General features: G+C 52.6%; 4 protein-coding genes and 2 pseudogenes across 8 annotated transcripts; 3 read left to right on the forward strand and 3 right to left on the reverse strand.

Annotated features, from left to right (window-relative positions):
• Positions 1–7,251: 7,251 nt before the first annotated feature.
• LOC115121913 (corticotropin-releasing factor-binding protein-like) lies at positions 7,252–26,696 on the forward strand. 4 transcript variants are annotated; one of them, XM_065017411.1, is made up of 8 exons: positions 7,252–7,622; positions 12,579–12,642; positions 21,845–21,938; positions 22,566–22,723; positions 23,467–23,677; positions 24,798–24,946; positions 25,381–25,498; positions 25,966–26,696. In XM_065017411.1, the coding sequence occupies exons 4-8, from the start codon at positions 22,577–22,579 to the stop codon at positions 26,118–26,120; spliced, it is 780 nt and encodes a 259-aa protein (XP_064873483.1). In that variant the 5' UTR covers positions 7,252–7,622; positions 12,579–12,642; positions 21,845–21,938; positions 22,566–22,576; the 3' UTR covers positions 26,121–26,696. The 4 variants fall into 4 exon arrangements, with proteins under 4 accessions (XP_064873483.1, XP_029506921.1, XP_029506920.1 ...); XM_029651061.2 differs by lacking the exon at positions 12,579–12,642; XM_029651060.2 differs by lacking the exons at positions 7,252–7,622; positions 12,579–12,642 and adding an exon at positions 20,864–21,498 and having other exon boundaries at positions 25,384–25,498.
• Positions 26,697–29,329: 2,633 nt separating this feature from the next.
• LOC135571503 (mucin-12-like) lies at positions 29,330–86,167 on the forward strand. The gene is made up of 44 exons (XM_065018092.1): positions 29,330–29,686; positions 29,800–29,941; positions 30,363–30,514; positions 30,695–31,034; positions 31,627–31,798; positions 32,843–33,397; positions 33,683–33,847; positions 34,691–35,210; positions 35,321–35,782; positions 36,514–36,647; positions 37,119–37,554; positions 38,341–38,616; positions 38,734–39,242; positions 40,766–41,153; positions 41,522–41,767; positions 42,415–42,690; positions 43,689–43,824; positions 44,138–44,486; positions 44,595–45,108; positions 45,436–45,638; positions 45,784–46,286; positions 46,414–46,997; positions 47,987–48,493; positions 48,744–48,917; positions 49,320–49,467; positions 49,769–50,152; positions 50,237–50,625; positions 50,714–51,110; positions 51,213–51,672; positions 52,910–53,093; positions 53,209–53,554; positions 53,682–54,141; positions 55,789–55,951; positions 56,565–56,849; positions 56,953–57,474; positions 59,205–59,581; positions 59,666–60,272; positions 61,191–61,950; positions 62,024–62,558; positions 62,673–62,905; positions 73,516–73,763; positions 77,418–77,634; positions 82,646–83,178; positions 85,940–86,167. The coding sequence occupies exons 1-44, from the start codon at positions 29,330–29,332 to the stop codon at positions 86,165–86,167; spliced, it is 15,576 nt and encodes a 5,191-aa protein (XP_064874164.1).
• A 10,673-nt stretch (positions 86,168–96,840) lies between these two features.
• On the reverse strand, positions 96,841–102,300 carry s100z (S100 calcium binding protein Z). Of its 2 annotated transcripts, none has more exons than XM_029659000.2 (3): positions 102,272–102,300; positions 101,880–102,055; positions 96,841–98,809 (listed from the first exon to the last, which is right to left on the reverse strand). In XM_029659000.2, exons 2-3 carry the CDS (start codon positions 102,018–102,020, stop codon positions 98,651–98,653), a joined length of 300 nt encoding a protein of 99 aa, XP_029514860.1. In that variant the 5' UTR covers positions 102,021–102,055; positions 102,272–102,300; the 3' UTR covers positions 96,841–98,650. The 2 variants fall into 2 exon arrangements, with proteins under 2 accessions (XP_029514860.1, XP_029514861.1); XM_029659001.2 differs by having other exon boundaries at positions 101,880–102,052; positions 102,272–102,287.
• An 8,114-nt stretch (positions 102,301–110,414) lies between these two features.
• Positions 110,415–111,504, forward strand: LOC115117321 (cholesterol 25-hydroxylase-like protein 2). The gene is given in 4 exon segments (XM_065018093.1): positions 110,415–110,492; positions 110,792–110,991; positions 111,112–111,188; positions 111,191–111,504. Coding segments are annotated over 4 exon segments (669 nt in total).
• A 7,817-nt stretch (positions 111,505–119,321) lies between these two features.
• On the reverse strand, positions 119,322–126,244 carry LOC135571385 (proteinase-activated receptor 2-like; annotated as a pseudogene).
• Positions 126,245–126,285: 41 nt separating this feature from the next.
• On the reverse strand, positions 126,286–136,717 carry LOC115121103 (proteinase-activated receptor 2-like; annotated as a pseudogene).
• Between the last annotated feature and the right edge of the window lie 7,462 nt (positions 136,718–144,179).

Raw genomic sequence — 144,179 nt, forward strand, 5'->3', positions numbered from 1 at the left:
AGCTTCATGAGGTCACCTGGAATGCATTTAACTTAACAGGTGTGCCTTGTTAAAATTTAATATCTGGAATTTCTTTCCTTTTAATGTGTTTGAGCCAATCAGTTGTGTTGTGACAAGGTAGGGGTGATATACAGAATACAGCCCTATTTGGTAAAATACCAAGTCCATATTATGGCAAGAACAGCTCAAATAAGCAAAGCGAAACAACAGTCCATCATTACTTTAAGACATGAAAGTGAATCAATTCTGAAAATTTAAAGAACTTTGAACATTTCTTCAAGGGCAGTCGCAAAAACCATCAATGAAACTGGCTCTCATGAGGAACGACACAGGAAAGGGAGACTCAGAGTTACCTCTGCTGCAGAGGAAATTCTACAAATGAATTTAGCAAAATCTGGACCCCTACAAATCAGCTGAGCTAGACAATTTGGACCCTCTCTTTCTAAAATGATCTGCTGAAATTGTTGCAACCCCTATTACTAGCCTGTTCAACCTCTCTTTCGTATCGTCTGAGATTCCCAAAGATTGGAAAGCAGCCGCGGTCATCCCCCTCTTCAAAGGGGGAGACACTCTAGACCCAAACTTTTATAAACCTATATCCATCCTGCCCTGCCTTTCTAAACCCTTCGAAGCCAAGTTAACAAACAGATCACCGACCATTTCGAAATCCCACCGTACCTTCACCACTATGCAATCTGGTTCCGAGCGGGTCACGGGTGCACCTCAGCCACACTCAAGGTGCTAAATGATATCATAACCGCCAGCGATAAAAGACAGTACTGTGTAGCCGTCTTCATCGACTGGGCCAAGGCTTTTGACTCTGTCAATCACCACATTCTTATCGGCAGACTCAATAGCCTTGGCTTCTCAAATGACTGCCTCGCCTGGTTCACCAACTACTTCTCAGACAGAGTTCAGTGTATCAAATCGGAGGGCCTGTTGTCCGGACATCTGGCAGTCTCTATGGGGATGCCACAGGGTTCAATTCCGAGTGCTGAGTCTTTTCTCTATATACAGTGTGGTAAACAAGTATTTAGTCAGCCACCAATTGTGCAACTTCTCCCACTTAAAAAGATGAGAGAGGCCTGTAATTTTCATCATATGTACACTTCAATTATGACAGACAAAATGAGAAAAAAAAATCCAGAAAATCACATTGTAGGATTTTTTATGAATTTATTTGCAAATTATGGTGGAAAATAAGTATTTGGTCACCTACAAACAAGCAAGATTTCTGGCTCTCACAGACCTGTAACTTCTTCTTTAAGAGGCTCCTCTATCCTCCACTCGTTACCTGTATTAATGGCACCTGTTTGAACTTGTTATCAGTATAAAAGACACCTGTCCACAACCTCAAACAGTCACATTCCAAACTCCACTATGGCCAAGACCAAAGAGCTGTCAAAGGACACCAGAAATAAAATTGTAGACCTGCAGCAGGCTGGGAAGACTGAATCTGCAATAGATAAGCAGCTTGGTTTGAAGAAATCAACTGTGGGAGCAATTATTAGGAAATGGAAGACATACAAGACCACTGATAATCTCCCTCGATCTGGGGCTCAACGCAAGATCTCACCCCGTGGGGTCAAAATGATCATAAGAACAGTCAGCAAAAATCCCAGAACCACACAGGGGGACCTAATGAATGACCTGCAGAGAGCTGGGACCAAAGTAACAAAGCCTACCATCAGTAACACACTACGCCGCCAGGGACTCAAATCCTGCAGTGCCAGACGTGTCCCCCTGCTTAAGCCAGTGTCCAGGCCCGTCTGAAGTTTGCTAGAGAGCATTTGGATGATCCAGAAGAAGATTGGGAGAATGTCATATGGTCAGATGAAACCAAAATATAACTTTTTGGTAAAAACTCAACTCGTCGTGTTTGGAGGACAAAGAATGCTGAGTTGCATCCAAAGAACACCATACCTACTGTGAAACATGGAAACATCATGCGGGTGGAAACATCATGCTTTGGGGCTGTTTTTCTGCAAAGGGACCAGGACGACTGATCCGTGTAAAGGACAGAATGAATGGAGCCATGTATCGTGAGATTTTGAGTGAAAACCTCCTTCCATCAGCAAGGGCATTGAAGATGAAACGTGGCTGGGTCTTTCAGCATGACAATGATCCCAAACACACCGCCTGGGCAACGAAGAAGTGGCTTCGTAAGAAGCATTACAAGGTCCTGGTGTGGCCTAGCCAGTCTTCAGATCTCAACCCCATAAAAAATCTTTGGAGGGAGTTGAAAGTCCGTGTTGCCCAGCAACAGCCCCAAAACATCACTGCTCTAGAGGAGATCTGCATAGAGGAATGGGCCAAAATACCAGCAACAGTGTGTGAAAACCTTGTGAAGACTTACAGAAAACGTTTGACCTCTGTCATTGCCACCAAAGGGTAAATAACAAAGTATTAAGATAAACTTTCCACCATCATTTGCAAATAAATTCATAAATTCATTAAAAATTCTACAATCTAATTTTCTGGATTTTTTTTCTAATTTTGTCTGTCATAGTTGAAGTGTACCTATGATGAAAATTACAGGCCTCTCTCCTATTTTTTAAAGTGGGAGAACTTGCACAATTGGTGGCTGACTAAATACTTTTTTGCCCCACTGTATATATCTGCTGATCCACCTCTACACAGACCACACCATTTTGTATACATCTGTCCCTTCTCTGGACACTGCTAACAAACCTCCAAACGAGCTCCACCGCCATGCAACACTCCTTCCGTGTCCTCCAACTGCTTTTAGATGCTTTTAAATGCTCTTCAACCGATTGCTGCCCGCACCCTCCCGCCCGACTAGCATCACTACTCTGGACGGTTCTGACCTAGAATATGTGGACAACTACAAATACCTAGGTGTCTGGTTAGACTGTAAACTCTCCGTCTAGACTCACATTAAGCATCTCCAATGCTAAATTAAATCTAGAATTCCTATTTCACAACAAAGCCCCCTCCTTCACTCATGCTGCCAAACATACCCCCGTAAAACTGACTATCCTACCGATCCTTGACTTCGGCGATGCCATTGACAAAATAGCCCCCAACACTCTACTCAGCAAACTGTATGTAGCCTATCACTGTGCCATCTGTTTTGTCACCAAAACCCCATACACTACCCACCACTGTGACCTGTATGCTCTCCCAGATACAGCTTGTAGGATCATACCCAAGAAGACTCGTGGCTGTAATCTCTACCAAAGGTGCTTCAACAAAGTACTGATCAAATGGTCTGAATACTAATGTAAATATATTTCAGTTTTTTATTTTTAATACATTTGCACAAATTTCTAAAACCCTGTTTTTGCTTTGTCATTATGGGGTATTTTGTGTAGATTGATAAGAGAGAAAAAACTATTGAATCCATTGTAGAATAAGGCTGTAACATAACAAAATGTGGAACAAGTCAAGTGGTCTGAATACTTTCCGAATGCACTATACACACACACACACACACACACACACACACACACACACACACACACACACACACACACACACACACACTGGTGACAGCAGCTCCCTGATGGGAAGCCATGTTACCAACCGCCCTGGGTGGGGCATCCAGTGGGCTTGGGCTGTATTCTGATGAAGGGCACTGAGCCGGAGTCAAATCAATCTGCTCTGTCTGTCAGGAGACTTTGACACACGGCTGTCGTCTTTATTGACACTGGGCTGTGGGAGGTGTGTGTTTAGTGTGTGTGTGACCCAATTGGGAGATGTGAGACTTGTGTTCCTGTCTAGCACTATGCTCTCCAGAGTCCAAACGCCTGAGGCAGTTCATCTTGGTAAGGTGTCAGCTTCTCTGAATAAGCTGTAAGCTGTCAGCTGTATAATGAATATCAACATAATGAATGGGATTGGTTTTTAATACCAGGCGTCATGCATAGTCACTTTAACTCTACCTACATGTACATATTACCTCAATTACCCCAACTAACCTGTGCCCCTGCACATTGACTGTACCGGTACACCCTCTATATAGCCTCGCTACTCTTATTTTGATTGTTGGGTTAACAGCTTGTAAGTAAGCATTTCACTGTAAGATCTACACCTGTTGTATTTGGCGCATGTGACAAACAACATTTGATTTGAATCTTCAAACTCAGTACAATTTACTATCCACAGATAAGGCTGAGCAGCAGTTTATTCCGCGCACAAGGTTTTATTTACGAACATGAAGAAAAGACTGGTCTACTTCTAGCTCATCAACTCAAGTGTAAATCTGCCTCACAGCTGATCCCTCAAATTCACAACACCTCTGGTGTCTTAACAGTGTCTTAACAGTGTCTTAACAGTGTCTTAACAGTTAGTCCTACTGAAATCAATAATACCTTAAAAAAATCTGACCTTTACACGTCAGAATCACCTGAAGACAATTAATTACTGAATGATTTTCTTGAAACTCCTACCATTAGTACAGAGAAGAGAGGGGAAATTGATCAACCTTTACAGTTAGAGTAGCTTTATTAATTCAATTACAGCAATGCAAAGTGGGAAATCCTCTGGCCCAGATGGCTACACAATCGAATTCTACAATGAGTTTTCTGCCAAACTGGTGCCCCACCTGCTTGAAATGTTTGAAAATGCCCTGGACCAACCCTGACAGAGGCGTCGATCACAGTTGTGTTAAAACCCGGCAAATATGTATCTAAGTGTGGCTCATACAGACCGATCTCACTTTCAAAAGCAGATGTAAAAATATTAGCGAAATTGCTTGCCTCTCAAATAGAATCCACTATGACAGACATATCAAGGTCTCAGACAGCATTTATTAAGGGTCGCCACTCCTTTTCTAACATTCGACGTCTGCTTAATGTCATACACTCTCCTGCACCTTTGGACGTTCCGAAGTAGTTATCTCTTTAGATGCGGAGAAATGATTTTGACAGGGTAGAATGGGAATATTTATTCTCTGTACTGGGAAAATTTGGCTTTGGTGCAAACTTAATTTCCTGGGTCCGACTGTTGTACTCATCACCCAAGGAATCAGTACTTACAAACAAACTTCGTTCACAGTATTTCCCATTATCAAGGGCCACATGCCAGAGATGTCCAATGTCCCCTCTGTTATTTGTCCTGGCAATAGAACCCCTTTCTATTATGCTAAAGGTCACACCCTCAATACATGATATCTACAGATGGGGACTGGAACACAAAGTTTCCTTGTATGCAGATGACTTGCTTTTATATATCTTAGACCCTGAAGTGTGTGTCCCTGAGGTAGTGGACCTACCTAGCCTTACTTTGAATTAGCATTACAAATCCCACAGGATACTATTTCATTTCGTATGTCCAAAGTCTAGCTTTAAATTCTTAGGGATCAATATCACCCATACCTTGTCTTCCCTCCATGATGACAAAAATGGACTTTCAGAGATGGAGTATTCTCCATTTTACTTTAGCTGGTAAAGTGAATTGTATTAAGATGAATGTATTGCCCAGATTTCTGTTCTTGTTACCATGTCTCCCTCTTTTTTTACCAAAGTATTTTTTCACTTCAGTGGATAAGAGTAGCTTTTTTTATTGGGTGGTGGGAATCCAAACATACGTAAAGCATTCCTCCCGAGAGATAGAACCCACGGAGGACTAGCCCTTCCTAACTTTATCTATTATTACTGGGCAGCGAATATACACAATAATATTTACTGGCTTCGCACCCCAGAAACTGACTAGTGTCAAACATAAGTTTCTCCTCCTCTTTGTCAGCCTTAGACACCTCCAACCTCCCTCTTTCAGCTTCACATTACACATCCAATCCAATTGTTGTCAATACTCTTAAAATTTGGACTCAATTCCATCAACATTTTAAATCCTGTGATTTCTCTATTCAAGGTCCTATAAGTAATAATCAACTCTTCCTTCCAGACAAACTGGATTCAGCTTTCAGGCTGTAGCAGAGGAATGGCCTTACTAAGTTTAATTACCTATATATTGATGGCACCTTTGACAATTTAGAAGACCTCGCTATCAAATTTAATCTACTCCATTCAAGTTAATTTAGCTATTTCCAAATCTGCCAGTTTATTCACACTCAAAGCCCATCCTTTCCAATTCTATCACCCGGATTGGGTCTGGTTGCCCTTTTGAAAACACCTTTTTAGCTAAAGGGACTCATCTCGTATTTTTGAGATAATCATGCCACTTGATAACCTGTCACTCAATAAAATCCGATCTGAGTGGGAAGGGGAACTTGGTGGAGGGATCATTGATGAAGTCTGGAATGGTGCCTACTTAGGGTAAATGGAAGCTCCTCTTGTGTCAGGCTCAGCATTATACAGTTTAAGATACTTCACCATATCCATTTCAGTAAGGCCAGATTGTCAGAAATTCTACCCAAATATTGATGGTACATGTGACAGGGATAAAGGCCTCTTGGCGGACTTGACCCAGATGTTCTGGTCCACTATAGATTATTGGTCCACTATATTTAAACCAAACCAAACAACAATCGTTCTCTGACCAATACACAGCTGGATGCCATTGCCTTTGCCTCCCTGTTGTCCTGCAGAAGGATCTTATTTGATTGGAATTCTATCAATCCTCTCTTAGCCTCTCTTTGGCTCAAAGATCTGATGCTGTTCCTAAAATTAGAACAAATGTATTATACCGTTCGAGGGTCAACCAACTACTTCTACTCCACCTGGGACCCGATGATATCCTATTTTGAACAGCTCCAAACACTTCCTCCACTCTTTGCCCCATTTCCTTCCTTGAGATTACTGCTATAGCCCTATTGGATCACCTAATCTCTTGAAATTGTTAGGCTATTACATTTTTGCTTGTATTGAAGTAACATTGTTGAATACTTTTGATTTGTTTTCTGATATGTAACTCAATTACTTTGCCTTTCTTTTTAAATTAGTTTGGAGACATTCTAGGGGGGGGACAAAAAGGGGAAAATGTACAATGTCTTTATATTTCATCTTTAATTCATTGTGAAAATAAATATTATATGAAAAAATATATAAAAAGAATAATAATAATAATAGCTGTATAAGTAAAGATCAGTGGAGGCCCCTCAGTGAAGGTTTTTAGATTGAACTATACTAAATATATTCATGTCACCAAATCATTGTTTAAAACATACTGTTTCGCAATGAAGTTCTACAGTAGCCTCAACAGCACGGAGGACAGCTAGTTTCCGTCCTTCTCTGGGTACATTGACTTCAATACAAAACCTAGGAGGCTTGTGGTTCTCATCTCCTTCCGTAGTCTTACACAGTAATTATGACAACTTTTGGAGGACCAACCTATCAGACCTCTTACAGCAGGAACCAACATGTCCACCCAATCAAAGGATCAGAGTATGAATCTAGTACTGAAAGCATAAGCTACAGCTAGCTAGCATTGTAGTGCATAAAATGTGGTGAGTAGTTGACTCAAAGAGAGAGAAAGACAATAGTTGAACAGTTTTGAACACATTAATTTCTTCAAAAATTAAGGAGAAGCATGAAAGAGAAAGCTAGCTATATTTTGTTATATTTTATTTTTCACTTTCACTCACTAGTGAATGCAGCTAGCTAGTTTAGCCTACGCAAACACCCGACTCAAACGGAGAGGGATGCTAATGTTTGCTAGCTGGCTAAGGCTATCCAACACTGGAACTCATCCAAGTCAAGGTAAGCTTTTGGTTTCATTAATTTATTGCCACCCAGGCCCATCGATGTAACTACTAAACTGCTTGCTGCTGACTGTACTGCATGATTGTAGCAGGTTTACTAACACGTTAGTTCTAGTAGCTATGTTGACTATGACATTAATATGGTTACAAAAATGTAGGTTGTGTGTAGAGGTTAGCGTTTATGATATGAAAGTTTTGCTTGGAAAGTTTTTTTTCCGCCTGGTCACAGACAGCTGATATGCTGTGCACTGAAGTCCATAAGCAAAGGGTTAAGGTGAAAGGAGGAGAGCTCGTAGATGCGACAAGGAATTATACAACGATCAAAGGGATCATGCTGTTTGTATGTTGCTATGAAAGAGAACTGTGTTTGTATGTGATCAGAAGAGTACTCATTCCGTCGATTCTGTTGAAAAACATTTCTTAAACGGATGCACACGGAACAAAACGGGGATAAACATACCATAATTTGTCCAATAGAAACTCTCGTTTGCAACTCAAATCCAATTTTATTGGTCGCATACACATGGTTAGCAGATGTTAATGCGAGTGTGGCGAAATGCTTGTGCTTCTAGTTCCGACCGTGCAGTTATATCTAACAAGTAATCTAACAATTTCACAACAAATACCTTATACACACAAGTGTAAAGGAATGAATAAGAATATGTACATATAAATATATGGATGAGTGATGGCCGAACGCCATAGGCAAGATGCAGTACATGGTATAGAGTACAGTATATACATATAAGATGAGTAATGTAGGGTATGTAAACATTATATAAAGTTGCATTGTTTAAAGTGACTAGTGATACATTTATTACATCAATTTTTTTTTATTAAAGTGGCTAGAGATTTGAGTCAGTATGTTGGCAGCAGCCACTCAATGTTAGTGATGGCTGTTTAACAGTCTGATGGCTTGAGATAGAAGCTGTTTTTCAGTCTCTCGGTCCCTGCTTTGATGCACCTGTACTGACCTCGCCTTCTGGATGATAGCGGGATGAACAGGCAGTGGCTCAGGTGGTTGTTGTCCTTGATGATCTTTTTGGCCTTCCTGTGACATCGGGTGGTGTAGGTGTCTTGGAGGGCAGGTAGTTTGCCCCCGGTGATGCGTTGTGCAGACCTCACTACCCTCTGGAGAGCCTTACGGTTGTGGGCGGAGCAGTTGCCGTACCGGGCGGTGATACAGCCCGACAGGATGCTCTCGATTGTGCATCTGTAAAAGTTTGTGAGTGTTTTCAGTGACAAGCCAAATTTCTTCAGCCTCCTGAGGTTGAAGAGGCACTGTTGCGCCTTCTTCACCACGCTGTTTGTGTGGGTGGACCATTTCAGTTTGTCCGTGACGTGTACTCAGAGGAACTTAAAACTTTCCACCTTTTCCACTACTGTCCCGTCGATGTGGATAGGGGGGTGCTCCCTCTGCTGTTTCCTGAAGTCCACGATCATCTCCTTTGTTTTATTCATGTTGAGTGTGAGGTTGTTTTCCTGATAGTGGACTAATGATTACACCCTAGATCAGCTAGATGCAGGCAAGAGAGTGCAAGGTGGTATTGAATGTGTCAATATCTGTCACCTTGATTACTCAAATTTCTCTTGATCTGTGCACCATGTTGTAAACTTTCATTCATTGGCTAGGTTGTAGGAACCTCATGATTGGTATAATTTTTGTATAATTTAGTAGCCTAAACCTATCGATGTTACATTGAGCTCGATGAATGGAATATGAATGACAGTCATCCGATATGCTGTAATTGAAATAATGCACTGTAAAAGATATACAGTGCCTTCGGAAATTATTCAGACCCCTTGACTTTTTCCACATTTTGTTACGTTACAGTTTTATTCTAAAATGGATTAAATAAATAAAATCCTCAATCTACACACATTACCCCATAATGACAAAGCAAAAACAGGTTTTGACATTTTTACAAATCTATTAAAAACAGAAATATCTTTCATTTTTTTATTATATTATATATTTTTTAAATTACCCATTTCTCTCCCCAATTGGTAGTTACAGTCTTGTCCCATCACTGCAACTCCCGTACGGATTTGGGAGAGGTGAAGGTCGAGAGCCCTGCGTCCTCTGAAACACGACCAAGCCAAGCCGCACTGCTTCTTCTTCTTGATACAATCCCGCTTAACCCAGAAGCCAGCCACATCAATGTGTCGGAGGAAACACCGTACACCTGGCGACTGTGTCAGCGTGCATGTGCTTGGCCCGCCACAGGAGTAGCTAGAGCGCGATGGGACAAGGACATCCTGGCAGACCAAGCCCTCCCCTAACCCGGACGACGCTGGGCCAGTTGTACACTGCCTGGTCACAGCCAGCTGCAACAGAGCCTGGACTCAAACCAGTATATCTAGTGGCACAGCTAGCACTGCAATGCAGTGCCTTAGACCACTGCGCCACTCGGGAGGCCCAGAAATACCTTTTTTACATAAGTGTTCAAGACCCTTTGCTATAAGACTCAAAACTGAGCTCAGTCCACCTGTGGTAAATTCAATTGATTGGACATGATTTGGAAAGGCCCCCACGTGTCTATATAAGGTCTCACAGTTGACAATGCATGTCAGTACAAAAACCAAGCCATGAGGTCGAAGGAATTGTCTGTAGAGCCCAGAGACAGGATTGTGTCAAGGCACAGATCTGGGGAAGGGTACCAAAACATTTCTGCAGCACTGTAGGTCGTTGAGAACACAGTGGCGTCGATGATTCTTAAATGGAAGAAGTTTGGATCCACCAAGACTCTTCCTAGAGCTGGCCACCCGGCTAAACTGAGCAATTGGGGGAGAAGGGCCTTGGTCTGGGAGGTGACCAAGAACCCAATGGTCACTCTAACAGAGCTCTAGAGTTCCTTTGTGGAGATGGGAGAAACTTCCGAAAGGACAACCATCTCTGCAGCACTCCACCAATCAGGCCAGGCGGAAGCCACTCCTCATGAGAAACAAGTTTCTCTGGTCTGATGGAACCAAGATTGAACTCTTTGGCCTGAATGCCAAGTGTCACATATGGAAGAAACCTGGCACCATCCCTACGGTGAAGCATGTTGGTGGCAGAATTATGCTGTAGGGATGTTTTTCAGCGGCAGGGACTGGGAGACTAGTCAGGATCGAGGCAAAGATGAACGGACCAAAGTAACTGAGTTTAAATGTATTTGGTTAAGGTGCATGTAAACTTCCGACTTCAACTATGAATGTATGTACATGTATGTAAATGTAATATTTCAGTTTTTAAAATTTTTGATTAAATTAACAAACATTTCGACAACTGTTTTTGCTTTGTCATTATGGGTATTGTGTGTAGCACAAGAAAAAAAAAGATTTAATAAATTTTAGAATAAGGCTGTAACCTAACAACATGTGGAGTCTGAATACTTTCCGACGGCACTGTACGCTGTTGGATTCTGACTTTTAAACTTGAAAATATGAAATATCCTTATTCATGTCACCAAAGGAGAGAGGGGGATGTAGAATGTTTACATTTGACCAGGATATGTTATTTATTTATTTAACCTTTATTTAACTAGGCAAGTCAGTTAAGAACAAATTCTTATTTTCAATGACAGCCTAGGAACAGTGGGTTAACTGGTCTGTTCAGGGGTAGAATGACAGATTTGTACCTTGTCAGCTCAGGGGTTTGAACTTGCAACCTTTTGGTTATCAATCCATTGTCTAACCACTAGGCTACCCTGCCGCCCCATTGTAAGACATCAGAGATCAATTGGACGAGAAGTTGGGGAGGAGTGAGCAATTTGGAGCATAGGTCAGGTTAGATGAAGTGAGGAAGAACTAATCTTCTGGTTAGCACCAGAGGTGTATTGCCTGTTCAGATGTGTAAGGTGGAGCTCAGCATAGGAGAAAGGGTTAAATACCAGTATGCAGCTGTATGACCCAATGGGTGAATAAACCTGGTCCGTGACTTTTACTAGGTTTAATTTAGAACCTAACAATGTACTGTAGATGTATTGGATTTCCATCACTTTTATCCTCAGTTACCCACCTTGTTCTGAACCTCGTGTTCTTTTGTTCTCTGTGTCATGCTCTCAAACATAGGAGTTCACAAAACATCACTTATTGTTGGTGCTAATGTTCTGACGAAGGTGGAAAGGCAGAAACATCAGCACAGTAAATAAGTGATACTGTGTGTGGACAGTGTGTGGGAGGGAGTTTATTGTCGTTTGAACTATTTTCTTCAACACACCTGCAGAGCGACTACCATACGTGTATTTCACAATGTTGTAATAATGTGAGCCTCTCCTACAGTGTCCTACAGTAACCTAGAAGGAGTCATCCAGAGCCACAGGGACACGAGGGTGTTTGCAACAGATTGCTTATGATCAATTACTAGACCTGTCCATCAGAGCTGGAAGGCCTATACACACATGGATACATGCACACGGACACACGTTCAGCCCATCCCCCTGTGTAAGGAACATCTTTTAAGTAACGTCTTCCTGTTTTTGCACCCCATTTAGTTAATTAATAGATATCAAGCCCCGATTGTCACTCACTAACACAACTTAAATCTTAAATAACATATAGTTTTTGTTTGTGTTGTGTGTGTGAGCGGCCATGTCCAAAACTCATTTAACACATTTGTGTTGATGTTCATCAATCACATCTTAATAGAGAGCGCTATGATCATAGTTTAACTGCGCATGGTGTGAGTAGAGTGTGTGTGTGTCTGTTGTCCCCTGCAGTGTTCCAGAACTCTATGACGTCAGAGTATCATCTGGGTTAGGGGAGATTAGGGGCGAGGTGTGAAGTTTTATTGGGCCATCGTGTGCGTGTGTGTGTGTGTCAGTAGGGGTAAGTGAAAAGTTTAACTGTTCTTGTTTAAATGTGATGTGTCAGATTACAGTGTATCAGTAAGCAGCCATAGGAGTTGATAAAGGGAGAGGTGTGGATGTGTAACGTACCTGACAGTGGACCACATCTTTTATCTGCCCTGCAGGATAAGGCACGAACACTGGCTGGGCATCTTTCATCCACAACGTCCAACATCGACATGGGCGGATGTAAGCTTGAGTTATCTTGTTTTTATGGCCAATATTTTCTTGACATTTTCAGCTTTTTATATAGAAACAACAGAATACAACAAATACAAAGTAATAGGACCCAACAAATACCAATTAACTCACTACCTGTAAAAGAAAAGGAAAAAAAAAACACTCAAATAAAATCACTGGCTAATCAAATTACACTGGCAGAGGGAATAGGAGAAATACATCAACCAATATTCTAGAACACAGGAAGAGGGTTAGGTTTAACGTTATGGCTTAAATGTAACACTCCATTTTCACTGAGGTCTCATGAACCACTAGATATTTACCCCATTTCAAATACTATTTCTCCACATCATTGATAAATGAGGAAGAAAGTTTCTCATATGCTGGTACAGTACCTAGCAGGGAGAACCACACATTTTCCACACCCAGTTTGCATCAGAAGCAGGGAGATCATACTATACTGGCCATTTCGTAGACACTTTTATCCAAAGCAACTTAGTTATTTGTACATACAGATGTATGGGTAGCCCCAGCAGGTCTCGAACCCACAACCCTTTGTGTTGCAAGCACCATATTCTACTGACTGAGCCACACAGGAGCATCGTACAAAGGTCAGGACTCACCCAGATTATACTGTCTGGGAGAAAGTTGAATATCGTCACCAATAATAAATGTTATGTTTTCATGACCGGTTGCCCGGAAGTCTTGCACTTTTAAGCACAACCATGAAAGGTGAACCAGAGTGCCATCACTCTCCCTGCATCTCCAAGACTCTGGAATATCCCTGCGCTTAACTCTAAACAACCTTGAATGAGTCCAGTAGAACCTATTAATGAACTGCATCAATCTTGTTTTCAGTTCTCTGGACATTTCCTTTGAGTTCCTCAATATATTCCAAATATACCAAGTAGAGTGAGAGTGTCCAAGCCAGAGGGTTTGGAGGAGTTCTCTTTTCTAATGAATTGAACTCTGGGGGTTGTCTTTTCCAGAACCAATACAAGGTAGCTTGGTGATGTGTGTTTGAAATATGCAGAAATGTACATGTAGGGGAAAACAGCAGACTTTGTTTGTGTTGATAATTAAAATTGAGGTGATGAGTAATTATATATCTAACATGATAATGTTAATCACAACTTGTCACTGTAGAGAGATGACTAAAGGTTATATAATATTGAACTATAGTCATATGTCCTGATTGCTCCTAAACACACTTCCAGCATGAAATCTATGCTGTTTGTCTAGTAATACTGTGACAAAGGGAACACATTGGTTATACTTATCCTGCCCTGAGCTTCGTTCAATGTCACAATACTACAAATTGTCAAAATACCCATCTCTGCTAATTTATCAAGATCTATATGCCCTGATAAGATCTGCTATTGTTACGACGCAAACACGCACTCTGTGTGTGGGTCTCTCTCCATTGAAGACTGAGCAGCTCGCCTCCCCCTGCTCCCGCCTCCCACTGCTCTCGCCTCCCCCTGCTCCCGCCTCCCACTGCTCTCGCCTCCCCCTGCTCTCGCCTCCCCTTGCTCTCGCCTCCCCTTGCTCTCGCCTCCCCCTGCTCTCGCCTCCCCCCCTGCTCTCACCTCCCCCTGCTCTCGCCTCCCCCTGCTCTCACCTCCCCCTGCTCTCACCTCTTGTTGAAACCCTATCGTTTCGGTGAGGTGGACAAGGGAAAGAGACATATGAAATAAATGAACTGTGTTTTTGACCTCCATGCTTTCCTCCTACTCCTTCATCGTATGAGACAGGATACAATATCATGAGATAGATAGTATATTATAGGAGAGAGTAGAGAGTGAGGGGGGATAGTCTTCTGGATCATGGTGTGTGGACTCATAGTGGATGTGTTGTATTGTCTTGGTAGATTTTGCAGGACGTGATTGTTGCATTTCTCTTCCAATCGCCTTGGTTTGAAGATAACTATATAGTGTTGTTTAGAGCAGGGATGGGCAACTTTGATGGGGGTGGGGGCCACAAATAATCCTAACTCATCATGAGGGGCCACAGTTGCTCGAGGGTCTGTGTACCCACATCCATACATACAGTGCATTCGGGAGGTATTCAGACCCCTTGACTTTTTCCACATTTTGTTACATTATTTGAAAATGTATTAAATTGTTTTTTTCCCCCATCAATCTACACACAATACTCCATAATGACAAAGCAAAAACATTTTAAAATGTTTGCTAATTTATATATATATTTAAAAAATGATATCACATTTACATAACTATAAAGACCCTACAAAGTACTCAGTACTTTGTTGAAGCACCTTCAGTAGCGGTTACAGCCTCAAGTCTTGGGTATGACGCTACAAGCTTGGCACACCTGTATTTGGGGAGTTTCTCCCATTCTTCTCTGCAGATCCTCTCAAGCTATGTCAGATTGGATGGGGAGCATTGCTGCACAGCTATTTTTAGGTCTCTCCAGAGATTTTTGATTGGGTTCAGGTCCGGGCTCTGACTGGACATCAAGGACATCCAGAGACTTGTACTGAAGCCATTCCTGCTGCAGAGATGGTTGTCTTTTGGGAAAGTTCTCCTATCTCAACAGAGCTCTGTCAGAGTGACCATCGAGATCTTGGTCACCTCCCTGACCAAGGCCCTTCTCCCCCGATTGCTTAGTTTAGCCAGGCGGCCAGCTCTAGGAAGAGTCTTGGTGGTTCTAAACTTCTTCCATTTAAGAATGATGGAGGCCACTGTGTTCTTGGCGACCTTCAATGCTGCAGAAATTTTTTGGTACTCTTCCCATATCTGTGCCTCGACAGAATCCTGTCTCGGAGCTCTACGGACAATTCCTTCGACTTCATGGCTTGGTTTGTGTCAGGTCCAATCAATTGAATTGAATTTACCACAGGTGGACTCCAATCAAGTTGTAGGAACAGCTCAAGGATGATCAATGGAAACAGGATGCACCCCAGCTCAATTTGTAGTCTCATAGCAAAGGGTCTGAATACTTATGTAAATAAGGTATTTTCAGTTTAAAAAAAATTGTGGCACCCCTCATGACAGCAGAAATAGAAACAAATAATTTTAGAGTTAATTTCATGCAATTCAAAACATTTTGCCACTGGGTGTAGAAAAAATGTTTCCATTTTCCCATGGGAGGAGAGAAGATTAAGCTAATTTATAACTAATTGCATGCAATTCTACTCCTTTTGCCATGGGGCGAAGAGGAAAATTAGAGCTGTTTTACAGCTAATCTCCTGCAGTTCTACACAATCATTAGGTGGAGAGAAATGTTTGCGGTTTTAATATGATATCTGAGTGAGACTGACTAACAAAATCAAAGTTTAGATAGCTGGCCGCTAAACTAACTTATCAATAAATAAAACAATTACACAAACATATATATAAACACAACATGCAATAATTTCAAAGATTGAGTTCCAGTTCATATGAGGAAATCAGTCAATTGAAATAAGTTAATTAGGCCTTAATCTATGGATTTCACATAACTGGGAATACAGATATGCATCTGTTGGTCACAGATGCAGTTCCTTAAAAAAAAGGTAGGAGCGTGGATCAGAAAAATTGTCTGTATCTGGTGCCCACCATTTGTCATGCAGCGCGCACATTTCCTTTGCATAGAGTGGATCAGGCTGTTGATTGTGGCTTGTGGAATGTTGTCTCACTCCTCTGCAATAGATGTGCGAAGTTGCTGAATATTGGCGGGACCTGGAACACACTGTCGTACACGTTGATCCAGAGCATGCTCAATGGGTGACATGTCTGGTGAGTTTGCAGGCCATGGAAGGACATTTTCAGCTTCCAGGATTTGTGTACAGATTTGTGTACACATGATGCGATGGCGGTGGATGAATGGCACGACAATGGGCCTCAGGATCTCGTCACGGTATCTCTGTGCACCATGGGGCACTCTGTTCATAACATTGACAGCAGCAAACTGCACACACAACTCCATACACACTGTCTGCCATCTGCCCAGTACTGTTGAAACCGGGATTCATCCGTGAAGATCACAATTCTCCAGAGTGCCAGTGGCCATCGAAGGTGAGCATTTGCCCGATGAAGTCAGTTACGACGCCAAACTGCAGTCAGGTGAAGACCCTGGTGAGGACTACGAGCATGCAGCTTCCCTGGGACGGTTCCTGACAGTTTGTGCAGAAATTCTTTGGTTGTGCAAACCCACAGTTTCTTCAGCTGTCCGGGTGGCTGGTCTCAGTCGATCCTGAAGGTGAAGAAGCTGGATGTGGAGGTCCTGGGCTGGTGTGGTCTGCAGTTGTGAGGCTGGTTGGATGTACAGCCAAATACTCTAAAACGACATTGGATGAGGCTTATGGTATAGAAACAAACATAAACATTTCTGGCAACAGCTCTGGTGGACATTCCTGCAGTCAAGCATGCCCATTGCACATTCCCTCAAAACTTCAGACATCTGTGGCATTGTGTTGTGTAAAAAAACGGTACATTTTAGTGACCTTTTTTTGTTCCCAGCTCAAGGTGCACTTGTGTAAGAATCATGCTGTTTAATCAGCTTCTTGATATGCCACACCTGTCAAGTGGATGGACTATCTTTGCAAAGGAGAAATGCTCACTACAGGGATGTAAACAAATTTGTGCCCACATTTTGAGAGAAATAAGCTTTTTGTGCAAATGGGAAATTTCTGGGATCTTTTATTTCAGTTCATGAAACATGGGACCAACACTTTACATGTTGTGTTTATATTTTCGTTCAGTGTAGCTAACATGGGGTAATTGACTGACTATTGGTGAATGACATGACAAGAGAAGAACTGCTGATGCTCAAACAAATTTCTAAATTGCACCTTGTGTATTCTACTATTCTATACACATGAGTAAGTGGAGATCCTGACTGAGTTCCTAACTAAATATATACAATACCAGTCAAAAGTTTGGACACACACACTCATTCAAGGGTTTTTCTTTATTTTTACTATTTTTACATAGTAGAATTATAGTGAAGACATCAAAACTATGAAATAGCACACTTGGATTCATGTAGTAACCAAAAAAGTGTTAAACACAAAGTAGCCACCAAGAAGCCACCCTTTGCATTGATGACAGCTTTGCACACTCTTGGCATTCTCTCAACCAGCTTCACGAGGAATGCATTTCAATTAACAGGTGTGCCTTCTTAAAAGTTAATTTGTGGAATTTCTTTCCTTCTTAATGTGTTTGAGAAAATCAGTTGTGTTGTGACAAGGTAGGGGTGGTTAACAGAAGAAAGCCCTGATCCGAGGGCCTTCTGGGCCTCCATTTGCCCATCCCTGTTTTAGAGCCATAAAGTAAGGTCCTTGTCAATACCAGGGGTGATTTAGGATTAAACCAATAGTCTCAGGTTGTTCTAATGGAAACTATGTCTAGGAAAATGAGGAATATTCTGTATTTGTGGAGAGCTACTCAACCCGAGTTTGCCCACTGGACCAAAGTGCAGAGCTGCTATTGTCATTTCATTTCCTGGTGGTGACTGTATTACAGCTGCTCATCCAGATTACATTTGGTCTCTTACTTACTTAATATCAGAGGTCCATTCAGGACATCATCGGAAGTTATGTCTGACCTAAGTGGACAATGAAACGCCTACCCACTTCCATGTCTTTAGCCTGGCTCCTCTCAAGAAATGGGACAAATTACCAGCATAGATGAGTGATTTACTCCAAATGCTCCAAAAAGAGGAGGATAGCTGGATCTGAATGTAGCTCATTTGAGAAGGTCAAGAGTGTTCAAATCAGTTCAGTCAGCTTTCAAACACAATAGGCCTAGTACTCAATGGAAGAGGGTCAATTTTCCTTTTGACCCTTAATGCTTCATATTTTAATACAGTAAATATTCGAATGTCTACTGCATAGAATACAGGTTATACAAAATCCGATGTATTTTAAGGAGCTGTGTATGTACCCCATCGAACACATGACCTTGCAAGCAATTACAGTACCTAACCTCTCAGTAAACATGCTAGGTAGACAGAGAGGAAGCATCATCAGCAATTATGGCTAATAGATGCTAACAACATAATTGACCTTGAAATGGCCATTCAGAGTCTATGAAAAACAACTGTTTACTCTACTATCAGCTCCCCTCAGGGCCCTCTTGGCATTTGTCAATGAAAGTCCACCAAGGACCCTTATTTTTATGTTGTGTAGGACACAGCCAGAGTACCATGTTTTTATAAAGACAGAGAGAGGCGGTGGACTCAGTGTTTTTACATGGGGCCAGATTTAATCAACTCAATTTTTATTTCATTTCAACATTGGGATACAAACCCCTCTTGGGATTAATCATTTTGCTTCCAAGTAAGTCCACTTACGCTCAGCAAATACCAATTCAAAGCCAACCAAACTAAACTGAGCCTGACAAACCCAACAAGACATAACAATCTTTCCACTGTCAAAGCTCCATAAGGAATGCATTTACATTTGGACCGGGGCTCACCTGGGTTTACAGAGCATCCCAATCCAGTACTCTGCCTGGCACTCCCTCCATACGGCAGAGGGAGAGGAGATCACAGGGAATGGAGTGATTTATGGTAAGACAACAACGAGGACCCGCCAAGTGCGTCAGCACTCCAGAAAATCAGCTTTAATAACAATGGAGAGAAGGATTAAACAAGCCAAACACCAGTTAGAATGATTTACCACGGCAACGGTGTGTTGGATCCCAGTGAGGCTCCCCAAGCCTCTCTAAATCACTTGTTCAATTTGGGTCACATTCTGCTAGAGCTGGGGAGGAACTCAGGCAGGCACACAACATGTCTTCTGGACTGGGTGTCTATAGGCTGTTAGGGTGTTGAGGCCCCTGGTCCTCTGTAATGTGAGATGTGGTGTAACGCTCAGTGTGATAATCATGACCCTTCCATAAACTCATGGCACAATACATAGCCTCTGACCGTGTTATACAATACATCCCATGTGTAGCATATCCAGCTATAGCATGTAACCATGCCAACCCTACCAGGACTGCACACTTTCTCAGTATTGCTAAACAGCTCAGCTTCAACGGTTCAATGGAAACAGTCACCATGAGTCTCAGAAAAGTACAGTGATGTCACGGTGCAAGGATAAGCTAGCTGACGTTGGCTAGGACTCCAGCCATTGTTTAACCCCCTGGCAGTGTTTTGATTTAGAGAGAGAAAGGACAGAAGGACAGGAGGGACAGGTACAGGAAATACTAAATGTCACGCTGGGATGGAGCTGACCTTTCTAAATGCCTGGGGCGCCAAGTGGCTTGGAGGGATGGGCATGGGAGGGAGTGAGGAGACCGGCAGGGCAAAATGGAAATCTGTTGAGAAGATAACCAGTCAGTGACATGCATGGTGTGATCGGTGGAGGTCAAACTCGGACGGCCTGGCTAAACTGACACAGCTCACATTACTTGTAGAATGGCTAGACTGGCTAAACTGTGTTAGTTTAACTACAACTAATAATAATATACAATCACAAGCTGATCTGAGATGTTTCTACAACTTGATTGTAGTCCACCTGTGGTAAATTCAATTGATTGGACATCATTTGGTAAGGCACACGCACATCTATAAAAGGTCTCACAGTTGACAGTGCAAGTCAGAGCAAAAACCAAGCCACGAGGCCGAAGGAATTGTCCGTACTTTGCTCTGGCTGGGCCACTCAAGGACATTCAAGGACTTGTCCCGTAACCACTTCTGCGTTGTCTTTGCTGTGTGCTTAGGGTTGTTGTCCTGTTGGGAGGTGAACCTTCACCACAATCTGAGGTCCTGAGCACTCTGGAGCAGGTTTTCATCAAGGATATCTCTGTACTTTGCTCTGTATACCATCTTTCCCTCAATCCTGACTGGTCTCCCACTCCCTGCCGTTGAAAAACATCACCACAGCATGATGCTGCCACCACCATGCTTCACAGTAGGGATGGTGCCAGGTTGCCTCCAGACGTGACACTTGGCATTCAGGCCAAAGAGTTCAATCTTGGTTTCATCAGATCAGAGAATCTTGTTTCTCATAGTCTGAGAGTCTTTAGGTGCCTTTTGCCTTTTGGCAACTCCAAGTAGGCTGTCATGTTTTTCAACACAGGAGTGGCTTTGGGACAAGTGTCTGAATGTCCTTGAGTTGCCCAGCCAGAGCCCAAACTTTTACCCGATTTAACATTTCTGGAGAAACCTGAAAAAAGCTGTGCTGCGATGCTCCCCATCCAACCTGACGGAGCTTGATAGGATCTGCAGAGAACGGGAGAAACTCCGCAAATACAGGTGTGCCAAGCTTGTAGTGTCATACCAAAAAATACTTGAGGCTGTAATTGCTGCCAAAGGTGCTTCAACAAAGTACTGTATAAAGGTTCTGAATACGATGTGATATTTCAGTTTATTTTTTATTTTTTGCTTTGTCATTATGGGGTATTGTGTGTAGATTGATGAGGGGGAAAAACAATTCTATCAATTTTAGAATAAGGCTGCAATGTAATAAAATGTGGAAAAAGTCAAGGGGTCTGAATGCTTTCCGAATGCACTGTATGTGCTTATCACAGTCCTAAGCGCTCAGGCATCTGTCAAAGTTATCTCTCTCTCTCTCTCTCTCTCTCTCTGCTCATCTGACAGTCACAGAGTCACAGGCGCACTGTGATGCCTATTGATTCCTCCTTTGCTCTCGTCACAAACACGCTATCTGGGGCACTGTGTATCAATTGATCTTTACGGAGTGCGTTTTTATTGAGAAGCGTGCTGTGCGTCGACCTATAAAAAGGAGTGTGGCTTGGAGCACTGGACCAGACTTTCCCCAGTTCTGTTCTTGAGGTGCGAGGGACACTCCAGAGAGAGATACTGAGCAATATGGGGGGGATTTTCCGAGAGCAGCTGTTCTTTGTTATGTTATGTCTGTCAGTTCTCAAGGGAGACGCCAGGTACATGGAGGTAAGCCTCTGGAAGCACTTGGCACTTTTTACTGACCTGTTTCGTTCCCACGTGTTTAATCTACTAGACTTTGTAATAAAAGCTAAATTAATGCCATGTGTTCTGTGTAAGAAAAGCAACCTTTTGTACTCACTAAAGTAGGCCTAATGTTCACATTGCGCACTTCTATGCTACTCAAGACGTCTTTGAACATATTGGCTTGATTTATGCATTCTGTAGCTACTAACATTTACTTAATCCCTTGTGTTATCTTGCTTGATGGTATATTTCTGTCATTTGGCCATATTAGATCTTAACTTTATTTTCTAAATATTATCTAAATGTTTTTCTTTCTTTTTTTTTGCAGGAAAATGAGATCACTCCAGAAGGATTATTTTCACTTCTTAATTCAGAACTCAAAAGAGAAATACCAGAGGAATTAATTTACAGCCGACCTCTCCGTAAGTAACTGACTGAAGTAAATTCCTAAAAAAAGTTATTCACCATAGTCATATTTTACATTTACATTTGCCATTTCATTTACATGGTTGATTTGTGAAACAATATTTTTCTGTTGACATTATCACACCTTCTAAAATGGTGTTTTTATTAAGGTGTTTTTCATATTTTCATTCTCTGAATTTGTAATGATCAATTGTGTATGGAATTCTGAGAATAACTAATAATCTAAAATAATACGTGGGATTTTAATTTACGTAATTATAATCTGTCTATGGCTTTCATGACCAAATGTGCAGATTGATGAATACGACTTCATTATTTAGAAATGCATATTAATTGAATGAATTTTTGTCAGAAATACTTCATAATGTAAAATGTAAACCGCCACTGTGCACAGAATGTAATGTTAACCCTGTCTCCATTTCTCTCTCCCTTTCAATGTCATCTCTCTTTCTGTCTCTGTATATCCCACTCTCTTTTCCTCCTCTCTCTGTTACCCCCACACCCATTTCTCTCCTTCTCGCCCTCTTCTCTATCTCTTCCCTCTATCGCTCCTCTTTCCCTCTATCCTTCTCTAACCCCTTCCTTCCCTTCTTCCTACGTTCCTCCTTCTCTCCCTCCGTCAGGGTGTCTGGACATGGTGGCAGCAGAGGGTCAGTTCACCTTCACAGCAGACCGGCCTCATCTCAGCTGTGCTGCTTTCTTCATCGCTGAGCCCAACCAGGTCATCAATGTGGAGTATGACAGCGTTGACATCGACTGCAGAGGTGGAGACTTCATCAAGGTAACCACACACACACACACACACACACACACACACACACACACACACACACACACACCAGCTCTTTCACACCCACATACTGTACGTCCCAAATACTCCACTCCCGCTATCACCTTATCTGACATCAGCACCACCAGGTCCAGGGATAGAGGGGCATTTCTGGAACATTGACAGAATGAAACTTCTGGCAGATTCTGTTGTTGTAATTTGTGCCCAGGTCTGAGTAGTCCTCTTCCCCAGCCGAGAGCACCCAAAGCCACGCATTAATCCCTCGCCTCACACCCCCAGCCTGGGGACACTCTTTCTTAGTAGCAGATGATTACAGACTTGTAAATAGCCTAGCACTAAAATATATAGCCACTTAGCAGATTCCGTCACCAGGGGGAAAATAGAGTGTTTTCCTGTGTTGTTTTCTTACTTTACTCTGTAAATCCGTGCTAAGGTTACAGTTAAATCCCACCCTGGATTTAAACACAGACTGACATAACAGAGAGTCTCTTCCTGATTAAGACACTGGCTTAAACGGAAATCGCCTTTAAAAGTCAATCACAGTGCACAGGTCGTTCATCTGCATTTATTGAAATCCTGGCCGTTTTGCTTACAGAGATAACTGGGTTTGATTGAATGGTTTTGATTAAGTCCACATCTCTCTCCTCTCTCCTCTCTCCTCTCTCCTCTCTCCTCTCTCCCTCTCCTCTCTCCTCTCTCCCCTCTCCTCTCTCCCTCTCCCTCTCCTCTTCCAGGTGTTTGATGGCTGGGTGATGAAGGGAGAGAAGTTCCCTAGTTCCCAGGATCACGCCCTGCCGCTGATGGAACGCTACGTAGACTACTGCGACTCCGGGACTGTCAGGAGAACCGTACGGTCATCTCAGAACGTTGCAATGGTTTTCTTCCGCGTTCACACCGTCGGCAGCTCCTTCACGCTGACTGTCAGGAAACCCATCAACCTTTTCCGTGAGTAGAAACCTGCAGCAGCCTGATGGCCATTCTTACTGTTCATGGCCTTGAGGATTTTACTTATATACTTAGTGTCCGAATATAGTGTCCGACAATAGTGACTCGATGTATAGATAAACATGCTGAGTTAAATGTGTGTGCTGGAGTACTTTAACAGCTATCATTGATGATAGAACCTAATGCCTGTCTGGCAGAGTGCCTCGTCCATTAAGTGTGCTAACATTGGGCAGGATGCCAATGTACTGTTTTAATGCTTTATCACAAGCTATAATGCCAGGGTAGTGTGTTAATGCTTTATCACAAGCTATAATGCCAGGGTAGTGTGTTAATGCTTTATCACAAGCTATAATGCCTTTATGCTTTATCACAAGCTATAATGCCAGGGTAGTGTGTTAATGCTTTATCACAAGCTATAATGCCAGGGTAGTGTGTTAATGCTTTATCACAAGCTATAATGCCAGGGTAGTGTGTTAATGCTTTATCACAAGCTATAATGCCAGGGTAGTGTGTTAATGCTTTAGTAACACTTTAGGTTGTACAAAAGTCTTATAATGCGAGGGTAGTGATGCATGCCAATAATGTCTGTAATAATATTATCGTCGCTGGATCATGTTAGTGAGAGATTTCAGAGTAAGTTGTGGCTAAGCATGTGTATCTCAACTAAGTATTAAGATCAAGGGTGCACAGCAGGGATGTATTACTACATTTGAGTCATTTAGCAGATGCTCTCATCCAGAGCGACTTACAGGAGTAATAAAGGTTAAGTGCCTTGCTCAAGGACACATCGGCAGATATTTCACCTAGTCGGCCCAGGGATTCAAACCAGCGACCTTTTGGTTACTGGCTAAACACGCTGAATAGATAGGGTACCTGTTATGGTACAGAGAGTGAAGGAATTTCAAGCACCTAGCAGTGTGTGTTCTCTAGCTGGCATACGTACCAAGCACAAAGCTGCCTACTTCTAAGTCGTGTGGGTTTGTGTGTGTGTGTGTTTTGCATTTGTTTACTAAGCAATTTTACACAAGTACTGTAAATTGATAAATGCTGTGCTATATGAAGATCAACATGTATGAAAAGTCTACAGACACTCATACCCCCCCGCCCACGTCCCCCACAGCCTGTAACATCATCTCCCAGACACCAGAGGGCAGCTTCACCATGGTGATACCCCAGCAGCACAGGAACTGCAGCTTCTCCATCATCTACCCCGTGGAGATCAAGATCGCTGAGCTCAGCCTGGGACACCTCAACGACTTCCCCATCAAGGTGAGCCCTGAGCAGGGACATCACCACATAGAACAGAGCTACTCACATCTGAGTCAGGAGGTCTGCAGCACTGTTATTTGGTTGATTAATGCCACTCACTGATTGGCCAGAGATTCCACTCACCATGCATCACAGGTCTCAATCAAACAGTTCCTGATTAGAGGGTAAGAATAAAGGAATGAGCAGTGCTTCTGGCTTCAAGGTCCAGATTTGAGTAAAGGGGGCTTAGATGTTTAGGCAGTTGTAGGGGATGTGGTTTAGTGAACTACCCTGCCAAAGAACGAAAGATTTGTGTTAGCTCCCAGTGATGATGAGGGGATGCTTTGAGCCATCAGAGAAGAGTGTGTTGGGATATTGTAAAGACAGAAAAAAGAAGGATATGAAGGGAAGTAAAAATGCTTGTTAAACCATTAAGCTGGTATCTTTCTCTCTAGAAGTCCATGCCAGGCTGTGCTGGAGCAGGGGACTTTGTGGAGCTGCTGGGAGGGAACGGGATGGACCCGTCTAAGATGTTCCCAGTAGCTGACCTCTGCTACAACTTCAACGGCCCCGGTGAGCAGCACCCACATCCACACCATCACTAACACCATTATCCACACCATCAGCATCACCACCACCACCACCACCATCACCATGCTGCCTAGAGTAGATCTTTACTACCCACACCATCACCATGCTGACTAGAGTAGAGCTTTACTACCCACACAATCAACATCCTAATACTGTATATCTAAGCCTACATAGGCAGCCCAATTCTGATATTTTCCCCCCACTAATTGGTCTTTTGACCAATCACATCAGATCTTTTCACATCAGATCTTTTTCAGAGCTGATCTAATTGGTCAAAAGACCAATTACTGAAAAACTATCAGAATAGGGTTGCCTGTCTAAACGCAGCCTAAGAGTAAATCTTTATGATCCATTGTTGAATGGAAAGTCTTATTTTTGCTGACACACTCTCCAACCTGTTATTCATTTCTGCCTGTTTCTTTTCTCTTTCTCCTTTCCTCATCCTTCAGCCCAGATGAAGATAGGTTGTGACAACACTGTGGTGAGAATGGTGTCCAGCGGTAGGTTTGTCAACCGGGTGGCGTTCCAATACCGGCTGCTGGACCGGCAGGAGCTGCAGAGGATCAAGGTGAACAGTGTGGAGGATTTCTGCTTCACTGGCTGAGCTCTCCCTATCTATCTCTCCACCTCCTATATATACCACCTAGCTAATTGGGACCACCCATCACTGGCTGCCAAATCTACCATGAGACTGATTACAGAAAACAATCCTGAGGATCGCCATAACGTTCTGTTCTGTTCTCCTTTTTGAATTTAAAGAGATTGATTTATTTTTTACCTCATTCGTTTTTTTTTCTTCACTATATGTTAAATGAATTGTGGCTGGCGCTCAAGCTTAATAAAGTGTTATTTTGTGTTTGTGGGCAGTTCTGCTATTGGTTTGATTCCGTATTTCTGTTGTCTAAGTGGTGTGATTATATGAATGCCAGTGAAAACAGACCCGTGAGGGTGTTATAGCAGGGTGTTTTGGTTCACGTTCTTTACAAGGAAGGGTGTTGAAAAACGGAATGTTTCTTTCTATTTATTTTGTGAGACGATGTGTGTCGTTTTGGGACTGTGGCCGGAGGCGAGTGTTCAATAGAGTATGTTAAATACATGTTCATTGCTGTTATCTATATTTATTTGTATCAAACTATTTTTTTGTAATAAAACTGAGCTGCATGATTAAGCACTCACTGGAGCTGATAATTCATTTCATTTTCTAATCAGTCCAATTATACAGAACTAAACAGGGTTTGTTGTCAGGGAGAATGCTAGGAGGATGGTGTGTGGTGGTGGTGGTGGTGGGGGGGGGGGGGGGGAGATATCGGCATCAGTCACGTCTCAACCTAACGAGAAAAGCCACTCCAGTTCACCATTACACTGAAATATCCATACATTGATATTGACTTTAATAAGATTTGAGATCTTGAGACTTGAGTTCCCACAAATAGCACTGTAATATCAAAGAAAAATCCCTCCAGTTCATGCTTACATTTAGATTAGAATGTATTAATACTTTACATTATTCGTACATTGATTTGGAGTATTAAACCACATCGCACATCAAACAAACCAATAACACATTAACTTGATGAGCCATTTTTAGAAGCAGGCTACTTTGGATTTCAAGGGTCCAAGGTTAAAAGCTTTATGGTTAATTTAGGGTCGTGTGTGTGTGCATACACATTTATCAGTTAAACGGGGATGTCTGCATACACATTTATCAGTTAAACGGGGATGTCTGCATACACATTTATCAGTTAAACGGGGATGTCTGCATACACATTTATCAGTTAAACTGGGATGTCTGCATACACATTTATCAGTTAAACTGGGATGTCTGCAAACACATTTATCAGTTAAACTGGGATGTCTGCATACACATGTATCAGTTAAACTGGGATGTCTGCATACACATGTATCAGTTAAACTGGGATGTCTGCATACACATTTATCAGTTAAACGGGGATGTCTGCATACACATTTATCAGTTAAACTGGGATGTCTGCATACACATTTATCAGTTAAACTGGGATGTCTGCATACACATGTATCAGTTAAACTGGGATGTCTGCATACACATTTATCAGTTAAACTGGGATGTCTGCATACACATTTATCAGTTAAACTGGGATGTCTGCATACACATGTATCAGTTAAACTGGGATGTCTGCATACACATGTATCAGTTAAACTGGGATGTCTGCATACACATTTATCAGTTAAACGGGGATGTCTGCATACACATGTATCAGTTAAACTGGGATGTCTGCATACACATGTATCAGTTAAACTGGGATGTCTGCATACACATTTATCAGTTAAACTGGGATGTCTGCATACACATTTATCAGTTAAACTGGGATGTCTGCATACACATGTATCAGTTAAACTGGGATGTCTGCATACACATGTATCAGTTAAACTGGGATGTCTGCATACACATTTATCAGTTAAACGGGGATGTCTGCATACACATGTATCAGTTAAACTGGGATGTCTGCATACACATTTATCAGTTAAACTGGGATGTCTGCATACACATGTATCAGTTAAACTGGGATGTCTGCATACACATTTATCAGTTAAACTGGGATGTCTGCATACACATTTATCAGTTAAACTGGGATGTCTGCATACACATGTATCAGTTAAACTGGGATGTCTGCATACACATGTATCAGTTAAACTGGGATGTCTGCATACACATTTATCAGTTAAACGGGGATGTCTGCATACACATGTATCAGTTAAACTGGGATGTCTGCATACACATTTATCAGTTAAACTGGGATGTCTGCATACACATTTATCAGTTAAACTGGCATGTCTGCATACACATTTATCAGTTAAACTGGGATGTCTGCATACACATGTATCAGTTAAACTGGGATGTCTGCATACACATGTATCAGTTAAACTGGGATGTCTGCATACACATGTATCAGTTAAACTGGGATGTCTGCATACACATTTATCAGTTAAACTGGGATGTCTGCATACACATGTATCAGTTAAACTGGGATGTCTGCATACACATTTATCAGTTAAACTGGGATGTCTGCATACACATGTATCAGTTAAACTGGGATGTCTGCATACACATTTATCAGTTAAACTGGGATGTCTGCATACACATGTATCAGTTAAACTGGGATGTCTGCATACACATTTATCAGTTAAACTGGGGTGTCTGCATACACATCAGTTAAACTGGGATGTCTGCATACACATTTATCAGTTAAACTGGGATGTCTGCATACACATTTATCAGTTAAACTGGGGTGTCTGCATACACATCAGTTAAACTGGGATGTCTGCATACACATTTATCAGTTAAACTGGGGTGTCTGCATACACATCAGTTAAACTGGGATGTCTGCATACACATTTATCAGTTAAACTGGGATGCTTTGACTGCTGTTGGACAGAGTTGAGATGAGCTACAAAACAACTCTATGTTATGGTCTACATATCCCTGTCATAACGGTGACTTAACAAACATAATAAACAGTTCTAACCTCTCATACCATTATTACGGAAGAGAAGAAGGACAAGGGAGGTGAAGAGAAGAAGGCAAAGAGAGCAGAACAGAGGAAAGATGGAGAGCAGGAAGAGAAGAGAGAAGAGGGAAGGAAGTAAAGCAGAGCAGAGAAGGAGGGGAAGTGAGGAGAAGAGGATAAGAGAGAAAGAGAAAAGGAGGAAGGAAGAGGGGATATAGTCACTTTTAGCTGTTCTGGCGGATAAGCTGCAATTACCAGCTTAGTCATGCATCACAATTTAACCTTGTGTGTGTGTGTGTGTGTGTGCATAAAGGGAGGACAGCGGAACATGGTGTTGCTGACTAGCGCTGGCTTGATTAAAAGTCAGAGTGTGTATTATCACGGTGAGACACCTGCTGCACCACACTGCCCCACACCCCACCGCCCCCACTACACCGCTCCCACCCCACCGCCCCCACTACACCGCCCCACACCCCACCGCCTCCACTACACCGCTCCCACCCCACCGCCCCCACTACACTGCTCCCACCCCACCGCCCCCACTACACCGCCCCACACCCCACCGCCCCACTACCGCCCCCACTACACTGCTCCCACCCCACCGCCCCCACTACACCGCTCCCACCACACCGCCCCACACCCCACCGCCCCACACCGCACTGCTCCCACCACACCGCCCCACACCGCACTGCTCCCACCACACACGCACTGCACTGCTCCCACCACACCGCCCCACACAGCACCTCTCCCACCACACCGCCCCACACCGCACTGCTGCCACCACACCGCCCCACACAGCACTGCCCCCACTACACCGCTCCCACCACACCGCCCCCACTACACCGCTCCCACCACACCGCCCCACACCCCACCGCCCACACCGCACTGCTCCCACCACACCGCCCCACACCGCACTGCTCCCACCACACCGCCCCACACAGCACTGCCCCCACTACACCGCTCCCACCACACCGCCCACACAGCACCACCCCCACTACACCGCTCCCACCACACCCCCCACACAGCACTGCCCCCACTACACGGCTCCCACCACACCGCCCCACACCGCACTGCTCCCACCACACCGCCCCACACAGCACTGCCCCCACTACACCGCTCCCACCACACCGCCCCACACCGCACTGCTCCCACCACACAGCACTGCCCCCACTACACCGCTCCCACCACACCGCCCAACACCGCACTGCTCCCACCACACCGCCCCCACACCGCACTGCTCCCACCACACCGCCCCACACCGCACTGCTCCCACCACACCGCCCCACACCGCACTGCTCCCACTACACCGTCCCACCACACCGCCCAACACCGCACTGCTCCCACCACACCGCCCCACACAGCACTGCCCCCACTACACCGCTCCCACCACACCGCCCAACACCGCACTGCTCCCACCACACCGCACCTCTCCCACCACACCGCACCTCTCCCACCACACAGCACCGCTCCCACCACACCGCACTGCACTGCTCCCACCACACCGCCCCACACAGCACTGCTCCCACCACACCGCCCCACACAGCACTGCCCCCACCGCACCGCCCCACACAGCACTGCCCCCACTACACCGCTCCCACCACACCGCCCCACACAGCACTGCCCCCACTACACCGCACTGCTCCCACCACACCGCCCCACACAGCACTGCTCCCACCACACCGCCCCCACACAGCACTGCTCCCACCACACCGCCCCCACACAGCACTGCTCCCACCACACCGCCCCCACACAGCACTGCTCCCACTACACCGCCCCACTACACTGCTCCCACCACACCGCCCCCACTACACTGCTCCCACCACACCGCCCCCACTACACTGCTCCCACCACACCGCCCCCCACTACACTGCTCCCACCACACCGCCCCCACTACACTGCTCCCACCCCACAGCCCCCACTACACCGCCCCACACCCCACCGCCCCCACTACCGCCCCCACTACACTGCTCCCACCCCACCTCCCCCACTACACCGCTCCCACCACACCGCCCCACACCCCACCGCCCCACACCGCACTGCTCCCACCACACCGCCCCACACCGCACTGCTCCCACCACACCGCCCCAGACAGCACTGCCCCCACTACACCGCTCCCACCACACCGCCCCCACACAGCACCACCCCCACTACACCGCTCCCACCACACCGCCCCACACAGCACTGCCCCCACTACACGGCTCCCACCACACCGCCCCACACCGCACTGCTCCCACCACACCGCCCCACACAGCACTGCCCCCACTACACCGCTCCCACCACACCGCCCCACACCGCACTGCTCCCACCACACAGCACTGCCCCCACTACACCGCTCCCACCACACCGCACCTCTCCCACCACACCGCCCCACACAGCACTGCTCCCACCACACCGCCCCACACCGCACTGCTCCCACCACACAGCACTGCCCCCACTACACCGCTCCCACCACACCGCCCAACACCGCACTGCTCCCACCACACCGCCCCACACCGCACTGCTCCCACTACACCGCTCCCACCACACCGCCCAACACCGCACTGCTCCCACCACACCGCCCCACACCGCACTGCTCCCACCACACCGCCCCACACCGCACTGCTCCCACCACACCGCCCCACACAGCACTGCCCCCACTACACCGCTCCCACCACACCGCCCAACACCGCACTGCTCCCACCACACCGCACCTCTCCCACCACACCGCACCTCTCCCACCACACAGCACCGCTCCCACCACACCGCACTGCACTGCTCCCACCACACCGCCCCCACACAGCACTGCTCCCACCACACCGCCCCACACAGCACTGCCCCCACCGCACCGCCCCACACAGCACTGCCCCCACTACACCGCTCCCACCACACCGCCCCACACAGCACTGCCCCCACTACACCGCTCCCACCACACCGCACCTCTCCCACCACACCGCCCACACAGCACTGCTCCCACCACACCGCCCCACACCGCACCTCTCCCACCACACCGCCCCACACAGCACTGCTCCCACCACACCGCCCCACACAGCACTGCTCCCACCACACCGCCCCCACAGCACTGCTCCCACCACACCGCCCCACACAGCACTGCTCCCACCACACCGCCCCACACAGCACTGCTCCCACCACACCGCCCCCACTACACTGCTCCCACTACACCGCCCCCACTACACTGCTCCCACCACACCGCCCCCACTACACTGCTCCCACCACACCGCCCCCACTACACTGCTCCCACCACACCGCCCCCACTACACTGCTCCCACCACACCGCCCCCACTACACTGCTCCCAACACACCGCCCACACCCCACCGCCCCCACTACACCGCTCCCACCACACCGCCCCACACAGCACCCCCCCCACCCACCGCACCTGCTCCCACCACACCGCCCCACACCGCACTGCTCCCACCACACCGCCCCACACAGCACTGCCCCCACAACACCGCTCCCACCACACCGCCCCACACCGCACTGCTCCCACCACACCGCCCCCACACAGCACTGCCCCCACAACACCAATCCCACCACACCGCCCCACACAGCACCACCCCCACCACACCGCACCTCTCCCACCACACCGCACCTCTCCCACCACACCGCCCCACACCGCACTGTTCCCACCACACCGCCCACACAGCACCGCCCCACACAGCACTGCCCCCACTACACCGCCCCCACACAGCACCGCCCACACCCCACCGCCCCCACTACACCGCTCCCAACACACCGCCCCACACCCCACCGCCCCCACTACACTGCTCCCACCACACCGCCCCCCACTACACTGCTCCCACCACACCGCCCCACTACACTGCTCCCACCACACCGCCCACACAGCACTGCCCCACTACACTGCCCCCACACCCCACCGCCCCCACTACACTGCTCCCAACACACCGCCCACACCCCACCGCCCCCCACTACACCGCTCCCACCACACCGCCCACACAGCACCACCCCCACCACACCGCACCTCTCCCACCACACCGCACCTCTCCCACCACACCGCACCTCTCCCACCACACCGCCCCACACAGCACTGACCCCACAACACCAATCCCACCACACTGCCCCACACCGCACTGCTCCCACCACACCGCCCCCACACAGCACCGCCCCACACAGCACCGCCCCACACCCCACCGCCCCCACTACACCGCTCCCAACACACCGCCACACACCCCACCGCCCCCACTACACCGCTCCCAACACACCGCCCCACACCCCACCGCCCCCACTACACTGCTCCCACCACACCGCCCACACAGCACTGCCCCCACTACACCGCTCCCACCACACCGCCCCACACAGCACCACCCCCCACAACACCGCTCCCACCACACCGCACCTCTCCCACCACACCGCCCCACACCGCACTGCTCCCACCACACCGCCCCCACACAGCACCACCCCCACTACACCGCTCCCACCACACCGCCCCACACAGCACTGCTCCCACCACACCGCCCCACACAGCTTCGCTCCCACCACACTGCCCCACACAGCACTGCTCCCACCACACCGCCCCACACAGCACCGCTCCCACCACACCGCCCCACACAGCATCGCTCCCACCACCGCCCCACACAGCACCGCTCCCACCACACTGCCCCACACAGCACTGCTCCCACCACACCGCCCCACACAGCACCGCTCCCACCACACCGCCCCACACAGCATCGCTCCCACCACACCGCCCACACAGCATCGCTCCCACCACACCGCCCACACAGCACAGCCCCCACAACACCGCTCCACCACACCGCACCTCTCCCACCACACCGCCCCACACCGCACTGCTCCCACCACACCGCCCCCACACAGCACCACCCCCACTACACCGCTCCCACCACACCGCCCCACAGCACTGCTCCCACCACACTGCCCCACACAGCACTGCTCCCACCACACCGCCCCACAGCATCGCTCCCACCACACCGCCCCCACACAGCACTGCTCCCACCACACTGCCCCACACAGCACCGCTCCCACCACACTGCCCCACACAGCATCGCTCCCACCACACGGCCCCACACAGCACTGCTCCCACCACACCGCCCCACACAGCATCGCTCCCACCACACTGCCCCACACAGCACTGCTCCCACCACACCGCCCCACACAGCACCGCTCCCACCACACCGCCCCACACAGCATCGCTCCCACCACACCGCCCCACACAGCACCGCTCCCACCACACTGCCCCACACAGCACTGCTCCCACCACACCGCCCCACACAGCACCGCTCCCACCACACCGCCCCCACAGCATCGCTCCCACCACACCGCCCACACAGCACGCTCCCACCACACCCCCCCACACAGCACCGCCCCCACAACACCGCTCCCACCACACCGCACCTCCCACCACACCGCCCCACACCGCACTGCTCCCACCACACCGCCCCACACAGCACCACCCCCACTACACCGCTCCCACCACACCGCCCCCACACAGCACTGCTCCCACCACACTGCCCCACACAGCACTGCTCCCACCACACCGCCCACAGCACGCTCCCACCACACCGCCCCACACAGCACTGCTCCCACCACACTGCCCCACACAGCACCGCTCCCACCACACCGCCCCACACAGCATCGCTCCCACCACACCGCCCACACAGCACTGCTCCCACCACACCGCCCCACACAGCACCGCTCCCACCACACTGCCCCACACAGCATCGCTCCCACCACACCGCCCCCACACAGCATCGCTCCCACCACACCGCCCACACCGCACTGCTCCCACTCGCTCCTAACCACCACACCCCACCGCCCCACTACACTGCTCCCACCACACCGCCCCCACTACACCGCTCCCACCACACCGCACTGCTCCCACCACACCGCCCCACACAGCACCACCCACCACAACCGCTCCCACCACACACCCAACACACCGCCCACACCCACCGCCCCCACTACACTGCTCCCACCACACCGCCCCCACTACACCGCTTCTCCCACCACACCGCACTGCTCCCACCACACCGCCCCACACAGCACCACCCACAACACCGCTCCCACCACACCGCACCTCTCCAACACACCGCCCCACACCCCACCGCCCACTACACTGCTCCCACCACACTGCCCCACACAGCACCGCCCCCACACCGCACTGCCCCCACTACACCGCTCCCGCCACACCGCACCTCTCCCACCACACCGCACCACACCGCACTGCTCCCACCACACCGCCCCACACAGCACCACCCCCACTACACCGCTCCCAACACACCGCCCACACAGCACGCTCCCACCACACTGCCCCACACAGCACGCTCCCACCACACCGCCCCCACACAGCATCGCTCCCACCACACCGCCCACACGCACTGCTCCCACCACACCGCCCCACACAGCACCACCCCCACAACACCGCTCCCACCCCACCGCACCTCTCCCAACACACCGCCCCCACACCCCACCGCCCCACTACACCGCTCCCAACACACCGCCCCCACACCCCACCGCCCCCACTACACTGCTCCCACCACACCGCCCACACAGCACTGCCCCCACAACACCAATCCCACCACACCGCACTGCTCCCACCACACCGCCCACACCGCACTGCTCCCACCCCACCGCCCCCACTACACTGCTCCCAACACACCGCCCCACAAAGCACCACCCCACAACACCACTCCCACCCCACCGCACCTCTCCCAACACACCGCCCACACCCCACCCCCCCCACTACACTGCTCCCACCACACCGCCCCACACAGCACCACTCCCACCACACCGCACCTCTCCCACCACACCGCACCTCTCCCACCACACCGCCCACACCGCACTGCTCCCACCACACCGCCCCACACCGCACTGCTCCCACCACACCGCCCCAAACAGCACCACCCACTACACCGCTCCCACCACACCGCCCCCACACAGCACTGCCCCCACTACACTGCCCCACACCGCACCTCTCCCACCACACCGCCCCACAACGCCCCACACAGCACTGCTCCCACCACACCGCCCCACACAGCACCGCCCACACAGCACTGCCCCCACTACACCGCTCCCACCACACCGCCCACACCGCACCTCTCCCACCACACCGCCCCCACACAGCACCGCCCCACACAGCACTGCCACCACTACACCGCCCCACACAGCACTGCTCCCACCACACCGCCCCACACAGCACCGCCCCACACAGCACTGCTCCCACCACACCGCCCCCACACCGCACTGCTCCCACCACACCGCCCCACACAGCACCACCCCCACTACACCGCTCCCACCACACCGCCCCACACAGCACTGCTCCCACCACACCGCCCCACACAGCATCGCTCCCACCACACTGCCCACACAGCACTGCTCCCACCACACCGCCCCACACAGCACCGCTCCCACCACACCGCCCACACAGCATCGCTCCCACCACACCGCCCCACACAGCACCGCTCCCACACACTGCCCCACACAGCACTGCTCCCACCACACCGCCCCACACAGCACCGCTCCCACCACACCGCCCCACACAGCATCGCTCCCACCACACCGCCCACACAGCACGCTCCCACCACACCGCCCACACAGCACCGCCCCCACAACACCGGGCTCCCACCACACCGCACCCTCCCACCACCGCCCCACACCGCACTGCTCCCACCACACCGCCCCACACAGCACCACCCCCACTACACCGCTCCCACCACACCGCCCCACACAGCACTGCTCCCACCACACTGCCCCACACAGCACTGCTCCCACCACACCGCCCCACACAGCATCGCTCCCACCACACCGCCCCACACAGCACTGCTCCCACCACACTGCCCCACACAGCACCGCCTCCCACCACACTGCCCACACAGCACACCCCACTACACCGCTCCCACCACACCGCCCCACACAGCACTGCTCCCACCACACTGCCCCACACAGCACGCTCCCACCACACCGCCCCCCACAGCACGCTCCCACCACACCGCCCCCACACAGCACTGCTCCCACCACACTGCCCCACACAGCACCGCTCCCACCACACTGCCCCACACAGCATCGCTCCCACCACACCGCCCCACACAGCACTGCTCCCACCACACCGCCCCACACAGCATCGCTCCCACCACACTGCCCCACACAGCACTGCTCCCACCACACCGCCCCACACAGCACCGCCCCACACAGCACCGCCCCACACCGCACCTCTCCCACCACACCGCACCTCTCCCACCACACCGCCCCACACAGCACTGACCCCACAACACCAATCCCACCACACTGCCCCACACCGCACTGCTCCCACCACACCGCCCCACACAGCACCGCCCCACACACACGCCGCCCACACCCCACCGCCCCCACTACACCGCTCCCAACACACCGCCACACACCCCACCGCCCCACTACACCGCTCCCAACACACCGCCCCACACCCCACCGCCCACTACACTGCTCCCACCACACCGCCCCCACACAGCACTGCCCCACTACACCGCTCCCACCACACCGCCCCCACACAGCACCACCCCCCACAACACCGCTCCCACCACACCGCTCCCACCACACCGCCCCACACCGCACTGCTCCCACCACACCACCCCACACAGCACCACCCCACTACACCGCTCCCACCACACCGCCCCACACAGCACTGCTCCCACCACACCGCCCCACACAGCATCGCTCCCACCACACTGCCCCACACAGCACTGCTCCCACCACACCGCCCCCACACAGCACCGCTCCCACCACACCGCCCCACACAGCACGCTCCCACCACACCGCCCACACAGCACCGCTCCCACCACACTGCCCCACACAGCACTGCTCCCACCACACCGCCCCCACACAGCACCGCTCCCACCACACCGCCCCACACAGCACGCTCCCACCACACCGCCCCACACAGCACGCTCCCACCACACCGCCCACACAGCACAGCCCCACAACACCGCTCCCACCACACCGCACCTCTCCCACCACACCGCCCCACACCGCACTGCTCCCACCACACCGCCCCACACAGCACCACCCCACTACACCGCTCCCACCACACCGCCCCACACAGCACTGCTCCCACCACACTGCCCCACACAGCACTGCTCCCACCACACCGCCCCACACAGCATCGCTCCCACCACACCGCCCCACACAGCACTGCTCCCACCACACTGCCCCACACAGCACCGCTCCCACCACACTGCCCCACACAGCATCGCTCCCACCACAATGGCCCCACACAGCACTGCTCCCCACCACACCGCCCCCACACAGCATCGCGCTCCCACCACACCGCCCCACACAGCATCGCTCCCACCACACCGCCCCACACAGCACCGCTCCCACCACACTGCCCCACACAGCACTGCTCCCACCACACCGCCCCCACACAGCACCGCTCCCACCACACCGCCCCCACCACACCGCACCTCCCACCACACCGCCCCACACCGCACTGCTCCCACCACACCGCCCCACACAGCACCACCCCCACTACACCGCTCCCACCACACCGCCCCACACAGCACTGCTCCCACCACACTGCCCCCACACAGCACTGCTCCCACCCACCGCCCCACAGCATCGCTCCCACCACACCGCCCCCCACACAGCACTGCTCCCACCACACTGCCCCCACAGCACCGCTCCCACCACACTGCCCCACACAGCATCGCTCCCACCACACCGCCCCACACAGCACTGCTCCCACCACACCGCCCCCACACAGCACGCTCCCACCACACTGCCCCACACAGCACTGCTCCCACCACACCGCCCCCACACAGCACCGCCCACACAGCACCGCCCCACACCGCACCTCTCCCACCACACCGCACCCTCCCACCACACCGCCCCACACAGCACTGACCCCACAACACCAATCCCACCACACTGCCCCACACCGCACTGCTCCCACCACACCGCCCCACACAGCACCGCCCCCACCAGCACGCTCCACACCCCACCGCCTCCCACTACACCGCTCCCAACACACCGCCACACACCCCACCGCCCCACTACACCGCTCCCAACACACCGCCCCCACACCCCACCGCCCTCTACACTGCTCCCACCACACTCCCAACACACTGCCCCACACCGCTCCCACCACACCGCCCCCACACAGCACCCCCACAACACCGCTTCCCACCACACCGCACTCTCCCACCACCGCCCACACCGCACTGCTCCCACCAGCACACAGCACCACCCCACTACACCGCTCCCACCACACCGCCCCACACAGCACTGCTCCCACCACACCGCCCCACAGCTTCGCTCCCACCACACTGCCCCACACAGCACTGCTCCCACCACACCGCCCACACAGCACCGCTCCCACCACACCGCCCCACAGCATCGCTCCCACCACACCGCCCCACACAGCACCGCTCCCACCACACTGCCCCACACAGCACTGCTCCCACCACACCGCCCCACACAGCACCGCTCCCACCACACCGCCCCACACAGCATCGCTCCCACCACACCGCCCCACACAGCATCGCTCCCACCACACCGCCCCACACAGCACAGCCCCCACAACACCGCTCCCACCACACCGCACCTCTCCCACCACACCGCCCCACACCGCACTGCTCCCACCACACCGCCCACACAGCACCACCCCACTACACCGCTCCCACCACACCGCCCACACAGCACTGCTCCCACCACACTGCCCCACACAGCACTGCTCCCACCACACCCCCCACACAGCATCGCTCCCACCACACCGCCCACACAGCACTGCTCCCACCACACTGCCCCACACAGCACCGCTCCCACCACACTGCCCCACACAGCATCGCTCCCACCACACGGCCCCACACAGCACTGCTCCCACCACACCGCCCCCACAGCATCGCTCCCACCACACTGCCCCACAGCACTGCTCCCACCACACCGCCCCCACACAGCACCGCTCCCACCACACCGCCCCCACACAGCATCGCTCCCACCACACCGCCCACACAGCACCGCTCCCACCACACTGCCCCACACAGCACTGCTCCCACCACACCGCCCACACAGCACCGCTCCCACCACCGCCCCACAGCACGCTCCCACCACACCGCCCCCACACAGCATCGCTCCCACCACACCGCCCACACAGCACCGCCCCCACAACACCGCTCCCACCACACCGCACCTCTCCCACACACCGCGCCCACACCGCACTGCTCCCACCACACCGCCCCACACAGCACCACCCCCACTACACCGCTCCCACCACACCGCCCCACACAGCACTGCTCCCACCACACTGCCCCACACAGCACTGCTCCCACCACACCGCCCCCACACAGCACCACTCCCACCACACTGCCCCACACAGCACTGCTCCCACCACACCGCCCCACACAGCACCGCTCCCACCACACTGCCCCACACAGCATCGCTCCCACCACACCGCCCCACACAGCATCGCTCCCACCACACCGCCCCACACAGCACCGCCCCCACAACACCGCCCTCCCACCACACCGCACCACCTCCCACCACACCGCCCCACACCACACACCACACCGCCCCACACAGCACCACCCCCACTACACCGCTCCCACCACACCGCCCCACACAGCACTGCTCCCACCACACTGCCCCACACAGCACTGCTCCCACCACACCGCCCCACACAGCATCGCTCCCACCACACCGCCCCACACAGCACTGCTCCCACCACACTGCCCCACACAGCACCGCTCCCACCACACTGCCCCACACAGCATCGCTCCCACCACACCGCCCCACACAGCACTGCTCCCACCACACCGCCCCACACAGCATCGCTCCCACCACACTGCCCCACACAGCACTGCTCCCACCACACCGCCCCCACACAGCACCGCCCCCACACAGCACCGCCCCACACCGCACCTTCCCACCACACCGCACTGCTCCCACCACACCGCCCCACACAGCACTGACCCCACAACACCAATCCCACCACACTGCCCCACACCGCACGCTCCCACCACACCGCCCCACACAGCATCACCCAGCACCGCCCCACCCCACTGCTCCCCCACCGCTCCCAACACACCGCCACACACCCCACCGCCCCCACTACACAGCTCCTAACACACCGCCCACACCCCACCGCCCCCACTACACTGCTCCCACCACACCGCCCACACAGCACTGCCTCCCACCACACCGCTCCCACCACACCGCCCCCACACAGCACCACCCCACAACACCGCTCCCACCACACCGCACCTCTCCCACCACACCGCCCCACACCGCACTGCTCCCACCACCCACACAGCACCACCCCCACAGCACCGCTCCCACCACACCGCCCCACACAGCACTGCTCCCACCACACCGCCCCACACAGCACGCTCCCACCACACTGCCCACACAGCACTGCTCCCACACACCGCCCACACAGCACCGCTCCCACCACACCGCCCCCACACAGCACGCTCCCACCACACCGCCCCACACAGCACCGCTCCCACCACACCGCCCCCACACAGCACTGCTCCCACCACACCGCCCCACACAGCACCGCTCCCACCACACCGCCCCACACAGCATCGCTCCCACCACACCGCCCCACACAGCACGCTTCCCACCACACCGCCCCCCACAGCACAGCTCCCACAACACCGCACCACACCGCACCTCTCCCACCACACCGCCCCCACACCGCACTGCTCCCACCACACCGCCCACACAGCACCACCCCCCACTACACCGCCCCAACACCACCGCCCCACACAGCACTGCTCCCACCACACTGCCCCACACAGCACTGCTCCCACCACACCGCCCCACACAGCACGCTCCCACCACACCGCCAACACAGCACTGCTCCCACCACACTGCCCCACACAGCACCGCTCCCACCACACTGCCCCACACAGCATGCTCCCACCACACGGCCCCACACAGCACTGCTCCCACCACACCGCCCCCACACAGCACCTCCCACCACACCGCCCCCACACAGCATCGCTCCCACCACACACCGCCCCACACAGCACCGCTCCCACCACACTGCCCCACACAGCACTGCTCCCACCACACCGCCCCCACAGCACCGCTCCCACCACACCGCCCCCACACCGCACCTCTCCCACCACACCGCCCCACACCGCACTGCTCCCACCACACCGCCCCCCACACAGCACCACTCCCACTACACCGCTCCCACCACACCGCCCCACACAGCACTGCTCCCACCACACTGCCCCACACAGCACTGCTCCCACCACACCGCCCACACAGCATCGCTCCCACCACACCGCCCACACAGCACTGCTCCCACCACACTGCCCCACACACAGCACCGCTCCCACCACACACAGCATCGCTCCCACCACAGCCCCACACAGCACTGCTCCCACCACACCGCTCCCCCACACAGCATCGCTCCCACCACACCGCCCCACACAGCACTGCTCCCACCACACCGCCCCACACAGCACCGCCCACACAGCACCACACCGCACCTCTCCCACCACACCGCACCGCTCCCACCACACCGCCCCACAGCACTGACCCCACAACACCAATCCCACCACACCACCGCACTGCCCCACCACACTCCCGCCCCCACACAGCACCGCCCCACAGCACCGCCCACACCCCACCGCCCCCTCACCGCTCCCAACACACCGCCACACACCCCACCGCCCCACTACACCGCCAACACACCGCACCGCCCCCACTACACTGCTCCCACCACACCGCCCCACACAGCACTGCCCCACTACACCGCTCCCACCACACCGCCCCACACAGCACCACCCCACAACACCGCTCCCACCACACCGCACCTCTCCACCACACCGCCCCCACACCGCACTGCTCCCACCACACCGCCCCACACAGCACCACCCCCACTACACCGCTCCCACCACACCGCCCCACACAGCACTGCTCCCACCACACCGCCCCACACAGCTTCGCTCCCACCACACTGCCCCACACAGCACTGCTCCCACCACACCGCCCCACACAGCACCGCTCCCACCACACCGCCCCACACAGCACGCTCCCACCACACCGCCCCACAGCACCGCTCCCACCACACTGCCCCACACAGCACTGCTCCCACCACACCGCCCCCACACAGCACCGCCTCCCACCACACCGCCCCACACAGCATCGCTCCCACCACACCGCCCACACAGCACGCTCCCACCACACCGCTCCCCACACAGCACAGCCCCCACAACACCGCTCCCACCACACCGCACCGCTCCCACCACACCGCCCCACACCGCACTGCTCCCACCACACCGCCCCACACAGCACCACCCCCACTACACCGCTCCCACCACACCGCCCACACAGCACTGCTCCCACCACACTGCCCCACACAGCACTGCTCCCACCACACCGCCCCACACAGCACGCTCCCACCACACCGCCCCCACACAGCACTGCTCCCACCACACTGCCCCACACAGCACCGCTCCCACACTGCCCCACACAGCACGCTCCCACCACACGGCCCCACACAGCACTGCTCCCACCACACCGCCCCACACAGCACGCTCCCACCACACTGCCCCACACAGCACTGCTCCCACCACACCGCCCCCACAGCACCGCTCCCACCACACCGCCCCACACAGCATCGCTCCCACCACACCGCCCCCACACAGCACCGCTCCCACCACACTGCCCCACACAGCACTGCTCCCACCACACCGCCCACACAGCACCGTCCCACCACACCGCCCCCACACAGCATCGCTCCCACCACACCGCCCCACACAGCACGCTCCCACCACACCGCCCCACACAGCACCGCACCCCACAACACCGCTCCCACCACACCGCACCTCCCACCACACCGCCCCACACCGCACTGCTCCCACCACACCGCCCCACACAGCACCACCCCACTACACCGCTCCCACCACACCGCCCCACACAGCACTGCTCCCACCACACTGCCCCACACAGCACTGCTCCCACCACACCGCCCCCACACAGCATCGCTCCCACCACACCGCCCCACACAGCACTGCTCCCACCACACTGCCCCACACAGCACCGCTCCCACCACACCGCCCACACAGCACGCTTCCCACCACACCGCCCACACAGCACTGCTCCCACCACACCGCCCCCACACAGCACCGCTCCCACCACACTGCCCCACACAGCACGCTCCCACCACACCGCCCCACACAGCATCGCTCCCACCACACCGCCCCACACCGCACTGCTCCCACTACACCGCTCCCAACACACCGCCCCACACCCCACCGCCCCACTACACTGCTCCCACCACACACTACACCGCTCCCACCACACCGCACTGCTCCCACCACACCGCCCCACACAGCACCACCCCACAACACCGCTCCCACCACACCGCACCTCCCAACACACCGCCCCCACACCCCACCGCCCCCACTACACTGCTCCCACCACACTGCCCCACACAGCACCGCCCCACACCGCACTGCCCCCACACACCGCTCCCGCCACACCGCACCTCCCACCACACCGCACCACACCGCACTGCTCCCACCACACCGCCCCACACAGCACCACCCCACTACACCGCTCCCAACACACCGCCCCACACAGCATCGTCCCACCACACTGCCCCACACAGCACGCTCCCACCACACCGCCCACACAGCATCGTTCCCACCACACCGCCCACACCGCACTGCTCCCACCACACCGCCCCCACACAGCACCACCCCACAACACCGCTCCCACCCCACCGCACCTCTCCCAACACACCGCCCCACACCCCACCGCCCCACTACACCGTCCCAACACAGCCTGACACCCCACCGCCCCACTACACTGCTCCCACCACACCGCCCCACACAGCACTGCCCCACAACACCAATCCCGCCACACCGCACTGCTCCCACCACACCGCCCCACACCGCACTGCTCCCACCCCACCGCCCCCACTACACTGTTCCCAACACACCGCCCCACAAAGCACCACCCCCACAACACCACTCCCACCCCACCGCACCTCTCCCAACACACCGCCCCACACCCCACCGCCCACTACACTGCTCCCACCACACCGCCCCACACAGCACCACCCCCACCACACCGCACCTCCCCACCACACCGCACCTCTCCACCACACCGCCCCACACCGCACTGCTCCCACCACACCGCCCCACACCGCACTGCTCCCACCACACCGCCCCAAACAGCACCACCCCCACTACACCGCTCCCACCACACCGCCCCACACAGCACTGCCCCCACTACACTGCCCCACACCGCACCTCTCCCACCACACCGCCCACAACGCCCCCACAGCACTGCTCCCACCACACCGCCCCACACAGCACCGCCCCCACACAGCACTGCCCCCACTACACGCTCCCACCACACCGCCCCCACACCGCACCTCTCCCACCACACCCCCACACAGCACCGCCCCACACAGCACTGCCACCACTACACCGCCCCACACAGCACTGCTCCCACCACACCGCCCCACACAGCACCGCCCCACACAGCACTGCTCCCACCGCCCCACACCGCACTGCTCCCACCACACCGCCCCCAACAGCACCGCCCTACACCGCTTCCCACCACACACACACAGCACTGCTCCCACACACCGCACCAGCATCGCTCCCACCCACCAGCACTGCTCCCACCACACCGCCCACACAGCACCGCTCCCACCACACCGCCCCACACAGCACCGCTCCCACCACACTGCCCCACACAGCAATGCTCCCACCACACCGCCTACACAGCACCGCTCCCACCACACCGCCCCACACAGCACTGCTCCCACCACACCGCCCACACAGCACCGCTTCCCACCACACTGCCCCACACAGCATCGCTCCCACCACACCGCCCCACACAGCACCGCCCACCACCACCGCCCCCACACCGCACTGTTTCCCCACTACACCCTCCCAACACACCGCCCACACCCCACCGCTACTACACTGCTCCCACAGCACCGCCCCACTACACCGTCCCACCACACCGCACTGCTCCCACCACACCGCCCACACACAACACCGCTCCCACCACACCGCACCTCTCCCAACACACCGCCCCACACCCCACCGCCCCCACTACACTGTTCCCACCACACCGCCCCACCACCGTCCCACCACACCGCACTGCTCCCACCACACCGCCCCCACACAGCAGCACCACCCCCACAACACCGCTCCCACCACACCGCACCTCCCAACACACCGCCCCACACCCCACCGCCCCCACTACACTGCTCCCACCACACTGCCCCACACAGCACCGCCCACACCGCACTGCCCCCACTACACCGCTCCCGCCACACCGCACCTCTCCCACCACACCGCACCACACCGCACTGCTCCCACCACACCGCCCCACACAGCACCACCCCACTACACCGCTCCCAACACACTGCCCACACAGCATCGCTCCCACCACACTGCCCCACAGCATCGCTCCCACCACACCGCCCCACACAGCATCGCTCCCACCACACCGCCCCACACCGCACTGCTCCCACCACACCGCCCCACACAGCACCACCCCCCACAACACCGTCCCACCCCACCGCACCTCTCCCAACACACCGCCCCACACACCGCCTCCACTACACCGCTCCCAACACACCGCCCACACCCCACCGCCCCCACTACACTGCTCCCACCACACCGCCCCACACAGCACTGCCCCCACAACACCAATCCCGCCACACCGCACTGCTCCCACCACACCGCCCCCACACCGCACTGCTCCCACCCCACCGCCCACTACACTGCTCCCAACACACCGCCCCACAAAGCACCACCCCCACAACACCACCCCACCCCACCGCACCTCCCAACACACCGCCCCACACCCCACCGCCCCTACTACACTGCTCCCACCACACCGCCCACACAGCACCACCCCCACCACACCGCACCCCCACCACACCGCACTGCTCCCACCACACCGCCCCACACCGCACTGCTCCCACCACACCGCCCCACACCGCACTGCTCCCACCACACCGCCCAAACAGCACCACCCCCACTACACCGCTCCCACCACACCGCCCCACACAGCACTGCCCCCACTACACTGCCCCACACCGCACCTCTCCCACCACACCGCCCACAACGCCCCACACAGCACTGCCCCACCACACCGCCCCCACACAGCACCGCCCACACAGCACTGCCCACACTACACCGCTCCCACCACACCGCCCCACACCGCACCTCCCACCACACCGCCCACACAGCACCGCCCACACAGCACTGCCACCACTACACCGCCCCACAGCACTGCTCCCACCACACCGCCCCACACAGCACTGCCCCACACAGCACTGCTCCCACCACACCGCCCCACACCGCACTGCTCCCACCACACCGCCCCACACAGCACCACCCCCACTACACCGCTCCCACCACACCGCCCACACAGCACTGCTCCCACCACACCGCCCCTACACAGCATCGCTCCCACCACACTGCCCCACACAGCACTGCTCCCACCACACCGCCCCCACAGCACCGCTCCCACCACACCGCCCCCACACAGCATCGCTCCCACCACACCGCCCACACAGCACCGCTCCCACCACACTGCCCCACACAGCACTGCTCCCACCACACCGCCCACACAGCACCGCCCACCACACCGCCCCACACAGCATCGCTCCCACCACACCGCCCCACACAGCATCGCTCCCACCACACCGCCCCACACAGCACTGCCCCACAACACCGCTCCCACCACACCGCACCTCTCCCACCACACCGCCCCACACCGCACTGCTCCCACCACACCGCCCCACACAGCACCACCCCCACCACACCGCTTCCCACCACACAGCCACACAGCACTGCTCCCACCACACTGCCCCACACAGCACTGCTCCCACCACACCGCCCCACACAGCACGCTCCCACCACACCGCCCCCACACAGCACTGCTCCCACCACACTGCCCCACACAGCACTGCGCTCCCACCACACTGCCCCACACAGCATCGCTCCCACCACACGGCCCCACACAGCACTGCTCCCACCACACCGCCCCACACAGCATCGCTCCCACCACACTGCCCCACACAGCACTGCTCCCACCACACCGCCCCCACACAGCACCGCCCACACAGCACCGCCCCCACACCGCACCTCTCCCACCACACCGCACCTTCCCACCACACCGCCCCACACAGCACTGACTACACACCAATCCCACCACACTGCCCCACACCGCACTGCTCCCACCACACCGCCCCACACAGCACCGCCCCACACAGCACCGCCCCACACCCCACGCCCCCACTACACCGCTTCCCAACACACCGCCACACACCCCACCGCTCCCCACACACCGCCTCCCAACACACCGCCCCCACCCCACCGCCCCCACCACTGCTCCCACCACACCGCCCCACACAGCACTGCCCCCACTACACCGCTCCCACCCACCCCCACACAGCATCGCCCCCACAACACCGCCCCACCACAGCACCTCCTCCCACCACACCGCCCCACACAGCACTGCTCCCACCACACCGCCCCACAGCACCACCCCCACTACACCGCTCCCACCACACCGCCCCACACAGCACTGCTCCCACCACACCGCCCCACACACCACCACACTGCCCCACACAGCACTGCTCCCACCACACCGCCCCCACACAGCACCGCTCCCACCACACCGCCCCACACAGCACGCTCCCACCACACCGCCCCCACACAGCACCGCTCCCACACACTGCCCCACACAGCACTGCTCCCACCACACTGCCCCCACACAGCACCGCTCCCACCACACCGCCCCCACACAGCACTGCTCCCACCACCGCCCCACACAGCACGCTCCCACCACACCGCCCCACAGCACAGCCCCCACTGCTCCCACCACACCGCACCTCTCCCACCACACCGCCCCACACCGCACTGCTCCCACCACACCGCCCCACACAGCACTGCACCCCCACTACACCGCTCCCAACCACACCGTCCCACACAGCACTGCTCCCACCCACCACACAGCACTGCTCCCACCACACCGCCCACACAGCACGCTCCCACCACACCGCTCCCACACACACTGCTCCCACCACACACAGCACCGCTCCCACCACACTGCCCCACACAGCACGCTCCCACCACACGGCCCCCACACAGCACTGCTCCCACCACACCGCCCCACACAGCATCGCTCCCACCACACTGCCCCACACAGCACTGCTCCCACCACACCGCCCCCACACAGCACCGCTCCCACCACACCGCCCCCACACAGCACGCTCCCACCACACCGCCCCACACAGCACCGCTCCCACCACACTGCCCCACACAGCACTGCTCCCACCACACCGCCCACACAGCACCGCTCCCACCACACCGCCCCCACACAGCATCGCTCCCACCACACCGCCCCACACAGCATCGCTCCCACCACACCGCCCACACAGCACCGCCCCCACAACACCGCCTCCCACCACACCGCATCCTCTCCCACCACACCGCCCCACACCGCACTGCTCCCACCACACCGCCCACACAGCACCACCCCACTACACCGCTCCCACCACACCGCCCCCCACACAGCACTGCTCCCACCACACTGCCCCACACAGCACTGCTCCCACCACACCGCCTCCCAACACACCCCACCACACCGCCCACACAGCACAGCTCCCACCACACTGCCCCACACAGCACCGCCCCACACACCGCCCCACACAGCATCGCCTCCCACCAATCACCGCCCCACACAGCACTGCTCCCACCACACCGCCCCACACAGCACCGCTCCCACCACACTGCCCCACACAGCATCGCTCCCACCACACCGCCCACACAGCACGCTTCCCACCACACCGCCCCACACCGCACTGCTCCCACTACACCGCTCCCAACACACCGCCCCCACACCCCACCGCCCCCACTACACTGTCCCACCACACCATTTCACTACACCACCTCCCACCACACCGCACTGCTCCCACCACACCGCCCCACACAGCACCACCCCACAACACCGCCCCCACCACACCGCACCTCCCCAACACACCGCCCACACCCCACCGCCCCCACTACACTGCTCCCACCACACTGCCCCCACAGCACCGCCTCCACACCGCACTGCCCCACTACACCGCTCCCGCCACACCGCACCTCCCACCCACACCCACCACACCGCACTGCTCCCACCACACCGCCCCCACAGCACCACCCCCACTACACCGCTCCCAACACACCGCCCCACACAGCACGCTCCCACCACACTGCCCCACACAGCATCGCTCCCACCACACCGCCCCCCACACAGCACGCTCCCACCACACCGCCCCACACCGCACTGCTCCCACCACACCGCCCCACAGCACCACCCCCCACAACACCGCTTCCCACCCCACCGCTCCCAACACACCGCCCCCCCACACCCCCACCGCCTTCACTACACCGCTCCCAACACACCGCCCCACACCCCACCGCCCCCACTACACTGCTCCCACCACACCGCCCACACAGCACGCTCCCACCACACCGCCCCCACACCGCACTGCTCCCACCACACCGCCCCCACACAGCACCACCCCCACAACACCGCTCCCACCCCACCGCACCTCTCCCAACACACCGCCCCACACCCCACCGCCCCACTACACCGCTCCCAACACACCGCCCACACAGCACCGCTCCCACCACACCCCCACAGCACGCTCCCACCACACCGCCCCCACACACAGCACTGCTCCCACCACCGCCCCACACAGCACCGCTCCCACCACACTGCCCCACACAGCATCGCTCCCACCACACCGCCCACACAGCACGCTCCCACCACACCGCCCCCACACCGCACTGCTCCCACTACACCGTCCCAACACACCGCCCCCACACCCCACCGCCCCACACCACACTGCTCCCACCACACCGCCCCACTACACCGCTTCCCACCACACCGCACTGCTCCCACCACACCGCCCCCACACAGCACCACCCCCACAACACCGCTCCCACCACACCGCACTCTCCCAACACACCGCCCCACACCCCACCGCCCCACTACACTGCTCCCACCACACTGCCCCACACAGCACCGCCCACACCGCACTGCCCCCACTACACCGCTCCCGCCACACCACACTCTCCCACCACACCGCACCACACCGCACTGCTCCCACCACACCGCCCACACAGCACCACCCCCACTACACCGCTCCCAACACACCGCCCCACACAGCATCGCTCCCACCACACTGCCCCCACACAGCACGCTCCCACCACACCGCCCCACACAGCACGTCCCACCACACCGCCCCACACCGCACTGCTCCCACCACACCGCCCCACACAGCACTGCCCCCACAACACCGCCCCACCCCACCGCACCTCCCAACACACCGCCCCACACACCCCACCGCCTCCCACTACACCGCTCCCAACACACCGCCCCCACACCCCACCGCCCCCACTACACTGCTCCCACCACACCGCCCCCACAGCACTGCCCCCACAACACCAATCCCGCCACACCGCACTGCCCCACCACACCGCCCCACACCGCACTGCTCCCACCCCACCGCCCCACACACACTGCTCCCAACACACCGCCCACAAAGCACCACCCCACAACACCACTCCCACCCCACCGCACCTCTCCCAACACACCGCCCCACACCCCACCGCCCCCACACACTGCTCCCACCACACCGCCCCACACAGCACCACCCCACCACACCGCACCTCTCCCACCACACCGCACCTCTCCCACCACACCGCCCCACACCGCACTGCTCCCACCACACCGCCCCACACCGCACTGCTCCCACCACACCGCCCCAAACAGCACTGCCCCCACTACACCGCTCCCACCACACCGCCCCACACAGCACTGCCCCACTACACTGCCCCACACCGCACCTCTCCCACCACACCGCCCACAACGCCCACACAGCACTGCTCCCACCACACCGCCCCACACAGCACCGCCCACACAGCACTGCCCCCACTACACCGCTCCCACCACACCGCCCCACACCGCACCTCTCCCACCACACCGCCCCACACAGCACCGCCCCACACAGCACTGCCACCACTACACCGCCCCACACAGCACTGCTCCCACCACACCGCCCACACAGCACCGCCCCACACAGCACTGCTCCCACCACACCGCCCACACCGCACTGCTCCCACCACACCGCCCACACAGCACCACCCCCACTACACCGCTCCCACCACACCGCCCACACAGCACTGCTCCCACCACACCGCCCCCACACAGCATCGCTCCCACCACACTGCCCCACACAGCACTGCTCCCACCACACCGCCCCCACACAGCACCGCTCCCACCACACCGCCCCACACAGCATCGTCCCACCACACCGCCCCACACAGCACCGTCCCACCACACTGCCCCATCACAGCACTGCTCCCACCACACCGCCCCCACACAGCACCGCTCCCACCACACCGCCCCGCCACAGCATCGCTCCCACCACACCGCCCCCACACAGCATCGCTTCCCACCACACCGCCCCACACAGCACCGCCCACAACACCGCTCCCACCACACCGCACCTCTCCCACCACACCGCCCCACACCGCACTGCTCCCACCACACCGCCCCACACAGCACCACCCCACTACACCGCTCCCACCACACCGCCCCACACAGCACTGCTCCCACCACACTGCCCCACACAGCACTGCTCCCACCACACCGCCCCACACAGCACGCTCCCACCACACCGCCCCCACAGCACTGCTCCCACCACACTGCCCCACACAGCACCGCTCCCACCACACTGCCCCACACAGCACGCTCCCACCACACCGCCCCCACACAGCACTGCTCCCACCACACCGCCCCACACAGCACGCTCCCACCACACTGCCCCACAGCACTGCTCCCACCACACCGCCCCCACACAGCACCGCTCCCACCACACCGCCCACACAGCATCGCTCCCACCACACCGCCCCCACACAGCATCGCTCCCACCACACCGCCCCCACACAGCACTGCTCCCACCACACCGCCCCACACAGCACCACCCCACAACACCGCTCCCACCCCACCGCACCCTCCCAACACACCGCCCCACACCCCACCGCCCCCACTACACCGCTCCCAACACAGCACACAGCACCGCTCCCACCACACCGCCCACACAGCACGCTCCCACCACACCGCCCCACACAGCACTGCTCCCACCACACCGCCCCACACAGCACCGCTCCCACCACACTGCCCCACACAGCACGCTCCCACCACACCGCCCCACACAGCATCGCTCCCACCACACCGCCCCCACACCGCACTGCTCCCACTACACCGCTCCCAACACACCGCCCACACCCCACCGCCCCCACTACACTGCTCCCACCACACCGCCCCCACTACACCGCTCCCACCACACCGCACTGCTCCCACCACACCGCCCACACAGCACCACCCCCACAACACCGCTCCCACCACACCGCACCTCTCCCAACACACCGCCCCCACACCCCACCGCCCCCACTACACTGCTCCCACCACACTGCCCACACAGCACCGCCCCACACCGCACTGCCCCCACTACACCGCTCCCGCCACACCGCACCCTCCCACCACACCGCACCACACCGCACTGCTCCCACCACACCGCCCCCACACAGCACCACCCCCACTACACCGCTCCCAACACACCGCCCCACACAGCATCGCCTCCCACCACACTGCCCCACACAGCATCGCTCCCACCACACCGCCCACACAGCACGCTCCCACCACACCGCCCACACCGCACTGCTCCCACCACACCGCCCCCACACAGCACCACCCCCACAACACCGCTCCCACCCCACCGCACCTTCTCCCAACACACCGCCCCACACCCCACCGCCCCACTACACCGCTCCCAACACACCGCCCACACCCCACCGCCCCACTACACTGCTCCCACCACACCGCCCCCACACAGCACTGCCCCACAACACTAATCCCGCCACACCGCACTGCTCCCACCACACCGCCCACACCGCACTGCTCCCACCCCACCGCCCCACTACACTGCTCCCAACACACCGCCCCACAAAGCACCACCCCCACAACACCACTCCCACCCCACCGCACCTCTCCCAACACACCGCCCCACACCCCACCGCCCCACTACACTGCTCCCACCACACCGCCCACACAGCACCACCCCCACCACACCGCACCTCTCCCACCACACCGCACCTCTCCCACCACACCGCCCCACACCGCACTGTTCCCACCACACCGCCCCACACCGCACTGCTCCCACCACACCGCCCCAAACAGCACCACCCCACTACACCGCTCCCACCACACCGCCCCCACACAGCACTGCCCCCACTACACTGCCCCACACCGCACCTCCCACCACACCGCCCCACAACGCCCCCACACAGCACTGCTCCCACCACACCGCCCACACAGCACCGCCCCACACAGCACTGCCCCCACTACACCGCTCCCTCCCACCACACCGCCCCCACACCGCACCTCTCCCACCACACCGCCCCCACACAGCACCGCCCACACAGCACTGCCACCACTACACCGCCCCACACAGCACTGCTCCCACCACACCGCCCCCACACAGCACCGCCCCACACAGCACTGCTCCCACCACACCGCCCCCCACACCGCACTGCTCCCACCACACCGCCCCCACACAGCACCACCCCCACTACACCGCTCCCACCACACCGCCCCACACAGCACTGCTCCCACCACACCGCCCCACACAGCACGCTCCCACCACACTGCCCCACACAGCACTGCTCCCACCACACCGCCCACACAGCACCGCTCCCACCACACCGCCCCCACACAGCACGCTCCCACCACACCGCCCCCACACAGCACCGCTCCCACCACACTGCCCCACACAGCACTGCTCCCACCACACCGCCCCCACACAGCACTGCTCCCACCACACCGCCCCACACAGCACGCTTCCCACCACACCGCCCCCACACAGCACGCTCCCACCACACCGCCCCACACAGCACCGCCCCCACAACACCGCTCCCACCACACCGCACCTCTCCCACCACACCGCCCCACACCGCACTGTTCCCACCACACCGCCCACACAGCACCACCCCCACTACACCGCTCCCACCACACCGCCCCACACAGCACTGCTCCCACCACACTGCCCCACACAGCACTGCTCCCACCACACCGCCCCCACACAGCACGCTCCCACCACACCGCCCCCACACAGCACTGCTCCCACCACACTGCCCCACACAGCACCGCTCCCACCACACTGCCCCACACAGCACTGCTCCCACCACACCGCCCCCACACAGCACTGCTCCCACCACACCGCCCCCACACAGCACGCTCCCACCACACTGCCCCACACAGCACTGCTCCCACCACACCGCCCCACACAGCACCGCTCCCACCACACCGCCCCCACACAGCACGTCCCACCACACCGCCCCCACACAGCATCGCTCCCACCACACCGCCCCACACAGCACTGCTCCCACCACACTGCCCCACACAGCACCGCTCCCACCACACTGCCCCACACAGCATCGCTCCCACCACACCGCCCCACACAGCACCGCTCCCACCACACCGCCCCCACACAGCACCGCTCCCACCACACTGCCCCACACAGCATCGCTCCCACCACACCGCCCCACACAGCATCGCTCCCACCACACCGCCCCACACCGCACTGCTCCCACTACACCGCTCCCAACACACCGCCCCACACCCCACCGCCCCCACTACACTGCTCCCACCACACCGCCCCACACAGCACCTCCCACCACACCGCCCCCACTACACCGCTCCCACCACACCGCACTGCTCCCACCACACCGCCCACACAGCACGTCCCACCACACTGCCCCCACACAGCACTGCTCCCACCACACCGCCCCACACAGCACCGCCCCACCACACCGCCGCACACAGCATCGCTTCCCACCACACCGCCCCACACAGCACCGCTCCCACCCACACTGCCCCACACAGCACTGCTCCCACCACACCGCCCACACAGCACTGCTCCCACCACACCGCCCCACACAGCATCGCTCCCACCACACCGCCCCACACAGCACTGCTCCCACCACACTGCCCCACACAGCACCGCTCCCACCACACTGCCCCCACACAGCACCACTCCCACCGCACCGCCCCACACAGCACTGCTCCCACCACACCGCCCCACACAGCACGCTCCCACCACACTGCCCCACACAGCACTGCTCCCACCACACCGCCCCACACAGCACCGCTCCCACCACACCGCCCCCACACAGCACGCTCCCACCACACCGCCCACACAGCATCGCTCCCACCACACCGCCCCACACAGCACTGCTCCCACCACACTGCCCACACAGCACCGCTCCCACCACACTGCCCCACACAGCACGCTCCCACCACACCGCCCCCACACAGCACTGCTCCCACCACACCGCCCACACAGCACCGCTCCCACCACACTGCCCCACACAGCATCGCTCCCACCACACCGCCCCACACAGCATCGCTCCCACCACACCGCCCACACCGCACTGCTCCCACTACACCGCTCCCAACACACCGCCCCACACCCCACCGCCCCCACTACACTGCTCCCACCACACCGCCCACACAGCACCGCTCCCACCACACCGCCCCCACTACACCTCTCCCACCACACCGCACTGCTCCCACCACACCGCCCACACAGCACCACCCCCACAACACCGTCCCACCACACCGCACCTCTCCCAACAAACCGCCCCACACCCCACCGCCCCCACTACACTGCTCCCACCACACCGCCCCACACAGCACCGCCCCACACCGCACTGCCCCCACTACACCGCTTCCCCGCGACACCGCACCTCTCCCACCACACCGCACCACACCGCACTGCTCCCACCACACCGCCCCCACAGCACCACCCCCACTACACCGCTCCCACCACACCGCCCCCACACAGCACGCTTCCCACCACACTGCCCCACACAGCACGCTCCCACCACACCGCCCCCACACAGCACGCTCCCACCACACCGCCCCACACCGCACTGCTCCCACCACACCGCCCACACAGCACCACCCCCACAACACCGCTCCCACCCCAGCGCACCTCTCCCAACACACCGCCCCACACCCCACCGCCCCCACTACACCGCTCCCAACACACCGCCCCCACACCCCACCGCCCCCACTACACTGCTCCCACCACACCGCCCCCCACACAGCACTGCCCCCACAACACCAACCGCGCCCACACCGCACTGCTCCCACCACACCGCCCCACACCGCACTGCTCCCACCCCACCGCCCCACTACACTGCCCCAACACACCGCCCACAAAGCACCACCCCCACAACACCACTCCCACCCCACCGCACTGCTCCCAACACACCGCCCACACCCCACTGCTCACTACACTGCTCCCACCACACTGCCCCACAGCACCACCCCCACCACACCGCACCTTCCCACCACACCGCACCTCCCACCACACTGCCCCACACCAGCACTGCTCCCACCACACCGCCCCACACCGCACTGCTCCCACCACACCGCCCCAAACAGCACCACCCCCACTACACCGCTCCCACCACACCGCCCACACAGCACTGCCCCCCACTACACTGCCCCACACCGCACCTCCCACCACACCGCCCCACAACGCCCCCCACACAGCACTGCTCCCACCACACCGCCCCACACAGCACCGCCCACACAGCACTGCCCCCACTACACCCCTCCCACCACACCGCCCCACACCGCACTGCTCCCACCACACCCCCCCCACACAGCACCGCCCCACACAGCACTGCCACCACTACACCGCCCCACACAGCACCGCTCCCACCACACTGCCCCACACAGCACGCTCCCACCGCACCGCCCCACACAGCACTGCTCCCACCACACCGCCCCACACAGCACGCTCCCACCACACTGCCCCACACAGCACTGCTCCCACCACACGCCCACACAGCACTGCTCCCACCACACCGCCCCACACCGCACTGCTCCCACCACACCGCCCAAACAGCACCACCCCCACTACACCGCTCTCCCACCACACTGCCCCACACAGCACTGCCCCCACTACACTGCCCCACACCGCACTCTCCCACCACACCGCCCCACACACGCCCACACAGCACTGCCCCACCACACCGCCCCCACACAGCACCGCCCACACAGCACTGCCCCCACTACACCGCTCCCACCACACCGCCCCACACCGCACTCCCACCACACCGCCCACACAGCACCGCCCCCACACAGCACTGCCACCACTACACCGCCCCACACAGCACTGCTCCCACCACACCGCCCCACACAGCACCGCCCCACACAGCACTGCCCCCACTACACCGCTCCCACCACACCGCCCCACACAGCACTGCCACCACTACACCGCCCCACACAGCACTGCTCCCACCACACTGCCCCACACAGCACCGCCCCACACAGCACTGCCACCACCAGCACCGCCCCACACCGCACCTCCCACCACACCGCCCCACACAGCACCGCACCACAGCACTGCCCCCACTACACCGCCTCCCACCACACCGCCCACACAGCACTGCTCCCACCACACCGCCCCCACACCGCACCTCTCCCACCACACCGCCCCACACAGCACCGCCCCACACAGCACTGCCACCACACACCGCCCCCACACAGCACTGCCCCACCACACCGCCCCACACAGCACCGCCCACACAGCACTGCCCCCACTACACCGCTCCCACCACACCGCCCCACACAGCACTGCTCCCACCACACCGCCCCACACCGCACCGCTCCCACCACACCGCCCCACACAGCACCGCCCACACAGCACTGCCACCACTACACCGCCCCACACAGCACTGCTCCCACCACACTGCCCCACACAGCACTGCTCCCACCACACTGCCCCACACAGCATCGCTCCCACCGCACCGCCCCACACAGCACTGCTCCCACCACACCGCCCCCCCACACAGCACGCTCCCACCACACTGCCCCACACAGCACTGCTCCCACCACACCGCCCCACACAGCACCGCTCCCACCACACCGCCCCACACAGCATCGCTCCCACCACACCGCCCCACACAGCACGCTCCCACCACACCGCCCCACACAGCACTGCTCCCACCACACTGCCCCACACAGCACCGCTCCCACACACTGCCCCACACAGCACGCTCCCACCACACCGCCCCACACAGCACTGCTCCCACCACACCGCCCCACACAGCACCGCCTCCCACCACACTGCCCCACACAGCATCGCTCCCACCACACCGCCCCACACAGCATCGCTCCCACCACACCGCCCACACCGCACTGCCCCACTACACCGCTCCCAACACACCGCCCACACCCCACCGCCCCCACACACACTGCTCCCACCACACCGCCCCACACAGCACGCTCCCACCACACCACCCCCACAACACCGCTCCCACCACACCGCACCTCCCAACAAACCGCCCCACCCCACCGCCCCCACTACACTGCTCCCACCACACCGCCCCCACACAGCACTGCCCCACACCGCACTGCCCCCACACAGCTCCCGCCACACCGCACCTGCTCCCACCACACCGCACCACACCGCACTGCTCCCACCACACCGCCCCACACAGCACCACCCACTACACCGTCCCACCACACCGCCCCACACAGCATCGCTCCCACCACACTGCCCCCACTACAGCACGCTTCCCACCACACCGCCCCACACAGCACTGCCCCACCACACCGCCCCACACCGCACTGCCCCACCACACCGCCCCACACAGCACCACCCCCACAACACCGCTCCCACCCCAGCTTCTCCCAACACACCGCCCACACCACCGCCCACTACACCGCTCCCAACACACCGCCCACACCCACCGCCCCCACTACACTGCTCCCACCACAGCCCCCACACAGCACTGCCCCCACAACACCAATCCCGCCACACCGCACTGCTCCCACCACACCGCCCCACACCGCACTGCTCCCACCCCACCGCCCCCACTACACTGCTCCCAACACACCGCCCACACAGCACCACCCCCACAACACCACTCCCACCCCACCGCACCCTCCCAACACACCGCCCCACACCCCACCGCCCCCACTACACTGCTCCCACCACACCGCCCCACACAGCACCACCCCACCACACCGCACTCTCCCACCACACCGCACTGCTCCCACCACACCGCCCCACACCGCACTGCTCCCACACACACGCCCCACACCGCACTGCTCCCACCACACCGCCCAAACAGCACCACCCCCACTACACCGCTCCCACCACACCGCCCCACACAGCACTGCCCCCACTACACTGCCCCACACCGCACTGCTCCCACCACACCGCCCCCACAGCACGCCCCACACAGCACTGCTCCCACCACACCGCCCCCCACACAGCACCGCCCCCACAGCACTGCCCCCACTACACCGCCTCCCACCACACCGCCCACACCGCACCTGCCTCCCACCACACTGCGCCCACACAGCACTGCCACCACTACACCGCCCACACAGCACCGCTCCCACACACTGCCCCACACAGCACGCTCCCACACGCACTGCCCCCACACAGCACTGCTCCCACCACACCGCCCCACACAGCACGCTCCCACCACACTGCCCCACACAGCACTGCTCCCACCACACCGCCCCCACACAGCACTGCTCCCACCACACCGCCCCACACCGCACTGCTCCCACCACACCGCCCCAAACAGCACCACCCCACCACACCGCCCCCACCACACCGCCCCCACACAGCACTGCCCCCACCACACTGCCCCACACCGCACTCTCCCACCACATTGCCCACAACGCCCCACACAGCACTGCTCCCACCACACCGCCCACACAGCACCTCCCACACAGCACTGCCCCCACACACACGCTCCCACCACACCGCCCACACCGCACCTCTCCCACCACACCGCCCACACAGCACCGCCCCACACAGCACTGCCACCACTACACCGCCCACACAGCACTGCACCGCCCACACAGCACCGCCCCACAGCACTGCCCCACTACACCGCTTCCCACACACCGCCCCACACAGCACTGCCACCACTACACCGCCCACACAGCACTGCTCCCACCACACCGCCCACACAGCACCGCCCACACAGCACTGCCACCACCACACCGCCCCACACCGCACCGCTCCCACCACACCGCCCCACACAGCACCGCACCACACAGCACTGCCCCCACTACACCGCTCCCACCACACCGCCCCACACAGCACTGCTCCCACCACACCGCCCCACACCGCACTCTCCCACCACACCGCTCCACAGCACCGCCCCCACAGCACTGCCACCACTACACCGCCCCACACAGCACTGCCCCCACCACACCGCCCCACACAGCACCGCCCCACACAGCACTGCCCCCACTACACCGCTCCCACCACACCGCCCCACACCGCACCTCTCCCACCACACCGCCCCCACAGCACCGCACCACACAGCACTGCCACCACTACACTGCTCCCACCACACTGCCCCACACAGCACTGCCACCACTACACCGTCCCACCACACCGCCCACACAGCACTGCCACCACTACACCGCTCCCACCACACCGCCCAACACAGCACTGCTCCCACCACACCGCGCCCCACACAGCACTGCCCCCCACCACACTGCCCCCACAGCACTGCCACCACTACACCGCTCCCACCACACCGCCTCCCCCACACAGCACTGCTCCCACCACACTGCCCCACACAGCACTGCCCCCACCACACCTCCCACTACATCCTCCCACTACACCGCCCCACACAGCACTGCTCCCACCACACTGCCCCACACAGCACTGCCCCCACTACACTGCCCCCACACAGCACTGCCCCCCACTACACTGCCCCACACTACACCGCTCCCACTACACCGCTCCCACTACACCGCCCACACTACACCTCCCACTACACCGCCCCACACAGCACCGCCCCACACAGCACTGCCCCCACTACACCGCTCCCACCACACCGCCCCACACAGCACTGCCCCCACTACACCGCTCCCACCACACCGCCCCACACAGCACTGCTCCCACCACACCGCCCCACACAGCACCGACCCCACACAGCACTGCCACCACTACACCGCTCCCACCACACAGCACTGCCCCCACTACACCGCCCCACACCACACCGCCCCCCCACTACACCACTCCCAACACACCGCCCATACCCCACCGCCCCCACTACACGCTCCCAACACACCGCCCACACCCCAGCTCCACTACACTGCTCCCACCACAACGCACCTCCCACCACACCGCCCCACACAGCACCGCCCCACACAGACTGCCCACTAATCCGCCCCCACCACACTGCTCCCACACAGCACTGCCCCTCCCACACCGCCCCACACAGCACCGCCCCCACCACACCGCCCCCACTACACCGCTCCCACCACACCGCCCCACACCGCACTGCTCCCACCACACCGCCCCACACAGCACCACTCCCACTACACCGCCCCCACAAAGCACTGCTCCCAACACACCGCCCACACACCACCGCCCCACTACACCGCCTTCCCAACACACCGCTCCCACCACACCGCCCCACACAGCACTGCTCCCACCACACTGCCCCACACAGCACTGCCCCCACCACACTGCCCCACACAGCACGCTCCCACCACACCGCCCACACAGCACTGCTCCCACACACCGCCCCCACTACACCGCTCCCACCACACCGCCCCCACACAGCACTGCCCCCACTACACGCTCCCAACACACCGCCCCATACTACACCGCCCCCACTACACCGCCCCAACACACCGCCCCACACCCCACCGCCCCCACCACACTGCTCCCACCACAACGCACCGCCCCCACCACACCGCCCACACAGCACCGCCCACACAGGACTGCTCCCACCACACCGCCCACCAGCACCGCCCCACACAGCACTGCTCCCACCACACTGCCCACACAGCACTGCCCACACCCCACCGCCCCACACAGCACTGCTCCCACCACACTGCCCCACCGCACTGCTCCCACCACACCGCCCCACACAGCACCACCCCCCACTAGCACCGCCCACCACACCGCACCTGCTCCCAACACACCGCACACACCCCACCGCACTACACCTCCCAACACACTGCTCCCACCACACCGCCCCACACAGCACTGCTCCCCACCACACTGCCCCCACAGCACTGCCCCCACCACACTGCCCCACACAGCACCGCTCCCACCACACCGCCCCCACAGCACTGCTCCCACCACACCGCCCCCACACACTGCTTCCCACCACACCGCCCCCACACAGCACTGCCCCACACAGCCGCTCCCCACCACACCGCCCCACACAGCACTCCCACCACACCGCCCCCACTACACCGCTCCCACCCACTACACCGCCTACACCCACACACACTGCTCCCACCACACCGCCCACTACACCGCCCACACCACACCGCCCCACCACACTGCCCCCACACAGCACTGCCCCACTACACCGCTCCCACCACACCGCCCCCACTACACCGCTCCCACCACACCGCCCCACACTACACTGCTCCCACCACACCGCCCACTACACCGCCCACACAGCACTGCCCCACACCACACACCGCCCCCTCCCACACAGCACGCTCCCACTACACTGCTCCCACCACAGCACTGCTCCCACCACACAGCACAGCACTGCTCCCCCACACACAGCACTGCTCCCACCACACTGCCCCACACAGCACTGCTCCCACCACACTGCCCCACACAGCACTGCTCCCACCACACTGCCCCCACAGCACTGCTCCCACACAGCACTGCCCCACACAGCACTGCCCCCACTACACTGCACAGCACTGCCCCCACTACACTGCCCCACACAGCACTGCTCCCACCACACTGCCCCACACTGCACTGCCCCCACCACACGCCCCCACAGCACTGCTCCCACCCCACTGCCCCACACAGCACTGCCCCCACCACACTGCCCCACACAGTACTGCTCCCACCACACTGCCCCACACAGCACTGCCCCCACCACACTGCCCCACACACAGCACCGCTCCCACCACACTGCCCCACACAGCACTGCTCCCACCACACTGCCCCACACAGCACTGCCCCCACTACACTGCCCCACACAGCACTGCCCCCACTACACTGCCCCCACTACACTGCCCCACACAGCACTGCCCCACACAGCACTGCCCCCACTACACTGCCCCACACAGCACTGCCCCACCACACTGCCCCACACTACACCGATCCCACCACACTGCCCCACACAGCACTGCCCCCACTACACTGCCCCACAGCACTGCCCCCACTACACTGCCCCCACCACACTGCCCCACAGCACTGCCCCCACCACACTGCCCCACACAGCACTGCTCCCACTACACTGCCCCACACAGCACTGCTCCCACCACACTGCCCCACAGCACTGCCCCCACTACACTGCCCCACACAGCACTGCCCCCACTACACTGCCCCACACAGCACCGCTCCCACCAGCACTGCCCCACACAGCACTGCCCCCACCACACTGCCCCCACAGCACTGCCCCACACAGCACTGCCCCACACAGCACTGCCCCCACTACACTGCCCCTACTACACTGCCCCACACAGCACTGCCCCACACAGCACTGCTCCCACCACACTGCCCCACACAGCACTGCTCCCACACAGCACTGCCCCACACAGCACTGCTCCCACCACACTGCCCCACACAGCACTGCTCCCACCACACTGCCCCACACAGCACTGCTCCCACCACACTGCCCCACACAGCACTGCTCCCACCACACCGCCCCACACAGCACTGCCCCCACTACACTGCCCCCACTACACTGCCCCACACAGCACTGCCCCACACAGCATTGCCCCCACTACACTGCCCCCACTACACTGCCCCCACACAGTACTGCCCCACACAGCACTGCCCCCACTACACTGCCCCCACTACACTGCCCCACACAGCACTGCCCCCACTACACTGCCCACTACACTGCCCACAGCACCCCACACAGCACTGCCCCCACTACACTGCCCCCACCACACTGCCCCACACAGCACTGCCCCCACCACACTGTCCCACACAGCACTGCTCCCACCACACTGCCCCCACACAGCATCGCTCCCACCACACCACCCCCACTACACCGCTCCCACCACACCGCCCCACACAGCACTGCTCCCACCACACTGCCCCACACAGCACGCTCCCACCACACTGCCCCACACAGCACTGCCCCACCACACTGCCCCACACAGCATCGCTCCCACCACACCGCCCCCACTACACCGCTCCCACCACACCGCCCCACACAGCACTGCTCCCACTACACTGCCCCACACAGCACTGCCCCCACTACACTGCCCCACATAGCACTGCCCCACTACACTGCCCACACAGCACTGCCCCCACCACACTGCCCCCACCACACTGCCCCACACAGCACTGCCCCCACTACACTGCCCCACACAGCACTGCCCCCACTACACCGCTCCCACCACACCGCCCCACACAGCACTGCTCCCACCACAGCCCCACACAGCACCGCTCCCACCACACAGCCCCACACAGCACCGCTCCCACCACACCGCCCCACACAGCACTGCTCCCACCACACCGCCCCACACAGCACTGCTCCCACCACACTGCCCCACACAGCACTGCCCCACCACACTGCCCCACACAGCACGCTCCCACCACACCGCCCCCACTACACCGCTCCCACCACACCGCCCCCACACAGCACTGCTCCCACCACACTGCCCCACACAGCACTGCCCCCACCACACTGCCCCACACAGCACGCTCCCACCACACCGCCCCACTACACCGCTCCCACCACACCGCCCCACACAGCACTGCTCCCACTACACTGCCCCACACAGCACTGCCCCCCACTACACCGCCCCACCACACCGCCCCCACTACACCGCTCCCACCACACCGCCCACTACACCGCTCCCACCACACCGCCCACACAGCACTGCCCCCACTACACCGCTCCCACCACACCGCCCCCACTACACCGCTCCCACCACACCGCCCCACACAGCACTGCCCCCACTACACCGCTCCCACCACACCGCCCCACTACACCGCTCCCACCACACCGCCCCCACACAGCACTGCTCCCACCACACTGCCCCACACAGCACTGCCCCCACCACACTGCCCCACACAGCAGCACTCCCACCACACCGCCCCCCACTACAGCGCTCCCACCACACCGCCCCACACAGCACTGCTCCCACTACACTGCCCCACACAGCACTGCCCCCACACACCGCCCCACACAGCACTGCTCCCACCACACTGCCCCACACAGCACTGCCCCCACTACACTGCCCCACACAGCACTGCCCCACACAGCACTGCCCCCACTACACTGCCCCCACACAGCACTGCCCCACACAGCACTGCCCCCACTACACTGCCCCACACTACACTGCCCCACCAGCACTGCCCCACACAGCACTGCCCCCACCACACTGCCCCACACAGCACTGCCCCCACAGCACTGCCCCACACAGCACTGCCCCCACTACACTGCCCCACTACACTTCCCCCACTACACTGCCCCACACAGCACTGCCCCACACAGCACTGCCCCCACCACACTGCCCCACACAGCACTGCTCCCACCACACAGCCCCACACAGCACTGCTCCCACCACACCGCTCCCACCACAGCACTGCTCCCACCACACCGCCCCCACACAGCACAGCTCCCACAACACTGCCCCCACTACACTGCCCCACACAGCACTGCCCCACACAGCACTGCCCCCACTACACTGCCCCCACACAGCACTGCCCCACACAGCACTGCCCCCACTACACTGCCCCCACTACACTGCCCCACACAGCACTGCCCCACACAGCACTGCCCCCACTACACTGCTCCCACCACACTGCCCACACAGCACTGCTCCCACACAGCACTGCCCCACACAGCACTGCTCCCACCACACTGCCCCACACAGCACTGCTCCCACCACACTGCCCCACACAGCACTGCTCCCACCACACTGCCCCACACAGCACTGCTCCCACCACACCGCCCCACACAGCACTGCCCCCACTACACTGCCCCCACTACACTGCCCCACACAGCACTGCCCCACACAGCATTGCCCCCACTACACTGCCCCCACTACACTGCCCCACACAGCACTGCCCCACACAGCACTGCCCCCACTACACTGCCCCCACTACACTGCCCCACACAGCACTGCCCCACACTACACTGCCCCCACTACACTGCCCCCACACAGCACTGCCCCACACAGCACTGCCCCCACTACACTGCCCCCACTACACTGCCCCACACAGCACTGCCCCCACCACACTGTCTCACACAGCACTGCTCCCACCACACTGCCCCACACAGCACGCTCCCACCACACCGCCCCCACTACACCGCTCCCACCACACCGCCCCCACACAGCACTGCTCCCACCACACTGCCCCACACAGCATCGCTCCCACCACACTGCCCCACACAGCACTGCCCCCACCACACTGCCCCACACAGCACGCTCCCACCACACCGCCCCCACTACACCGCTCCCACCACACCGCCCCACACAGCACTGCTCCCACTACACTGCCCCACACAGCACTGCCCCCACTACACTGCCCCACATAGCACTGCCCCCACTACACTGCCCCACACAGCACTGCCCCCACCACACTGCCCCCACCACACTGCCCCACACAGCACTGCCCCCACTACACTGCCCCACACAGCACTGCCCCCACTACACCGCTCCCACCACACCGCCCCCACACAGCACTGCTCCCAGCACACAGCCCCACACAGCACCGCTCCCACCACACCCCCACACAGCACCGCTCCCACCACACAGCCCCACACAGCACTGCTCCCACCACACCGCCCCACACAGCACTGCTCCCACCACACTGCCCCACACAGCACTGCCCCCACCACACTGCCCCACACAGCATCGCTCCCACCACACCGCCCCCACTACACCGCTCCCACCACACCGCCCCACACAGCACTGCTCCCACCACACTGCCCCACACAGCACTGCCCCACCACACTGCCCCACACAGCACGTCCCACCACACCGCACCCACTACACCGCTCCCACCACACCGCCCACACAGCACTGCTCCCACTACACTGCCCCACACAGCACTGCCCCCACTACACCGTCCCCCACACCGCCCCCACTACACCGCTCCCACCACACCGCCCCCACTACACCGCTCCCACCACACCGCCCCCACACAGCACTGCCCCCACACACCGCTCCCACCACACTGCCCCACTACACCGCTCCCACCACACCGCCCCACTACACCGCTCCCACCACACCGCCCACACAGCACTGCCCCCACTACACCGCTCCCACCACACCGCCCCCACTACACCGCTCCCACCACACCGCCCCACACAGCACTGCTCCCACCACACTGCCCCACACAGCACTGCCCCCACCACACTGCCCCACACAGCATCGCCCCACCACACCGCCCCCACTACAGCGCTCCCACCACACCGCCCCCACACAGCACTGCTCCCACTACACTGCCCCACACAGCACTGCCCCCACCACACCGCCCCCACACAGCACTGCTCCCACCACACTGCCCCACACAGCACTGCCCCCACTACACTGCCCCACACAGCACTGCCCCACACAGCACTGCCCCCACTACACTGCCCCCACAGCACTGCTCCCACACAGCACTGCCCCACACAGCACTGCCCCCACTACACTGCCCCCACTACACTGCCCCACACAGCACTGCCCCCACTACACTGCCCCACTACACTTCCCCCACTGCCCCCACACAGCACTGCCCCACACAGCACTGCCCCACCACACTGCCCCACACAGCACTGCTCCCACCACACCGCCCCCACTACACCGCTCCCACCACACCGCCCCACACAGCACTGCCCCCACCACACTGCCCCACACAGCATCGCTCCCACCACACCGCCCCCACTACACCGCTCCCACCACACCGCCCCACACAGCACTGCTCCCACCACACTGCCCCACACAGCACTGCCCCCACCACACTGCCCCACCACAGCCGCTCCCACCACACCGCACCCACTACACCGCTCCCACCACACCGCCCCCACAGCACTGCCCCCACTACACCGCTCCCACCACACCGCCCCACACAGCACTGCCCCCACTACACCGCTCCCACCACACCGCCCCACTACACCGCTCCCACCACACCGCCCCACACAGCACTGCCCCCACTACACCGCTCCCACCACACCGCCCCACACAGCACTGCCCCCACTACACTGCCCCACACAGCACTGCCCCACTACACTGCTCCCCCACACAGCACTGCGTCCCACCACACCGCCCCACTACACCGCTCCCACCACACCGCCCCCCCACTACACCGCTCCCACCACAACGCCCCCACAGCACCGCTCCCACCACACCGCCCCACACAGCACTGCCCCACTACACCGCTCCCCACACCGCCCCCACTACACCGCTCCCACCACACCCCCACACACACCCCCCCCACCACACTGCCCCACACAGCATCGCTCCCACCACACAGCCCCACTGCTCCCACCACACCGCCCCCACACAGCACTGCTCCCACCACACTGCCCCACACAGCACTGCCCCCACCACACTGCCCCACACAGCATCGCTCCCACCACACCGCCCCCACTACACCGCTCCCACCACACCGCCCCACACAGCACTGCTCCCACCACACTGCCCCACACAGCACTGCCCCCACCACACTGCCCCACACAGCACGCCCCACCACACCGCACCCACTACACCGCTCCCACCACACCGCCCCACACAGCACTGCTCCCACTACACTGCCCCACACAGCACTGCCCCCACTACACCGCTCCCACCACACCGCCCCCACTACACCGCTCCCACCACACCGCCCCCACTACACCGCCTCCCACCACACCGCCCCACACAGCACTGCCCCACTACACCGCTCCCACCACACCGCCCCCACTACACCGCTCCCACCACACCGCCCCACACAGCACTGCCCCCACTACACCGCTCCCACCACACCGCCCCCACTACACCGCTCCCACCACACCGCCCCACACAGCACTGCTCCCACCACACTGCCCCACACAGCACTGCCCCCACCACACTGCCCCACACAGCATCGCTCCCACCACACCGCCCCCACTACACTAGCTCCCACCACACCGCCCCACACAGCACTGCTCCCACTACACTGCCCCACACAGCACTGCCCCCACCACACCGCCCCACACAGCACTGCTCCCACCACACTGCCCCACACAGCACTGCCCCACTACACTGCCCCACACAGCACTGCCCCACACAGCACTGCCCCCACTACACTGCCCCCACACAGCACTGCCCCACACAGCACTGCCCCCACAGCACTGCCCCCCACTACACTGCCCCACACAGCACTGCCCCACACAGCACTGCCCCCACTACACTGCCCCCACTACACTGCCCCACACAGCACTGCCCCACACAGCACTGCCCCACTACACTGCCCCCACTACACTTCCCCCACTACACTGCCCCACACAGCACTGCCCCACACAGCACTGCCCCCACCACACTGCCCCCACAGCACTGCTCCCACCACACAGCCCCACACAGCACTGCTCCCACCACACCGCCCCACCACACCGCCCCCACTACACCGCTCCCACCACACCGCCCCCACTACACAGCTCCCACAACACCGCCCCCACTACACTGCCCCACACAGCACTGCCCCACACAGCACTGCCCCCACTACACTGCCCCCCACCAGCACTGCCCCACACAGCACTGCCCCCACTACACTGCCCCCACTACACTGCCCCACACAGCACTGCCCCACACAGCACTGCCCCCACTACACTGCTCCCACCACACTGCCCCACACAGCACTGCTCCCACACAGCACTGCCCCACACAGCACTGCTCCCACCACACTGCCCCACACAGCACTGCTCCCACCACACTGCCCCACACAGCACTGCTCCCACCACACTGCCCCACACAGCACTGCTCCCACCACACCGCCCCACACAGCACTGCCCCCACTACACTGCCCCCACTACACTGCCCCACACAGCACTGCCCCACACAGCATTGCCCCCACTACACTGCCCCCACTACACTGCCCCACACAGCACTGCCCCCACACAGCACTGCCCCCACTACACTGCCCCCACTACACTGCCCCACACAGCACTGCCCCCACTACACTGCCCCACTACACTGCCCACACAGCACTGCCCCACACAGCACTGCCCCCACTACACTGCCCCCACTACACTGCCCCACACAGCACTGCCCCCACCACACTGTCTCACACAGCACTGCTCCCACCACACTGCCCCACACAGCATCGCTCCCACCACACCCCCCACTACACCGCTCCCACACACCGCCCCACACAGCACTGCTCCCACCACACTGCCCCACACAGCATCGTCCCACCACACTGCCCCACACAGCACTGCCCCCACCACACTGCCCCACACAGCATCGCTCCCACCACACCGCCCCCACTACACCGCCCCACCACACCGCCCCACACAGCACTGCTCCCACTACACTGCCCCACACACACTGCCCCCACCACACTGCCCCACATACACTGCCCCCACTACACTGCCCCCACAGCACTGCCCCCACCACACTGCCCCCGCCACACTGCCCCCCACAGCACTGCCCCCACCACACTGCCCCACACCAGCACTGCCCCCACACTGCTCCCACCACACCGCCCCACACAGCACTGCTCCCACCACACTGCCCCACACAGCACCGCTCCCACCACACAGCCCCACACAGCACCGCTCCCACCACACAGCCCCACACAGCACTGCTCCCACCACACCGCCCCACACAGCACTGCTCCCACCACACTGCCCCACACAGCACTGCCCCCACCCACTGCCCCACACAGCATCGCCCCACCACACCGCCCCACTACACCGCTCCCCACCACACCGCCCACACAGCACTGCTCCCACCACACTGCCCCACACAGCACTGCCCCCACCACACTGCCCCACACAGCATCGCTCCCACCACACCGCACCCACTACACCGCTCCCACCACACCGCCCCACACAGCACTGCTCCCACACACTGCCCCACACAGCACTGCCCCCACTACACCGCTCCCACCACACCGCCCCACACACTGCCCCACCACACCGCCCCACACTACACCGCTCCCACCACACCGCCCCACACAGCACTGCCCCACTACACCGCTTCCCACCACACCGCCCCACTACACCGCTCCCACCACACCGCCCCACCACACCGCTCCCACCACACCGCCCACACAGCACTGCCCCACTACACCGCTCCCACCACACCGCCCCACTACACCGCTCCCACCACACCGCCCCACACAGCACTGCTCCCACCACACTGCCCCACACAGCACTGCTCCCACCACACTGCCCCACACAGCACTGCTCCCACCACACCGCCCCCACACAGCGCTCCCACCACACCGCCCCACACAGCACTGCTCCCACCACACTGCCCCACACAGCACTGCCCCCACCACACCGCCCCACACAGCACTGCTCCCACCACACTGCCCCACACAGCACTGCCCCCACCACACTGCCCCACACAGCACTGCCCCACACAGCACTGCCCCCACTACACTGCCCCCACTACACTGCCCCACACAGCACTGCCCCACCAGCACTGCCCCCACACACTGCCCCCACTACACTGCCCCACACAGCACTGCCCCACTACACTGCCCCACTACACCGCCCCACACACACTGCTCCCACAGCACTGCACTGCCCCACCACACTGCCCCACACAGCACGCCCCACACACCGCCCCACTGCTCCCACCACACCGCCCCACACAGCACTGCTCCCACCACACTGCCCCACACAGCACTGCCCCCACCACACACCCCCACCACACTCCCCCCACACAGCATCGCTCCCACCACACCGCACCCACTACACCGCTCCCACCACACCGCCCCACACAGCACTGCTCCCACTACACTGCCCCACACAGCACTGCCCCCACCACACCGCCCCACTACACCGCTCCCACCACACCGCCCACACAGCACTGCCCCCACTACACTGCTCCCACCACACTGCCCCCACTACACCGTCCCACCACACCGCCCCCACACAGCACTGCTCCCACCACACCGCTCCCACCACACCGCCCACACACACTGCCCCCACTACACCGCTCCCACCACACCGCCCCCACTACACCGCTCCCACCACACCGCCCCCACTACACCGCTCCCACCACACCGCCCGCACTACACCGCCTCCCACCACACTGCCCCCACTACACCGCTCCCACCACAACGCCCACTACACCGCCCCCACCACACCGCCCCACACAGCACTGCCCTCACTACACCGCTCCCACCACACCGCCTCCCTACACACTGCTCCCACCACACCGCCCCCACACAGCACTGCCCCCACCACACTGCCCCACACAGCATCGTCCCACCACACCGCCCCCACTACACCGCTCCCACCACACCGCCCCACACAGCACTGCTCCCACCACACTGCCCCACACAGCACTGCCCCCACCACACTGCCCCACACAGCATCGCTCCCACCACACCGCACCCACTACACCGCCTCCCACCACACCGCCCCACAGCACTGCTCCCACTACACTGCCCCACACAGCACTGCCCCCACTACACCGCTCCCACCACACCGCCCCCACCACACCGCCCCACACACCGCCCCACCAGCACTGCCCCACTACACACTGCTCCCACCACACCCCACTACACCGCCCCCACCACACCGCCCACACAGCACTGCCCCCACTACACCGCTCCCACCACACCGCCCACTACACCGCTCCCACCACACCGCCCCACACAGCACTGCTCCCACCACACTGCCCCACACAGCACTGCCCCCACCACACTGCCCCACACAGCATCGCTCCCACCACACCGCCCCCACTACAGCCGCTCCCACCACACCGCCCCCACACAGCACTGTTCCCACACACTGCCCCACACAGCACTGCCCCCACCACACGCCCCCCACACAGCACTGCTCCCACACACTGCCCCACACAGCACTGCCCCCACTACACTGCCCCACACCACACACAGCACTGCCCCACTACACTGCTCCCACACAGCACTGCCCCACAGCACTGCCCCCACTACACTGCCCCCACTACACTGCCCCACACAGCACTGCCCCACACAGCACTGCCCCCACTACACTGCCCCACACAGCACTGCCCCACACAGCACTGCCCCCACACACTGCCCCACACAGCACTGCCCCACACAGCACTGCCCCCACCACACTGCCCCACACAGCACTGCCCCACCACACTGCCCCACACAGCACGCTCCCACCACACCGCCTCCCCCACTACAGCGCTCCCACCACACCGCCCCCACACAGCACTGTTCCCACTACACTGCCCCACACAGCACTGCCCCCACCACACCGCCCCACACAGCACTGCTCCCACCACACTGCCCCACACAGCACTGCCCCCACTACACTGCCCCACACAGCACTGCCCCACACAGCACTGCCCCCACTACACTGCCCCCACACAGCACTGCCCCACACAGCACTGCCCCCACTACACTGCCCCCACTACACTGCCCCACACAGCACTGCCCCACACAGCACTGCCCCACTACACTGCCCCACACAGCACTGCCCCACCAGCACTGCCCCCACTACACTGCCCCACACAGCACTGCCCCACACAGCACTGCCCCACCACACTGCCCCACACAGCACTGCTCCCACCACACAGCCCCACACAGCACTGCCCCCACCACACCGCTCCCACCACACCGCCCCACTACACCGCTCCCACCACACCGCCCACTACACCGCCTCCCACAACACCGCCCCCACTACACCGCCACCCCACCACACCGCCCCACACAGCACTGCTCCCACCACACTGCCCCACACAGCACTGCCCCCACCACACTGCCCCCACAGCATCGCTCCCACCACACCGCCCCACTACAGCGCTCCCACCACACCGCCCCACACAGCACTGTTCCCACTACACTGCCCCACACAGCACTGCCCCCACCACACCGCCCCAAACAGCACTGCTCCCACCACACTGCCCCACACAGCACTGCCCCCACTACACTGCCCCCACACAGCACTGCCCCACACAGCACTGCCCCCACCACTGCCCCCACTACACTGCCCCCACAGCACTGCCCCACACAGCACTGCCCCCACTACACTGCCCCCACACAGCACTGCCCCACACAGCACTGCCCCCACTACACTGCCCCCACACACCCCACCACACTGCCCCACACAGCACTGCCCCACACAGCACTGCCCCCACCACACTGCCCCACACAGCACTGCTCCCACCACACAGCCCCACACAGCACTGCCCCCACCACACCGTCCCACCACACCGCCCCCACACACTGCCCCACCACACTGCCCCCACTACACCGCTCCCACAACACCGCCCCCACTACACTGCCCCACCACACCGCCCCCACTACACGGCCCCCACTACACTGCCCCACACAGCACTGCCCCACACAGCACTGCCCCCACTACACTGCCCCCACACACTGCCCCACACAGCACTGCCCCCACTACACTGCCCCCACTACACTGCCCCCACTACACTGCCCCACACAGCACTGCCCCACACAGCACTGCCCCCACTACACTGCCCCACACAGCACACCCCCACTACACTGTCCCACACAGCACCGCCCCCACTACACTACTCCCACCACACTGCCCCACACAGCACTGCTCCCACCACACTGCCCCACACAGCACTGCTCCCACCACACGCCCCCACTACACTGCCCCCACTACACTGCCCCCACTACACTGCCCCACACAGCACTGCTCCCACCACACTGCCCCCACACAGCACTGCCCCACAGCACTGCCCCCACTACACTGCCCCCACCACACTGCCCCACACAGCACTGCTCCCACCACACTGCCCCACACAGCACTGTTCCCACCACACTGCCCCACACAGCACGCCCCCACCACACTGCCCCACACAGCACTGCTCCCACCACACTGCCCCACACAGCACTGCTCCCACCACACTGCCCAACACAGCACTGCTCCCACACAGCCCCCACTGCTCCCACCACACCGCCCCCACTACACCGCCTCCCACCACACTGCCACACACAGCACTGCCCCACACAGCACTGCTCCCACCACACTGCCCCACACAGCACTGCCCCCACTACACTGCCCCACACAGCACTGCCCCAACACACTGCCCCACACAGCACTGCCCCACCACACTGCCCCCACTACACTGCCCCCACCACACTGCCCCCCACACAGCACTGCTCCCACCACACCGCCCCACACAGCACTGCTCCCACTTCACACTGCCACACAGCACTGCCCCCACACACTGCCCCACACAGCACTGCCCCCACTACACCGCTCCCACCACACCGCCCCACACAGCACTGCTCCCACTACACTGCCCCACACAGCACTGCCCCCACCACACTGCCCCACACAGCACTGCCCCCACCACACTGCCCCCACCACACTGCCTCACACAGCACCCCACACACACTGCACCCCACAGCACTGCCCCACTACACTGCCCCACACACTGCCCCCACCACACTGCCCCACACAGCACTGCCCCCACTACACCTGCCCCACCGCCCACACAGCACTGCCCCCACTACACTGCCCCACACAGCACTGCCCCCACTACACTGCCCCACACAGCACTGCCCCACACAGCACTGCCCCCACCACACTGCCCCACACAGCACTGCCCCCACTACACTGCTCCCACCACACCGCCCCACACAGCACTGCTCCCACCACACTGCCCCACACAGCACTGCCCCCACTACACTGCTCCCACCACACCGCCCCACACAGCACTGCCCCCACTACACTGCCCCACACAGCACTGCCCCCACTACACCGCTCCCACCACACCGCCCCCACTACACCGCTCCCACCACACCGCCCCACACAGCACTGCCCCCACACACCGCTCCCACCACACCGCCCCAACTACACTGCCCCCACCACACTGCCCCCCACAGCACTGCCCCCACTACACCGCTCCCACCACACCGCCCCACACAGCACTGCCCCCACTACACTGCCCCACCACACCGCCCCCACTGCCCCACACACCGCCCCCACTACACCGCTCCCACCACACTGCCCCACACAGCACTGCCCCCACCACACTGCCCCACACAGCACTCGCTCCCACCACACCGCACCCACTACACCGCTCCCACCACACCGCCCCACACAGCACTGCTCCCACTACACTGCCCCACACAGCACTGCCCCCACTACACCGCCCCCACCACACCGCCCCCACTACACCGCCCCCACCACACTGCCCCACACAGCACTGCCCCACTACACTCCCACCACACCTCCCCACACACCGGTCCCACCACACCGCCCCCACACAGCACTGCCCCCACTACACCGCTCCCACCACACCGCCCCCACAGCACTGCCCCCACCACACCGCTCCCACCACACCGCCCCCACTACACCGCTCCCACCACACCGCCCCACCGCCTCTCCCTGCACCGCCCCCACACACCGCTCCCACCACACTGCCCCCACTACACCGCTCCTCCCACCACAACGCCCACCACACCGCTCCCACCACACCGCCCCACAGCACTGCCCCCACTACACCGCTCCCACCACACCGCCCCCACTACACCGCTCCCACCACACCGCCCCCACACAGCACTGCCCCCACTACACCGCTCCCACCACACTGCCCCCACTACACCGCCCACCACACCGCCCCACACAGCACTGCTCCCACCACACTGCCCCACACAGCACTGCCCCCACCACACTGCCCCCACACAGCACGCTCCCACCACACCGCCCCACTACACCGCCGCTCCCACCACACCGCCCCACACAGCACTGCCCTCTACACTGCCCCACACAGCACTGCCCCCACCACACCGCCCCACACAGCACTGCCCCACTACACTGCCCCACACAGCACTGCCCCCCACTGCCCCACACAGCACTGCCCCACACAGCACTGCCCCCACTACACTGTCCCCACTACACTGCCCCACACAGCACTGCCCCACACAGCACACTGCCCCCACTACACTGCCCCACCAGCACTGCCCCACACAGCACTGCCCCCACTACACTGCCCCCACTACACTGCCCCACACAGCACTGCCCCCACTACACTGCCCCCACTACACTGCCCCCACTACACACACAGCGCTGCCCCACACAGCACTGCCCCCACTACACTGCCCCACACAGCACTGCCCCCACTACACTGTCCCACACAGCACCGCCCCCACTACACTGCTCCCACCACACTGCCCCACACAGCACTGCTCCCACCACACTGCCCCACACAGCACTGCTCCCACCACACTGCCCCACACAGCACTGCCCCCACTACACTGCCCCCACTACACTGCCCCACGACACTGCCCCACTACACTGCCCCACACAGCACTGCTCCCACAACACTGTCTCACACAGCACTGCCCCCACTACACTGCCCCCACTACACTGCCCCCACCACACTGTCTCCACAGCACTGCTCCCACCACACTGCCCCACACAGCATCGCTCCCACCACACTGCCCCACACAGCATCGCCGCACCACACTGCCCCACACAGCATCGCTCCCACCACACTGCCCCACACAGCACTCGCTCCCACCACACTGCCCACACAGCACTCGCTCCCACCACACCGCCCCACTACACCGATTCCCACCACACCGCCCCCACTACACCGCTCCCACCACACCGCCCCACACAGCACCGCCCCACACAGCACTGCTCCCACCACACTGCCCCACACAGCACTGCCCCCACCACACTGCCCCACACAGCACTGCCCCACCACACTGCCCCACACAGCACTGCCCCACCACACTGCCCCCACTACACTGCCCCCACCACACTGCCCCACACAGCACTGCCCCGAACTACACCGCTCCCACCACACCGCCCCACACAGCACTGCTCCCACTACACTGCCCCACACAGCACTGCCCCCACTACACTGCCCCACACAGCACTGCCCTGACTACACTCCCACCACACCGCCCCACACAGCACTGCTCCCACTACACTGCCCCACACAGCACTGCCCCCACTACACTGGCCCCACAGCACTGCCCCCACACAGCACTGCCCCCCACCACACTGCCTCACACAGCACTGCCCCCACCACACCGCCCCACACCGCAACACCTGCCCCCACCACACCGCCCCCCACTACACCGCTCCCACCACACCGCCCCCACACAGCACTGCTCCCACCACACTGCCCCACACAGCACTGCCCCCACCACACTGCCCCACACAGCATCGCTCCCACCACACCGCACCCACTACACCGCTCCCACCACACCGCCCCACACAGCACTGCTCCCACTACACTGCCCCACACAGCACTGCCCCCACTACACCGCTCCCACCACACCGCCCCACACAGCACTGCTCCCACACACTGCCCCACACAGCACTGCCCCCACTACACTGCCCCACCACACCGCCCCCACTACACCGCTCCCACTACACCGTCCCACACAGCACTGCCCCCACTACACTGCTCCCACCACACTGCCCCACACAGCACTGCCCCCACACACCGCCCCCACCACACTGCCCCCACAGCACTGCCCCACCACACTGCCCCACACAGCACTGCTCCCACTACACGCTCCCACCACAGCACTGCCCCCACCCTCCCACCACACCGCCCCACTACACTGCCCCCACTACACCGCCTCCCACCACACCGCCCCCACACACCGCCTCCCACTACACTGCCCCACACAGCACTGCCCCCACTACACTGCCCCACACAGCACTGCTCCCACCACACTGTCTCACACAGCACTGCCCCCACTACACTGCCCCCACAGCACTGCCCCACACACACACTGTCCCACACAGCACTGCTCCCACCACACTGCCCCACACAGCATCGCTCCCACCACACTGCCCCACACAGCACTGCTCCCACCACACTGCCCCACACAGCATCGCTCCCACCACACTGCCCACACAGCACCGCTCCCACCACACCGCCCCCACTACACCGCTCCCACCACACCGCCCCACAACACCGCTCCCACCACACCGCCCCACACAGCACCGCCCCACACAGCACTGCTCCCACCACACTGCCCCACACAGCACTGCCCCACCACACTGCCCCACACAGCACTGCCCCAACTACACTGCCCCACACAGCACTGCCCCCACCACACTGCCCCCACTACACTGCCCCCACCACACTGCCCCACACAGCACTGCCCCCACTACACCGCTCCCACCACACCGCCCCACACAGCACTGCTCCCACTACACTGCCCCACACAGCACTGCCCCCACTACACTGCCCCCACAGCACTGCCCCCACTACACCGCTCCCACCACACCGCCCCACACAGCACTGCTCCCACTACACTGCCCCACACAGCACTGCCCCCACTACACTGGCCCACACAGCACTGCCCCCACACAGCACTGCCCCCACCACACTGCCTCACACAGCACTGCCCCCACCACACTGCCCACACAGCACTGCCCCCACCACACCGCAACACCTCACACAGCATCGCCTCCACCACACCGCCCCCACTACACCGCTCCCACCACACCGCCCCACACAGCACTGCTCCCACCACACTGCCCCACACAGCACTGCCCCCACCACACTGCCCCACACAGCTCGCTCCCACCACACCGCACCCACTACACCGCTCCCACCACACACACACTGCTCCCACTACACTGCCCCACACAGCACTGCCCCACTACACCGCTCCCACCACACACAGCACTGCTCCCACTACACCACACAGCACTGCCCCCACACACCGCCCCCACCACACGCCCCCACTACACCGCCTCCCACCACACCGCCCCACACAGCACTGCCCCCACTACACTGCTCCCACCACACCGCCCCACACTGCCACCACACCGCTCCCACCACACCGCCCCACTACACCGCTCCCACCACACCGCCCACACAGCACTGCTCCCACTACACCGCTCCCCCACACAGCACTGCCCCCACTACACAGCACCGCTCCCACCACACCGCCCCACTGCTCCCACTACACTGCCCCACACAGCATGCTCCCACTGCCCACAGCACTGCCCCCACTACACCGCTCCCACCACACCGCCCCACACAGCACCGCTCCCACTACACCGCCCACACAGCACTGCACCGCCCCACCACACCGCCCCACACAGCACTGCCCCCACTACACCGCTCCCACCACACCGCCCCCACTACACCGCTCCCCACCACACTGCCCCCACTACACCGCTCCCACCACACCGCCCCACAGCACTGCCCCCACACCGCCCCCACTACACCGCCCCACCACACCGCCCCCACTACACCGCTCCCACCACACCGCCCCACTACACCGCTCCCACACACTGCCCCACACAGCACTGCTCCCACTACACTGCCCCACACAGCACTGCCCCCACTACACCGCTCCCACCACACCGCCCCACTACACCGCTCCCACCACACCGCTCCCACCACACTGCCCCCACTACACCGCTCCCACCACACCGCCCCACACAGCCTCCCACTACACTGCCCCCACTACACTGCCCCACACGCACTGCCCCCACTACACTGCCCCACACAGCACTGCTCCCACCACACTGTCTCACACAGCACTGCCCCCACTACACTGCCCCCACTAGCACTGCCCCCCACCACACTGTCTCACAGCACTGCTCCCACCACACTGCCCCACACAGCATCGCTCCCACCACACTGCCCCACACAGCACGCTCCCACCACACTGCCCCACACAGCATCGCTCCCACCACACTGCCCCACACAGCATCGCTCCCACCACACTGCCCCACACAGCATCGCTCCCACCACACCGCCCCCCACTACACCGCTCCCACCACACCGCCCCCCACTACACCGCTCCCACCACACCGCCCCACACAGCACCCCACACAGCACTGCTCCCACCACACTGCCCCACACAGCACTGCCCCCACCACACTGCCCCACACAGCACTGCCCCAACTACACTGCCCCACACAGCACTGCCCCCACCACACTGCCCCCACTACACTGCCCCCACCACACTGCCCCACACAGCACTGCCCCCACTACACCGCTCCCACCACACCGCCCCCCACACAGCACTGCTCCCACTACACTGCCCCACACAGCACTGCCCCACTACACTGCCCCACACAGCACTGCCCCCACTACACCGCTCCCACCACACCGCCCACACAGCACTGCTCCCACTACACTGCCCACACAGCACTGCCCCCACCACACTGGCCCACACAGCACTGCCCCCACACAGCACTGCCCCCACCACACTGCCTCACAGCACTGACCCCACCACACCGCCCACACCGCAACACCTCACAGCATCGCTCCACCACACCGCCCCACTACACCGCTCCCACCACACCGCCCCCACACAGCACTGCTCCCACCACACTGCCCCACACAGCACTGCCCCCACCACACTGCCCCACACAGCATCGCTCCCACCACACCGCACCCACTACACCGCTCCCACCACACCGCCCCACACAGCACTGCTCCCACTACACTGCCCCACACAGCACTGCCCCCACTACACCGCTCCCACCACACCGCCCCACACAGCACTGCTCCCACTACACTGCCCCACACAGCACTGCCCCCACTACACCGCTCCCACCACACCGCCCCCACTACACTCCCACCACCGCCCCACACAGCTCCCACTACACCGCTCCCACCACACAGCACTGCCCCCACTACACCGCTCCCACCACACCGCCCCCCACACCAGCACCGCCCCCACTACACCGCTCCCACCACACCGCCCCCACTACACCCCACTACACTCCCACACAGCACTACACTGCCCCACACAGCACTGCCCCCACTACACCGCTCCCACCACACCGCCCCACTACACCGCTCCCACCACACCGCCCCCACACACACTGCCCCCACTACACCGCTCCCACCCACCGCCCACACACCGCCCCCACTACACCGCTCCCACCACACCGCTCCCACCACACTGCCCCCACTACACCGCTCCCACCACCACACTGCTCCCCACAGCACTGCCCCCCACTACACCGCTCCCCCCACCGCTCACACCACACCGCCCCCACTACACCGCTCCCCACTACACCGCCCACACAGCACTGCTCCCACTACACCGCCCCCACACAGCACTGCCCCCACTCCCACCACACCGCCCCCACTACACTCCCACCACACCGCCCCACACAGCACTGCCCCCACTACACCGCTCCACACCGCCCCACAGCACTGCCCCACTACACCGCTCTCCCACCACACTGCCCCCACTACACCGCTCCCACCACACTGCCCCACTACACCGCTCCCACCACACCGCCCCCACTACACCGCTTCCCACCACACCGCCCCCACTACACCGCCCCCACCACACCGCCCCACTACACCGCTCCCACCACACCGCCCCCACTACACCGCTCCCACTACACTGCCCCACACAGCACTGCTCCCACTACACTGCCCCACACAGCACTGCCCCCACTACACCGCTCCCACCACACCGCCCCACTACACCGCTCCCACCACACCGCCCCCACACAGCACTGCCCCCACTACACCGCTCCCACCACACCGCCCCCACACAGCACTGCCCCCACTACACTGCCCCCACTACACTGCCCCCACGACACTGCCCCCACTACACTGCCCCACACAGCACTGCTCCCACCACACTGTCTCACACAGCACTGCCCCCACTACACTGCCCCCACTACACTGCCCCCACCACACTGTCTCACACAGCACTGCTCCCACCACACTGCCCCACACAGCATCGCTCCCACCACACTGCCCCACACAGCATCGCTCCCACCACACTGCCCCACACAGCATCGCTCCCACCACACTGCCCCACACAGCATCGCTCCCACCACACTGCCCCACACAGCACGCTCCCACCACACCGCCCCCACTACACCGCTCCCACCACACCGCCCCCACTACACCGCTCCCACCACACCGCCCCACACAGCACCGCCCCACACAGCACTGCTCCCACCACACTGCCCCACACAGCACTGCCCCCACCACACTGCCCCACACAGCACTGCCCCAACTACACTGCCCCACACAGCACTGCCCCCACCACACTGCCCCCACTACACTGCCCCCACCACACTGCCCCACACAGCACTGCCCCCACTACACCGCTCCCACCACACCGCCCCCACACAGCACTGCTCCCACTACACTGCCCCACACAGCACTGCCCCCACTACACTGCCCCACACAGCACTGCCCCCACTACACCGCTCCCACCACACCGCCCCACACAGCACTGCTCCCACTACACTGCCCCACACAGCACTGCCCCCACTACACTGGCCCACACAGCACTGCCCCCACACAGCACTGCCCCACCACACTGCCTCACACAGCACTGACCCCACCACACCGCCCCCACACCGCAACACCTCACACAGCATCGCTCCACCACACCGCCCCCACTACACCGCTCCCACCACACCGCCCACACAGCACTGCTCCCACCACACTGCCCCACACAGCACTGCCCCCACCACACTGCCCCACACAGCATCGCTCCCACCACACCGCACCCACTACACCGCTCCCACCACACCGCCCCCACACAGCACTGCTCCCACTACACTGCCCCACACAGCACTGCCCCCACTACACCGCCTCCCACCACACCGCCCACACAGCACTGCTCCCACTACACTGCCCCACACAGCACTGCCCCCACTACACCGCCTCCCACCACACCGCCCCCACTACACCGCTCCCACCACACCGCCCCACACAGCACTGCCCCCACTACACCGCTCCCACCACACCGCCCACACAGCACTGCCCCCACTACACCGCTCCCACCACACCGCCCCACTACACCGCTCCCACCACACCGCCCCACTACACCGCTCCCACCACACCGCCCCCACTACACCGCTCCCACTACACTGCCCCACACAGCACTGCTCCCACTACACTGCCCCACACAGCACTGCCCCCACTACACCGCTCCCACCACACCGCCCCCACTACACCGCTCCCACCACACCGCCCCACACAGCACTGCCCCCACTACACCGCTCCCACCACACCGCCCCACACAGCACTGCCCCCACTACACCGCTCCCACCACACCGCCCCCACTACACCGCTCCCACCACACTGCCCCCACTACACCGCTCCCACCACACCGCCCCCACTACACCGCTCCCACCACACCGCCCCCACTACACCGCCCCCACCACACCGCCCCCACTACACCGCTCCCACCACACCGCCCCCCACTACACCGCTCCCACCACACCGCCCCCACTACACCGCTCCCACTACACTGCCCCACACAGCACTGCCCCACCACACCGCCCCACACAGCACTGCTCCCACCACACTGCCCCACACAGCACTGCCCCACACAGCACTGCCCCACTACACTGCCCCACACAGCACTGCCCCACACAGCACTGCCCCCACTACACTGCCCCCACTACACTGCCCCACACAGCACTGCCCCACACAGCACTGCCCCACTACACTGCCCCACACAGCACTGCCCCCACTACACCGCTCCACACAGCACTGCCCCCACTACACTGCCCCACACAGCACTGCCCCCACTACACTGCCCCACACAGCATCGCTCCCACCACACCGCCCCCACTACACCGCTCCCACCACACCGCCCCCACACAGCACCGCCCACACAGCACTGCCCCCACCACACTGCCCCCACTACACTGCCCCCACTACACTGCCCCACACAGCACTGCCCCCACTACACCGCTCCCACCACACCGCCCCACACAGCACTGCTCCCACTACACTGCCCCACACAGCACTGCCCCCACTACACTGCCCCACACAGCACTGCCCCAACTACACTGCCCCACACAGCACTGCCCCCACACAGCACTGCCCCCACCACACTGCCTCACACAGCACTGCCCCCACCACACCGCCCCACACCGCAACACCTCACACAGCATCGCCCCACCACACCACACCTCTCCTACCACACCGCCCCACACAGCATCGCTCCCACCACACCACCCCACACCGCACTGCATCACACAGCACTGCCCCCACCACACCACCCCACACCACACCGCCCCATTTATTTAACTAGGCAAGTCAGTTAACATCAAATTCTTATTAACAATGACAGCCTACCAAAAGGCGAAAGGCCTCCTGCGGGGACGGGGGCTGGGATAAAAAATAAAAAATAAATACAATATAAATATAGGACAAAACACACATCACAACAAGAGAGACAACACTACATAAAGAGAGACCTAAGATAACAACAAAGCATGGTAGCAACACAACATGACAGCAACATGGTAGCAACACAACATGGTAGCAGCACAAAACATGGTACAAACATTATTGGGCATAGACAACAGCACAAAGGGCAAGAAGGTAGAGACAACAATACATCACACAAAGCAGCCACAACTGTCAGTAAGAGTGTCCATGATTGAGTCTTTGAATGAAGAGATTGAGATAAAACTGCCCAGTTTGAGTGTTTGTTGCAGCTCGTTGAAGTTACTAGCTGCAGCGAACTGAAAAGAAGAGAGACCCAGGGATGTGTGTGCTTTGGGGACCTTTAACAGAATGTGACTGGCAGAACAGGTATTGTATGTGGAGGATGAGGGCTGCAGTAGATATCTCAGCAGATAGGGGAGAGTGAGGCCTAAGAGGTTTTTTAAAATAAGCATCAACCAGTGGGTCTTGCGACAGGTATACAGAGATGACCAGTTTACAGAGGAGTGTAGATGGCCATCTGAATCAGGGTTAGTTTGGCATCTGGGGTGAAAAAGGAGAGATTACGATATAGGAAACCTCTTCACTAGATTTAACTTTAGCCTGCAGCTTTGATATGTTTTTGTTATTGTTGTTTTTAACCAGGTAGGCTGGTTGAGAAAGTTCTCATTTACAACTGTGACCTGGCCAAGATAAAGCAAAGCAGTGCGACATAAACAACAACACAGAGTTACACATGGAATAAACAAACCTACGGTCAATAACACAATAGGAAAAAAATAAAGTCTATATACAGTGTGTGCAAATGGAGGGAAGGAAATAAATAGGCCATAGTAGCGACGTAATTATAATTTAGCAAATGAACACTGGAGTGATAGATGTGCAGATGATGATGTGCAAGTAGAAATACTGGTGTGCAAAAGAGCAGAAAAGTAAATAAATACAATATGGAGATGAGGTAGGTATATTGGATGGGCTATTTACAGATGGGCTATGTACAGCTGCAGTGATCGGTTAGCTGCTCAGATAGCTGATGTTTAAAGTTAGTGAGAGAAATATAAGTCTCCAGCTTCAGCGATTTTTGCAATTCGTTCCAGTCATTGGCAGCAGAGAACAAAATGGATGGCACTGTGATAGACTGCATCTAGTTTGCTGAGTAGAGTGTTGGAGGCTATTTTGTAAATGACATCGCTGAAGTCGAGGATTGGTAGGATAGTCAGTTTTACGAGGGTATGTTTGGCAGCGTGTGTGAAGGTAGCTTTGTTGCGAAATAGGAAGCCGATTATAGATTTAATTTTGGATTGGAGATGTTTAATATGAGTCTGGAAGGAGAGTTTACAGTCTAACCAGACATCTAGGTATTTGTAGTTGTCCACATATTCTAGGTCGGAACCGTCCAGAGTAGTGATGCTAGTCGGGCGGGTGCGGGCAGCGAACGATTGAAAAGCATGCACTTAGTTTTACTAGTGTTTAAGAGCAGTTGGAGGCCACGGAAGGAGTGTTGTATGGCACTGAAGCTCGTTTGGAGGTTTGTTAACACAGTGTCCAAAGAAGGGCCAGATGTATACAGCATGGTGTCGTCTGCGTAGAGGTGGATCAGGGAATCACCTGCAGCAAGAGCGACATCGTTGATATATACAGAGAAAAGAGTTGGCCCGAGAATTGAACCCTGTGGTACCCCCATAGAGACTGTCAGAGGTCCGGAAAACAGGCCCTCCGATTTGACACACTGAACTCTGTCTGAGAAGTAGTTGGTGAACCAGGCGAGGCAGTCATTTGAGAAACCAAGGCTGTTGAGTCTGCCGATAAGAATACAGTGATTGACAGAGTCGAAAGCCTTGGCCAGGTCAATGAAGACGGCTGCACAATACTTTTCTTTTATCGATGGCGGTTATGATATTGTTTAGCACCTTGAGCGTGGCTGAGGTGCACCCGTGACCAGCTCGGAAATCAGATTGCACAGCGGAGAAGGTACAGTGGGATTCGAAATGGTCAGTGATCTGTTTATTAACTTGACTTTCGAAGACTTTAGAAAGGCAGGGCAGGATGGATATAGGTCTGTAACAGTTTGGGTCTAGAGTATCACCCCCTTTGAAGAGGGGGATGACCGCGGCAGCTTTCCAATCTTTAGGGATCTCGGACGAAACGAAAGAGAGGTTGAACAGACTGCTAATAGGGGTTGCAACAATGGCGGCGGATGATTTTAGAAAGAGAGTGTCCAGATTGTCTAGGAAAGCTGATTTGTACAGGTTCAGGTTTTGAAACTCTTTCAGAACATCTGCTATCTGGGTTTGGGCGAAGGAGAAGCTGGGGAGGCTTAGGCAAGTAACTGCGGGGGGTGCGGAGCTGTTGGCCGGGGTTGGGGTAGCCAGGAGGAAATCATGGCCAGCCGTAGAGAAATGCTTATTGAAATTCTCGATTATCGTGGTGACAGTGTTTCCTAGCCTCAGTGCAGTGGGCAGCTGGGAGGAGGTGCTCTTATTCTCCATGGATTTTACAGTGTCCCAAAACTTTTTGGCGTTAGAGCTACAGGATGAAAATTTCTGTTATGAAAAAACTAGCCTTTGCTTTCCTGACTGACTGCGTGTATCGGTTCCTGACTTCAGTGAAAAGTTGCATATTGTGGGTGTCACGTCCTGACCTTAGTTCCCTTTTTTATGTCTCTATTTTAGGTTGGTCAGGGCGTGAGTTGGGGTGGGCATTCTATGTTTTGTTCTATGTTTGTATTGTTTCTATGTGTTTGGCCTGGTATGGTTCCCAATCAGAGGCAGCTGTCAATCGTTGTCTCTGATTGAGAACCATACTTAGGCAGCCTGGTTTTGCCCTTGAGTTGTGGGTAGTTCTTTTCTGTCTCTGTCTCTGTACCAGACAGGACTGTTTCGTTTATTCCGTTTTGTTATTTTTGTTCTAGTGTTCAGTGTAATTAAAAGATCATGAACACGCACCACGCTGCACCTTGGTCCTATCCTTCTTCCACCAATGACAACCGTTACAGTGGGGACTATTCGATGCTGAGAGAAGGACAGTGCACCATCTAGCCATACTCCCAAGTACTTGTATGAGGTGACTATCTCAAGCTCAAAACCCTCAGAGGTAGTAATAACACCTGTGGGAAGAAGGGCATTATTTTTACCAAACCATATGACCTTTGTTTTGGAGGTGTTCAGAGGAGGGGTCAGCTCAATCCATCAATCAATCACATTTATTTATAAAGCCCTTTTTATATCAGCCGATGTCATAAAGTGCTCTACAGAAACCCAGCCTAATAGCCTAAACAGCAAGCAATGCAGATGAAGCACGTGGCTAGAAAAACTCACTAGAAAGGCCAGAACCTAGGAAGAAAGCTAGAGAGGAATCAGGCTCTGACGGGTGGCCAGTCCTTCTGGCTGTGCCGGGTGGAGATTATAACAGAACATGGCCAAGATGTTCAAATGTTCATAGATGACCAGCAGGGTCAGATAATGATAATCACAGTGGTTGTAGAGGTTGCAACAGGACAGCACCTCAGGGGTAAATTGCAGTTGGCTTTTCATAGCCGATCATTCAGAGTTAGAGACAGCAGGTGCGTTAGAGAGACAGCACATCCGGGGCAAGGTAGCACGTCCAGTGAACAGGTCAGGGTTCCATAGCCACAGGCAGAACAGTTGAACCTGGAGCAACAGCATGACCAGTTGAACTGGGGACAGCAAGGAGTCATCAGGCCAGGTAGTCCTGAGGCATAATCCTAGGGCTCAGGGCCCCCGGGAGAAGAGAGAGAAAGAGAGAAAATAGAGAAAAGAGAAAAGAGAGAGAGAGAGGGACCATACTTAAATTCACACAGGACACCGGATGAGACAGGGGAAATACCCCAGATATAACATACTGACCCTAGCCCCCCGACACAACTATTGCAGCATAAATACTGGAGGCTGAGACAGGAACGGTCGGGAGACACTGTGAGTATAAGAATGTATCATCTGCCTATAAATGGATGAGAGAGCTTCCTACTGCCTGAGCTATGTTGTTGATGTAAATTGAGACAAGCGTGGGGCCTAGGATCGAGCCTTGGGGTACTCCCTTGGTGACAGGCAGTGGCTGAGACAGCAGATTTTCTGACTTTATAACCTGCACTCTTTGAGAGAGGTAGTTAGCAAACCAGGCCAAAGACCCCTCGGAGTCACCAATACTCCTTAGCCGGCCCACAAGAATGGAATGGTCTACCTTATCGAGAGCTTTGGCCAAGTCAATAAAATAGCAGCACGATATTGCTTAGAATCAAGGGTAATGGTGACATCATTGAGGACCTTTAAGGTTGCAGTGACACATCCATAACCTGAGCATACCAGAGAGAATACTATACACATCAAGAAAGCCAGTCAGTTGATTACTGGCAAGTTTTTCCAACACTTTTGATAAACAGGGCAAAATAGAAATAGGGTCAGATAGTTTTTTGGGGTGAAGTTAAAGGAGCTCCTTCAGCACCTCGGACTCAGTGACTGCCCGCAGAAAGAAACTTTGTCTCGGCAGGGGAAAAAGAGGGAGAAGAGTCGGGGATAGTAACATTAGAAGGGGTGGGAGATAAGGAAATGTTGGATGGGCAAGAAGGCATGGCTGAGTCAAATAGGATTCCTGACTTAATGAAGTGGTGATTAAAGAGATCAGCTATGTGCTTCTTGTCAGTAACAACCACATCATCAACATTAAGGGACATTGGCAGCAGTGAAGAGGAGGGTTTTTTCTCCAGGTCTTTAACCGTTTTTCAGAACTTCTTGGGGTTAGACCCACAGAGAGAGAACTGTTCCTTAAAGTAACTAACTTTGGCCTTCCGGATAGCCTAAGTGCACTTATTTCCCTGAAAGATAGCCAGTCAGCTTGAGTATGCATGTGCTGAGCCTTTTGCCAAATACAATTATTGAGGTGGAGTAACTCTGTAAGATCATGTTCGAACCAGGGGCTGAACCTGTTTTTAATTCTCAGTTCCTTTATGTGGGCATGTTTGTTAAAAATACCGTTGAAAATATCAATGCGCCAAAAAAAAATATCAGAGGGGATCAAGCTGATTTTGTACCATTTTACAGAGGCCAGTTCATGAAGGAATGCTTGCTCATTAAAGTTTTTTAGCCAGCGTCTATGACAAATCAGGACAGGTCGTTTCACTGAGCAGCCATTACGAACTCAGGCTGTAAATCAGTGATCACTAAGGTCATTACAGAAAACCCCAGGATTATTTGTGAGGATAATATTGAGGAGTGTAGCTTTTTCTGGGTGTTTGGAGTAATACCTTGTGGGATTGGTAATAATCTGAGAAAGATTTAGGGAGTTGCTTTAGGATTTAGGATTTAGGATTTAGATTTAGGGATTGCTTTAGGACTTGGTCAGGTGGTTTAATCCATAAAGGCCTGATTGGTGGAGTAATGCAGAGATGGTTGTCCTGGAAGGTTCTCATATCTCCACAGAGGAACTCTGAAGCTCTGTCAGAGTGACCATCGGTTTCTTAGTCACCTCCCTGACCAAGGCCCTTCTCCACTGACTGCTCAGTTTGGTTGTGCGGTCAGCTTTAGGAAGAGTCTTGGTGGTTCCAAACTTCTTCCATTTAAGAATGATGGAGGCCCCTGTGTTCTTGGGGACCTTCAATGCTGCAGAAATGTTTTGGTACCCTTCACCAGATCTATGCCTCGACACAATCCTGTCTCGGAGCTCTACGGACAATTCCTTTGACCTCGTGGCTTGGTTTTTGCTCTGACATCCACTGTCAACTGTGGGACATTCTCTGTTCCCCACTGTGTTTGGGTTAGTAATAACTTGTAGAGTGCCTCTATTTTCCCTCAGCATGCATTTTCTCACTAGTTGAATTCAATACTGTGATTGTAATTTTGTCAAATTACCATCATAATAAGAGTTCGTAATGGATTATATGTTCTTCTGAAATATGAACACAGAAATACTGGACATCTTGAACTCGTATTTTGATGGTGATTTGGACTTACATTTTGCTGGTCTCGGTCTTGACTCGGTCTCGCCCCCGTCTGGTCATGGTCTTGTATCGGTCTCGCCCCCGTCTGGTCTTGGTCTTGTATCGGTCTTGCTTTTGGTGTTCTCGAACACAACACATTTGTTATGGGACTTGTTAAACACATTTTTACTCCTGAACTTATTTAGACTTGCCATAACAAATGGGTTGAATACTTATTGACCAAAGACATTTCCGTTTTCATTTTTGATGAATTTGTAAACGTATCTAAAAACATAATTCCACTTTGACATTATGGGTTATTGTGTGTTGGCCAGTGACACAACATCTCAATTTATTTCATTTTAAATGCAGGCTGTAACACAACAAAATGTTGAAAAAGTCAACTGGTGTGAATACTTTTTGAAGGCACTACATCACACATCGACTCGGTACTGGTACTCCCTGCATATAGCCATGTACTCAAAATCATTATTTTTAGTCAATTTTGAGGGTTGAAAAATCATCCCAGTCTGCACTTCAACAGTTTGAACTAATCCAATGTCATCAGGATTATCAACATCCATTTTCTCCCTGACTGTTTAAGAGTGTATGTCCACTATATCACTGGACTTTAATCTCTCTTCCTCCACTGGGTTGTGTCTCTCCCCCTCCTCCTACTCCTCTCTTCCTATCCAGTATCACTTGCTATCAGCAGGAGCCATTACAGCTTTTCTCATCTCCTCTCTTCTCTGGTGTATTTTATCCCCTCTCCACTCCCGTATCTCTAATTCTCCTCCTCCCTGACAGTGGCCCCTCTTGTATCCCCCCCCCCCCCCCCCGTTCCACCCTCTGACAGAGTGACTCTGATCAGGCAGGGAGAGCAACATGGCCAGGGCCTCCTGGAGCCTTATCTCCAGATAACAGTGTAACCTTACATGCCCTTAATCTGATCCCTGCTTCCATGGTCCTTTATGCCTCACCGATCCCCTCTTAGGACAGGAATGATTCCTGTTGACATTGTTGAAGGACGATAAACGTTCTTCTAATTCTTTCTATTCTATAATTTTTTAAATTTTGAATAGATATACTCTCTAATTGAGATAAACAATCAGTTGTTTTCTCTCTATATAGTGCCTTGATTCTCCCATGATCACATTGACCTTTTAGTGCAGGTGGAAAAACTGCAGCAATCCTTCCTATTCAATGTCATCAGTCAATGACCTCTCAATGGAAACTGTCCCATTTCTCCTGCATTAAACAAGTCATAAGAAGTGAAAGTCAGTACAACAGGAATCACAAGGGACGTCATAAGTGATATTTAGTCTAAATACATGGCTCTGATAGATTCGAATGGGGATTCTCTTTCTAATAGCCTAGTCTACTTCATTTGATTTCTATTATGGCACTATCCATCTCTTTCTCTCTGCCTGTCATTAGGCCCCAGGGGATGACCTTGCTGTTTGGCAGAACATACCGACTTGTCCTGGAAAAGTGTCCTGGAGGCTCGGCCTCACGTGTTGTTTGTGAGCATCATCTTCCATCTGTCGCTGAATTAGAGCACTATGGTGTGGAAACGTCTGAACGATCCGTCTCTCTGTCTCTCCGTCTCTCTTTCCATCCAAAACCCCCGGGAGGAATATCTCACACTTATTCTCTCCCTCTTTCCCTCTGTCCCTCTTTCCTTCTATTGCTTTCTCACTCTCACCCTCTCTTTCTTTCTCTTTCTCTCTCTTTCCCTCATTACATTATTTTAAGGGCATATGGAGAGAAACTGTAAAGGACAACCTTGGATTTTGTGGTTTGTGTGTCTTTTTCTAATGGGCTGATATGTGTCTTTGAACATAAAGTCCTTAGTCCTCCGTGAAGGAAACATTTCCCTGTATCTGCAGCAGCCTACCGATGGCTTTTTATGTAGTTCTGTCCTTGTGCTGTACTTGTCTAATAATGTTCTGTATTATGTAACGTTTTATGTTTTGTGGAAGAGTAGCTGCTGCTTTAGCAGTAAATAATGGGGATCCTAATAAAATACTACAAAATACTAAATGGCTGATCCCTGGTCATTGGGATTTAAATAGACCCTGGTTGCAACTATCGCTGACACAGTCAATAAGTACCCTATCAGGCTTTGTCTTCATTTAGGATTCAGGAATAGAAAGAGAAGGATCACATATCTACAACAGATTATAGACACCACTAAGAGCTGATCCTCCCATTATGAAGCCCCATTGTGAGGTTAAAGACATGGAGACAAACACAAACACAAATACCAAAACCAAAAAACCATCTGAAAGTATTCCAGTGTGAGTGACGGGCTGTTGGCTGTGAAATGAAAAATCTACCATCACAACCCTCCATCTCCCCATCCCAAGCATAACATGATGGGAGGGGAGTGATAGATGATTGTAGTTTACGTTTGAATGGCAAAACAAGCCCTTCATGATCAGTTTTGTAGATGTCACAGACTGAGGGTCCGATCAGGGTTTGGAGAGAAGGACAAGGAGAGGAAGAGATAAATGTTGCCACTAAAGAAATAGAGTCTTTCTGACAGTGAGAGAGAAATGTGTATGTGATGGGGAGAGACAGCAGTCAAAAGGAAGGGTGCGTGTGCGTGTGCGCGTGTGTGTGTGTGTGTGTGTGTGTGTGTGTGTGTGTGTGTGTGTGTGTGTGTGTGTGTGTGTGTGTGTGTGTGTGATGGGGAGAGACAGCAGTCAAAAGGAAGGGTGCGTGTGCGTGTGTGTGTGTGTGTGTGTGTGTGTGTGTGTGTGTGTGTGTGTGTGTGTGTGTGTGTGTGTGTGTGTGTGTGTGTGTGTGTGTGTGTGTGTGTGTGTGTGTGTGATGGGAGAGACAGCAGTCAAAAGGAAGGGTGTGTGTGTGTGTGTGTGCGATGGGGAGAGACAGCAGTCAAAAGGAAGGGTGCGTGTGCGTGTGTGTGTGTATGTGATGGGGAGAGACAGCAGTCAAAAGGAAGAGTGCGTGTGCGTGTGTGTATGTGATGGGGAGAGACAGCAGTCAAAAGGAAGGGTGCGTGTGCGTGTGTGTGTGTGTGTGTGTGTGATGGGGAGAGACAGCAGTCAAAAGGAAGAGTGCGTGTGCGTGTGTGTGTGTATGTGATGGGGAGAGACAGCAGTCAAAAGGAAGGGGTGTGTGTGTGTGTGTGTGTGTGTGTGTGTGTGTGATGGGGAAAGACAGCAGTCAAAAGGAAGGGTGCGTGTGTGTGTGTGTGCGATGGGGAGAGACAGCAGTCAAAAGGAAGGGTGCGTGTGTGTGTGTGTGTGTGTATGTGATGGGGAGAGACAGCAGTCAAAAGGAAGGGTGCGTGTGCGTGTGCGCGTGCGTGTGCGTGTGTGTGTGTGTGTGTGTGTGTGCGTGCGTGCGTGCGTGCGTGCGTGTGTGTGTGCGTGCGTGCGTGCGTGTTACACAAGGATGGTTCATGTAAACCATGATGTAAAAAATACTATTCTTATAGTCACTTACAGTACACACATATTAAATGAAGAGATTAACAAGCTATGCAATGCATGTACTAGTTCAGCATGCTTCCAATGGAAAGATGACACAACAGCAAACTTTAACTGTAAGACCCCACATCACTCTAAGGGGTTGATAATAACAAAAGATAAGAATGGTGTTACACCGACTACAAGTTCTTTAACAGAATCTATGAATCATAGAAAAATAAGTAAAGTTTCCAAGTCTCTATGATTACAGCTGTCACAAAAAAAAGATAATCATCACATAATTTTCCTCCAGGGGGGACAGGCTCATTATCCCGCTCAATTACAACCAATCACACAGAAAATAGAAATTAACTTTCTGTGTGTGTGTGTGTGTGTGTGTGTGTGTGTGTGTGTGTGTGTGTGTGTGTGTGTGTGTGTGCGCGTGTGTGCGTGTGTGTGCACGTGTGTGCGTGTGAATCCGTGCGTACGTAGATGATGGCTCATGAATGTTTTTCCTTCAGGATACTCAATAACAGATCTCTGTGTTGGAGTAGAGAGAGGGGGTTGGGCACCTGAAGAAATAAAGGAAGACTACTAATTCTAAATGTTATGGTTTCAGCTCAGACAACAGAGGATACTGTTAGGACTGTAGAGATCATTAATCAGGTACTGTATACAGTATGTCGTTGTTGTTAACAATACATTGCTCTTCTATAGTGCTTTTCTAAAAAGCTAAAGATGCGTTGTTGCTTCTAATGGATCAGGAGTTGGGTGTAAGGTTGGTGTAAAAGCTCAGGTTCAGATTAGGGGTTAAAATGACATTTGTCAAAATAAAATGTTGTTCTTCTACACTTTCTAGCGTGGATGTACTTTATGAATCCCCAAGGAAAAACTGCCACTGTGACTTCTTCTGAAGTTGGGATGTCATGAGTCACTTTGACTGACAGGTGGTGAAAGGTCCAGGTGGTTAATGGGGATTGCGTCATCATCCTCATGCGTCATCGAACGCATCACCAGGCGCTTTATACAGAGACCATCCAAAAGCACAGCACAACCTCTCCTTGAGAAATATTCAGAAGACTCCACCAAAGAGGAGTGATGGGGAAGGACACACAGGACAGGCACATACACACACTCGCAGACTAAAACACACACACTCAAGGTCTTGGGGACTAGAACTTTATTATGCCGTGTTACTGTCACAATATAAAACAAATATTGTCAAGCGAATCATTTTCATATGATTATATGCTGTCAATCATTTACATGTGATGGCAAATGAATAATGAATAATAAACATGCTTGTGCAATTGTAATTAGATTTAAATGTATCATTAAGTGACAGAAAGGGTTCATGAAACAAGCACATTTTAGAATGGAAGGAACATTCTCAAGTATGTCTCTGACTTACAGGAAATAACCCCCCCCCCCTCTCTTTGCAAGATGTGACACATTGATAGTTACAATACATTGCAAAAATCAATAAAAAGGTGGATGAATGACAGAATGAATCAATCATTGAACTAACCAAGCAGACAGTTATTGTGATATCACCTCAGGGTATGTGACAATAGCTTGGGTACCAGTTTGTTTCTGCTCTAGACAGATCTTTGTGGTTATGTTCACTAGCCAGATCTTTGTGGTTATGTTCTCTAGCCAGATCTTTGTGGTTATGTTCACTAGCCAGATCTTTGTGGTTATGTTCACTAGCCAGATCTTTGTGTTTATTTTCACTAGCCAGATCTTTGTGGTTATGTTCACTAGCCAGATCTTTGTGGTTATGTTCACTAGACAGATCTTTGTGGTTATGTTCACTAGCCAGATCTTTGTGGTTATGTTCACTAGCCAGATCTTTGTGGTTATGTTCACTAGACAGATCTTTGTGGTTATGTTCACTAGCCAGATCTTTGTGGTTATGTTCTCTAGCCAGATCTTTGTGGTTATGTTCACTAGCCAGATCTTTGTGGTTATGTTCACTAGCCAGATCTTTGTGTTTATTTTCACTAGCCAGATCTTTGTGGTTATGTTCACTAGCCAGATCTTTGTGGTTATGTTCTCTAGCCAGATCTTTGTGGTTATGTTCACTAGCCAGATCTTTGTGGTTATGTTCACTAGCCAGATCTTTGTGTTTATGTTCACTAGACAGATCTTTGTGGTTATGTTCACTAGCCAGATCTTTGTGGTTATGTTCACTAGACAGATCTTTGTGGTTATGTTCACTAGACAGATCTTTGTGTTTATGTTCACTAGCCAGATCTTTGTGGTTATGTTCACTAGCCAGATCTTTGTGGTTATGTTCACTAGCCAGATCTTTGTGGTTATGTTCACTAGCCAGATCTTTGTGGTTATGTTCACTAGCCAGATCTTTGTGGTTATGTTCACTAGCCAGATCTTTGTGTTTATGTTCACTAGCCAGATCTTTGTGGTTATGTTCACTAGCCAGATCTTTGTGGTTATGTTCACTAGCCAGATCTCTGTGGTTATGTTCACTAGCCAGATCTTTGTGGTTATGTTCTCTAGCCAGAAGTGTTGTTAAGAGCTGAAACAGTCTGGCACTCAGGGTAGTGTGACACCATGTTTGAAATCATCTGTTTTGATGCGTCAGAGGGACAGAAGTATCTTATTTCTAGCAAAAGTATGTTAATTTATGATTTCGACTTTAGTCTAATCTCCTTCTGCTGTTGACAAACATATAGTGTAGTGGTTTTAGTAGTACTGAGACCATGGGGAATTGAGAAGTGATCACAGTATTCAATGTTCAGCATGATGGGTGTGGTTGTAATTCGTTACTTTCTACCTCTGTTGGTTTCTAATTCTATTTCTATCCACGGGCCAATTTGAAATGGCTCCCTATTCCCTATGCAGTGCCCTACTTTTGACCAGAGCCCTATTTAGACCTGTCATAGCCCTATGAGGCTTTGGCCAATAGAAGTGCACTAAATAGGCAAGGGGAAGCCATTTCGGATTTAACTGTTAGTTGGCTTTCTTCTTCTGCTTCTCCTGGAAGAAGTCGTTGCAGGCTACGGTCAGGGCCGCCACCAGAACCACAAACTCATTGAAGTCCACCTCGTTGTCTTTGTTGGAGTCCAGATCATTCATGATCTTCTCCACCAGCATGGGGTCTTTCTGAGACTGGAAATGAAAAGAAACAACAATTAATCAATCACTAAATCAGTCAATCAAAGATCTAACCACCAACCAAATCATTTTAAACCTTGATAAGCTGAAGGATGGGGCTAGGGGAATGTAACCACTCTCCAATGAATATACAGATCTATGGATGCAAGGACTGACAGTCCTTGAGATCAACATCATTTTGAGTCTAAAGATATAGGCATATCTCATAATTAAAACAACAATTGAACAGCAGCAAATATTCTATACTGTAACTCTAATGTATTCTGTTCCACTGAGCTTACTCCAGGACTCCGACTCACTCTACCACTCTACTCGACAGGAAATAGACCATACTGAATCATGTCTCATGTCGCCCATTGACCGATCTGGATTCAGCTGCTTGGCCAATAAACAAGTCCCCTCATGACAGCAGGCTGCAATTAGGCCCTGTGTCAATCTCCCAGCCAGAGATCTGAGATGGAGATGGGGGAGATCTGAGGAGAGACGCCTCAGGCTCTGAGTCATTGGATTCATGGTGCTGGAGCCCCATCCCGGATATTAGACCGCCAAAGGCACTGACTGGGCACCGCACAGCACAGCAGGGCACCACACCACACAGCCAATGTCCACTGGAATCCAGAGTGACACTGGCGATAATCAATGAACCATAAGCTGAGAACCATCAGAGGTGTGTATGTGCACTTGTGTGTGTGTGTGTGTGTGTGTGTGTGTGTGTGTGTGTGTGTGTGTGTGTGTGTGTGTGTGTGTGTGTGTGTGTGTGTGTGAGAGAGAGAGATGGTGACCGTTGGATGGTTTCTGTCAGTCAAGCCAAGCCAGCCTGTGATACAGAGTAGTGACATGGAGCTAATGGAGGTATGTAGCACACACACACACAGCTTGACTGTCTTTGTACAAATCTCATTGAAATTTACGTGAAAAGTCAGTATTTGGCACTTTGACAAGTAGTGCACTAAATTAGGAATAGGGTGCCATTTGTGGCGTGTCCTGAATGTGTATTCGACTGTTACCAGGACACCGTCTCTATACTTGTCAGAGGCACGTCGGTGGGTGGAGACTAGTGACATCAGAAGAGAGTAGTCCAAGTTTATATTTGGAGGTGATGTGGGTCACTGGTGATGATGCATAGGCACCTGAGGCTTCCTTCCATCAGAGGGAGGGAGAAGATGTAGAGAGAAAAAAAGGAGGGAGGAGAGATTTGTCTCTACAACCCCTCACTCATTCTCTCATGGTATGAGGCTCATCCATTAGAACACAGACAGGCAGGTTTACTCCCCAAACACACTCGCATACACACAATCTTGTTTAACTAATCTTGCGGGGACACGCAATTTATAACCTTTCAAAATCCTATTTTCCCTAACCTTAACCCTAACCTTAACCCCCAAACCTAACCTTAACCCTAACCCTAAATCTAACCCTAATTCTACCTTAACCCTAAACCCCTAGAAATAGCATTTGACCTTTTGCGGACTAACAAAATGTCTCCAGTTGGTCAAAACAACCCCCCCCCACACACACACACGCACACACACACGCCCACTCCTCTGCACCATCACGGCCACTGCAGCATGGTAGATTATCTACAACAACCTACTACAATCAGACAGGGCAGTGAAGAGTAACTACTATCTTGCCTGCTTTCACAAAAGTACAAAAGCAAGAGACTTACACTCAACTTAACCAGAAATCAAAACTTCACAGCGGCTAAACTAATCCAGCGTAATGTAGAACGAGAAATGTCAAATCAGGTCCCTTTGCATTGATGTTTCCTTCTTGCCTTCCCTTTTGGATAACTAGATAACTCTACCCTTCTCTTAATCAACTATGTTCTGCTTTGTCTGTCCCCATAAGAGAACACCTTGAATAACCCACTTGGTTGCAGGTAGAACCCTTTTGGTTCCAGGTACAACCCTTTTGGGTTCTACCTGGAACCAAAAAAGGTTCTCCTATGGGGACAGCTATAGAACACTTTTGGAAACCTTTTTTCTAAGAGTGTAATTATATGCTTTCTAGCCACTGAGGCATATTGAAGAACAGATAAACAACATTGCCACGTCTCTAAGAATCATGTAAATGTTGTGTAGTAGGTCTATAATTGGAACAAATGAACACAACAGACCACATGGATTTGTACAATCCTGACATGAGTGAATCGGATAAATTCAATATGTATTTGGTTGTCTAATTCATCTTTCAAGTCTCAATGGGTAATCAAGTAGCATCAAAAAGCCCCCGAACATATCCATAAGTACAGCATAAATATCACTAATGTTCATCATGAAATGAATGCTGTTATGATTTCATCTAAATGGCACAAGAAGGTTTGTAATTCAAGACAGCTAGCTTCTTATTTGAGGTTCAACACACAGCTAAAACAGATTAATATAAATATAAATGATACAGTTGTTTTTTTCTATTCATGCTACTGTGTTTTACAGTTTCCTTGAACTGGCTCTATGCACATTCACTAGACTACACATGCTACACTGACACTCCAACACACACAGACATACACACACACACTACATACGCTCACACAAAAATAAACACACACACACACACACACACACACATGCATATAGACGCCACACATACACACTCACACATAGACACACTTTCACATTTTTCACATAACATACGCTGTTGCTACTCTGTTTATTATATCCTGATTGTCTAGTCACTTTTAACCCTTACCTACATGTACCTACTGTATTACCTCAATTACCTCAACTACCTCGCACCCCTGCACATTGACTTGGTACCGGTTCTGCTACTATAAAGCCTCGTTAATGTTTTTATTGTTTCACTATTTCCTTTTCATTTAGCAAATATTTGTCTTACTTTTTAAACTCTGCTTTGTTGAGAATGGGCTCGTAAGTAAGTAGCATTTCACGGTAAAGTCTACACCTGTTGTATTTGGCGCATGTGACCAATACATTTATTAACAATTAAATAGTGTTTCTGGGCCTTTCAATTGCTAAACACTGTCTGGTGAAGAGAATACCAAAATAATGTCAACATATATTGATATTGATAAATGATGAATATTAAACAGCTTTTTTACCATGAGAAAGTCAGTGAGTTCACTGTTCAGTAGCTGTTTCAGCTCTCCCTTGTTGAGCTTGAATTTGTCTCCGTCGTTCCCGGAGTATTTGTAGAAAACTGTTATAAGTGCGTCCATGGCACTCTGGAGTTGGCTTGGCATGGTGCTGATAGGAGGACAATGTCTTTCACGACCTACTGGGGAAAAGTGTAAGGGAAAAACAATTTCAAAACAGTTTAAAGTCTACGTGTATTAAAATAAAAGTAAGAGTTAAGTCTAAATCTATGGCCGCAAGTATTCAAAAGCACACAATAGGCGACATGTACAAATATGAGATATTACTCTACAGACAGACATACAGTAACATATGGTGAGACATAACAAAATCTCTATAGGAGAGGTGGTGTTCCTACCTGGTTAGAATCCTGGGCTAGTGTGATCTGAGAGAGGTTGCAGCATGGCTTGTTTATCTACAAATCAGTGGAAACATGACGTGTCATCATTCATCGCCATAGCAATAATTAATTCCACAGGTGAGAGACCCATGGTAACATGGTAACTGTGTCTTCTTGCTCTGCTTTTAATCAAAGGCCGTGGCGCCGTGAATAACAAAACATGTTCCCATATAGGCCCTGGTGTCCCCTGTGGGTTCACTTTAGTCACAGGAGACCCTCAGTGTTACTCCAGTGGAGAGATACTGCACCACACCAGCTGAAAATAGATCTATGTACAATATGTGTCTCAGCTGCATTGAATGGGATTGTACAGGATATGTTCTTTATGAAGAATATGGGAGAACAAGGTGAAGTGGTTTTCAGTTGAAATTTTATGGCGCTACTTCATTTCCCTTAGTTCATCAGTCACTGTTCTGAATGTTGGTTCACCTCTCTCTCTCTCTGTCTCTCTCTCTCTCTCCCAATTCAATTCAATTTGCTTTATTGCAATGGCGCAACAGTGTACATATTGCTGAAGCTTATTTTGGATATTTACAATATAAAAATGAGAATCAAAATGGTCAACGGGACAACAGTAACAACAATAACCAAGTGTCAAAATAACCATACATTGAACAATAACAATAAACATACAGTAGAGGACCTGTGCAGGTTGATTGGTCTGTCAGACACTGTCCCTCAACTTATGGCAGGCAGAATTGTAGCGCTCTCTCTATCTCTCTCTGTCTCTCTGTCTCTCTCTCTCACTGTCTCTCTCTCTTTCTCTGTCTCTCTCAATTAAATTCAATTTGCTTTATTGGCATGACGTAACAATGTACATATTGCCAACAGTAACAACTGTCCAACTGTCCCTCAACTTATGGCAGGCAGCAATGTAGTGCGCTGCCAACCCACAGCTCTCTGCATCCTCCCCCAACAGGATGGGTAGCCTACTCTCATCAGAGAGGACTTTGAAACCTTGAATAAGGGTTTCAAATTTGGAGAAATGACACTCTCTAATTGTTTTATATTTTTGATATCAGGAAATGCGTCTCAGGTTCTGCTGTTTTGAAGCGGTTGCACAGCCTTTCCTCTACAGGGAGCCAGGTTTTCCTGTGTCTACCCTTCTCAATGGCTGTGCTCACTGAGGTTTTTCTAAGGTTTTGATCAGTAACCATGGTCAAATATTTAGCCACAGTGTACTGTCAATTTAGGGCCAGATAGCAGTGCATTTTGCGTTGTGTTTGTGTTTCCCAATAAGCAATATAGTTTTGTTTTGACTGTGTTGTAATTTGGTTTCATTTGGTTTATCCTGATTGATTGGATGTTCTGGTTCTGAGGCTTCAGTGTGTTAGTTAGTAGAACAGGTTTGTGAACTCAGCCCCAGGATCAGCTGGATGAGGGGACTCTTTTCTTTGCTTAGCTCTTGGCATTGCAGGGCTTGGTAATGATATAAGAGGGGAGTCACTGTGTTAAACACAAAACCTCATCTTCAAGCACTATTTACATAACCTCTGACTCCTCTCGCAAAATGAAACATTCGCCTCAAAACAGTTTTACCTGTGTTCAAAATCAAACACTGCTCTCAAATCATAAACAAAGTGATCAAAATGATATACACTCTCAAGCAGTCAGTAAACAACACACCGAAAAATAGAAAACACATTGTTCAAAACCTACAATTCTCAGGGAGAAGTACATTTTTCATCTAAAACAATATTCATATTTTTCTGTCATTGTCTTTTGATGAATGAAAACATGTTCTATCATAGTAGCTCAAAATTGATCAGAAATTACTACTCTGCTTTGCTCTTTGCAATTTTGTTCTTCCTCCTTGTAGCCCTATTTTTACAGTACTGTACCCTGCATCTCACAAACCTGTCCTTTGTCTCTGTGATACTGTCATTCTTGTTCTTCCTCCTCCTTGTACCCCTATTTTTACAGTACTGTACCCTGCATCTCACAAACCTGTCCTTTGTCTCTGTGATACTGTCATTCTTGTTCTTCCTCCTCCTTGTAGCCCTATTTTTACAGTACTGTACCCTGCATCTCACAAACCTGTCCTTTGTCTCTGTGATACTGTCATTCTTGTTCTTCCTCCTCCTTGTACCCCTATTTTTACAGTACTGTACCCTGCATCTCACAAACCTGTCCTTTGTCTCTGTGATACTGTCATTCTTGTTCTTCCTCCTCCTTGTACCCCTATTTTTACAGTACTGTACCCTGCATCTCACAAACCTGTCCTTTGTCTCTGTGATACTGTCATTCTTGTTCTTCCTCCTCCTTGTACCCCTATTTTTACAGTACTGTACCCTGCATCTCACAAACCTGTCCTTTGTCTCTGTGATACTGTCATTCTTGTTCTTCCTCCTCCTTGTAGCCCTATTTTTACAGTACTGTACCCTGCATCTCACAAACCTGTCCTTTGTCTCTGTGATACTGTCATTCTTGTTCTTCCTCCTTGTAGCCCTATTTTTACAGTACTGTACCCTGCATCTCACAAACCTGTCCTTTGTCTCTGTGATACTGTCATTCTTGTTCTTCCTCCTCCTTGTACCCCTATTTTTACAGTACTGTACCCTGCATCTCACAAACCTGTCCTTTGTCTCTGTGATACTGTCATTCTTGTTCTTCCTCCTCCTTGTACCCCTATTTTTACAGTACTGTACCCTGCATCTCACAAACCTGTCCTTTGTCTCTGTGATACTGTCATTCTTGTTCTTCCTCCTCCTTGTACCCCTATTTTTACAGTACTGTACCCTGCATCTCACAAACCTGTCCTTTGTCTCTGTGATACTGTCATTCTTGTTCTTCCTCCTCCTTGTACCCCTATTTTTACAGTACTGTACCCTGCATCTCACAAACCTGTCCTTTGTCTCTGTGATACTGTCATTCTTGTTCTTTGTTGATATGACCCTGCAACCAGTCAAAATCTATTGAGCAGTCAGTACTGTTAATAAATGGAAAGCACAATGTTCAGGGCCACACAATTTGTCCATTGTACAGTATACAGCCTACAATGCACTGTACTACAGTATACATTACTAAAAGGAACAAAAATCAAAGGAGTAAACATGTGATCAATGTGCTTCTTCTTGTCTTTGGGCTGGGTCAGGCCAGAGCACTTCGTCGACATCACAAGCAATATTGTCCCTCCTGAGGCAACGGGGGAAGAAGCTTCTTGTGTGCCGTATCCAGCCCTGACATGATTCCTCACCTACAGTGGGGCAAAAAAGTATTTAGTCAGCCACCAATTGTGCAAGTTCTCCCACTTAAAAAGATGAGAGAGGCCTGTAATTTTCATCATAGGTACACTTCAACTATGACAGACAAAATGAGAGAGAAAAAAATCCAGAAAATCACATTGTAGGATTTTTTATGAATTTATTTGCAAATTATGGTAGAAAATAAGTATTTGGTCACCTACAAACAAGCAAGATTTCTGGCTCTCACAGACCTGTAACTTCTTCTTTAAGAAGCTCCTCTGTCCTCCACTTGTTACCTGTATTAATGGCACCTGTTTGAACTTGTTATCAGTATAAAAGACACCTGTCCACAACCTGAAACAGTCACACTCCAAACTCCACTATGGCCAAGACCAAAGAGCTGTCAAAGGACACCAGAAACAAAATTGTAGACCTGCACCAGGCTGGGAAGACTGAATCTGCAATAGGTAAGCAGCTTGGTTTGAAGAAATCAACTGTGGGAGCAATTATTAGGAAATGGAAGACATACAAGACCACTGATAATCTCCCTCGATCTGGGGCTCCATGCAAGATCTCACCCCGTGGGGTCAAAATGATCACAAGAACGGTGAGCAAAAATCCCAGAACCACACAGGGTGACCTAGTGAATGACCTGCAGAGAGCTGGGACCAAAGTAACAAAGCCTACCATCAGTAACACACGCTGCCAGGGACTCAAATCCTGCAGTGCCAGACTTGTCCCCCTGCTTAAGCCAGTACATGTCCAGGCCCATCTGAAGTTTGCTAGAGACCATTTGGATGATCCAGAAGAAGATTGGGAGAATGTCATATGGTCAGATGAAACTAAAATATAACTTTTTGGTAAAAACTCAACTCGTCGTGTTTGGAGGACAAAGAATGCTGAGAGGGCCATGTATCGTGAGATTTTAAGTGAAAACCTCCTTCCATCAGCAAGGGCATTGAAGATGAAACGTGGCTGGGTCTTTCAGCATGACAATGATCCCAAACACACCGCCCGGGCAACGAAGGAGTGGCTTCGTAAGAAGCATTTCAAGGTCCTGGAGTGGCCTAGCCAGTCTCCAGATCTCAACCCCATAGAAAATCTTTGGAGGGAGTTGAAAGTCTGTGTTGCCCAGCAACAGCCCCAAAACATCACTGCTCCAGAGGAGATCTGGATGGAGGAATGGGCCAAAATACCAGCAACAGTGTGTGAAAACCTTGTGAAGACATTTGACCTCTGTCATTGCCAACAAAGCATATATAACAAAGTATTGAGATAACTTTTGTTATTGACCAAATACTTACTTTTCCACCATAATTTGCAAATTAATTAATTACAAATCCTACAATATGATTTTCTGGATTTTTTTTCTCATTTTGTCTGTCATAGTTGAAGTGTACCGATGATGAGAATTACAGGCCTCTCATCTTTTTAAGTGGGAGAACTTGCACAATTGGTGGCTGACTAAATACTTTTTTGCCCCACTGTATATCACCACAGGCTAAATCCATGGCTTGCAGCAGATTTACTCTGCTGTAGGGTTGTCGATCATACACTTTCCATCTCTAAGAGGAGAAAAATTCCTCAATCGGATTCAGGAAAGGCGAGTATGGAGGGAGGTACAAGTTCATAAACTGCCCATTGATGTTAAACCATTCCCTTACCTGAGCAGCTCGGTGGAAACTGACATTGTCCCACACTATCACATAGGTGGGAATGGGATTCCCTGCTGCTCTTGAACCTGCTGCTCAAATAAAATAGATCTTAGATTGGCAATAAATCTTAGAAGGTGCTGGGTGTTATATGGCCCGAGTGTAACATGGTGGAACACCATGGTTGCTGATAGCAGCACAGATAGTGACATTGCCACGTCGTTGACCAGGGACTTCAACAATGGCCCGCTGTCCAATCATGTTTCGGCCTCTCCTTCTCCTCTTTGTTAGATTGAAGCCTGCTTCATCGACAAAGATGAACTCATGAGGTCTGTCCAAGGATTCCAAGTCATATATTGTCTGTGTAGAAATACAATATGCTGTATGTAGGATTTTGTAAGCCGTACAGAGACAGTGCTATACTGTAGAGTACAATTAAGCTTCTGATTCACATACATTGTATGTACTGAAGAGTAATGTCATTCACATAGTATGTGTTAGTACTGTAGACAATCTGGATTACAGTAAATGTTTCTGAATGTACACTTACTTGCACATACTGAGCTCCCAGTTCTTTCACCCTTGGTGAGTTGCGCTCAAAAAAGGTACTCTGTATACTGGTTTCATTCGCATCCTGTTACGATGGAGGACACGGTCAATTGTGGAAATGTTCACTGTCGATTCCCTGGAAGTGTGTGTTGTCTTGTATCACTCGTTCCTGGATTTCTCTGAGTCGTATTGCATTATCTTGAAGGACCATGCCAACTATAACGGCCTCTTGCTCCCGAGTGAATATAGCTGTCCTTCCATCTGCATGTGGCAGCCTTGCAATTCTACAAAAAGTAGTTGTGTAGTTACATAACATATTCATGCAGTACAATACATACAGTGATTAACTTTACAAATATCTATTGAAACAGCTGCATATAGTGTAGTACAGTAAATTTGCAATTACAAAAATACAGTAGTATACTGTACCTGTTCTCTTCTCTGAATGTCCTTACTATGGTGGACATGGAAAATCAGCTCAAATTGGGTTGCACTCTAAGTCCTGCTTCCCTCATTGTCAGTCCATGGACAAGAACATGGTCTATAACTGTTGCTCAAATTTCATCAGATATTTCCACTCTTTGTCTTCCTCTTCTTCCTCCTCTTCCTCTTTCTTGCCCTCCTCCTCCTCGTCACCCACCTCGCATACGTCCTCGTCCTCTCACATTGTTTCTTCTATCCATTCTCATACTTTCTCCTTCCCTCCTTCAACAAGCTGTTTGCTCTCTGAACTGGCTTATATTGGTTGTGTCGCATCATTTGAAACGGGTTAAATCAATTTTGAGTGGTTGATTTCAATCAATGACATGTATTCTCTATTTGTATTTGATTGTTGCCACTTGTGTTTACCAGTATGGATGACATGTGCATTAGAGTGCAGAATGTGTTTTGAGAATGAGAATGTGTTTAGAGTTTGAGATCTGCAAATTGTGTTTTACCATGTGAAATGGTTTAAGGTATTGACAACAGGTTTTAGTGTTTTAGCAATTGAGAAAAACTGTAAAGGGTGTCTTTTATCCGTCCACCATGTCCGCATTGTGACCAGGTTTCCAGCTCCCTCCCTGCATAGCACCAGTAGGGAGACTAAGCCTCGGGTGCTTCAGCAATGCAGGCTTGTTCTTTGTTTAGCCTTCATGCCCCTACAGACCTCACCTGAGGGAGGGTGGATCTCAGCTGTGTCTTCAACCCTTTATCCGCCCTCCTCTTCCACAGCTAAAATGTATTTCCGTTAGTTAGGGTGATGAAACTGCTCCCTTCAGAGTTGGCCAAGCTAAATTAAAAAAATACTACGCAGAAGAGACATGTTATGTCCCCATGGAGGGGGTGAGAGGGGAAAAGCATAAGAAGTCCTAATGAAATGAATTAATAATTGCATTACTCTCGCATTGCATAGAGACCACTGAGTCCCCTTCAAAGTTGAAATGAAAATCTGTAAATTGGAGAATTAGATTACTTTGTTGTTGTGTCATGAGTTTATCTTGTTGTTACATTTTTGTTCCCTAAAATGTATGTGGAACAGCTATGGACCAGACAACAGTAATAAACAGTAACATACGTTCTCATTGAGATACATTAAAATCCTACAATGTGCCGCTCTACACTTCAACTTCTTCTAATGCATATAAAAACAGGGATTAATGGAGCTTCACATCACCCAGTTTCAGGTATTCATAAAAACATTTGAAAAAAGGGAGATTTTCAATTGCAGCCCTCAGAAAAGGGTTGTGTCCACAAAATGAAATGTGTAAAACCTCTTCAGAAACAACTATCTACGGTACAGAGCAGAGCCGTCTTTCTTCCAGTGGTACTTGTCTGCCCTCTAGTGGTGCCAGACAGCACAAAATCTAGTGGTGCCAGACAGCACAAAATCTAGTGGTGCCAGACAGCACAAAATCTAGTGGTGCCAGACAGCACAAAATCTAGTGGTGCCAGACAGCACAAAATCTAGTGGTGCCAGACAGCACAAAATCTAGTGGTGCCAGACAGCACAAAATCTAGTGGTGCCAGACAGCACAAAATCTAGTGGTGCCAGACAGCACAAAATCTAGTGGTGCCAGACAGCACATAAACACAGTGTTTATATGCAATTATCATAGAAACTGAAGCAGAATTTATTGCCCATTATTAGGTTAATTTAGATAATATGATAACATTTATATAAAGCCTTGTTTGAGTTAGAAAGGGATTACTTGAGCTCCACCATAGAAACCATCTCTGTGGTAGACAGACCACTTGCCTCTTTTCACTTCCAACAATCAGACCTTATTCTCAGCAGTATGATGCAAGCTGAACCATACACAAATTCAACATTGTATTTTTGTTTGCCAAGTGTAATTTAACATTAATAAGTAGAGCCTTTGAACTCCATGTCACTTCTGACAGCTTTCTATTATGTATTACTGTTAGCCCTCACAACAAGTCAAGAAGAGAAAGAGAGAAATATACATTTAAAAAACATCTTTAAAAATGTTGTTTTTAATCAAATTATCAACAGGTTTAACCAAAGTGATCAATTTGACAGATTATCACCCAGTGAGCAAAATTGGTTGAAATACGTCTTTTGGTCGTCTTTTGAATAAAAAAATATGTATTTTCAACCAAAACAAGATGTCTTTTCAACGTATTGTGCTCATACTACAGTGTCTGCATTAAACAGACACTGCACCAAAGTCTTGCTTTTTGACAACAGTGTATTGTTGCTCCTCAATGCCAGTAATGAAAACACACCGCTCTTTTGACAAAGTCAAATTCAAGTTACTTCTGATCGGTGGGAGGCAGCTCTCTAAGATCTGGGTCAGAAATAAGAGCTGCTGTGACTCAGGTCCTGAGTCCTGGCAGCGATCCTCTGGCCAGAGAAAGAGGGGTCTTCACAGGGGGGGCGCTTCGATGTACATAAGAGGCTAAGATCGACCCCCAACCCAAGTTGGCACGACGGCATCAAATGATTTGCTTTTTGCAGAAAACAAACATACGTTAGAGCTGTAATGATCTTTGCTATTCTTGTGGACTCTGCTGCAACCAACCCAGTTATAAATGAATCATCTGTGATTATTAGATTTTATAGAGAACCACCAATTGTAGTCGTCCTTCAGCCAGAGCCGTCCGTCCTTCAGCCAGTGTGGAACTACCTCCTGAAGTACCATCAGGCTGAGCCTCAGAGCCCTCTGTTCCCCGTGGTCATCTCAGTCTCCACCTACCTCCTCCTGGTGACCCTCTACACCCTGTTGGATGTCCTGGCCCCCAGCTGGCCCACCCTCAACCGCTACAAGCTCCACCCAGACAGACCTGTCACATGGGACAACATCTGGCCCACCCTCAACCGCTACAAGCTCCACCCAGACAGACCTGTCACATGGGACAACATCTGGACCACCCTCAACCGCTACAAGCTCCACCCAGACAGACCTGTCACATGGGACAACATCTGGACCACGCTCGGCCTCACAGTCCACAACCACCTGGTCTAAGTCTTCCCTCCCACTGTGCGCCAGGGGTGTGGAGGCCACCCATCCCGCTCCCTCGCAAAGCCCCCACTCTAACAAGCTTCCTCCTGGGCATCCTGGGGTGCACAGTGGTCTTTGACTTCCAGTACTACCTCTGGCATCTCCTCCACCACAGAGTCCCCTGGCTGTACTGTACCTTCCACACCATGCACCACCAGTACCTTCAACCCTTCAGCCTGGTCACCCAGTACTTGTCCGCATGGGAGCTGATCAGTGTGGGATTCTGGACCACCGTGGACCCCCTCTTGCTGCAGTGCCACTGCTTGACCACCTGGTGCTTCATGGCAATTCAAGACGGATAATACAAGGGAGTTGAGCACACACACACACACACACACACACACACACACACACACACACACACACACACACACACACACACACACACACACACACACACACACACACACACACACACACACACACACACACACACACACACACACACACACACACACACACGAAGCAGTGAGCTGAATGAGGGTATTTTCGTGTGCCTCCAGAGTGATGCTTGGGGCCAATACTAATGTATCATCCTCTCATTCAGACAGTCAATGCTTTTATTGGCTGAGACGTGTACACAGCCCCTCCCACCTTCTTTCTGATCCATGATCTTCAGCTGTGATCCAAACAAAAACCAAACACAACTATTTCTCTTTTCAAGCATGCCTTTGGCAGATCACTAAGAATACTTGCTGTTCCTAGAAAGTATGCTTGTTATCTGATAGATGCGTAATATTGGAAACTGTAGCGCATATGTCCTACTGATGATGATTGGAGCAGAGGGCTCATGGAGGGTTAGAGCGTACCCAACACCCAAAGTCAATTCAACGTCTATTCCACGTTGGTTCTAGAAACAAGGTTGATTCAGCCAGTGTGTTCCCAGTGGGCAGTATCGAATGTGAGCTGTGTTTTAAGCAGATTGTCAAATTACTGTCGGAAATTTTGAAACAATATGAAACAAATATGAATATTGACTGTCATTTAAACAAGTCATCATCCACTGTGAGATGAATTCCTTATATTTCAGCACAATACCATCCATTCATAATGTTAATTTGTTCACATGAAGTATCTCTTGTCACAAATACATGCACTTGCACAAACTGTCCAACATTTGTCCCCCTGTACAATTTTAGACACCATAGGTTTGTTGAGAAATGGGAAGAGAAATACACACACACTTACACTCACACCTGGACTGCCATGTATAGGAAAAGGTCAAACAATAATAACTCCCATTACCCGAAGCAGACCACAGTCACAGTGACTTCCTTATTTGAACAGCTGCCAGTTTGTCATGAAGTACAATATTCAAATCAAATCAAAGTTTATTGGTTGCATACACAGTTTAGCAGATGTTATAGCAGGTGCAGTGAAATGCTTATGTTACTAGCTCCTAAATGTCAGTAAAATGTCAGACAAGTACACAAAAAAAAAATGTGTCAGGACTAATCCAATTAACAACCCAAATAGAACTGTAACAGTAATCCAAATTCAATCTATACGTATATACACCGGATGAATTTACAAGATATACTACAAATGACAGTAATCCCAAAAAATGTACAGCAGTAGATCTATTACAATAGTACCCATTACACACTAAGCAAATATTAGTAGGCCTATGGCATTCATGTAAAATCTCTCTCTGTTATTATAGGAAAATAGCCGTTACTGTGATTGTGGTTGATATCCTTGGTACAGTATGTCACAATACACTGTGCCTTTGTTTGTTGTTATTCACAAAGTGACAGTACTTGCAGAACTGGTTTGGTGTGTCGACGCATGAAGATAGTCAGTCACCTTGTGTTGCAACGCTTGAGTCTATTTTAGAAATACAGGCTGTGAGACACTGGCTGAAACAGAGACTGTGTGTGAGTGCGTTAAATGAACCAAATTCGGTGAGTCATGGGAACTACGGATAGAACGAAGTGGCTGTATCTCCCTGGGCACCTCGGGATTCGGTTGAAGATAATTCGATTCAGGACCTTCCTGCCCTACTATCAGCTTGAGAACTACTGTAAACACATGTCGTGACGTGATCTGTGATCTGATTGACCCAAAAACATGTCACCACTTAACTCTCTCTCTCCACCACTTTACTCTCTCTCTCCACCACTTTACTATCTCTCTCCACCACTTTACTCTCTCTCTCCACCACTTTACTATCTCTCTCCACCACTTTACTATCTCTCTCCACCACTTTACTCTCTCTCTCTCCACCACTTTACTCTCTCTCTCCACCACTTTACTCTCTCTCTCCACCACTTTACTCTCTCTCTCCACCACTTTACTCTCTCTCTCCACCACTTTACTCCCTCTCTCCACCACTTTACTCTCTCTCTCCACCACTTTACTTTCTCTCTCCACCACTTTACTCTCTCTCTCCACCACTTTACTCTCTCTCTCCACCACTTTACTCTCTCTCTCCACCACTTTACTCTCTCTCTCCACCACTTCACTCTCTCTCTCTCCACCACTTTACTATCTCTCTCCACCACTTTACTATCTCTCTCCACCACTTGACTCTCTCTCTCCACCACTTTACTATCTCTCTCCACCACTTTACTATCTCTCTCCACCACTTTACTCTCTCTCTCCACCACTTTACTCTCTCTCTCCACCACTTTACTATCTCTCTCCACCACTTTACTATCTCTCTCCACCACTTTACAATCTCTCTCCACCACTTTACTCTCTCTCTCCACCACTTTACTCTCTCTCTCCACCACTTTACTATCTCTCTCCACCACTTTACTCTCTCTCTCCACCACTTTACTCTCTCTCTCCTTACTCTCTCTCTCCACCACTTTACTTTCTCTCTCCACCACTTTACTCTCTCTCCACCACTTTACTCTCTCCCTCCACCACTTTACTCTCTCTCTCTCCACCACTTTACTCTCTCTCTCCACCACTTTACTCTCTCTCTCCACCACTTTACTATCTCTCTCCACCCTTCCCTCTGCAAATCATCTGTAAGAAGCCTGCTCTTCTTGTACTCTATGTTCAAATGTATTCACGCACGAGTTGCTTTGGATAAATGCGTCTGCCTAATGGCATATGTTTTATTATGATTTTATATTAAATGCAAATGAATCAGCCATTAGGAGAATACTAGTTCCTGTAAACAACCCTCCCTCTCAGGTGATGAAAATCTACTGACGTCTGCCTCTTGACGGGAAGGGCTTCAGCATACTGTGACCTAGGCACTATAAGGTTCTATCTGACATTTTGGTAAAAAATGAGTTATTTACATAGAGTTGCTCTTTAGGTGGTTCTTTATATGTGAGATACAGCATGTCAGATTTGTGAAAAAGTTTCCAATTAAAAAATAACAATAATCAGAAAGTTCTTATCTTACTTATTGAGTCAAGAAAGAGGAAGACATCACAAAATAGTTCTGAGATCTGGGACTTGAAAAATACGAATTATCTCAAAACTATACATTTTGCAGACCAGGGTTGGGTAGGTTACTTTCTAAATGTAATCCATTACAGTTACTAGTTACCTGTCCAACATTGTAATCAATAAAGTAACTTTGGGATTACCCAAACTCAGTAACGTAATCTGATTACATTCTGTTACTTTTAGATTACTTTCCCTTAAGAGGCATTAGAAGAAGACAAAAATGTATGTTACCAATTGAACAACATCTATTGCAGGATAAATCAATGTTAAAGTTTACATAGCTGGTCATAACATTTTACTTTATGGGTTGGTTATGTAGGCTTCTTCTAACCCATTGCTTTCTATTACATATAATAATACGATTGAATTATATCTTTACATTAAAAGTCTATCCGAATTTGAGTCATTCCAATAAATGTTTATACCCCTTGATCTTCAAGAATAGGTCTTGGAAATATGGAAGTATAGATTACCCAAATTTTTCTATCTGAGCATGACACCAAAACTAAGGACTTATTAGCCAGCCCTACTCTGTTGTTTATGATTTTGATGTCATGGACTGATTGGGCTCATTGATTCGAGTTGAAAAATAAATGCTGCTCTCATGGATTGGCATGCTTTGAGTACTAAAAAGTGCTATTTACATGTGAAAAATGAATGCCATATGCTGCATTTGCTATAGGCCGATCGTTTACCTTTTTGTTGGTAACACTTTGATATCTTGATAATATGCAGCTGTTTAAAGGGTAAATCCACAGATGAAACAATAACAAAACGGTTGTCCTGGCTCTGTTTAGGTAAAAAGCTGAGGGATGGGCCTGGAAAATGTAACCACTCTCAGATTAACTCTTAAGGATCAGCCCCTTTTTTATCAATTTTTGCCTGAAATGACATACCCAAATCTAACTGCCTGTAGCTCAGGCCCTGAAGCAAGGACATTCCTGGTACCATTTGAAAGGAAACACTTTGAAGTTTGTGGAAATGTGAAAGGAATGTAGGAGAATAACACAAAATAGATCTGGTGAAAGATAATACAAAGAAAAAAACAACCATTCTTTTGTATTTTTTTTTACCATCATCTTTGAAATGCAAGAGAAAGGCCATAATGTGTTATTCCAGCCCAGGTGCAATATACATTTTGGCTACTAGATGACAGCAGTGTAGGTGCAAAGTTTTAGACTGATCGAATGAACCATTGCATTTCTGTTCAAAATGTTATATCAAGACTGCCGAAATATGCATAATTTGTTTATTAATAACTTTTTATCTTCAGAAATGTGCACTCTCCTCAAACAATAGCATGGTATTATTTCACTGTAATAGCTACTGTAAATTGGACAGTGCAGTTAGATTAACAAGAATTTAAGCTTTCTGCCAATATCAGATATGTCTATGTCCTAGAAAATGTTCTTGTTACTTACAACCACACGCTAATTGCATTAGCCTATGTTAGCTCAACCATCCTGTAGAAGGGACACCGATCCCGAAGAAGTTAGACAGAGCTATGGATGCAAGGACTCACCATCCATGATATCAACATTATTGTTTTAACCATGTAATGAAGCTATACAGTGTTTGTTTACATTTAGAATAATTACAAACACTGGAGAAAAACAAGCTTATATTTTGGGTTCCCGTGGAGTTTGACAGTTGAACTAATAAGCTCATGAGGTTATATTCTTCAAGAATCAATATATACAGTACCAGTCAAATGTTTGGACACACCTACTCATTCCAGGGATTTTCTATATTTTTACTATTTTCTACATTGTAGAATAATAGTGAAGACATCAAAACTATGAAATAACACACTTGGAATCATGTAGTAACCAAAAAGTGTTAAACAAATCAAAATTATGTTATATTCTTCAAAGTAGCCACCCTTTGCCTTGATGACAGCTTTGCACACTCTTGGCATTCTCTCAACCAGCTTCATGAGGTAGTCACCTGGAATGCATTTCAATTAACAGGTGTTCCTTGTTAAAAGTTCATTTGTGGAATTTCTTTCCTTCTTAATGTGTTTGAGCCAATCAGTTGTAATGTGACAAGGTAGGGGTGGTATACAGAAGACAGCCCTATTTGGTAAAAGACCAAGTTTGTATTATGGCAAGAACAGCTCAAATAAGCAAAGAGAAATGACAGTCAATCATTACCTTAACCTCTTGGTGACATGGGGCAGTATTTTCACGTCCGGATGAAATGCATGCCCAAATTCAACTGGCTGCTACTCATCCCCAGAAGATAAGATATGCGTATTATTAGTAGATATGGATGGAAAACACTCTGTAGTTTCTAAAACTGTTTGAATCATGGCTGTGAGTATAACAGAACTTATTTAACAGGCGAAACCCAGAGGACAAACCATTCCGATTTTTTGTTGTTGAGGTCACTCTCTTTTCAATGGGTTTTCATTGCAGTTCCTACCGCTTCCACTGGATGTCACCAGTCTTTAGAAATTGGTTGAGGTTTTTCCATTGTGTAATGAAGAAGTACTGCCATCTTGAACGAGGGTAACTTGAAGTGTACTGTTAGATAGAGGTGTGTGACCAGAAGGCATGCTACAGTTTGTTTTCCTCCTGTATTGAACACAGATCATCCCGTCTTCAATTTGATTGATTATTTACGTTACAAAATACCTAAAGTTGTATTACAAAAGTAGTTTTAAATGTTTTGGCAAAGTTTACAGGGAACTTTTGAGATATTTTGTAGTCACGTTGCGCAAGTTGGAACCGGTGTTTTCTGGATCAAACGCACCAAATAAATGGACATTTTGGATATATATCGACGGAATTAATCGAACAAAATGACCATTTGTGATGTCTATGGGACATATTGGAGTGCCAACAAAAGAAGCTCATCAAAGGTAAGTCATGAATTATATTTTTATTTCTGCGTTTTGTGTCGCGCCTGCAGGGTTGAAATATGCTTTTCTCTCTTTGTTTACTATGGTGTTATCCTCAGATAATAGCATTGTTTGCTTTCGCCGAAAAGCCTTTTTGAAATCTGACATTTTGGCTGGATTCACAACAAATGTAGCTTTAATTTGCTATCTTGCATGTGTGATTTAACAAAAGTTTGATTTTTATAGTAATTTATTTGAATTTGGCACTCTGCATTTTCCCTGGCTTTTGGCCAGGTGCTATATCTCAGAGAGGTTAAGACATTACTTTTTTGAACGTTTTTTCAAATGCAGTCGCAAAAACCATCAAGCGCTATGATGAATCTGGCTCTCATGAGGACCACCCCAGGAAATGAAGACCCAGAGTTACCTCTGCTAAAGAGAATAAGTTCATCATAGTTACCAGCCTCAGAAATTGCAGTCCAAATAAATGCTTCACAGAGTTCAAGTAACAAACAGAAACCACTACTAAAGGACACCAATAAGAACAAGAGACTTGCTTGGGCCAAAAAACACGAGCAATGGTCATTAAACAGGTGGAAATCTGTCCAAATTTGAGATTTATGGTTCCAACCGCTTTTGTCTTTGTGAGACGCAGAGTAGTTGAATGGATGATCTCCACATGTGTGATTCCCACCGTGAAGTGTGGGAATGGTGTTATGGTGTGGGGGTGCTTTGCTGATGACACTGTCAATCATTTATTTAGAATTCAATGCACACTTAACCAGCATGGTTACCAAAGCATTCTGCAGCGATACGCCATCCCATCTGATTTGCGCTTAATAGGACTATCATGTGTTTTTCAACAGGACAATGACCAGGCTGCGTAAGGGCTATTTGACCAAGAAGGAGAGTGATGGAGTGCTGCATCAGATGACCTGGTGTCCACAATCACCCAACCTCAACCCAAATGAGATGGTTTGGGATGAGTTGGACCACAGTGAAGGAAAAGCAGCCAACAAGTGATCAGCATATGTGGGAACTCCTTCAAGACAGTTGGAAAAGCATTCCAGGTGAAGATGGTTGAGAGAATGCCAAGAGTGTGCAAAGCTGTCATCAAGGCAGAGGGTGGCTACTTTAAATAATCTAAAATATACTTTTTTGGATACTACATGATTCTATGTGTTATTTTCTAGTTTTGATGTCTTCACTATTATTCTACAATGTAGAAAATAGTAAAAAATAAAGAAAAACCCTGAATGAGTAGGTGTGTCCAAACTGTTGACTGGTACTGTACCTATTAAGGGGAAGAGAGGTGTAAATCACAGCATAGTAATCAGAGGTTGTTCCTGCCTGCCCTCCAGGTGTTCCTACACAGAGACCAGTTATCTGTGGGAATCACTGACACCATGGAAACAGAAACACAGCAGTTCAATATTGCTCTAAAACATTTCTCAGCCTAGCCTACCTTAGCTAACTGAAACAGAGAGGGAGAGTCTTTTAAGAGATGAGAAACTGAAAAATCCAGTCAACTGTTCTGAAACAGAAAACATCAGTCTTCAGATTATCACACTGAAAGGTATTGTGAAATATTACATGAATTCCTTACCATAATCACAGACCATGGCTCTTCATAATCCCGGACAATGACTCTTGTAATATCATCTCCCACCAGGCATGTGAGATGACTCAGTCCATCCATTGCTATGAGCACCAGGGCATTGGAATATTGATAAGGATTACGCAACAGAAACAAAGTTACACATTAGAGAACAATAACAACTATAGAATCAAACACCATTAGTTTATCATATTGCATACATTTAATCAAATCAAAATCCAATCAAATCAAAATGTATTTGTCACATACACATGGTTAGCAGATGTTAATGCGAGTGTAGCGAAATGCTTGTGCTTCTAGTTCCGACAATGCAGTAATAACCAACCAAGTAATCTAACTAACAATTCCAAAACTACTGAAACTAACAAACTTAAAACAAAAAACTTTTCATGGCTTCAAAAATTCACGTGAGCTTAAAACATAAGGACACTATAGTAAAAAAGGAGCCATGTTAATGTGTACAGCCTACTGCCCTATATAATCTCACACAGGTAATTATATAAAGGCATATACCAGTGAAGATATGTAGACCATAGACTTAAAGCCAGTTTACCCCGACACCGCCCTTCTCAAATATGTCACTCATCCTCATTGGGGCGGCAGGTAGCCTAGTGGTTAGAGAGTTCGACTAGTAACCAAAAGGTTGCAAGGTCAAATCCCTGAGCTGACAAGGTAAACATCTGTTGTTCTGACCCTGAGCAAGGCAGTTAAATCACTGTTCTTAGGCTGTCATTGAAAATAAGAATTTGTTCTTAACTGACTTGCCTAGTTAAATAAAGGTAATGTACTATATTTTGGGATTTCATAAAACATGTTGACCATGTGCTTGGCAACATCTTGTCCAAAATGCACCTCTTTAAATGTAGAATATCTAACTAGATCTTTACGCATTAGCCCTTTAACAGCCTGTCAAGAACTGTGATGAAAGCCAAATGTATTAATTTCATCCGTGAGAGATATGTCTATGAAAATCACAAAAGAAGTCCAGGATATAGTCCTCCATTTTCACTGGTCTGGAGCTCAGCAGTGTCCAGGCCTAACTTAAAACATACTAAAGCTCCCCTTGACACTTTGTTACACAGATGAGAAATATAGTTCCTCTTGTGTGGGTTGTTTAGTGTAATGTGACTACATATTTTCTTCAGAATTCGATATCCTTGTGTCCTGGTCCTGTGAGAGGTCAGGTTGTGTGTCTCTGTCTCATAGAGGACACAACACTCACACACAACCGTGTTCCATTTCTTGTCATTGCTGTCTATATCCCAACTGTTACAGGACAGATCACTCTAGTATCTTTATTTCATAAGGTACATTCAGTGCATCAGTCCACAAACATACAGAGAAATTGTATTTTCAATGAGCCTCTCCCAGTGTCTTTGCCTAGTCGTCCGAATGGTTCCCATGCACTATTAGCAGGTACTGCTCTGTGTGTTCTCTGACTCAGACACATAGGCCTTGCTCTTCTTGGAGTACTTCATGGAGCTGAAGGAGACCCTCATCCTCTCCACCGTCCTGCTGCTTCTACACAGCAGTGTGTTCTTCACATGGTCCCTGAAGTCCTCAGACACAAAGTAGTAGATGAAGGGATCCAGACAGCAGTTGAGGCTGGCCAGACACAGGGTGGTGATGTAGAAGCCATAGCTGTTGTTGATCACCCCGTCCTTGAGGAGGGTCTAGTGGATGACTAGCATGATGTTATTGGGGACAAAACACACCAGGAAGTGACCAGCACCGTCACAATCAGCACCATGGCTTTCTGACGGTTCTTCCCGGGGTGATGTTGAGGTCCTTGAGTTGGCCGTGTGGTTGTAGGGGTACAGAGGTGTGGTGGTGAGCCAGATGAAGGCCCAAATAGAGACGGAGACAGCGATGGCAATTTTGTTGTTCTTCTTCTGGTGGGACAGAGGATGGGCCACCACCCAGTAGCGCTGAATAGTCAGACAGGGGATGAAGAGGATGGAGCAGTACATGTTCCCATAGAAGAAGCCCACCAGGACTTTACACAGCCTCTCTCCATAGATCCAGTCGTTACCGTTGAAGTGGTAGGCGATCTTCAGAGGCGTCCAGATGACAAAGAGCAGGTCAGACAGAGCCAGGTTGGCCATGTAGATGGCGGCAGGGTGCTTCTTCTTGGTCCTGAACAGGAAGACCCAGATGGCCATGGCGTTGGTGGTTACAGCCCCACAGCAAACCCCACTATGTAGACGATGGGGAAGAACACCGTGGTCAGACTGCTTCGCAGTGTTTCCGCGGTTGCCTTGTCCACCGTGACGTGGTCGGTATCTTGAGGGTCGACCACCCCGATGAACTGTGGTAAGAAACAGGAGAGAAACATTTGTATTTATTTATTTTATTTTATTTAACTCGGCAAGACAGTTAACAACAAATTCTTATTTTCAATGACGGCCTAGGAACAGTGGGTTAACTGCCTGTTCAGGGGCAGAACGACAGACTTGCCAGCTCGGAGTTTTGAACTTGCAACCTTCCGGTTGTTAGTCCACCACTCTAACCACTAGGCTACCCTGCCGCCCCGGCCTCACACCGTCCACGGGCTGACAGATAAAGGTGCACAATTACACCATTTTTTTTGCATAACCATAGCCAGCCATACCATGAGACATACAATGTCAAATCACTGGAAAAGATAAAGATAACTTGCTCCCAGCCTATAGACAGAAACTAAAACAGGAAACGCCCGTGCTCAGGTCTGTTCAACGCTGGTCCGACCAATCAGATTCCATGCTTCTAGATTGCTTCGATCACATGGACTGGGATATGTTCCGGATAGCCTCAGACAACAACATTGATGTATACGCTGATTCAGTGAGCGAGTTTATTAGCAAGTGCATCAGTGATGTTGTACCCGCGGTGACTATTAAAATCTTCCCCAACCAGAAACCGTGGATTGATGGCAGCATTTGCGCAAAACTGAACCACTGCTTTTAATCATGGCAAGGCGACCGGAAACATGACCGAATACAAACAGTGTAGCTATTCCCTCCGCAAGGCAATCAAACAAGCTAAGCGTGAGTATAGAGAAAAAGTAGAGTCGCAATTAAATGGCACGGATTACAAAAAGCAAACCAGCCCCATCGCGGACACCGACGTCTTGCTCTGAGACAAATTAAACAACTTCTTTGCCCGCTTTGAGGAAAATACAGTGCCACTGACACGGCCCGCTACCAAAACCTGCGGGCTCTCCTTCACCGTGGCCAACATGAGTAAAACATTTAAACGTGTTAACCCTCGCAAGGCTGCCGGCCCAGACGGCATCCCCAGCCGCGTCCTCAGAGCATGCACAGACCAGCTGGCTGGTGTGTTTATGGACATATTCAATCAATCCCTATCCTAGTCTGCTGTTCCCACATGCTTCAAGAGGGCCACCATTGTTCCTGTCCCAAGAAAGCGAAGGTAACTGAGCTAAACGACTATCGCCCTGTAGCACTCACTTCCGCCATCATGAAGTGCTTTGAGAGACTAGTCCAAGGATCATATCACCTCCACCCTACCTGACACCCTAGACCCACTCCAATAGGTCCACAGACAACGCATTTGCAATCACACTGCCCTAACCCATCTGGACAAGTGGAATACCTATGTAAGATTGCTGTTCATCGATTACAGCTCAGCATTTAACACCATAGTACCCACCAAACTCGTCATTAAGCTTGAGACCCTGGATCTCGACCCGCCCTGTACAACTGGGTCCTGGACTTTCTGACAAGCCGCTCCCAGGTGGTGAGGGTAGGAAACAACATCTTCACCCCGCTGGTCCTCAGCACTGGGGCCCTATAAAGGTGCGTTCTCAGCTCTCTCCTGTACTCCCTGTACACCCATGACTGCGTGGCCATGCACGCCTCCAACTCAATCATCAAGTTTGCAGACGACACTACTGTACAGTGGTAGGCTTGATTACCAACAACGACAAGACGGCCTACAGGGAGGAGGTGAGGGCCCTCGGAGTGTGGTGTCAGGAAAATAACCTCACACTCAATGTCAAAACAAAGTAGATGATCGTGGACTTCAGGGAACAGCAGAGGGAACACCCCCTTAGCCACATTGACGGGACAGTAGTGGAGAAGGTGTATGTCTCATTGTATGTCTCACCCGATGTCACAGGAAGGCCATACAGATCATCAAGGACAACAACCACCTGAGCCACTGCCTGTTCACCCCGCTATCATCCAGAAGGCAAGGTCTGTACAGGTGCATCAAAGCTGGGACTTCTATCTCAAGCCATCAGGCTGTTAAACAGCCATCACTAACATTGAGTGACTGCTGCCAACATACTGACTCAATCTCTAGCCACTTTAATAATAAAAAATTGGATGTAATAAATGTATCACTAGTCACTTTAAACAATGCCACTTTATATAATGTTTACATACCCTACATTACTCATCTCATATGTATATACTGTATTCTATACCATCTACTGCATCTTGCCTATGCCGCACGGCCATCGCTCATCCATATATTTATATGTACATATTATTATTCATTCCTTTACACTTGTGTGTACAAGTTTTTGTTGTGAAATTGATAAATTACTTGTTAGATATTACTGCGCTGTCGGAACTAGAAGCACAAGCATTTCGCTGCACTCACATTAACATCTGATTTGATTTTTTAAAAGCTTACAAACAGGGTTGCCAAACCATTTAAACAGTTTTTGGGTTGTGTCCGCCATCAGTTGAGACGCGACATGCTTGAATACAGGGTGGGTGTTATGTTTTGGCTAATAAATGTACTAAAATGGGAATAAAATGTAAGTTTCAAATTTCAAAGATTGTTGGAGGTCCACACATCAGAGAATGTTGAATTGAATGGGAATATCTGTTGTTTTAAATTATACTGACAATCCTCCATAAGAAACCTATTGAAATAATAGAAATATAGATAATAGATTAGACATTACCATTTAAGTTGACATTCGACAGTGTGTGGACCGGCAGCCATCTTTGTCATAGTAATTAGAAGTTACAATTTCAAATCAATTTAAGTTCAATGGCATACCAGCTAAATTGCAGTGGTCTGAAGGTATAGGTTCATTCTATTAATGTTATTTCTATGATTGAAATGACACCCACCCTGTATTCAAGAGCATGTTGAAATGAACTGACTGCCATCACAACACAAAAACCTCAGATGATGTAAAGTAGGTTTACCTCAGGTCAAAATTAAAGCCCTGCACGTGCACCACATCTGTACAAAAAATGAATAACCTTTATTTTGACATGAAGTAAGCAGAGAACAAGTACATCTACAACAGACCCACGTTTGAAAATCTGTTTAATAATACCATCCTTTAGATATTTTATCTCAAATTCCACCCATCATAATGACCTACCTTCCTGCCTACCAGCACAGTAAGTTGAAATGGAATTGTATTTAACTTTTGGCTTCCAAGGACTGTTTTTGTGTAACCCAATTGAAAGCAATGCTAGTGTATATAAATACTTTATCTCCTGAATGTTTTGGCATTCAGGTCCAAAAAGTCACTTCCTGACCACTTCTTCCATGAGCAAATATATATGGAAAGTCATGTTTAAATCAAAAGGGATGCTGTCAAAAAGTGATTGAATTCAAATGGATTTACCCCAGTACAAGTACGCTAACTCAAGATAATACAATGTGTCTACAAGTAGGCTACTGACAAAGTCATGAGATCAATTATAAAAGGTCAATCTTACCCATTGTATTGGCTGCACACTCGCAACTGTGCAGGAAAGTATTTGAGATGAGGCCATTGTCCTTGAACTTTGTACAGTATAAATGATCTGTGTCTATGAATTGTCTTCTCCTCCCAAGGTCAAGATGGTAGTTAACTTACCCTGATGCCGATGCCTTCTTTCTCTTTAACATAAACAGAAGAACGCACCCAAAAAAATAATAATTGATGGAATCAGGTTACCAGTGTAACCTCACTCTCTCTCTCTCTGTCACGACATGGTTTTGAGTGTCTGTGAATTTACAAGGCTCTAACCTGTTTGGTCTTATACAAAGATAACTGCGATTTGTCTGGGTTATTTCAATGTGAATCTTATGTCCTTTGACAGCTCTTTGGTCTTTAGTTGAAGTGTACCTATGATAAAAATTAAGTGGGAGAGCTTGCACAATTGGTGGCTGACTAAATACTTTTTTTGCCCCACTGTATAGAGGTAGAGCAATTTTGACAAAAACAAACAGATATAATGTTGCCCTAAGAGTTGTGCAGAGTCGGTAGAATCTTACTCCAAATGATTTAACGATGTAATTGCTGCCAAAGATGCTTCCACCAAGTATTAACTCAGGGCTATCAAGACATATACAATCAATACATCATTTTTATTAACTTAAAAATAATTCTATACTTTTTATTTCACTTTGAAAATGTGGAGCAGGTTGTGTAGATCTGTACGAAATAATATAAATGGTCTTTTTTGATTTACTTTAAATTCAGAAAAATGTCATAACTGTTGTGTCTTTGGCATCATTAAAAGTGAAGACTTATTCAATCAAATACATTTTTTGTCATTATTACATGATTAAACTAATTACATTACATTTCACAAATTGTTTCTGCATTCATACACATTCAGAGATATAGTTATGTGTGTTTCCTGTCCTCTCTGAGGTCACCAAAGAAAACACACTTGTCATACCTCTCCCCTCATATCATATTAAGTGTCCACAGACCATTCCCACAAGTGGACATTTTGTGTCAAAATCCCATTTTGTGGATTTAGGAGTTGGCCATGTGAAATCCTTTGTTCTCTCTGCGTCTCTCTTTCTGCATGACCAGGAGGAGGGAAACTCCTCCAGGAATTTGTGGCCTGCAATAACAGAACCTGGGTGTAGGAGAGTGAGAAAGAGAGAGGGGGATGCCACAACCTATACCCAGAAAGGGCCACATCATGACACTATGCAAGTGGTGTATGGACTTTCACTAGGCATTGTACAGTAGGTCATGTATGGCTCACTTGATAAAGAACAATACCTGTTGCCAGAAGTGAAGGGTCAGTGCTGGGCACTAAGAACTAAGTTAACAGTTTCAGAGAGCTCAGTGCTGGGCACTAAGAACTAAGTTAACAGTTTCAGAGAGCTCAGTGCTGGGCACTAAGAACTAAGTTAACAGTTTCAGAGAGCTCACTGGGCACTAAGAACTAAGTTAACAGTTTCAGAGAGCTCAGTGCTGGGCACTAAGAACTAAGTTAACAGTTTTCAGCACTAAGAACTAAGTTAACAGTTTCAGAGAGCTCAGTGCTGGGCACTAAGAACTAAGTTAACAGTTTCAGAGAGCTCAGTGCTGGGCACTAAGAACTAAGTTAACAGTTTCAGAGAGCTCAGTGCTGGGCACTAAGAACTAAGTTAACAGTTTCAGAGAGCTCAGTGCTGGGCACTAAGAACTAAGTTAACAGTTTCAGAGAGCTCAGTGCTGGGCACTAAGAACTAAGTTAACAGTTTCAGAGAGCTCAGTGCTGGGCACTAAGAACTAAGTTAACAGTTTCAGAGAGCTCAGTGCTGGGCACTAAGAACTAAGTTAACAGTTTCAGAGAGCTCAGTGCTGGGCACTAAGAACTAAGTTAACAGTTTCAGAGAGCTCAGTGCTGGGCACTAAGAACTAAGTTAACAGTTTCAGAGAGCTCAGTACTGGAACAAACATAATGGACATCTTTGACTGTCTAAATGTAGAGGATGGATCAGTAACACACTCTTTCTGATTTTGTTTTCTAGATAAAACCAACAAAATATGCACTAAAATTGTATGAGGGGAGAGGAGGCAATATAACAAGCACATAATATGAAGTAGTCTGGGGTTGCATCTCATCTCTCTCTCCATTGATGATGATGAAAACAAAATGTTAGGTGAAAGATACCTAGTATTTGAGACCAACCCGGTATTCCATTTAACCTGTCCAGTACATTAAAAACATCAGTACAGCCAACTTTGATCTCCACATGAGAACCCCCCTAAACATAGCTGCTCTGTGTGTTCCCTGAGTCTGAGGTGCAGGTACCAATTGGGGTCAATTCCATTTTAATGCCAGACAATTCAGAAAGTAAACCAAATCAACCAATCCAATTCCACATTTTCCTAATCAGTACTTACTGAATTGACTGGAATTGACCCCAAACCTGGATGGTGTTACTCATCTTGAAGTACTTCAGAGCAGTGAACAAGATCCTCATCATGCCCTCTGGCTCCGGCACCTCAGCGTGTTCTTTACTTGCTCCCTGAACTCCTCTGAGATGAAGTAGTAGATGAATGGATCCACACAGCTGTTGAGGCTGGCCAGACACAGGGTGGTGATGTAGAAGCCGTAGTCATTGTGTACTACTTGAGCCAGCAGGAGAGAGTAGGTCACCAGCATCATAATGTTACTGGGGGTGAAACAGACCAGGAAAATGATCAGAACAGTAATGATGAGTACCATAGCCTTGCGCCGATTCTTGGTGATGCAAGCGTCCGTCATTGAGTTCCTCAGGGACTTGAGCATCAGAACGTTAACCACCACGCACAACACGGTGGGAACTACAAATCCCAAGGTTCCCATGGTCAGGAAGAAGCCAGCAGCCATGCTATTCTGGCTTGGCCGGGTGACGTCGTGGCAGGTGATGATGTTGAGGTTGGTCACCTTGACTGTCTGGTCATAGAGGTAGAGAGGGGTGGTCAGCAGCCAGACCCCCACCCAGATTGCGACCGAGACACCGATGGCTACATGGTTGTTCCTACAATCCTGGGAGAGGGGGTAAACAATGGCCCAGTAGCGCTGGACACTGATACAGGTGATGAAGAGGATGGAGCAGTACATGTTCCCATAGAAGAAGCCCACCAGGACTTTACACAGCCTCTCTCCATAGATCCAGTCGTTACCGTTGAAGTGGTAGGCGATCTTCAGAGGCGTCCAGATGACAAAGAGCAGGTCAGACAGAGCCAGGTTGGCCATGTAGATGGCGGCAGGGTGCTTCTTCTTGGTCCTGAACAGGAAGACCCAGATGGCCATGGCGTTGGTGGGCAGCCCCACAGCAAACACCACTATGTAGACAATGGGGAAGAACACCGTGGTCAGATGACTGCCCAGAACCATGCAGGCCTCCAGGGAGACCTGCACCCCCGCCGCTGTCTCATCCCCCGTGAAGCCTCGCTCTTCAACGCCAGCATTAAACCGCTCTGAGAAAAGAGAGAAACAAGATGAAAATAAATAGGGGTGTTTAAGGAATTCCAAAAATTAGGTTACAATGTATGCCATTTGAATACAATAGCCATTTGAGATTTATTGCATACTTAAATTATTACTTTTCTAATTGTTCTTATGCAGTGTTGTAAAGTACCTTTTTTGGGGAGGGGGGGTATCCGTACTTTACTACTACTATATTTTTGACAACTTTTACTTCACTACGTTCCTAAAGACAATATGTACTTTATACTCACATTAATTTCCCCTGACACCAAAAAGTAGTCGTTACATTATTCTTGCTGAGGAAGGAAAATCTAACCTATCAATCTAATACTTTATTAGGGTTGCAAAGGGTCGGAAACTTTTCGGAATATTTCCCAGAAATGTTCCATTGTAAGTTAAGCCCTGGAATTTGGGGAATTCTGCTTAAAGTTCATGAAAAAAAGTTAGCTTATAAGAGTGAACCTTTTTTTGTGGGGTACACCTAAAGCAATCCTAGGTCTTGAGGCATATTTTGGTTAAACTATCCCCAATTCAATGGAATTGCAACCCTTTGCACACACAGTGCATTCTTCCATCACATGTACAGCTGATTCTCAAGATCTTTCACACTAATGAGATACTATTGAGCCCACACTATGACACTGTCTGAGCCAAGGACTACATGCTTTCTGGTAAGTTGTGATTGCAATACTGGGTGGGGTGAAAATATTTTATATGACATAGATGATTTTCTGTTAACTAGTAAACAGTAGCCTACAGCAAAGTGTGTTTAAATCATTTTTAACTTCTTAACAACTTCTGCTAGTTAGTATTTGCTACCATGTGGGTTTTAGCTTGCTTGAGCCTGCCAACTGAGAAGGGATAATTCACCTGTTTCCATATATGTTTCATTTAAACAAAAAAAAAAAGTCTTACAAATGAGTTGTTTAATCTAACTGCTTAACTATTTATATGTACATGTTTTTTTTACCTAATCTGTACAGGAAAATGCCATGGGCAAAATCTGATGTGTGGAGACAGTTCACTGCAGCTAATGTAGAAGGAAAAGCTGTGTACATTTGCCAACACTGTTTCAAATCATATGTGAAGAACGTAACAAAGATGAAGAATCATCTTCCCAAGTGCATAAAGTTCCCTTAGCGCTCACAACAAGCAACCTCTGACAAAAGTCCCTCTACTTCTATTTGAGGTGAAAATGATGAATCAAACACCTTAACGATAGCAACAGCTCATGGTCCTCCAGGAATTAGAAGTTTTTTTTTACTCAATGGAGGAACGTGGTCAGAGAAATGCTGATGAATGTCTTGCTCGAGCTGTGTATGCAGCTGGTTCACCTCTGATGCTCACAGGCAATGTGTATTGGAAGAGAATTCTGAATGTTCTTCACCCAGCATACACCCCTCCAACCAGACATGCTTTATCTACTCATTTGCTGGATGCAGAGTTCAACAGATTTCAAGTGAAGGTCAAGCAAATCATAGAGAAAGCAGACTGTATTGCAATCATCTCTGGTGGTTGGTTGAATGTTCGTGAGCAAAGGATAATTAACTACATCTCAACCCGTATTCAAGAGCACAGACACAAGGGACAACAGACACACCGGTCTCTACATTGCAGATGAGCTCATGCAGTCATCAATGACCTTGGACCACAGAAGGTATTTGCACTGGTGACAGACAATGCTGCGAACATGAAGGCTGCTTGGTCTAAAGTGGAGGAGTCCTACCCTCACATCACACTCATTGTCTGTGCTGCTCATGCATTGAATCTGCTCCTCAAGGACATCATGGCACTGAAAACAATGGATACACTCTACAAGAGAGCCAAAGAAATGGTTAGGTATGTGAAGGGTCATCAAGTTATAGCAGAAATCTACCTCACCAAGCAAAGTGAAAAGAATAAGAGCACCACATTGAAATTGTCCAGCAACACCCATTGGGGTGGTGTTGTCATCATGTTTGACAGTCTACTGGAGGGGAAGGTGTCCATCCCAAAAATAGCCATACTACAGTCTGCCAATATGGACAGCCCCATCAAGAGGATCCTCCTGGATGATGTATTTTGGGAAGCAGCCTGAAGCTCCTGAAACCTATAGCAGTCGCCATTGCACGGTTTGAGGGCGACAATGCGGAAGGTAGCCTAGTGGTTAGGGCGTTGGACTAGTAACCGGAAGGTTGCTAGGTTGAATCCCCGAGCTGACAATGTAAAAATCTGTTGTTCTGCCCCTGAACAAGGCAATAAACCCACTGTTCCTAGGCCGTCATTGTAAATAAGAATGTTCTTAACTGACTTGCCTAGTTAAATAAAGATCAAATAAAAATGCCATCCTGTCTGATGTTCAGACTGCTTGCAGATGTAAGAGAAGAAATCCGTACTGCCCTGCCCACTTCACTGTTGCTCCAAGCAGAGGAAACTACAGTTCTGAAATACATCAAAAAGCGTGAAGACCTCTGCCTGAAGCCCATACATGCCGCAGTGTACATGTTGGACCCCAAGAATGCTGGCAAGAGCATACGGTCTGGTGCAGAGATCAACAAGGCCTACGGTGTCATCACTACCGTATCTCATCACCTTGGCCTCGATGAGGGCAAAGTTCGTGGCAGTCTGGCGTAGTACACTTCCAAGCAAGGGCTTTGGGATGGAGATGCAATATAGCAGTCATGCCAACATATCTCATCAGCCACCTGGTGGAAGGGACTTTGTGGATCTGAGGCTCTTTCCCCTGTTGCTTCCATCATCCTCCAAATCCCACCAACATCAGCCGCCTCAGAGTGGAAGTGGTCCTTGTTTGGGAAGACACATATCAAAGCACGCAACAGGCTGACCAATCCAAGGGTTGAAAAATTGGTGCCCAACCGGGCATATTTTTGGCTTTTTGAGCCTGACAATGAGCCACCCTCAACAAGGTTGGAAAGTGACAATGAAGATGAGGCCTCAGAGTCTGATGTTCAAGAGGTGAACATTACATTTAAGTCATTTAGCAGACGCTCTTATCCAGAGCGAGGAGGACCCGGGAGAAGACATGGAAGCCTGAGAGGAAGACAACCAAAGCTTTCGTTTCTAGACTATCATTTTACAGATGTATGTTGAAAACATTTTTGGGAGATGTGATGGATCATTGTTAATCATTCAATATTCCCTTTCTTTTGTTGTTCAGTGAAATCATCCCATGTGAAGATTCAACTCATTTAATTAAAAGTTTAATTCGTAAATAAATAATTTTAAAAAATGTATATCTATTTGAATGATTTAACCATTTGCAATTATGTCTACTTATGATAAGGTAAAAGGTTTATGTTTCTGTCTCCAGATGCTATGGTAAATATATCCAATGCAAAAAACATCTACATTTAAATAGTATTAATATTAATTTGCATATATTTCCATCAATTCCCGTCAATTTCCACTTAAAGTTTCCACCTCTGAATATTCCACAAAATGTGCAACCCTAGCTGTCATCCCTACACTTTGATCTGGCAGACTCACTTAACTTAAATACTGTGTTTGTCAATGATTTGTGAGTTCCAGTTGCGTTTTTATTGTGCAGTCTGGTTTGCTTAGTATAAGTAATTATCAATTATGAACATTTTGTAAGTTTTCCATGACTGTACTTAAGTATATTTAGAACCATGTACTTTTATACTTTTACTCTAGTAGCATTTTACTTTGTGAATATTAGTCTTTTTTTAAGGTATCCTACCTTTTACTCAAGTATGACAATTGAGAACTTTTATCACCACTGTTCTTAAGCAAACTACAGTTGAAGTCGGAAGTTTACATACACCTGAGCCAAATACATTTGAACTCAGTTTCACAATTCCTGACATTTAATTCTAGTAAAAAGTCCTTGTCTTAGGTCAGTTACGATCATCACTTTATTTTAAGAATGTAAAATGTCAGAATAATAGTAGAGAACGAATTATTTCAGCTTTTATTTCATTCACCACATTCCCAGTGGATCAGAAGTTTACATACACTCAATTAGTATTTGGTAGCATTGCCTTTAAATTGTTTAACTTAGGTCAAACGTTTCGGGTAGCCTTTCACAAGATTCCCACAATAAGTTGCGTGAATTTTGGCCTATTCCTTTTGACAGAGCTGGTGTAACTGAGTCAGGTTTGTAGGCCTCCTTGTTCGCACACGCTTTTTTAGTTCTGCCCACAAATGTTCTATAGGATTGAGGTCATGGGCTTTGTGATGGCCACTCCAATACCTTGACTTTGTTGTCCTTAAGCCATGTTGCTACAACTTTGGAAGTATGCTTGGGGCCATTGTCCATTTGGAAGACCCATTTGCAACCAAGCTTTAACTTCCTGACTGATGTCTTGAGATGTTGCTTCAATATATCCCACATAATTTTCCTTCCTCATGCCTCATGATGCCATCTATTTTGTGAAGTGCACCAGTCCCTCCTGCAGCAAAGCACTCCACAACATGATGCTGCCTCCCCCATGCTTCACGGTTGGGATGGTGTTCTTCGGCTCCCCCTTTTCCCTCCAAACATAACGATGGTCATTATGGCCAAACATAACTATTTTTGTTTCATCAGACCAGACGACATTTCTCCAAAAGTACGATCTTTGTCCCCAAACTGTAGTCTGGCTTTTTTATGGCGGTTTTGGAGCAGTGGCTTCTTCCTTGCTGAGCGGCCTTTCAGGTTATGTCAATATAGGAATCGTTTTACTGTGGATATAGATACTTTTGTACCCGTTTCCTCCAGCATCTTCACAAGGTCCTTTGCTGTTGTTCTGGGATTGAATTGCACACTTCACACCAAAGTACGTTCATCTCTAGGAGACAGAACACGTCTCCTTCCTGAGCGGTATGACAGCTGTGTGATCCTGTGGTGTTTATACTTGCGTACTATTGTTTGTACAGATGAACGTGGTACCTTCAGGCGTTTGGAAATTGCGCCCAAGGATGAACAAGACTTGTGGAGGTCTACAATTTTCTTCCTGAGGTCTTGGCTGATTTATTTTGATTGTCCCATGATGTCAAGCAAAGAGGCACTGCGTTTGAAGGTAGGCCTTGAAATACATCCACAGGTACACCGCCAATTGACTCAAAGTATGTCAATTAGCCTATCAGAAGCAGCCATGACATCATGTTTGGGAATTTTGGTGTATGTAAACTTCTGACCCACTGGAATTGCAATACAGTGAATTATAAGTGAAATCATCTGTCTGTAAACAATTGTTGGAAAAATTACTTGTGTCATGCACATTTACATTTAAGTCATTTAGCAGACGCTCTTATCCAGAGCGACTTACAAACACAAAGTATATGTCCTAACCGAATATCTAAAACTATAGTTTGATAACAAGAAATTTGTGGAGTGGTTGAAAAACTAGTTTTAATGACTCCAACCTAGGTGTATGTAAACTTCCGACTTTAGCTGTCTATCAAAAGTAAACACTTTTAAAAATCAACTAATAAGATTCCAGAGGGGTATACTACAAAACAGGTTCAAGGCGTTACACGGAACCCAAACCGGCTGCGCGCGTGCGCCATCGTGTGCCATCGTTAATAAATGTATTTTGTCCCCCCACACCAAACGCGATCACTACACCCAGGTTAAAATATCATAACAAACTCCGAACCAATTATATTCATTTGAGGACAGGTCAAAAAGCATTAAACATTTATGGCAATTTTGCTGGTTAGCTTGCACTTGCTAGCTAATTTGTCCTATTTAGCTAGCTTTCTGTTGCTAGCTAATTTGTACTGGGATATAAACATTGAGTTGTTATTTTACCTGAAATGCACAAGGTCCTCTACCCTCTACTCATAGAACTGATCACTATTTTAGCCCTTGGCACCGCACACGCGAGCAGTGTGGGTGCAATAATTGAATAACATAGATTTCTAAATGTATTTTGCGACGCGAGCGGTGTGGTCAGCCTGTTAGCCTAAACTTTACATTTCTTGGAAGGATAAGCTTAAAATGGGCATGGTCTATTTATTTTATTTCCCCCCCACCTTTATTTAACCAGGTAATCTAGTTGAGAACAAGTTCTCATTTGCAACTGCGACCTGGTCAAGATAAAGCATAGCAGTGTGAACAGACAACACAGAGTTACACATGGAGTAAACAATAAACAAGTCAATAACATAGTAGAAAACAAATATATATATATACATTGTGTGCAAAAGGCATGAGGAGGTAGGCAATAAATAGGCCATAGGACTGAATAATTACAATTTAGCAGATTAACACTGGAGTGATAAATGATCAGATGGTCATGTGCAAGTAGAGATACTGGTGTGCAAAATAGCAGAAAAGTAAATAAAATAAAAACTGTATGGGGATGAGGTAGGTAAATTGGGTGGGCTATATACCGATGGACTATGTACAGCTGCAGCGATCGGTTAGCTGCTCAGATAGCAGATGTTTAAAGTTGGTGAGGGAGATAAAAGTCTCCAACTTCAGAGATTTTTGCAATTCGTTCCAGTTGCAGGCAGCAGAGAACTGGAAGGAAAGGCGGCCAAATGAGGTTTTGGCTTTAGGGATGATCAGTGAGATACACCTGCTGGAGTGCGTGCTACGGGTGGGTATTGCCATCGCCATGCACTACAGACTAAAATAAAATGTTTGCATCTACCGGTTGTTAGTATTTTTGTCCATTAATGTTAGTATTTTCAAATGTAAACATATATATGTCAAAAACTTCTAAAATGTATATTTATACTACTATCATCAACATTTTAATAAAATGGACCTACATCAATAATTTTAAAGCTCACTACATTAAATTACACACAATTTAAATGTCCATTTCATAGTGTTACAAATACGACCATATTTAGTAACTTATTTTGAAGAGATGGTGATTGGGTCTAAATAGGTATTTCTTGTTTGGTTATCTAATCTACCTGGCATGAGGACTCCAGTTTCAACTGTTCTGCCTGCGGCTATGGAATCCTGACCTGTTCACCGGACGTGCTACCTGTCCCAGACCTATTATTTGACCATGCTGGTCATTTATGAACATTTGAACATCTTGGCCATGTTCTGTTATAATCTCCACCCGGCACAGCCAGAAGAGGACTGGCCACCCCTCATAGCCTGGTTCCTCTCTAGGTTTCTTCCTAAGTTTTGGCCTTTCTAGGGAGTTTTTCCTAGCCAACATGCTTCAACACCTGCATTGCTTGCGGTTTGGGGTTATAGGCTGGGTTTCTGTACAGCACTTTGAGATATCAGCTGATGTACGAAGGGCTATATAAATACATTTGATTTGATTTAAATTCAGTGTACTTGTCTGTAGCTTCCATTTCCTGAAAGTCAGACACTTTCCACACCCAAACTAATTTCTCTCTGCTTCAGAAGCATTTGCTTTGACCACATTTTGTGTGCTTAACCTTAGATATATTCTCCAGGCTTGCCCAGAGAAAAATGTTGATATGTTGTCCATTTTCTATTCTAGATAACATTTTCTTATAAAAAAAATGCGGCAAAAATGCATTTTATGTACGTCTTTATTAATCTTTCTGTCTGTACAATACTAAAGTATTCATCCACAATCTGCTCTGCACAAGTCCTGGAGTGTCTTTACAAAATGAAACCAAACTATTTAGGCTGTCTTCATCCAACTGATAAACGTGGATTGTTTTATGATTAAGGGGAAACAATTACCTTTTGATGGTGTGGTCCCTGGCCTTCAGCAACCAAAAACGCATATTTAATTTGAGCTTTCTTTATGAATCAGAAAAATAGTTATTTCTGGTTGTTTACCAAATTTAGCTGGCTAACTCATTGCTCCTGCTTTTCAATATACCCTTCCGGCGGTCATCTCAATTTAGCGAAGTACAGCGTGTCATTGACATGTGGGATGATGACATCATCACTCATTGTCGTCTTGAGGTCTGTAACCACACCGACATTGCAAATACCATCACAACATAACAAGCAAGTGTATTTTACAATATCTGTATTCATTCAGGAATCAGATAGAGGGGATCCGACTCAACAAATTGTCCATCAAGGCATTAAAGAATATCAAAATGTCGTTTATCTGATCGAAGAAAAAAAAACAAATAATGAGAGAAATAGAGGGAAAATGCCTTCTCTTACCATTTTTCTGAGACAGACATAGTTCGGCGCAGGCCAATAAAAACATAAGATTCAAACAATGCCGCTTGAAACTCATGTTCCACAACTTCCACAAAACTTTCCAGCAATAATCTACCTGCGATGTACGAAGAGTGTTGAATGCTGATTCAAGCGTTTGTGTATTCCTTTTGTCTGTGTAACTTTGAAGTCAACTGTAGCCAGCAGATCCGACGCGCTTGCTTATAGCTGCACTAGGGTCAGACAGGCTTCCTATATAGATTAAGACCCAGCAGTGCCAGCGTGAGATATGTCTCAGAAAATGTACCTCAATCCAGGGATGACAAATGCGCTGCACTCTAAATTGTCCTTTTATCCTAGTTTTTCTGTAACTTAATCTACACAGTAAACCTGTCTGACCCTAGTGCAATTGTAAGCAAATTGGTCAATCTGCTGGCTACAGTCAACTGAAGAGGTAGGGTACCACACCCCTCCCTCACACAACAGTTGGGAAGAAAAAACCTGTGTGATGTCATAAATCACGTGACCATACATGCCTGGCTTAGTGGATGTTGTAGGCAGTGGCGCCGCCAACGGGTGGACATGGGGGGCCACGGCCACCCTGATACAATTGCTGGCCCCCCCTCGCTAGTCGCAAATGCATAAATGCTTCTGAGTATGCATAATATGCTTCTATCTGATATGTTACATTAGTACTATTCATTTAAATCAATAATGTATATTTTTCATAATAGTTCATGTGAAAGAAAATAAATGTTTCGCCAGCCAACCGCTTTTGACCGTCCGTCACTGCGTCACCCCTCCCCTGGCCTGCTGCTGCACAGTGCACTGCCTCATGGACAGCAGCAGCTGAGCTCTGCCTCGTGTTTCTGGTGGCATCATCGGAAGCTAACCTAGCTGGCAGCTGCCTGCAGAGTTGAGACCACCAGACTGCTAACGGGTGAGTAACTCATACAATACTACTTATAGTAAAAATAAAAAAATAAAATGGTAAACTGTTCGCTTTTTGACGGTGTTGAATTACCTAGTTAGCTAGCTTACGTTAGTTAGCTATCTAGCTAAGTTAGCTAGTTAAATTTGTTATTGGGGGGCTTAGCTAGCTAGCTTATGCCTTAAGGTTACTCTACAGCAGAGAGCGCTAGCTAACTATAGTTAGAATTATCGTAGCTTTCTAGAAAGATTTTCAAACCACCATTTTCAAACTACTTGATGAGCATCTAGCTAGCTGACGTTATGGGCTGGTATAGCGTTAGCTTACTAGCTACGATTAGTCGCTGTAGCTATGTCAATTTGCAGACAATGAAGAGAACGTCCACGGATATCTCTTCTTTCTTTAAGAAGAACAGTAGTACAGGGGAGACGCAGCCGACAGGGGAGCAGCAGTAGAGGGTTAACGTTAGTGAGGATGCAGTCGAAGGTCATTGAGCAAGCCAATGAACAGGCAGAGGCAGCGAGAGAGCATGACAGAACAGAGGCAGAAAATAAGAGCCACGAACAACCACAGGCAGCATCAGTGACAGAGCACAGTGAAGAACAACATACAGCAGCATGGCACGAACGTGCGGAACGGGCAGCAACAACAACAGTCACAGAGGTTGACAACCAAGCGAGGAAGGACAGCTATTCAACCCATTCCTGGACCAACAGGTGAAGTTGACGGTGTGACAGTGCCCCTGATAATGAAATCGATGGCTAGAGAGTAACGTTATCTGAATAAATGTATGGTTATAGTGTGTCTACATTGAGTTGAGTCATGACATAATCACATAAAGCCTTCTGATTCATGTTTATTGGTAGTTGAGTTGGAATAGTGAATAGAATTGTATATAGGCCGATATTACAAATGTAATCAGTAATTGCTATGGAGAGTTGCTAGCTAATCTTATTATTATTATTTTAAAATCTGAATAACTGATTTTGCCTCGTTTCATCCTAGATATACAGTGGGGCAAAAAAGTATTTAGTCAGCCACCAATTGTGCAAATTCTCCCACTTAAAAAGATGAGAGGCCTGTAATTTTCATCATAGGTACACTTCAACTATGACAGAGAAAATTTAAAAAAGAATCCAGAAAATCACATTGTAGGATTTTTAATGAATTTATTTGCAAATTATGGTGGAAAATAAGTATTTGGTCATCTACAAACAAGCAAGATTTCTGGCTCTCACAGACCTGTAACTTCTCCTTTAAGAGGCTCCTCTGTCCTCCACTCGTTACCTGTATTAATGGCACCCGTTTGAACTTGTTGTGAGTATAAAAGACACCTGTCTACAACCTCAAACACTCACACTCCAAACTCCACTATGGCCAAGACCAAAGAGCTGTGAAAGGACACCAGAAACAAAATTGTAGACCTGCACCAGGCTGGGAAGACTGAATCTGCAATAGGTAAGCAGCTTGGTTTGAAGAAATCAACTGTGGGAACGGTGAGCAAAAATCCCAGAACCACACGGGGGGACCTAGAGCTGGGACCAAAGTAACAAAGCCTACCATCAGTAACACACTATGCCGCCAGGGACTCAAATCCTGCAGTGCCAGACGTGTCACCCTGCTTAAGCCAGTACATGTCCAGGCCCGTCTGAAGTTTGCTAGAGAGCATTTGGATGATCCAGAAGAAGATTGGGAGAATGTCATATGGTCAGATGAAACCAAAATAGAACTTTTTGGTAAAAACTCAACTCGTCGTGTGAAGCATGGGGGTGAAGCATGGGGGTGGAAACATCATGCTTTGGGGCTGTTTTTCTGCAAAGGGACCAGGACGAATGATCCGTGTAAAGGAAAGAATGAATGGGGCCATGTATCGTGAGATTTTGAGTGAAAACCTCCTTCCATCAGCAAGGGCATTGAAGATGAAACGTGGCTGGGTCTTTCAGCATGACAATGATCCCAAACACACCGCCCGGGCAACGAAGGAGTGGCTTCGTAAGAAGCATTTCAAGGTCCTGGAGTGGCCTAGCCAGTCTCCAGATCTCAACCCCATAGAAAATCTTTGGAGGGAGTTGAAAGTCCGTGTTGCCCAGCAACAGCCCCAAAACATCACTGCTCTTGAGGATATCTGCATGGAGGAATGGGCCATCTGACCATATGACATTCTTGGCTCGTCGGAACTCGCAATGCGGAAATCCAAGACCTAACGGAAGTCAATTACTGGAGGTATGTTGACAGCGTAAACAATCCTGCTAATGACATCACTTGTGGTAAAACCCTTAAGGAACTGGCTCAACCCCATCGCTGGAGCTTGGGACCACCATTCTTGTTCCAACCAGAGAATGAGTTGCTGACAGTGTTCAGAAAGTTACTATTTTGTAGAGATAAAGGTGCTCAAAGTTTACCTATTTTGCATACCACGAGACATCCATATCTTCACTGGAAAAGATAAACGTATGAGATTGATATAATTAAAGTTAACGAACAGGGTTGTCAAACTATTTTATAATTTCTTGAAAGAATGATTTTTTTAATACAAATGGTCATTTAACCATAAACGTAAATTATCTAAATATGTGTAAACTATGTTTATCATCTTTGTATATGTTGTAGCTTAGACCCTATTTTACATCATCTGAGTTTTGCTGCACAACACAAAAACAACAACATGCATGGTCTTGTGTCTCTACTGAATACAGGGTGGGTGTCATGTTCTCTGATAAATGTACTAAAATAGGAATAAAATGAAAATTTCTACTTTCAAATGGTCCATACATAATTATCTTTTTACTTGAATGGGAATATCTATAGTTTTAAAGTATACTGTCAGTCCTCCATAGGAAAGTATTGGAATATAGATCATAGAATAGACATGAGCATTTAAATTAGAATTTGGGTGGACCAGCGGCCATCTTTGTGGTAGTAATTAGAAGTAACAATTTCAATTCAATTTACATTCAATGGTTTAGGGTCAACCTACCAGCTAAATTGCAGTGTTTTGAAGGGATTTGTTTTACATTTACATTTACATTTAAGTCATTTAGCAGACGCTCTTATCCAGAGCGACTTACAAGTTTTTTCTATGAGTTGTTGTATTTGTATGATTGAAATGGCACCCACCCTGTATTCAAGAGCATGTTGTGTCTCAACCGATTGCGGGCACAACACAAAGGAGGGACTGAGGAGTGTTTCCGTCTACTCTGCTAACGCTGATACAGAAGGAATAATGACTTAGTTCAATAACTTTGTGGGGGGAAAAATGGCTTCATTATATACAGTACCAGTCAAAAGTATGGACACACCTACTCATTCCAGGGTTTTCTTTATTTTTACTATTTTCTACATTGTAGAAAAAGTGAAGACATCAAAATTAGGAAATAACACATGGAATCATGTAGTAACCAAAAAAGTGGTAAACAAATCAAATCAAATCAAATGTATTTATATAGCCCTTCGTACATCAGCTGATATCTCAAAGTGCTGTACAGAAACCCAGCCTAAAACCCCAAACAGCAAGCAATGCAGGTGTAGAAGCACGGTGGCTAGGAAAAACTCCCTAGAAAGGCCAAAACCTAGGAAGAAACCTAGAGAGGAACCAGGCTATGTGGGGTGGCCAGTCCTCTTCTGGCTGTGCCGGGTGGAGATTATAACAGAACATGGCCAAGATGTTCGAATGTTCATAAATGACCAGCATGGTCGAATAATAATAAGGCAGAACAGTTGAAACTGGAGCAGCAGCACGGTCAGGTGGACTGGGGACAGCAAGGAGTCATCATGTCAGGTAGTCCTGGGGCATGGTCCTGGGGCTCAGGTCCTCCGAGAGAGAGAAAGAAAGAGAGAATTAGAGAGAGCATATGTGGGGTGGCCAGTCCTCTTCTGGCTGTGCCGGGTGGAGATTATAAAAGAACATGGCCAAGATGTTCAAATGTTCATAAATGACCAGCATAGTCTAATAATAATAAGGCAGAACAGTTGAAACTGGAGCAGCAGCACGGCCAGGTGGACTGGGGACAGCAAGGAGTCATCATGTCAGGTAGTCCTGGGGCATGGTCCTAGGGCTCAGGTCCTCCGAGAGAGAGAAAGAAAGAGAGAAGGAGAGAATTAGAGAACGCACACTTAGATTCAAACAGGACACCGAATAGGACAGGAGAAGTACTCCAGATATAACAAACTGACCCTAGCCCCCCGACACATAAACTACTGCAGCATAAATACTGGAGGCTGAGACAGGAGGGGTCAGGAGACACTGTGGCCCCATCCGAGGACACCCCAGGACAGGGCCAAACAGGAAGGATATAACCCCACCCACTTTGCCAAAGCACAGCCCCACACCTCTAGAGGGATATCTTCAACCACCAACTGATGACCACATCAGTGAATCAACCCACTCAGGTGACGCACCCCTTCCAGGGACGGCATGAGAGAGCCCCAGTAAGCCAGTGACTCAGCCCCTGTAATAGGGTTAGAGGCAGAGAATCCCAGTGGAAAGAGGGGAACCGGCCAGGCAGAGACAGCAAGGGCGGTTCGTTGCTCCAGAGCCTTTCCGTTCACCTTCCCACTCCTGGGCCAGACTACACTCAATCATATGACCCACTGAAGAGATGAGTCTTCAGTAAAGACTTAAAGGTTGAGACCGAGTTTGCGTCTCTGACATGGGTAGGCAGACCGTTCCATAAAAATTGAGTTCTATAGGAGAAGGCCCTGCCTCCAGCTGTTTGCTTAGAAATTCTAGGGACAATTAGGAGGCCTGCGTCTTGTGACCGTAGCGTACGTGTAGGTATGTACGGCAGGACCAAATCAGAGAGATAGGTAGGAGCAAGCCCATGTAATGCTTTGTAGGTTAGCAGTAAAACCTTGAAATCAGCCCTTGCATTGACAGGAAGTCAGTGTAAAGAGGCTAGCACTGGAGTAATATGATCACATTTTTTGGTTCTAGTCAGGATTCTAGCAGCCGTATTTAGCACTAACTGAAGTTTATTTAGTGCTTTATCCGGGTAGCCGGAAAGTAGAGCATTGCAGTAGTGTAACCTAGAAGTGACAAAAGCATATAAAAGCATCAAAATATATTTTATATTTGAGATTCTTCAAAAAGTGATTTAATTCAAATGGATTTACCCCAGTACAAGAACACTAGCTCAACTTAAAACAATGTGTCTACAAGTAGGCTACTGACAAAGGCTTGAGATCAACTACACAGTGCAGTATTCAGACCCCTTTACTTTTTCAACATTTTGTTACAAACTTATTCTAAAAGCCATTAAATCATTTTTTCCCTCAATCTACACAATACCCCATAATGACAAAGCAAAAACAGGTATTTTTTTGTGCAAATGTATTAAAAATAAACATAAATATCACATTTACATAAGTATTCAGACCCTTTACTCAGTACTTTGTTGAAGCACCTTTGGCAGCAATTACAACCTCGTCTTCTTGGGTATGACGCTACAAATTTTTGCACACCTGAATTTGGAGAGTTTGCTCCCATTCTTCTCTGCAGATCCTCTCAAGCTCTGTCAGGTTTGATGGGGAGCATCGCTGCACAGCTATTTTCAGGTCTCTCCAAAGATATTCAATCGGGTTCAAGTTCGGGCTCTGGCTGGACTACTCAAGGACATTCAGAAACTTGTCCCGAAGCCACTCCTGCGTTGTCTTGGCTGTGTGCTTAGGGTCTTTGTCTTGTTGGAAGATACACCTTTGCCCTGTTCTAAAGTCCTGAGCACTCTGGAGCAGGTTTTCATCAAGGATCTCTCTGTACTTTGCTCTGTTCATGTTTTGCTCAATCCTGACTAGTCTCCCAGTCCCTGCTGCTGAAAATCATCCCCACAGAATGATGCTACTACCACCATGCTTCACCATGGGGATGGTGCCAGGTTTCCTCCAGATGTAACGCTTGGCATTCAGGCCAAATAGTTCAATTTTGGTTTCATCAGACCAGATAATCTTGTTTCTCATGGTCTGAGAGTTCTTTAGGTGCCTTTTGGCAAACTCCAAGCGGGCTGTCATAAGCTTTTTACTGAGGAGTGGCTTCCCTCTGGCCACCATAAAGGCCTGATTGGTAGAGTGCTGCAGAGATGGGAGAACCTTCCAGAAGAACAATCATCTCCACAGAGGAACTCTGGAGCTCTGTCAGAGTGAGCAACGGGTTCTTGGTCATCTCACTGACCAAGGCTCTTCTCCCCTGATTACTCAGATTGGCCAGGTGTCCAGCTCTATGAAGAATCTTCTATCATTCAAGAATGATGGAGGCCACTGTGTTCTTGAGGGCCTTCAATGCTACAGAAATGTTTTGGTACCCTTCCGCAGATCTGTGCCTTGACACAATCCTGCCTCAGAGTCCTACGGACAATTATTTCGATCTCATGGCTTGGTTTTTGCTCTGATATGCACTGTCAACTGTGGGACCTTATACAGACAGGGGTTTGCCTTTCTAAATCATGTCCAATCAATTGCATTTACCACAGGTGGACTCCAATCAAGTTGTAGAAACATCTCAAGGATGGTCAATGCACTTGAGCTCAATTTCGAGCCTCATAGCAAAGGGTCTGAATACTTATGTAAATAAGGTATTTATGTTTTTTGTATTTGTAATACATTTGCAAATATTTCATATGAGGGCCTCCCGGGTGGCGCCATGGTTAAGGGCGCTGTACTGCAGCACCAGCTGTGCCACCAGAGACTCTGGGTTCGCGCCCAGGCTCTGTTGTAACCGTCTGCGACCGGGAGGTCCATGGGGCGACGCACAATTGGCCTAGCGTCCTCCGGGTTAGGGAGGGTTTGGCCGGTAGGGATATCCTTGTCTCATCGCGCACCAGCGACTCCTGTGGCGGGCCGGGCGCAGTGCGCGCTAACCAAGGTTGCCAGGTCGAAAGTGACAGTCAGTATCTGGTGTGGCCACCAGCTGCATTAAATACTGCAGTGCATCTCCTCCTCATGGACTGCACCA

This window comes from Oncorhynchus nerka, linkage group LG4 (assembly GCF_034236695.1).
Source record: "Oncorhynchus nerka isolate Pitt River linkage group LG4, Oner_Uvic_2.0, whole genome shotgun sequence".
NCBI lineage: Eukaryota > Metazoa > Chordata > Actinopteri > Salmoniformes > Salmonidae > Oncorhynchus > Oncorhynchus nerka.

Coding starts and splice junctions, on each gene's coding strand:
- LOC115121913 (XM_029651059.2), top strand. CDS start 21,418: ATGGGGGGGATTTTCCGAGAGCAGCTGTTCTTTGTTATGTTATGTCTG. Junction 22,724..23,466: donor GAGGTGGAGACTTCATCAAG/GTAACCACACAC, acceptor CTCCTCTTCCAG/GTGTTTGATGGCTGGGTGAT. Junction 25,499..25,965: donor CTACAACTTCAACGGCCCCG/GTGAGCAGCACC, acceptor CTCATCCTTCAG/CCCAGATGAAGATAGGTTGT.
- LOC135571503 (XM_065018092.1), top strand. CDS start 29,330: ATGGTGTTGCTGACTAGCGCTGGCTTGATTAAAAGTCAGAGTGTGTAT. Junction 45,639..45,783: donor CCACCACACCGCCCCACACA/GCACCGCTCCCA, acceptor TGCCCCACACAG/CATCGCTCCCACCACACCGC. Junction 50,626..50,713: donor GCTCCCACCACACCCCCACA/GCACGCTCCCAC, acceptor TGCCCCACACAG/CATCGCTCCCACCACACCGC.
- s100z (XM_029659000.2), bottom strand. CDS start 102,020: ATGCCAAGCCAACTCCAGAGTGCCATGGACGCACTTATAACAGTTTTC. Junction 98,810..101,879: donor AACTCACTGACTTTCTCATG/GTAAAAAAGCTG, acceptor TTTCATTTCCAG/TCTCAGAAAGACCCCATGCT.